Source organism: Geospiza fortis, unplaced genomic scaffold, assembly GCF_000277835.1.
Source record: "Geospiza fortis unplaced genomic scaffold, GeoFor_1.0 scaffold40, whole genome shotgun sequence".
Classification (NCBI taxonomy): Eukaryota; Metazoa; Chordata; class Aves; order Passeriformes; family Thraupidae; genus Geospiza; species Geospiza fortis.
In genome coordinates, this window is record NW_005054297.1 from 27,945,538 (window position 1) to 28,089,716 (window position 144,179).

Consider the following 144,179-nt stretch of genomic DNA (forward strand, 5'->3'; position numbering starts at 1 on the left):
GTGTGTGTGGCCTGCCACACCTACTCTGAACCACACAGAGGATTCCTTGATTTGTCTGTGTCCAGAGAGAGCTCCCAGTTAATTCAGCAAGCGGGACAGCATCGCAGCAAAGGGTTTCTGATTAAGTTCCTTTACCTTGGGCTGAACATCAGGAAAATGTGTGGATGTCCAAGTGATGCAGCACATTGAATCCTTACAGGCAGGAGTGTCAGTCCTTTTGCTTGAAAGCAGAAATAAAATTTGACTGCAAAATTTTCTGTTATAACGGAACATACTTTATCGTGGTTTGATGCCATTTCCACTGGTTCATGTTGAAGTGAAGAGTGCCAGCACAGCCTATTGACTACTGCTGGCTGGCAAAAATTGTCTTAGCTTTGAGAAGAGAAGGAAGAATAATAGATAAGCTGTATCAGCTAAAGGGAAGGTTGATAGCGACGCAATTTTTTCAAGTAAAAGCTATTTCTGCCTAGTCCAAGGCTTGTTTTGAAATGTTTTAAAGCTGTTTTCCTGGAAAGTAATGAGTTACAGCACATCCTCTTGTGACTTTAAGCAGAAGATTGTGGCAAATTAGAGAAGCTGTTCAACACAACAACAAATTGCAGAGGAAGAAAGTTTTTAAAACGGTTTTTTTTGTGTTTGTAGTTGACTTCTGGCATATTGTTTGCAATTCAGCAGAGTGATGCTTGGGACTTTTCCTTAGGCCTGTTGCTTCTCTCCGTTTCTTCTGTTAGGTAAAATAAGGGTTTTAAAAGCACAGACTTTTTACTCCTTGTCTCAAATATGTAGTCATTCCAACCTGTCCATATATTTCTTTAGGGTTGGAATGGAATTTAGTGTAAAATCTTATTTTTAACTAGTTCTTATTAAGTTTGTAGATTGGACTTCAAAGCTTTATGTCATGTTGTTTGGGGGCTTTTTAGTTTGTCTGTCAGTCAGAGTTTTATAATGGAGAAGAAACACGAGGCATGCCTTGAGTAAGAGACAGCTGTATTGCTAAAGAGATTATGTTCAACTTTATCTTCCCATAAACATAATGTCTTTTATATCTTAGAGCTTTTTCCAGACTCTTTGAGTCTTAATTATTACATAGTTGACATGTAATAGCAAAGTACTGGTTTACATCATACAGCAGTGGTTGTGAATTGTAGCAGTGGTTTTGGGGGTTTCTGTCTCTGTTGGGTGGTTGCTGCTTTTGGTTTTTGCTATGTCTGGCAGTTCCTGATTACTAGAAAGAGGATGTGCTGAGCAAGCCCACTTCCCTTACTGGGAAATGAGCCTCTTCAATTGCTTTATAGATAGCTCTTAGCTTTGAGAGAGAGCCTTGCCTTTGCTTTTTAGTCCCAAAGTGCATTCCATGGGAAATACACTTCTTGGTGTGTAAGCGTCTTAAGAATTGGCCTGCACAGATGTAGCCTTTTAGAAGAAACCAGTGTGACTTAGAAATAGTTACTGGAACAGAAAGGAAATAGAGCTGACACATAGAAGCATAGTTATTTTAGTAGCACTTAAGTGTCTGTATGAGTGCTTTGTTGTTTTGAAGTTTCTGAGGAATGAATTGCATGTTAAGACTTTTTCAGCCCTGTCATTCCCTTTTGGGAAGAACTTTTTCAGCTTGTATTTGAATATGAAATGCTTTTATTTAATTAGGTAAGTGAAAATTCATAATGTGTTATTGTGAAGCTAAAATATCAATTGGTATTTTGAAGGGGCTTTCTTACACTGTAGGATGTTATTTTAAGGTGACAATGCCTGGAAAATTTGTTCCATAGACGTCCTAGCCTTAGGATTCATCTGTCTTCTGATCACCTCTTCTTGGCATCATTCTATTGAGATTTTTCAAAGAAATCTTCAGTGTTACATTGGGCTATTTGTGTTTAATTTCACAATTCTACAGCATACTAAGCAGTCTTCTTATGTGTGAAGGTACCTCATCTTTACAAAGCACGTGTACAATAATAACTCACTGCATTTCCATAACCTATTCAGTTTTCACAGCTGGGTGACAAAAGGCAGGACTCTGGATGCTCTGGGAGAAAGTCTTACACACAGAGAGTATAAGAACTATTAAAAAACTAGTATAAACAAAGGAGAAAACCCAGCTAATTCGTTGATCTCCTTCAAGCCTTCTGCATTAGGGTTTGCAAGTGCTGTTTTTTTTCTGATCTTAATTCGTTTTCTTCCAGCTATTCCATCTTTGCTGAGCATGCCCTCAGTGTTGGACTTTGGTGTTCTCCCTGCATAGGCATGACCTAATGTTTGCCCTGGGCTCGGAGCCTGCTTGGCTTCTTGCCACAAGTGCTGTGAGTGTGTGCCTCCCTCAAGCCATGGCAATGTGCTCTCACCTTTGCTGACCAGACCCTCATGTGAGCTGGCTGCAGCTGAAGTTAAAAGAACTCCTCAGCTGTTTAGCAAAGTCTCTTTGAGCCACTGGATTATTATTGTCATTCTTCTGTGCTAATTTAAGACTATGCAGGTTAACTCTGCAGTGAGGATCTTCACAGTGATGGTTGCTGCTTATGTTTTTGGAATTTTATTTTCTTTCTGCCATTTTTACGTGCAGGGTTTGGGGCTGGGGAAGGACGATATGAATTTAACTCCCTTTAATACAGTACAGGAAGAAAGAGAAACAAAATAAGAAAATTTTTGAAGGTTATTTCCAATGAAGTGGCATCATTTTGTACTACTGAGAATGAGAGTTGCAAGGGAATAATCAATAACACCTTTTTTTTCTTCGGCAATGTGCCTTTTAGAGAATTAATCCTCATAAATTATTCATTAAACTTGCCATTTTGTGGTAAATTCATTCAAGGCATCATTATAAACATGGGTGTTTTAAGGAGATTCTTCTAGGCTGAAGGTCACCTCTGTTCCTACTTGCCTGAAAGCCCAAAACACTGAAATTTCTCATTGAATTAGTTAAAACTGATTATTAATTGCATTAAAAGAGCATGCAGGCATGGCTTAATTTGGTCACTGTTGTGCTGATTTCTCCACATGAAGTGGAGGGTACCACTGATCCTGAATAAAGCTTGGTAAAGGCAGGCAGGCCAGGGCTTTTCTTTGGTCATGTGTTATGGCTAGAACTAAAAATCTTTGGTTTTAATTTTTTAGGGCTTGGTTTTTCTAGATGAACAGTGCTGTTGGTTGGGTACTTATCCTAATAAGTTCTCTATGATACAACAGTACTACTAAAGGAAAGCAGGGGAGGTCTTCCTAGTTTCAGCAAATGTCTGGCATAGCCAGTGATAATTTTGGGTACTGGATCCCATATCACCCATATCTGGCTTTTCTTGGAACCTTAATCTGTCTGTCTCAGAAAAAGCAAAGGATGTCTTGGGAAGAGGAAACAATGCTGCTTGCGTTTTCTGTACAGTTAATTCATTTTTACATTGCTGCTGCTGTAGTATTCTTATTATGAATTGTCAATAAATCATGTAAGAAGGTGGGGGGGGGCAAGGAGTTAGATGCTGCAATTAATTAGGGAATTGGTCCTGTAATCTGATAAATGGGCTTCAAACTAGGTTCAAACAGTAAAAGGTAAAATAGTGGTGCCGTTTTCATAGTTTCAATATTCAAACCGTTATTCAGTTTGGCACATATCAGCAAAGTCATAAGTTTCTGTGTGTGTAAAATACTAGGGAATGTAATGTTTGAAGAGTAGTTTACACTGGAAAAATGATTTTGGAGATGCTCTTAGCACACCTTCCCTGTCAATCTGTAGCTACTAATTTCCCTATGCCTCTTTTCAGCATTATTTGTTTAAAAGCACATGAAGTGGGAAAGTGACCTTGCTGGAAGAGGTACTCATTTCTGAATTAATGCACAGTATCACTTGTTTCAATTGTTATCTTTAGTTAATCTTTTCACATAACTCAGTTGTCCAGTCTTTTACTAAACGGTTATCTAGGGAGCCTCACTGGATGAGCTATTGTATGATAGCAGCTAGAATATCTATGTTTGATTTTATTTCCTATTTTGTTACTTTTTCTCCTCCAGTATAATTCTCTGAGTAACTATCCAACTGTGCTCACCCTTGTTCCAGACAATCCAGGGCATCAGTCCTAGGGGCTCTGAGTTCCTCCTTGCATTGACAAGGAAACCAGCACTCATTTTATGCAATAGTTAAACATTAGAAAAGACATATGGCACAGGAAATTCTTTTGCTGTGTGTGAAGGTATGGCATTTCCAAACTGGAAGTGTTGTTCTGACTATTCCACCGGTAGTGGAGAGTTATATGAGGCCACTTCCATCTGCAGAGAATCTGTTTCACTTGCTTGTGGTTCTGGGGCTCATTCAAATGCTCTAAAACAAAATAAAAGTAATGGATGTAATAACTTCTTTATGGAAAAGTCATAAAAAGCTACAGGGCCATGTAAACAAATTGGGTCATTTACAAGATGTTTAAGTGATGGATATTCAGTCCAAATTCAAAGGTGTGGATTAAGTTTTTACAGTCATTTTGACTGAATTTTGCCCTCAACAAGATTTGCATTCTCTGCTAGGAATGCCTTTGATACTGCAGATGACAAATTTTCAGAAAAAGTGTTTTCGAACGTTTCAGTGCATTCAGAGTAAAGCCAAGATGTAGGATTTGTTATTTCTCTAGGTGAATTGAGAGCTTTTCTTAATCTTCATGGTTACGCTGTGAAGCCGTAGTGGAACTTTGTAGTATTCCCAGGGAAAATCAACTAAAAGAGTTTCCCCTCTGGATTCAAGCATGCCTGAACTAATTACAAAGCAACCATTTTGGCTCTCTGCTCTGTCAGTATAAATAGGTTTGCCCAGAACAGCAGTGACTGTGATCCAAACTAAGCTGTGTTAGTCACAGAAACGTGTGTTATATCTCATTGAAGCACTGAACGTGTTATCCATGGTGTGTCACCTCACAAGGCCCTCCTAATTCACTTCATCACTTGTTGGAGAGGAGTGAAAAATAAGACTTCTGCATGTTAAGATGCATTCTGTGGGTCATTTATTTTCTTTGATACAAATATAAGCCTAAGGATGGATAATTTTCTCACATTTGTGGGAGGGATATTGGTGCTAGCTACTATGGGGTGCTTCCCCTCTCATGGGATGTGCTTGCTCTCTGACTCCCAAAGCAACTTCAGTTACCTTTCATAACTCTTCATGCACTAAAATCTGCAGATCATTTCAGAAAGAAAATAACTTTGCTAAGCACAAGTCTGGAGTTAGTAGTAATTGACTGTACATGGGTGAAGCTCTCTATTTGTATGTACAGTGCTAAATAATGGACTGTTGATGTGTCTCTTGTGCTTGATAATGTGCCTGTGAAACTAGCAGTTCTTACCTGGAAAATGTGTATGTGTGATTATGCAGCATTTGAAGAAGTCCTTCAGGAAGCAATTTGAATGAATGTTGCATCAGACAGTGTCAAGTCGAAAAGGTTTATATGTATATTATTGACAGTTTGTGTTCCAAAAATAAATTTTGGGTAAGTGGTCTATCTTAATATTTCAAGGCTTCCATCTTACTACTTAGTTGGTCTGTTGTTTCACAGGGAGGTTTATACCTACCAACATTTCTGTTGCTTGTGAAACTATAATGGGTCTGAAAGGGAGGTAAAACCTCTTAATTGACAGCTAAAAAGTAATGGCTCCAAAACAAACATGATCTCTATAAAAAGGACATTAAACAGCTGGATTTGACCTTGCCTATTGTTTTAAAATATGGCTAAAGATTCTTGATGGCCTTGCTTTCTTTGTGTCATTCAAAAATCCCAGGCCCAAGGTGCACTGCATTTCTGCATTTTTTATAGGCAGACTGGAGTCTGAAATTTTAAATACTCTAAAAATTCTGCTAAGTACTCACTATATTTCTCACAGTACTTGCTATATGAGTACTTATGAGAAGTCCGAAAGTACTTGCCTGCAGCCTTGGGTTCCTTTTGAAATGGAGATTGAATTTGTGACTGTTGAGTCTTTCAGCAATCCTTACCTATCTGCCTAAGAGTCTTTATAAAGAATGGCATAAGATGCTGAGAAAAACCTTTTTTTTTCCTTTTGTTTCTTCCTTGGGAATCTTTATTCCATACCTGTTCTCAGTACCTGCAAGAACTGGTGTGTGTGTGTGTAGTACTGGCATAGAGTTTGAGGTCAATAATTTTCATTTGAAGAGGGACTACAGAGATTGTCTTTGTGATTATCTGACACCTCAAGAATGCCACATCTCAGCAGAGTATGACAGTAAAGAGATCTCTGGTGCTTAAATACCTGCCTGATTTGCAAGATTTTCATATTGCTTGTGGGGAAAAAGATGGTTTTGTATAGTTGTCAAGTAGAAAGATAAACATGTTTCTAAAGCGTGTGCCTGCCTTATCAGTAAGAATCTTACAAAACTCTGATGGGCCTCATTTGTCAAGATGCATATGGAGGTTGGTGTAGTGGTAATACCCAATGAAACAGCAGTGAAATATTTCCAAATTGTTATTGCTTTTAAGATATTTAAAAGAAATCAAATGAAAACTCTGTAGTTTGAAAGAAAGCAAGAATCCAAGACCCTCTTGTTTTAAGTTGACTTGGGCAAGCAATGGTGAATATTGGAGCTAAAAGTATTTTGAATGAATTTAAGGTGGGCTATCAGTTAACAGGCCCTAAAACATTCAATAAATGGTGTAGAGTTTAAATAGTAATCTTTTATATTTACATGGAGATCAACTAATACTGGGTAACGTGAAAATATTTACATTTTATTTCCATGGTTTTGGGTTTGGGAAGAATGGAATCTTCTCTGCTCTTCTGCATGTTAACTGTTCTTAAAATAATTTAATTCCAGGCTGTTAATAGTGGCTGTTGAACATGTGTATCATCAGCCACAGCCAAGCTGCACATTGAGCTCTCCCCTCCACAGAGGGATAATGTGTGGCTGCAGAGGGTTCACAGCATCTGGTTTTGGAATTTGTGTGTACCCAGATGTTGCTACTGAGTACAGAATGTAGGAGCTATTGGTTTCTCAGTCCTGATTCCTTAGCCCTACTCTAGGATCTTCAGAAAGAACTTTTTAATAGGTAGGAGATTTTTTGTTTGGCTTTTTAGTGGTGTTTTTTTCCAATTTTTCAAGTGCATGATCATGTATTTATTAATAACTAATTTATTAAAAACAATTTCTTATTGCTGTCTCTACTGCGATCCCTTGGCTGATTTAAGACTTCAGAGTCAACTAAAATATAATTATTTTCAGAGGTAGCTGGTTTTTCTCAGTTACATTTTTCCTTTCCATTGTTTTGCTGAATATTCATTACTTTGAAGCTCAAAGTCTACTCTAAAAGATAGCTTGTAATATACTTAAATAAAAGCAAGCTGTTATCAAAAATATTAACTTCTGTCCCTGCTTTAGTCAAATCCTTAACATAAAAGCAGTTCTAAAGTTGCTAATTGCTATAAAATATGCTATTATATCTACCAGCAATTTATTATGTGTACTTATTTTATAAATAGTGGGTTACCAGCTGACTAGCTCCAATCCCTGAACTTCCCCACTGACAGTACTTTGGATTGGATAGATGTAAAAGATGCAAAGATGTATTGTGGAGTTGTTCCCTAAGATACGCAAAAGGGCTTGACCTTGAATGAGGAATTCCATTGAAGTTGGGAAGTGATTTGATCTAGTTAGAATGAAAAAAATTACATGATGCAAGCTTGCAAGATCAAGACCTTGTCATTAATTCAAAGCCTGGAAAAGGGAAACATCTTGATGACTTCTTTTTCAGATTTTTTATTGTGTCCATTAAATGTGAAATAAAAATCAGCAATTGTGTTCATGTTTGCTATGGTGGCTGTGCCTGTCTAGCTATAAAAATCATTTACTGCATCTGAATTGCTTCTTATCTGAAAAAAATCCCAACTAATAATGGTTAAAGTGTAATAAAGTTTATTTATGTAAAATAGTATTAGAAAGATAAAAGCTAGTCATGCTTTCATATTTTAAGTTTTATTTTCTTTTATAGCTTTCTTTTACTCAGCTAATCCAAGCTGTATTCTGAACAACAGGATCTCTACGCCATTTACAGTAAAATGCTAATGGACAGATATGAATATTTGTGCTCTTGTCAAAAATTTGATAAAAACTGTAACAAAACACCCCCATGCTTCTGCCTCTGTGCAAGGGAGGAATGCTCTATTTGCAGTTTGCAGAATAATTGAACAACATTGAGTGCCTTAAAGCCTGAGGAAGTGGTATATGTTGAGAGATAAAGACAGAAATGTGAAAGAAGTCTGTATTGAAATTTAACAAGAGAAGAAACCAAGATGCTGTGACAAGACTGCAAGGAAATTGTTTTTCTCTGTGTCTTATTTTGCTTTCTATAGTAGAAGAATGAACAAAAGGGCTCCAGCAAAGTAGCTCTTCTTTGATGATTACTGAATGGGGTTAATTATTTTTTTCATCCTGTTGTGCATGAGGAACTTATTTGATACTTCTAGATTGTTATCACCTGATTTTTCCATCATGTAGAGCTATTTAAAAGGGGAGTTTGGAAGATTTTTTTTTACTGGTACGGGACATGAAGCTGTAAACAGCTAATACAGTGATCAGTTCATAAACACTGCAATGTACTGGCTTGGTTTGTCCTGAGCATTACTGACAGCTCTTTTTGATGGGCTGTTCCTCAAAACGTAGGGTGTGTATGGTGTTGGTGGTTTAAACATGTAGGTAATCAGGGCTCATATCCCAGGGAGTGAGGAGAGAAACTTTCTTTCAGCTGTTACAATTTTTTCATGCTAAAACATTTTTCAGTGACATGTAAGCATTTATATGTCTGATGAACTACAGATAAAGTAGCAGATGCTTAGGCTTTTTATCAATATTGGATTCATAACATGAGCTATCTCTATTTTCCTGTGTTTTTTTTTCTGGTGCACCAAAATTAGGAGATCAGACATGACCTTTCAAATTGCTTGTCTTCTATGTGGCCAGTAAGTGTGGCTTTCAGGGATGGCTTTGTACCAATACTTGTCATTATTTTAAACAAGAGGAAATTATAATATTTCTAAAAATCTAAAAAAATCTAAATTTACTTTTCTGGCACGTGCTTATGCTGCTACTAGGAACTTGATCCTTAAAGCCAGAGGATAAAATGTAACAAACTGCTCAGTGGTACTTTGGTGCCAATATAGATTCACTGCAACCTTTTTTTTTTTTTTTTTTGTTATCCTGACACTTTTAAAATAATTTTTTTCATAGCACCTGAAATGTTTCTGAGGATAAATAACTTTGCATCCAAAGCTTCCCTTCTCTTATTTCTGATTTTTTTTTTTTGGTGTGTGTGTGTGTGCATTTTGGAAGTTTTTTTAAAATAAACTGAGCCCTAAGGAAAAAGTGTGCAAATCAGACATAGGTGAGAGGGTTGCTTTTTGATTAGAAAGGTCAGCATCTTGCACCTGCCAAAAACATTTTGATCAGAAATGGTTAGATACATATTTATACATGGATGGGGAAAACAGGAGGAAGAGGAGCTTTGGTAATTTCTCTGCCTATGAACAGCCCTGGAACCTCTGCAGCCACCTTTAGCAGAAATAAGAGTTATAATGGTCAGCACTGGGCTTTGAGTGCTCAGCTGGCATCTGCTTTCTGTCACAGTTAGAACAGGCTAGAGGGAAAGATCTTGCATCCTACCGGAGTTCTCTGGGGTGCGCTTCCTGAAGACTGAACAAAACAAAAAGTCATCAGTCCTTCTGTTCAAGGTGACTTGATAACAAAGAATGCCCCATAAACACAATGGGATTATTTGCTCAAAGGACCAAGATGTTTATGTTACTGCTACCTTTGGTAGCAAAGAGTAGAGAAGCACCATAAGAAAGATGGTTTTAAAAAATGGGGACCCACTAAAATACCATATCTGGTAAATAATTTTTCTCTTGATCTTTTCCATGAAAGATATTGATGGTTTTTAGCCAGGTAATGGGAATAAATGCTTTCTCTTCAGTAGAGGAAGAGATGCTGCTAAGATGCTGTCTTTTGCAGTTCAATAAATTCTGTGTTTAAAAAGTAGTGACACTAGCAAGGTAAAAGTAGTAATACCATACAGATTTAAGAATGTCTGTAAGCAAACAAGATCTAATTCAAAGAAACTACTTTCATTCTCTGAAAATGAAAGGTTTAGGTTTTGTTTTTAAGGTGGGTAAAAATTTTTGTTCTTAAATTTTTTCCTGTTCTGGACTTTCCTTCAGCTCCACAACTGAAGCCTTCTGCATGTAATTCAGCTTCTCTGAATTTTATTCCTTTATTGATAGAGTATCTGGTACATTGGTTCTAGGTGCAATATTTTCCCTACTTCTTCAAACCTCTATTTACAAATACCAGTTCAAATAAGCAATATTACATTCAAAAGGATTGTGTCCAGAAAATAACTCTCTAAATGGCTTCAGATAGTTACTTGTCTTTTTAAGGTAAAGTAATATATTTCTTTGTTAATTTCTGAGGTTAGAATAATTCTGTTTTCTTTTCATAGCTTTCCTATAATTTGCTTTAGAATTTTACCATCTTGATCTCTCTGCAGAGGATTATCTGATGATGAAGATGCCACCTCCAACAATTGTATTCATATGCAATTTAAATATAAACTTTTCAAGCTGTAGCTGTGCATTAGGCTTTAGGTAGTATCAACAACTTTGTTGAAGCACTTGCAAAAATCTTCTAGGATCATGAAGACCTTTTTATTGCTGCCTTGAGGCAAAAATGTTGCCAGGGTCTTCATTTAATGACAGTCTCTGTGTGTAACACTTCTGTTGTATTTCTTGGTATCATGGCATCATTCATGTAGTAACAAAGCATGGGCAGTTAGCAGTTGAAAACACAAGGCTGAGGTTCTGTTCTTGTATCTTAGCTGAAATTAGATTTAGCTACTACTAATTGAGCAGGCTTTCAAAGAAATATGGTGTTAGATGAAGAGGGTTTGAAGACTGTGCTGGTCTTCCATCTGTGTTCATACTGGAGGGGATGTGAAGGCTCTTCTTTAATTGTTTGTGAGGGTTTTGTTGCTTGGTTTGTTATGTTTTTGCCTTTCTCACCCCATTCATGCTGGAGGGTTGAGGCAGTGACTGGCATGCCCTATCACTTGCTGCAGGTTAGCACACTGTTTTGACCAAAATGAAACTGGAGAATTGCTTTTGGTCCCCATTAATGCCTTTGTAAACTCTAAATTTTCTTGCTCTACCATAATGTCTGTAATTAGACCAACCTTTTATTAACTACTCTGAGGTTCTTATCTACCATTTGCATCTCTTAAGAATTTAGTTGCTGTTCTGTTGCCCAGCTTTACACGACTTTGGACCTGTTTTAGCATTTTTTGAGATATTTACATGGAAGATGTGACTAAACAGTCAATTTGTTAAATTTCATTTATAACTTGGGGAGACTGTAGGAAAACAGAACTAAAATCATTGAGAAAAAGAGAAATGGAATGGAATGATGGGCAGAAAAATTGCAAAGTTCACTCAGACATGACTCCTATTTACCAAGAAAAAATTAAATAAGAATTATCAGTTTACCTTGAAAATATGGATATTTTTAAAGAAGTAAAACTTAGTGCTAGGTAGCTTGTATAATTAATATTAGGTTGAGGAGAATTCAAGAAAAAATATTGTTGATTGTGCTCAAAAAGAAGTGCTTTGTATTTGAGATGAAACAATTTTATTAAAGGTGGGCAAGGCAAGGTAATTAAAGTTCTGGAATAATATGTGAATTTTGAATATCATCAAATGGTAATGAGGCCAAAAGGAAGAGATAAGGTTAGGTATAATGCTGTGATCTCAGGACTGCAGATTAAAAGAAAGCACTCGCAATGAAACCAGTGTGCCAAGGCAATTCCCTGAGAAAGTTCTAGAAGGTAATAGCAGCCATTCCAGGCCAAATTAAAGGTATTGTTGGCTCAGTGTGTTTTGCTTGACAATACCCAGTAAGGAATGTAACAATGATTCCCTGGACTATTCTCCTGCCTTCCAGTGTTGTAGGAGTCAGAAATTTGTGTAAGTTGCAGGCAGAATTTGGGTGTTTGGTAGCCCAAGGGATTTTTTACGTCTTGAAAACTTTTTCTATTTACAGTTTCTAGCGAGAAAGTTTAACCACATAACTGGTAAATATCTTATTTTGGTTGTTTCATGCACACTGTTGGATCATTTTATTCAGTATCATCTTGCTCTTTGGTTTTGCCCATGATTTTTGGATTTGATCAGCTATTGTGAAACCTCAGCTAGTAGCTGCTCCAAGCCTTGTTCTCCTGCACAGTGTTTATGTGTTTGCCTGTAGCAAATATGCACATTTATGTGCAAAAATGCACATAAAGCATGTATCTTCTGGTATTTTGAGTATCAAAAGATACTGGGAAGCAGTATTCAAGGTATGAGAAGACCCTGGATTTACACAGTAATAGTGTTTTCTCTAGTTTTCCATGCTTTTGCCTCAAGTTCCTAATATTCAGGTTTTCCCCTCAGATGTGTAGTCCTGCCCCAGTAGGACATACAGCAGCTCTGCACATGCGAAAGATGCTCAGAAATTGCTTTGTGTTGTGCTCAGATCTGGAAGTGATAGAGACTGCAGTGCGTCAAAGCTATAAATTTCACAGGATCAAGACATTTCAATGTTCCACTTCAAGTATATCATTGTTCATATGGGTAAAAGATGCTGTAAATCAGGTGGTGACTGTAAAAATGGAAAGTAAACTTTCTCAAGTGTTCTTTCCTAGTGTTAGGTTGTGGTGTCAAGTGGTGTTCTGTTTGTTTTGGCCTTGGTTTTCTTCCCATAGACATTTTTTTCATTTGTAAATCTTCCTGGCCAGAATCTATTCCTCCTATATTATTCCTCTGCCTCAGAAGAGCAGAGAATTAAGGGTTTGAGGTTTTTTTTAATCTTTGCTGATTATTTTAGATACTAGTTTGAAGGAGAACCTGCCCCTAGGGGTAAGCAGGTTCTTCAATGTGGCCAGTGATACTAAGATATTGCAAAGGAGTTGCTGGTCTCCCATCTTGTTCCTTGCCCTATTTTAGACTTGAATTTTATTTGTTTACTATTGAGTTTCTCTCATGAGGTAGCCCCACCTTTGTCTACCTTGTGTGTGAATAGTGATTGATTTCCACTCCCCTCTCCTCTTTAAACAGAATATTTTCTAGGGTTTCTTACATGAAGAAAAACATATTTTAGAATACCAGATGCTTCACCTAACTCTCTTTCAATTTTCACTTGAGTCAGCATTTGGATGCCATTCTGCATTTAGGAATGGGGTTTTTGACTGTAACCAAAATAAAAAATATTCTTAGAAAAGTAAATTACTGGAGAACTCGTGTACCTCTGGTTTGTTCTGTGCTCAGAAATTCCAGTTCTTATGCATGGAATAAATAACACCTACTCAAATGATAATCCTCCCTAACCTCATCAAGTAGAGATGACAAGATAAGAACCAGGTACTTATTTTCTAGAAGTATTTTTAAAATCTGCAGTTCTAGAAAATGACATGGCACTATTTTGTTTAAATTGTTGAACTGAAAGTCATCTTTAAATTTACCCTGAAAAATTATTTGTAATTTATTTTGAGATAATTTAGAAGAATAATTTTCAAGATTGCCTTTTATATTTAGAGAGAGCCTAGCAATTGAACTATTATTTGTTTGGTTTTTTCCTCTCGAATGGATTTTGGGAGAATGAATGGATTCTACGATTGTGAGCAGCCTAATGCATGCTCTGCTGAAATCTGGATGACCCTGTGAAGTCAAGCCTGTAGTGAACCAAGGCTGGTTCTGGGTGGGCAGTGCTAAGAGCAGGGCCTGGTGTCCCTGGGGACAGTGCCAGTGCCACGCTGCTTGCCAGGGGCTCTTGTCTGCTGGAAACCCTTCCCAAGGGAAAAGCTGCTTGCTGTGACATTCATTTCTTGGTTGCTGCTGGGTCCTGTACTGATCTCTTGAGCCTTTCCCCCAGGTCTCCTATCTCTGCCTTAGGAGGGTGTAAAGGTGTTGGGGGAGGAATGAGGAGAAAGACATGTTTGGAGCACAGACTGAAAAACGTGATTCATATTTGGGCAATATTTTCTGACCTTATTCACTGCAATAATTAGACATTTATGAAAATACAGGCTGAAGTGGTACCCTGCCAGACAAAATGTAATAGAAATCTCAGATCAAGTTGCTAGTACTTCCTTTTCTGGCTCGCTTTCAAGTGTGCCTGTGAGCGCAAAGGAATGGCATGTATTTATACGTTTGTAAATAAGATCCCACACATTTTCCACTTGAGAACATGCACTCAGACCTTTTATGGTCAGGAAGGGGTGTTTCCCTCTGTCTGTGAGCTGCCCAGAGAACTACACATTTCCAAGTATGCAGTAGAGAAACTTACTGCTAATACTTTGTAAACTTCAGTTTAAATAAAGAAGTTTGGTGGATTAAAGGCAAAAAAGTAATTTTTTTTCTTTTTTCCAGTAGTAAAATACTTTAAGATAAACAGATAGATTTTGCAATTGATGTTTTTTGCTGACCTAATTTGCCTTATTCAGGTTTACTTATAAAAATAGCACTTAAATCAAGCTCTCATGACTGTGTGTCCTCTTTTCAAAATATCTATTTATCAAGAGTTGATAACATTTATTTATCTATCTTTTATAATATTTATCAGTTGATAACATCTTTTTAAAATATCTAAACTCTTTCTAGATACTCAGTGTCAGTTGATCACAATGGAACAATAGTATCTAGCAATAATATTTTTAGGAAAAAAAATCTCACAAACAAAAATTCACCTTGATGAAATGAACATATTTCAAAAATAGCAGTTGCTTGCAGGCCTATTTCACTTATCAAAGAAATTTTGTTCCAATTTGAGTGATCTCCAACTCTGTAAGATGAATGCAGAACACTTAAATGTCACTGTCAAAAAGTATCATTGTCTGGAGAAGGCACAAATAAAACAATTTACTTGTGTAGCAATTTAGCTGCAGAGAGCATAATAAATATGTTCTTTCTTTTATGTGAAGTGGTAAAGTGTTTTAGGGAACCTGTAATGTGCCCTACAAAATGTATCCAGGTGGGGTTTAATTTTCCATCAGCTGTTTTGGAAACTGCGAATAGTTTGAAGCTATAGGACCGTTGGAAACACTTGAAATATGCTACAAGAGCTAGAGGTATTTTTAGCTGTTGGAACAGTTTTTAGTTCTTATGCCGTGATGCACACAGTACCCCACTCTAGCTTTTATACTAAAAAGTTTCAAATAGATTTTCTTACGAGTGGTTACTTGCTGTCTTCAGATTAATCTGAAAACACTCTTTAGTAGCTTCTGGAACAGAAGAATGCCTACAGGAAGAAGAATAATTACTTTTGAATAATAAAAGTGGTGGGTTTCAAAATTCCCACTTAGTTTCCCAAAGACGCATTGTACCACGTGTATATTTGTACAGTGAGATGTGAGAGTTGCCATAGAATTGTTTTTTATTTCAGGACTGTTCAATTAGGTCAAATTAAAATGACAACAAGCTGAACATTGTAATAACATATGTGTCATACATGCTAAGAATGTATTTTCAATTATAGTGCTTTTATGTGTTTTAAACATTCAGCTTCAAATCAAGGTAAAGTCTTTGGGAAGCTTGGGGTTTTTTCTACTCAGAAAAGATGAATTGCATGTAATAGCCAGTTCCCTTTCACTTAGGCTCCCTTTGCTCATACCATTCTGCAAAGGCAGAATTCGTGCAGTTAAATTTGCAGAGGCCTAAATTTGCAGTCAACGGAGACATCCATGAAGAATTTGGCTTAAAAATTTGCAAGTGGGCTGTGTGTAAGTTCTCAGAATCAGTGCATACTAGTAGGAATTCAGACAATTAAGATTACCTTGCAGAGGCTTTCATAATATAGGGAGCTTTCTCTCCAAGGTCGTGTTCTTGCATTGATTGGTGCTATGTAATCTTTGAAAATATGTAACCCTACCACAGACAAAACAAGAAAGTAATTCCTGTTCCAGAGAAGTAAAAATCAGTGGCATAGCAGAGTTTCTAGGGCACTTGCTCAACTTAAGTCCTCGCTACTTTGTGTAGGCCTAGAAATCCCAGTGCCACTAGTTAATTAGTGGTGCAATCCTGAACTTTGCTCAGCCAGAGGCAAGCAAAGCTATTATTTAAGTGGAAATAAGTGAGCAGGATTAAAACAGAGAAAATTGGGCCTCAGGGGGATCAAGTGTATTCTTAGAATTCAATTGTTGTCACTTAATGTGTTTAATTATCTCTCGATTCACAGGGCATGCCATGTGCAATTAGCTGGAGTTACAAATAACTAATCCACAAATTTTTGAGTTAAAGCTGCCTTTTGATGTTAGACTAAAATATGTCTTCTATGAAGTATTACTCTAGAAACCAGGACACCATCTTTTTATTTTCCTGTCTTCTTTAGTTTTTGTTTCTCCTGCTTCCTTGTATCAGCTTAATTACCTTATGTGCTGTTTTCCCATTTCTAGCTGCCTGTTGTTACTGGTATCATTATATGGTATGGATTATTGTCTCCTCTGTGTGATTTTGTAGTTGATGTTGGTTAGTGATGTCATTGCTGAAGGCATGACCTAGGTGACTTCTCAAAGGTCTTATTGACCTCTCTTTCCTATGATTGCACATTAAACTTGTTCCTCAGTTAGCCGTACTCAGTGTCATGGAGCTGATTCATGTTTCAGGTGCAAATCTCATGCATGACTTACTAGACAGGAGCTGATTCTCTTGTGTTAGATATGATGTGAGTACTTTGATCCTGATCAGGAAACTCTTCAGAGGGACTCTGTGCTGAGAGATCAGCTGCTGCTTCAGTGCATTCATTGCTAGATTGGGATCTCAGTGAGGAACATCTTGTAGATTCAGGTCTATTTCTTCTGCTCCAGTGACTAGTGATAGTTAAACTGTAAAGGTATGATAAAATAAGGCGTTTTGATGTAACAGCCTGTGCATTAAAACTGCATACTCAAATTTGGCTACAAAATAGTAATTTGAACCTGACTACCCATATTAAGTATCAGATTTCATATTAAACTGAAGAGCCATGTTGTTTTGCATCTTATCTGGGGTTTCTTTAATGGATTCTATGCATGTAACATCAGTTTTTGCTCTGAACTACACACAGATTTGTTTGGTTGCTTAAAGACTACCTCTTGCTTTGAATGATAACAAACCAGATGACATCCTCTATTACCACTGAAGCTGAAAACATGATATGGAGGGAATAAAGGAACAAAACTCTGCAGTTGTGGAATCGTCAATGAAAAGTGCCAAAGACAAAACCTTTCTGTGATTCAAAGCCTTGTTAAAAAATTCTAGCAGCTCTTTCCAAGCTAAGCTGACAGGAAGCTATATTTGTAAGCCTGGGATATTTGTGAGAGCTGTGGTTGTGATGGCAACAAAGGGTTAAAGTTCAGTCTTTATTTTCAGATATCTCCACCTTTAAAGCAGCAAGTCATTAGTTTTTATGTTCCATGGTTGTTGGTTTTATATCTGAAATTAGGAGAGGAATAATTCCTAGCTGTCAGAGCCCTGAAACTGTTTGCACCATCAAAAAAGCTTAATTCAATTTTTGTGATGGCCATGTATGCAGTGTTATTGTTCTTCCCCATAGAAATGTGATCTGCTTTTAAGTACAGCTTCAGGATAGTCTTAACAGTCTTTTTATTGTCATTGTGGTTAGCTATCAGAAGTCTTGTATTTGAGTGAGGAGAAGGTAATCCAAAACCTTCCTTAATAACGGGAAATATTTGCCATCTCACCTCCAATACAAAAGAATTCATGTTTGCTGAAAAGCTGGGTCCTTCTAAAGGTCAAAACTGTGGAGCTGTTGCATCCTCTGCTTTCACAGCTCCTTTCAGTTTTGTCTGTTTAGAGTCAACCTCTTTTGCATTCCCACCAGATAGTGATTGGTTTGGGGTTTTGTGCTGTGGGTGGGCTTTTTCTTACTATGTGTGGGGTTTTTAATGGGATGCAGAAAAATGGTATGAAAGTAGGATTTTAAAGGTTTTGGACAGGAAAATGGAAGTCCTGTTTCTAAACTGATGAGACAGGGAATGTGACACTGAGTGTGGTATTACTAAGTTAGACTCAGCTAAAGTTGATTTTATTGCCAATTTTATATTTGTAATAGTATACTCAGTTACTGCTCAAGTTCAGGACTAAGGTTGTTCATTTATTAAAATTGTAATGAAACAGAAGAATATTTTGGAGCTGACATAATTCAAAGCTGAAGTAATTGATGGTGGTATTTTCTTTGTCTTCTGTTGTTAAAGTGCATGCAGTTCACAGAATATGCATGAGGAAAGGTAAGTATTTGTTGTATTTTAAGGAATTTGACCTTGGCTGGAAGGTTTACTCCAATCTCAGCATTTTCCAGGATTTTTATCCAGCAGTTCTGGCCTAGGTAATTATTGTCATTTGTGCAAATTCTCTATGCCATCACAAAATGACTGTCCTATCTTTGCTGGTGACATGGAAGAGCAGAAAAAAGCTAATGTGTCTTGATACTCTTCTTGTTAGTAGTTGCTGACTACCCAAAAAGTTTGGCTCCAGTGTATATCCAGAAATACTCTGCTCCTGGTAAGTTGGGCTGATGACTTTTCATTATATGAGCTGTCTCCAAATGTAGGTGACATTTTTCTGCTGAACTTCCCGGGTGGCTTTTAATTAAGTATTAGTCTGTACTTTATTCACATTTAAATACATGTGCTCTTAGAAAGCTACAATGGCAATGCCTCTTTCTTGCAGTAAAGAAATCTCATGTTCTTTCCTCAAGCTTAGCACATGATGAGACGGATAAAAGACTTTTCCTCTATCAGAGGGATTTCAAACCTTTTGTCTGTTTTTCCTGGAGAAAAGCTGTAGCATGGCATTTCAGGATCCCTTCAGGAGCATATAATTTCATAAATTTGAACACATCTCTGACTGAGTAGAATTAAAATATGACTTAAATAGCCCTTAAATACCTTAAGACCTTCAGGAGGAATTTTTGACTTGCACATCTGAGTAGATCAGCTGTGAGTAGAGCACTGACGTCTTTGAGAGAAGAGGGGCTTCTTTTGAATCAAAACTCCCAAAAAGCACGTCATCTTCCCACTATGGTGGGGTTTTTTCCCTTGAATCTGCTTTAAGTCTTTTCATGGTGCACATACTGATTAGGACTGGGATGGGTGTATGGTTTGTTGTTCTTTAAAAAAAGTTTTTCTTTCCAGGAGCCTAATACAGGTTTTCAGAATTGTTTGGAAACCAGATCATGTGCCAAATTATGACAGTGCTCATAAGATTTTTTTTTCTTGTAACTTTCCTTTCACATTTTCATACTTTGAATGTATGATTTTTATATGGTTCTTCTAAAAATTAATAGTAGCTTCCTTTTTTTTGAAAAACCTAAGCCAATCAGCAAACAAAACCAATGAACATAACCTGTCACCCCAAAAAACAAAGCACATGCATTTGTTTGGCATTATTTTTGGTAAAAGTAAAATTTACACTTTTGATTTAAGTTGTTCTATAAATTAGTGCTAATCTGTGGAAAGAATAGTCTGTACTGAGGAAAAAAATCACAGATCTGTGAAACATGGTTTTAAGATCTCAGTTTTCAAGAACTTTATGAAAATGCAGTCATGTTGATATGTTTATGGTGTTTTAAACATTAATCTTTGATAATCCACATTTCACTATCAGTAGATAGTCAGTATTGCTGTTGGGGAGCTGTGTTTGTTTTCATTTTATTCCATTTGCTAAATACAAACTTAAGAAAATAGAAATAATGTACTCTATTCAGAGATCGTCAGTCACTTCAGCTGCTAGACCTCATTTCACCATTATTCTCTTCCCCTGTAGCCTCTTTTTTCCCCTTCTTGTTTGCATAAAGCCTACAGTGAAGTGAAACTTGAGGCCCATTGACTGTGAGATTTCCAGAAATCTGTTTTGCAGCTGACCTTTTGTACTTTATTAAGAGTAAAGCTAAAATACAAAACTTAGAGAATTTTGCCCGTGTAACAGGTAATAAATATAATTAAAGCTTAATCCTTGAAGTATTTTAGAGAGACACAGGTATTTCAAGTTTCTAGAACTCATCAAATTTGTAAGAGAATTTGATACAGCTTTGGTTTCTAGAAACAAGCAAGCAAAACAAATCTATGAAATAGAGTATTTATCACAGTTGGATGATACTGTGAGTGTGTAATAATCATTCTGTACTTATTAGGCTTTATTCATACTTTTTAAAAGAGGTATTATAGATCTGAATGCAAAATAACACAACCCTCTTGTTTAGAGATCTAGTGGAGATAAAGCAACAAATGTAGTCTTATTTTTCCTGTAATATGAACATAATGTAATATTGAGTATGAGTCTTGTAAACTCACAAATTTAAATGTGAATAAATTATACCTTATCAACTTGAGTATTATACCTTATCAACTTCAGCATTCATAGCAGCTGGTGGACAGCCCTGTAAAATGGATACTTTGGAAGTTGTGACGTTGTCTTTTCTGGTGCCCTGTTTTTATTCTGAAAAAAACCATTCTTGGCCTATCTAAGTGGGAGGAAAGTTAACCGAGGCAGTTCTGAATTGTGGCTTTTGAGATTCTAATTTTGTAGTTAATGTGATGTTAGAAATGCACCCAGTTCAGCTGAACTCACGGTTGGGGTTGACTGTCATAGTGTTATCCCAACTTAAAACTGAATTTAGTTGCTACAAATTTTGAAAGCTCAGTGTATATATAAATAAGAGGGTTTTGCAACTTCTCATAAAGGTGATGAGTAGCTTCAATTTCCAGTTGTTGCTTTCATATTGTTGAGGTTTCTTTGATGCAAATATCACTCACTTCTGAGATATTTCACATGGGCCTTTTTTTTTTTTCTTCAACATACAAGTTTGTACCAACACTGTTGTCCTGTTTGGTCTGTTTTGTAAGTAGAAAAGTAGACTGTTACTATGGTGGTCCTATTAAGAACTAGACCATAAATAAATATGTAGTTTTTCAGTGTCCACAAATTCTAATTTCTTGACAAATATATGAAAAAAAATTAAATTTTCACAAAATCAACTTGATGAAGGCCATTATATCTGAATTCTAATGGAAGCCATCTATTGCAGAACCCCACTGTATCATACCATAAAAGGAGAGTTCTTTTGCTTTAAATTGAGGAGAAGTTAAACCAGAGAGATAGGGGTAGAATTTAAAAGCTTTTTAATTTATCATCTAAGACATGCTGTCAGCATTAAAATACTGCATTGGCAAGAGAGAAAGGTGAATGTTGTCCCCCTGCATGTGAAGCAGTGCAGCACTGTTCTATTCAGACTTTGATCTCCTCTGTAATAAAAGAGGAAGGAGGCCCTGTTGGGCGTGCATCTCTTGGCAGGACCAGCCTCTGACCTCCTGAAGACAGCTTTGCACAACTAGTGGGATCATTCAAAGCCTGTGGGGTCAGTCCCAGTGAGTGTCTGGCTAAGAGCTTATAGGATCAGACTTCACATGTAGTTGCTAAGCTGGTGAATTGTGGTTGTGTTCTAGATCTGTGAATCTAGAAGATATCTTGTCTGCTGTGCTCTGTGAGGTCATGCCTACCCTGCCAGGTTAGGTGGGAAGTGAAGAAACAGTTCAGAACACCTGCCTATCTTAAAAGGTGTGATGTTAAGAATGGGGTGAGTTTCTTTTTCTCTGGAGGAAGGTGAATACAACTGAATTGTTATGTTTGGTGCTTCCTGTTGACTTGATTGTTACCTTTTCTAAGTTAGTAGGTTTTGCAGTGTGACTGGAGTCCTGAAACACTATCCCTTGCTTTGGTGACAAACCACTGAATAAGTAGAGCTGTTTACAAATTGCACAATGTTTTTGCATCTACAAAATAAATCTTAGAACCCCCATCTTCCCTCTTGTGTCAGCCCTGTCCCTTCATGCCTCCTATTTTCCTTTCTCCCTTTTTTGGCACAACTTTTATTACTTAAGCTCACACAGGTGGTCCTGTCAGGCTATAAAAGTAGTTGCTTGACCAATATAAAGAGACTGCCTGAATAATGCTGGTTTTTACATTTAGGACTGATCTTGCTTAGAAACCCTTACACAGGATTTATGCAAGAGAGCAATAAATTATATGTAACTTGTAAAACATTCTGATATACACTTGGGATACAAGATCAGTCAGCAGCAAAAATTTTCCCATGAGTCGTATGTTTCTAAGGTATCTGGCAAATTGGTTCATCAGTCTTTCCTGTTTACCCCTTAATAATGGGAATAGTTTATTTTACATATTATTTTTTGGGGTAAAGTTTGTTGGACGGTCCTCAGAATCATGTGACCAGTGGCTGATGGAGTTCTGCTTCCAGCCCATTGCTTTTCCAGCTTGAAAGGAAAAATAAAAAGTGACTTGTGGAGATATGTTAAGCATGTTACTAATTAAAGCAACTGTTCAAAGTGAATGCATGGGACAAATTTATAATATGTGTATTCTGTGGCCCATGAGCTTAAAATCTGATATTTTGTATTTCTACTTTTTGGCGTCAGTGAATTATGTATTTTTTAAAATAGGCACATTCTGAAAACTGTTCTTCATATGTGCTAAAATATTGGGAAATTAAGAAACTGTGCTGATGGAATGGTCTTGCAGTGTGGAATAGGGTGGATGAATGAAAAATCAAAAATAGTAGTTGCAGACTCTGAAAACCATGAAACTGGCAACAGTAGCAGATCTTGCTACTTTGTTTCATGCACAGCTTCTTGTTTTGATGATTGTCCCATTAAGAGCCGCTGTTGCAGTTGCCTGACTCTGGTGGGCCTTGAGAGATAACAGATTAGTTTTTAAGCCAACACCCAACCAAAAATAAAAGTCAAACACTCCAAAGTGTGTGTGTTTCAATTGACCTGAAAAAAAAAAAAAAGCTATTTCTAGTTTGTTACTATGAATACAACTTGGGTTTTGGGCAAAAATGTTATAACAGAAGGACTGGATTTTTTTTTCCTTGAGGGTATGTGTTTATATACATGTTTATATATATATATATTTTAAAAGCAGATGAAATATGCATTTGAGCATATGTGTATGAAATATTTTTATGTTAAATGCTGTAATAGCAAAACTTGGTGTTTAGATTATGATTTTGAAGGAAAACCTTTGAACTTGTCTAGAATCAAGCTTGGTTTTTAGAAATAAATGTGGTGAAGTGAGAGGTTATGTACAAGGTGCCGCAAATTTTGGGATGCCCATATTTATGCATATGGTTGAATCTTTGGTTCTCTACGTATGTAAATGCAAAACTAGCAAGCCTTTTGCAATTAAATATTGTAAACCATTCCATTCCAGATTGGTTACAAAATACTAATCTCTATCCCTGTAAAAGCAGGAATTTACTGAAGGAACATGGGCAGATCTTTAGCTCTAGAAATCTGAGCAGTATCCATGTAATATTGTGCATGCTATTTAAATAATCCATGAATTAGTCACACATTTATCATCTTAACATTGTGCTATTCAAAACTTCACACTGGACAGCAAATATTGAATCCCATAAACACTTTCCCTAAAAGCTAATATATGAGAAGGCCTACTAAGGCTTTTTTTTTTTAAAGAAAAAAGGACACTAAACCCACAAAATCCAGCAGAATAGTGGAAGGTTTGTTAAGAATATCTTGAATTGGTTTGAAATTTTTATATGTCAGTATTAATCTCAGCTTTCACTAAAGTGCCATTGTGGCATTATGTACTCCATTACTTAGGATTTAGATCCCATACTGATATGATGTGGAAAACACAAAGATGGCTCTTTCCCAGGAAATAAAATGGTAGGTTTTTTTTTTCTTTGTCCTCTACTGTGCTTGGGTGAGATTGCTGCAGTCGCAAAGCAGCATTTCCAGCATTTACCTGGATGAATCCTGTAGCTCTGTGGCTGTGTCTGACCTGATACAAGTAGTCTCATGAGCTACAGGAAGCAAAAAAAGAGCTACAGGTCTTTGCCAGGTATTATATATAAAGCTGATTTTCTTGCCAATAGCTGTAGTGATCAGTTCTTCCACACTGTGTAGTGACTGCAGCTGCATTACCTGTGGGTTCTGTGAGGATGTCTCAGCTGCATGAAAATCATCCTAATGACCTCCAAATACCTGCTCCATTGTCAGATAATCATCCCAATGGACTTGTTAATTTTCAGGCTCTATTAGATACCCTGAGAAGTATCAGTCCCCTAATTAGTGTCTGTGACATAAAATCTGCAAAGTACTACAGGTATACTAATGGGTAATTACCTTTTTGAGCTGGAGCTTTTGTAGCCTGCTCTAGCTCCTCAGCAGCCCTTTCTGAAGACTTCCCATGACAAAGGCCAGAAGCAGTGTGTAGGACACCTGGCTTAGCCTTACTGTCTCAGTAACTTGCAGTGAACAAACAGCATCCTTGTCACCTTTGCAGAATAAAACGTGGCATGAGTATCTGTTGCAGACATCTTTTCATGAAAATCCTTTCATTAGGATTTTTTCCTGCTGAGAAGCTGAGATGCTTCAGCAACAAAATTTAAACAATGGTTATGTGCTGCTGTGGAATGCAACAAGTGCATCTGTGATTGGCCCATCTTGGATGTTTATAATTAATGGCCAACCACAGTCCAGTTAGCTTGGGCTTTCTGTCTAAGACACAAACCTTTGTTATTTATTCCTTTCTATTCTTAGCTTAGCTAGCCTTCTGAGATGAAACTTTTCTTTCTATTCTTTTTAGTATAGTTATAATGTAATATATATCATAAAATAATAAATCAAGCCTTCTGAACATGGAGTCAACATTCTCATCTCTTCCCTCACCTGAAAACCCCTGCGAACACCATCACAAGTATCCTGCTTTAAAGCTTCTCTTTTTTTGGCCATATTAGAGTTAAACCTGGTGACAGAGTTTCAGGTTTGTTGCAAGGACATAGTGGTAGTGCTTTGTTTTTCTTTACTATTTTTTGTAATGATTTTGCTTTCTCCTGAAATTAATAAATGTGATAATTTCAGTGTCACTCACTGTAACAGTGCATGTACTATATCTTCCTCTAATGGAAGATATATTGACTATTGAAGTTGAAATTGAATCTGACTATTGTATTGAAATTGAAGTTAATTCTTTTACTGGAAAATGTAGTAGCACATGAATATGTTGGCCTGAGAAACTCTGCTTCACTTGATGTGAAGCATTTTCTTTCCTACCTTACACCTATGGAAGACCCAGTTTTTTGATTAGTTGTGGGTTTTTTGTTTTTTTTTTTTTTTTTTGAAGCTACAAGTAACTTCAGACTAGTAGTTTAAAAACCAAATGAATAAATAAACAAATCAACCCCTGTCAGCTCTGTACAATGGTTGTGAACATAGAAAATACACCTTGGTGCCTGCTGAAGTCACTGGGAATCTTCTCCTTGGCCCCAGTGAACCAGTGATCCTCCTTACACTTCTTTGGACCTCAGAACATTGCTCTGACCAAGGAGTCCCTGCTTGTGTACGCCTCAGGAAACAGAGACAAAGAATATGTTTCTTGAAAACATTTTCCCCTTAAAAATCCTAAGGGGTCTTTTTTTGTTAAACAAGGCTGAAAGGATAAAGCTGGCATTTAATCTGTGCATGCATTGGGTAGCCTTAGATAGGTAGTGGTGCTCACTCCCTTGTTCAGTGCGTTGGAGGTGACTTCTTTGACCCCAGTGATCAGCTGTTTCCACAGCAGAGACCCACCACACATGTCTTAGTACCAGGCCCCCCGTGGGGATGCAGTGGTTGAGTGCTTTGAAGTAATGGATTTAATCTCTGCATAAATCTGGAGTTCTGTAGATAAACATTTCAGCTTAGCTCCAGCTCTGTGCTCTCCTCCTGCAAACAGAGGATCCTCTCACTCTGCTTCAGTGAGGTGTGTCCGTGGTGCTCCTCATTAGCCAGGTCACAGGTTCAGTGTTAAGCTGCAGAATAATGTGTTCTGTTTCTTCATAGCACTGTATTTTCATCCATCCTTGTTCCAGCTGCTCATTACTCTTTTCCAACAGCCAATAGCGCAGGATTTGGAGGATATCTTTGTCTCCACCCCTTCACCCCATAAATCACTTTTCTTGAGTAATATACTGGGCAGTGTTGGTGTACAGTAGCACAGTCACTTGGAGAATTTATGAGGTTGCTTACCAGAGGTTTGGTTCTGAATCCCAAAGTGCTTAAAATGATTTAGGCTGAATTCACAGAAATTTTTCTAGATAAAAATATGTTAGCAAGTGTTGCTGTGGTGTTTGAGTTTGGTCTCTATGACTTCCTGTATGGAAGGATATAGACAGATAAGGAATATGTGAGAAACTGATATGGAAAGGAATGTAAGAACTAATCAGGGAGCATGAGAAAAGACATTTCAGTTCCTTTACTGTGGAGGAATGGCAAAATGAAATAAATGGGAGATAAAGAAGCACAGATGCAGAAGATGATAAATACACCTTCTTGGGAAAGGCAAAATACTGGATTAACTGGGATGACTAGGATAAAATTGCAATTGATTGAAATAATTCGGTGTCATTCAACTTAACCTGTGATTACTGTAGGTCAAAACATTTACTCTGGAAAAAGCAGATATGTTGTTATACTGCAAAGCAGCCCATTTTCAGGGCTCATTTTGAGAAGATGAAATAGACTGCTGTGCTAAAAAGACATTTTAGACATTGCTTAATATTTCAATGTCTTCATATTACAAATACCATTAAGCGTACTTTTTCTCTTCTATTTAGACCTTTTTTCAGAAATGAAGTACCAATTAAGAACTATGACTGATTTGACATGTACATCAGTTACTTTATTAATATTATATTTTATATTTTTAAACAATGTTATTTACTCTGTGTTGTAGGACATACAGAGGTTTTCTGTATAACACAGATTTCTAAAACAGAATATAGTTTATAATTTCCTCCGAATGTCAAGTACAAACCATTTATTCTCAGTAGTAAGAAATTGTGGCTTTTTGGCACTGCAGCATGTATGTTAGTTTCCCTAATGCAGACCACCTGCTATTCTGATGTATCTGTATCTTTCCTAGATATACCTGGTGTGAGGGGGAAATGTGCTTGTGTAGTTTGCATTGTGTGACGTTGCAAATTTAAGCTTCCTTCCTTTAATGGCTGCTGTTTGAGGCACAGTTTTTTTTTTTTTAAACATTTGGATTAATCTGCATTGTTTTTGGACATCTCCAGGAAAATGGCATACTGGGAAATACACCTGAAGTAGCAGTGATATTTCTTGTGAGGTTAGCTGCTTTTCTCCAGTGCTCACATTATTTTAACAACTTTTTTTTTTCTTTTGGAAACCCTGTGAATGACCACACTGTGAGGGGATCGTGTGATTTGGCTTTTCTCTACTATGTTAATAATTATTTTTCTTTCTGTGGGTTAGCTCCACAGTTTAGAGATTACAAAAGTAACAACAGTAGGACAGTTCATAATGAAGTAGTACTTGACTGCAGTAGAAGTAAGAATGTGGAGACTTGAGCAAATTTCTGAGGTATTAAAGATTGTATCTTCCATGTCCCAATATTGGATTATGGCAAAATGTTACCTCAGAGTAAGCATCCATTCATGTATGTTTTTAGTTTTGAAAGGCTCTAATGTTCATCTAATGTAAATTAATCATCTAGTTTTCTAGGGCAAAAATTTTGCTGAAGCATTTATATGCAAAAGATGGATTTGGGAGATATTACATACATATATATATGCATATGTACACGCATATAAATATATATATTTGGAGGTATATTTATGTCTAAAATCTTCCTTAAGGAAAGTTATTTTTCCATAGGATGAATTTTCTTTCAAAGAAGTAATTCTTATTAAGAGTGTCATGTTATTGCTATGTGTTCATACAATATGTATAACAGGAAATTCTGTGTAGGCTTCTTATATGCAAGAAGCAATCACAGAATCATATAGGTTGGAAAAAAACCTCTAAGGGTAAGCCCACCCTTGACTGATCACCACCTTGTCAACTAGACCGTAGCACTAAGTGTCACATCCAGCTGTTTTAAATACAGTTTTAAAATTGTGAGCATTGGAGTAGTCCTCAACCCTAAAGCCATGCTGTGTGCATTTTTGCTTTATTTTGCAGTGGGTCTATAATGGAAGGATAAGTCAAACATCCTCACAAATTCACACTCTTTAAAAGTTTCAATTAGTTTTAGATAGTGGATTGGAAGAGAGAATGAAAATTGGGAAAAAGAGAAAAAAATATGTTTTTTCTTGTGTGTGTTGTGGATTCTTGAGTTTTAAATGTGAAGTGTTCACATAAACTCTCAGAGCCTCTACCTTAAATATGAGCTTTTTTGAAGCTTACCCATGATGAGTTTTAGGATGGATCCTTAACTCTCATTGTGGTATAGAAAAGCTGAAAAATTATTTTTAGTCAGACAGCTCCTCACCATATCTGTGACTGGATGTTCTGTGTCTCTCTGTTGAGTATTCTACCATTGTGAGTTTTAGTGGTTAAAAAGTAGCTTATTTTTATAGAAGTAAGGAATTTGATGCCTCAGCTTGTTCTTTTTAAGTTGCATGATCTTTTTGATAAATCAATCCAACTCTATCTTTAAAGGCACAAGATTTTTTTTTGTTTATTTTTGGTTTTTTGATCTCTGAAATTCCTTTAACAGACCAGAGGGAGATGAAAAGTATGAAGGAGGTGAATAGGCACATAATGAAATAGAGTAGATGTTTGCTGCTGAGTTTACTACAAGGAGTATCAAATTAGGAGGCAATTCAAATTCAGAAGTGCTGACTTCACTTAGGTCTGAGAAGGGCAAGGCTGAAGCACAGTGTTAAGATTGCATTATGAATTCTTGGTATTGTTATCAGAAAAAGAAGTGGAAAATGTGTTCTGCAAGCTGCAAAGACCACAAAAGCAATATTTACAGTAGAATCAAAAGTGAATAATTTCTCTGAATATTTTTTCATAGACAGATAAAGAAAAATGAGCGCCTGATAGCCAAGAACCAAGAAATAAATATAGATGAAAAGATCAGTTTGATAGCACTGGAGCACAGAAATGTAATCCAAGGAAGAACTAGTGGAAACAGTGGTGTCAGAGAGGACTGTGAAGCCATGTGGTAGCAAAGAAAGGCTTTTTCAACTTGCAGAGATGCTGGGCAGTTGTAACTTCCCTCGTCTAAAGTATGGGACTCCAGTGAGATTGGTTTGGAGCTAGATGCTGTTATGACTTGGATAAAGCTCAAAGGAAAGTTGCAGAGTTATTTATAGTGAATTATGAGCTGAATATGTGTATTTTAGCTAAGCAATACCTAAGGCAAATGTAATAAACCTTAGAACAATTGAAATTGCTTCAGTTCTGGGGAAAAAGGGAATTTATTTGGGTGGGTGTGAGAAGAAATGGTAGCTAGACAGACAGGAAGGGAAAAAAAAAGAGACATTATTATGAGGAATAAAATGCAGATTGAAAAAATACATGAAATTATGTGGTAGTTTTCCGAGTGAAGTGGAAAATCTATTTACTGGAGAAGTTTGCAACCACACATGCTTTTCTCCTGCTTTTTCTCCTTGTTTCCATTTTGCCTGAAAAGAAATAGGAGGGCAGCTGTTGTTCTGCCATCTGAACTTGCAGAGGGACAAGTTCAGTTGTCTTTATCTCAAAATATAATGACGTATTAATACTTGGCACTTCACCTTCTAAATCCACACCTATTTAAAAAGGCCTAGAGAGCTTGAGACCTCTTAAACAAATGCAGTTCATGCTGTCAGTGTACAGCATCTTGAAAAGTGACAAATTGTCCTGCAAGTTTGCTGAATGCACCTGGGAGGAGCTGAGGTTGTCAAGTGATGGGTTGAAGATGCAGGTTCCACTTCACTCACAAGACTGCCAAATAATTGCATGTACTTTTTCAAATTGCACAGCAGCAGCTCTGTGAAAGCTTTGAGCATCCCCAGGTTTGTTCCTATGGTGCGGCTTTCTCCTGCCATGTGTGCTGCTCAGAATTGCTCCTGAGGCAGCGAGAGGTACAACAGACAATTCTCTCTTCAGTTCTCCAGTGTAAGCTTTGGTTTAACCCCTTTGATCAACATCACAGGGTTTGACTGTTGAAAGTTCCTGGGGAGTTGCAGTAGGAGAAGGAGAACTAAGGGAGTTGCAAACAACTCCCTTAAGAAAAGCTTACACAGACATATGTTTAAAAGGGGAAAATTATCCATTTTCTCAGGGTTGCCTCTTATTCTTTGAAAGTTTAGGAAGTCCTGCTCCGATAAAATTCTTTTAAAATAATTTTTAAAAAAAGTAAGCTGATGGTGAAAATTGTGAATGCCATTTTTTTCAAGAGTGATTTAAAATGAAGATTGTAATGTGACTTAACAGAGAGAATTTATTCCCACTGTAAATTCCACGGCTTTATATCAGTTTTCCCTTTTTATCAACTGTTGCTTCTGGTGAAGCTGCTGATAACTATTTGAGGATCTAATAGCAGGATGGGGGTATGTCATCTGAGAGATTAGTGATTTATGTTATTCCCTTGAGATTGCCAGTAACAGTTGAAATTACCTAGCTTTCTACATTGGTGTAGCATTTTGAAATGCAGAGTGAGAGATGGTCTTCATGAGTGCAAACCCATACACAATCACTCTGAGTTCTTTGAGCAGCAACATTGCAGAATATGTTCTAAGGTGGATGTTTTAAGCATTTTCTTCCTAGAGTGAGGAAAATCTGAACTATATCACGTTTATTAAACACAGTTCAGAATGGTATTTCCATGTACAGTGTAAGCAGTACCGGAAGCTGAGCATCTGTTTAAGTATCACTTTTAGAGTCTAGTGAAAGATGCTGTAGAATGACCAAGTATTAAAAATAATATTTAAAAAAAGGAAAATCAGCAGCAACAAGCTGAATATCTGAAGAATCAACAGCTTTCCTAGTAGTAAAATCATGTCTGTTGAGGCCTTGGTCCCTAGGGCACTATGAAAGAATTGCTATTATTTTTTTGCTTTAAGCTCATGTCACTCAATGTTAAAAGCACAGTTAGCTAGAACATGCATATACTGTGCTGCTGCTTTTGGTATTCATCCCTGCTTCATGGTAAATCATCAAATTTTCACAAAAGTAATGTGAGATGTACCTGTTGTAGTGGTTGCTGCAATTTCACCAGTCACCAGCTGATATTACTGGGACCAGGAATGATCTGAGCAAGCTGGACATCGTCTTTTCTAGGGAAACTGGCAGCAAGGAGAATGTACTGATGTACATCCAACCTTTCTGCACATGGCACTGAACCAAATGTAAGGCGTATTTGAACTGCTTATTGAATGTAATTATGCTAAAATTACGCCGGTGTGTTCCTCTAGAGAAAGTGGCTACTGGCGATCCCATTTTCTAGCCTGTAAAATGATTTCAGCAACGTTTGAAATGTCAATAATGTATTTATCTTGTGAAAACTCAGCAGTAACTGAGCTGATTTGCACAAACACATTTTCAAAAGTCATAGGATAAATTACTGCATGTTTAAAATCTGACTAGTATTAGGCATTTTTCCCATACCAAAAAAAATTATAAATACATGCATTATTGCATGTAGAACATTATATACAGCTATTAAAAGCACGATCCTTTAAAAAAGAGTGAATTAAGTAATATAGTTACCCTAGAAAGCTCGGGTAAGTAGGTAAGAATTAGAATTTAATTACTGAAGTATAAGATGATTCTCTTAGTGTCTGCTAAGTAACCTGAAGCTTTCAGTAAAGGGATTTGTGTCAGTATCCTAATGAAGATTCCTTTCTAGGAAACTTCATTGCAACTACAATAGCAACCATCAATATATCAATATTTGGATTGTTTCTTCTTTTTTTTTTTTTCCTTTTCAGGCATAGTTGAGTTCCTGATAATTTGGAATATTGGAATATATTCTCTTGTGTTTATTATTTCAGCACCCAAATATGCAGAAGGAATAACAGTATTTTCCTCTTTTGAGCAATGCTGCCTTTAAATGCCTCTCCAGGAACATAAAACAGGAGTTTCTTGGATGCGATCATGTAACATTTCTAAGTAGCAAAACACATATGTTGGATTAATTTAGTTGTGTGCTTTTTAGTCTCATGAGCTGTTAACTGGTGGAGAAAATTTTGGCCTTTAAAGCTGTGTTTAGTTTATTGCTTATGCTCCATATTCAAGCAAAAACTTGGATTCAAATCAATCTACAAATTAATGGTTTTCTATTTTTGAAGCGTGAAGTTTTCTAAACAAGCTGGTTAATAATGAATGCCAAGATAATTGTGACTTGAACTAGGAGAGTTTGGTGACTATTTGACATAGTAGTCATCAAAAGTATCCCAAAGGTTTGCAATCCAAAAGAATTTTTAATACTTATACCAGATGTTCAGATTCTGATAATACTAATTATAATTATAAAGATGTTGCAGGGGGGAAATTTTGTGAAATAATTATTTAAAACATTTCTGTAAACCATACTGTTTAATATTCATGACATATATTATTGTGTTTTATACCAGCTTCAGGTAGGTTTATTCACTGCTGCTTTTCCTGGTTGTACATTGGATCTGCTTACTGGCTTGTTCTGAATCTCTTTGAGGCTTAAGAAGCTTCACAGGCTTGTTTGAAGATAGTCCTTTCAACAGCCTTTTGGAAATACATCCACAATCTCAAAAAGGAAGGGATTAGACATCATTAAGGGTTCAGTGGACCATTCAAATTTAATTTGAGCGATTTCAGGTTATCCTACCTTTTATCAGTAAAACGCTTAGATACACTAAGACTGACTTGTGAGAAATATGACTTCTAATTGCAAAGCAGGAGTTATTGAAGTCGATGTTAAAATGATACCTGCCTCCCTAAAACTTCAAAGAACAACCTTTGTCCTCCTCTCAGGCTTCAATAACTATAAATCAATCTGTCTTTCCAATATTTTTCTCACAACTTCTCACCGTGTTTAATTATAATGAAACTCAGTTCAGGAAATTTACCTTGCTTCTTATCTTTTCCATTTAGAAGTGTGTTATGGTTGTGTGCAGTTTGGGCAAAACCTGGGTAGATTAGTAGAATCTTAAAGAATATTTTGAAAAATAAAGGTAGGACTTTTGAATAAAAAAGTGTAAGGAAATTTTTTCCTCTCTTAACATATTTATGATTCTGATCCTTGACAACTTTTTTCTTTTAATATAAATTAATAATACACCTTTCTCTTGCAAAATTGCATCTTTTGAGAAGCATTTCTTAAAATGTTGATGAAATAATATTGATAAGCAATGTGACTGATAACAAAATGATTCTGGGCTATAAGCAGATCAAGAAGACCATGTGGAAACAAGCCGTTTAAAGGCAGTGAATTGAGGACTTTGTGATGGTACAAAATGGATAATCCAACTCTAAATCTTCTGGTGAGACTGTTTCTGTTCTTTGATTTTTTTCTGTAACAACCATGTTTCAAGTGCCCTGCCTGACTCAAGCAGTCAGTCTTTTTAAGCATATTTGTTTTTTGTTTAGACCTAAATGTTTTGCAGACATGTTCTTTATTTCTTATTTTGGAAAGCTCTGTGATATAAATTCATTTTTTTCTATTTATGTAATACGTTGTCTGATATGTGGTGAGTGATACAGTGGCAGTTAGGCCATGGTTCTTAACAGTTGTATATCACAAATTGTGCTGATAGGGCATAAGCTCAGTGTTTTAGCATATACCCACTAACAAATGTTTCTGAGAAATTCTGCCTTTTGGGTAGGTTGCAGATCTTCTAAAGTAAGATGCAGGGATTGCTACTAACTGCTTTTTTGGGTAAAATTTCTTTTTTTTTTTTTCTTAAGTTCCACTCATATTTTGCTGTATCTGAGGATAAAGAGAGTGGGGATGGAAGCACAATGCTTGCCATTCAATTTTTTCTGAATTATATGTGTGTAGGTGGTGGGTAGAACAAATCACACTTCTTGAGAATTCCTTCTGTGGGGATTATCTCACGAATTTACAGATAACTTGAGATGACAAGTAAAATTGCAGATGAGAGGTCTAGTGACTTGACTTTCTATGGCTTGTCTTAAAGCTGATGAGAACAGTTTTTCTGCAGAATGGTGCCTTGCAGACAGAGGAGACAGAGCTTTCTAAAATTGTGTTACTAACTTAGCTGGAGGATGTGAAAGTTGTGGGTTCTGGTTAAAGGCAGTGGACATGACTGGAATGCCCTTGAGACCAGAATTATGATCCCCAGCTCTGGCCTTCCTTGTTAAATTTAGACAGCAGCTTAGTTTTGTCCTCTAATTAGAAGTATCTGAGATGGACAAGCTTGCTGCTCGAAGAGAGTGTGGTAATGTGGTCATTGCTGCATGGGACAGAAGGACTTCAGTAGTTTAGGCTAAGAATGGCTCTTTGTGGTCAGTGTGCACAGGCCTGAAACATTTGAAAATGACATGGCAATCCTCGCTAGATGTAAGGAAGATATTTATGTTAAATAGCATCTGATGCATGTAAACCAAATCTGAACTTGGTGCTTCTTATAACTGTTTAAATTAGAAAGTGAAATAATAGATTAACATCCAAAATAACATTTTGCTCTGCTTTCTTCTGGTGACTTCTTGGCGATGTGGAGATAATGTCCTTTGAGGCAAAATCTCCTTTTAAGGAGAAAATTAAAACTGAGAAAGCACAATGCGCCATGCATGTTGGCAGAGTTAAGTGTAGCTGGATGGCAGAAAAGTTTTGGGGGTCTTTGTTTTGTTTTAAAGTGATGTGAATCTATGGTGCACTTCAGTAAACTTACAAGGGCTTTTTTTCTGTCCTGTACAGGTTTATCCAGGAGTCTCAGGACCAGGATTTTTTTCTGCACGGGCTAGATTGCCCTTGTGAGAAGCTGATACAGGGCTCTATGTGCTTAGCTACAGAGCAGACCTGGTCTGTCCTTTATAAAAGGAGCACCTGTATTCCTGAGAATACTTTGAACCCAGGCTCAAATATTGTTTGCACAGGAGACCACTGCCCCTATTAGTCAAATACTTGTTGAAAGAGAAGAGTTAAGATTGTTTGTTGTCCCTCTTCCCCCATTTAGAGGAGAAATGAAGTACTCTTATCTTCAAAGCTTGAAATAGATTTGAGGCAAACTCTCTGAAGGGCTGTATTTCCATCTGCACTCTTCTTCAACACCTGCATTCCTCACACTGCTGTCAATGCTTGGTGCTGCAGTAATAAAACTGCAGAGGTTGCAAGCTTGTGGGATTTTTTAATAGGTTTTGAATAAAATAATTTATTTTAAACAACTCTTGCTTAAAAATGCTATAAATATTGATTTGGGGACATCTGCCTAAAATTAATAGGCTATAAATAAAGTGGTTCTTTAAAAAGATGTTTCTTAGCCTACAATTTCTCTAGTTTGTTTTCAGGCCCTTTTCATATATGGCAGCTAAATGTCAGTGAAGAAAGCCAGTCATGTGAATTGCATTTTATTTGTAAATTGTATCTCAATATCTTGTCAGCACTGAATGTGATTTTGTGGTTTAATAATGTGTTTTTTCACCATAGGCAGCAAAAAATATGTACTTAGTTATCTTCATCAAGCTGGAAAGGAAAAGCCACAATATCTGGCCTGCCTGGGTAAAAACAGGACCAAGCAGTTATTTCTTTACTTTTCCTGATCTCCTTTCTCACTCAAAAAACCTAGTTCCTTGACCTTCTAAAAATTGTATTCTATATAAAATTTAGCAATAGTTGGATACCTTCTTTGGCATGTGAGACAGCCTTAAATGCAAGGTACCTTATTTCTTCCTGCAAGGGGCAAGTCTGGAAGAAGTGGTTCCAACTCTCATATTTTGCCATGGTTTCCTAATATTAGGAGTATTCATCAAAGTATGAGACATGAGCTCTCCTCAGCTATTAAAGCATGCAATGCTCATGTTAGAAAGCTTATATTGAGAGATATTTCTTTCAAAATACTCTTTTGGAGTGTTGAAGAGTATCTGGTTATACGTATCAGGCTAAGCTGCAGAGGATCACAAATTCTTTGTTTTATTATTGATAGCAACATAGTATTTTTTTGTGTTTTAAATATTTAAATTACTTTATTGCATTTATTGTTCATTTCCCACCTGGAGCAGTGCATCCAGCTCTGGAGTCCTCAGCACAGGAAGGAAATGGATCTGTCAGGGAGTCCAAAGGATCACCAAGATGATCAGAGGACTGGGGCACCTCTCCTCTGTGGAGACAGAGAGAGCTGGAGCTGTTCAGCCTGGAGAAGAGGAGGCTCCAGGGTGACCTGGTTGCAGCCTTTCCGTGCCTGAAGGGAGCCTACAAGAAAGCTGGAGAGGGACTTTTCACAAGGGTGTGTGGCGACAGGGCAGGGGGGAATGGCTTTAAACTGAGAGTAGGTTTAGATTAGTTATAAGGAAGAAATTCTTGGCCGTGAATGTTGAGGCACTGAAACAGGTTCCTCAGAGTAGCTGTGGCTGCCCCATCCCTGTCAGCGTTCAAGGCCAGGCTGGATGGGGCTCTGAGCCACCTGGTCTGGTTGAAGGTGTCTCTGCCCATGGCAGAGGGGTTGGAACTGGGTGATTTTGGAGGTCCTTTCTAACTCGAACTTATCCATGATTCTATAGTTGTTTTTTAAAAAAAAATGCGCAGGTTGGGCAAACAAGATATTTTTGCAATTCTCAACTGGACTGATGTTTGTGGAGGAGCTGCAACATGGTTAAATCACTTTGTCTTATAGTGATGCAGTTTAGAAGACATTGTTTATTAACCCAGTAATTTTTATTTTTCTGAATCTTCCCATGTTATTGTGCCAAATTTTACTGAATAAGGACAAGATACTCTTTAAATACAATTTGATCTAAAGTAATTAACAGTGTAAAAATTAATGCCATTCTTATCCATTAAGATAAGAATGGCATTGATAAGTTGTAAATTAGTTTGTCACACAGGATAATTTTTTTTTATTATGGAAATATGAACTATTGGAAGAAATCAAAAGAAAAAATCTACAAATACATTCATGACTTGCTTTAAAAAAAAAAAAAAAACAAACCATGAGCATAGGCGTGTTCAGAGGCCTGTATATGCCCTGAGAAGTGGCTAAAGGTAAAAGGATCAGTAAATATCAAAGAGAATAAACATAAACTATGTATGAATTCTTTCTCAGCCTGTAGCTCATGAATCAGAGGCAGTTTCTGTGCATAGTAAACTTCTATTATGTTAACATGTCCAGCCTTCAGTCTACTTCACTCTGTGTATATTTTCAGCACCCACAGGACTCTGTGGTAAAGATGTTTACAGGTCATCCATGCATTTTTGTAAAGAATTCCATTCTTTGGTTTTTTGAACCTACTATACCTGCAGCTGCTCAGAGATTGGATCTCTGCTCACTCACCTTATACTGTGAACCTTGTGCTGTGACAGAACCCTGTCCATTTTACATGCCAGTCTTATCCTAAGGAAATGGAAATACTTGAAGGACACAAACCTTGCCATGCTCTTAGCTGCCAATTTGGTGTTCCTGTGGTGTTTGCCTCGCCCTGCTCTGCAAATTTTGTGTTCTCACTTACGAGTGACTGACCTACTGTGGCCCTCAAGAGTCAAAAAAACCCCATTCTTTGCATTTGTGTTGTTGTTTTGCCCTTTTTTTCTGTATAATTTTTTTTTCCTCCAGTCTTATTTGTCAATCTGGTTGCACGTGAAGTATAAATGAATGCTTTGTGTGCCTCATTGGGAAGAAACGTGAAGCTACTGAAAATATATATTAATGTAACAAATCTGACTTGTGGAATAGCAAATAATGATTCTGTAAAGGGTGAGTGTGGGAGTGAATGTCCTTGAAACTTCATCTTTGCCTTGAGTGAGAATGGCTGAAGCACTGTAGCAGTGATTTTGCAAATTTCTTTGTTTGCCATACATATGCATTAAAAGTGGAGAATGTTAATTTTTTTGTAGACTACTAAATGGATGTGTTGGCAGGTTCATTTATTCAGTCATTCATAGCATAAAATTTTGTGGAAATGGTTTTGGGTTTTTTTGCTGTTCTGATGCCAGGAGTTTTGGAGAAGTATCCTCAAAGGAAGAATCATTAACCTCCTTTGACCATGCCACTGAAGGCCAGCTTGAAGAACTCTATAGTTTGTAGTGCTGCAAAGTGGGCATTTCCATCACTTTTCTCAGGCCTTTAACTAATAGAGTATGAATGCACTGAATGTCTGTGGGACAGCAGATGCCTTCCTGCTACAATCCTTTAAAGTTACCTCACTTTTCCTTTTTTATGACCATTTTAATTTCAAGGAAGCAGAAATTTAACAAAAGCTTATTGAACAGAATTAAAGCCTTCATGTGTTTAATGAAGCATAATTTACTATTGCTCCCTCCCCAGGCCAGCTTGTTTTGTCTGCTCTTTGGAGTGCTACCCTGTAAAGAAATCTAATACTTTGCAGTTGCTTGTTATTCACTTCATTTAAACTTGTCTATAAATTACTTTGGCTCTATTACAAAGCTTTCAGAAGATAATCAGAAGAAAACCAGGAGTCAGGAAGAAATAATAGCAGTTTGTTTTTATTCTATAAATCTGCTTTACTGCCAGCTAGCTGGGCATAGTGTAGGAAAAAGAGATGAGTCCAAGGAATAATAGAATTTCTTGTTGGGATTGCACAGGATTTAATTTAATGTGGCAAATCTCAAGGACTTCCCAAGACACCATCAACATAAAATCCTCAGAATTAGCAAAGAGAATCTTTGTTATTCAGTATTATTATAGCCATTTTCATCTTTCTCCTGCCCAGTTCTGTGTATTTTCAGTGACTTTGATAAGTCTCGTGATCACTCATTTTTTGATCTTTCCTAACCTTGCCTAGAGAGTCATAAAGTTTGTGGCAGCGTACAATTACTTTACAATTTATCATGCTGTGACAATTTATGACAGTAAATATTTGTGGTGGTAGGTGTAAAATTAGATACCGTATCAGTGATTGGAGGGAATAAGATAAATGGAATGAGACAGAGAAGGTAAGTTCAAGACACTGATTGAACAGTTGAGTTTTGTAGATTTTTCACTTAGAATCTACTAAATTGCACAGACACTTTGGTCATTGCTGGAGGCCATATGAAATATGCTGTTATCTGCCCTGTAATGTCACTTTCCAAATTTTCAACAAAAATTGGAGCATAGAATGATGACAGCTTATGCAAATTAAGATTCCCCTTGTGTCATTTCAGCTCAAGAAGTGGCATGCCTAATGAGGAAAGAGAAATGGAGCTATTCTGTCTCCTCTTATATGCTTTTGGATGCAGAGAAATGATCTATTTTTGTACTCAGGCCCAGTTAAATGCAAAAGCCATGTATTGAGTGAGTACAAAAACACAATAGCTTAAAAGTAAACAAAAAGATCATTAGATCACATTACATGTTAAAATTAAAATCAGTCACATATTTGTTCTTTTGGGTGGAGTTGGACCAGTGGTAGGTAAGGCCAAGTGAGGGATATTTATCTCTTCTGAAGTCTGACTGTATCCCCATTTAGACAACCAGTATTTAGGGAATGTTTTAGTATTTTTGTGTAGGTACAGGTTTTTTGACTGGTAATTGGTGGAACCAATTTTTTTCATTTGTTCCTTTGTTTCACTGAAACATTTCTAAAGCACATTGATTTATTAATTCCATACAATGTGGATCTTTTCCTCTTCGTCCTTGCTGTAAATGTTTCATGAATGCGCCATTTTAATTTTTAAGCAACATGTTGTAGGACATTGCTGGTGCAAGGAACACTTTCTTGCAACTTGCAGTACATCTATAGTTTTCAGAGAAAGGGTTGTATATTTTTTGCACAATTCCAGGTAACTTTGACATTGATGAATGTGTTGATTGACAGAACTGGTCATAATTCTGAATCACAGAATATTAATTAATTCTTAAAAAATAATTATTAGTTAATTAAAAATTCTGTGAGGTTTAATCATGAGGCTTCTGTTCACTTTTATATTTAATGTGCATAGCAAAGCCTGTGTGTGAAATTCCAGGAATATATTCTAGAGATTTTAAGGGAGAAATTCCATGGGAAACATTTCCTTACTCTTTTTTTACTTCTCTGTGCTTAACTTTTTTGCTACCTGGTTCAGTTTCTAAAGCAGATTTGACAGCTGTTGCTTTTTCAATAATAATTGTTTTGTCTGTTTCCTTAATATTTCAGGTGCGTGTTGCTGCATGAAATATTATCTTAAATGGGAAGAACTGTGTTGTACTTGCAGTTTTAGAAGTTTTCTTTCTATTACATCTCTTTCTACCTTTTTCAATATTTGATCCTATTGTAAATCCTGTTTGTGCTAAATTAAAGACACCAATAATTAACCAAAATGCTATTAATGCAGGAAAAGTCATTCCACTGTCTTTAACATAACATAAGCAGTGCCTACTTTTCTTATTAAGTGGACAAGTATAGTTGCTTATATATATATATTAATATGTATATATAAACATAAATATAAATATAAATGGAAGTGTAAATATTTATATATATATTTAGCAAAAGAACCTTCCTATTATTAATTTAGTTCCAGAACATGAAAAAATTTATCACTATGTAATGTTCTAAAATAGAGAGGGAAAAAGAATTTGATTTGAATTTTTGAAAGAAAGTGGCCCTAAATTTTTGTTTACTTTTTTTTTTAATTATTGCTTTTGCCCAGATGAAGTTGTGGATTTTTTTTTCCAAAACTAGACATGAGGTTTTATGATAACTACAGTTCTATTAAAGATTTAAAATTTCTCTCATGAACACATAATGATTCTCGCAGATTTCTTTCAGTATGGGCACAAATTGTGAGATTTTTGTAATTTTTTTTTAATGTACGTAATGTTGTTGCATACATCAGAAAAGTATTTGTGTTCTCTTCTCTTCAATCTGCCTGTAGAGTGGGAAGTTGGAACCTTTGTTCCTGGAAAGAAATTGCATTTGATAGTTGCTAGTGTATGCATTAATACATAGGCATGTGTTTTCTGTTAATATGCAGCAACTACATCTTAATATTGCTGATAAAGATGGAGTAATTGGTACCCATGGAACATGGTCTTTTTGGTACCTTGGCTTTTGGGATTCACCACTTGAATTTGCTGTCAGGTTTAGAATCACCTGTTAAAAATATGTTTTCTTTTTGTAGTGAAGTTATCTTGCTGTTTTAGGATAGTGTAAAACTTATCAAGCAGTTCTGCTTTTTGTTGTATTATTGTTGTATTATGTTGTGTAAAGCAATTATATCATTTGAAGTTGAAACCATTTTAAAGTTCTCAGGAAAAATGTCAGGCTCTATAAGCTCTGTTAATCTTTAACATAGTTCAAGATTATGTTAAACATATCTTCCTTGGTAGTTCTGCACACATACAAAAATAAGATTTCTGAGGGTTCTTTTTGTGTTCTGGGTTACCCTCAGTGTTCCAGGTAGTTAAAGGAGTACATGAGAAATACCTGGTGTGACTTAAAGTTCACTTGACCATCAACTACCACAGTCTTTGTTTCTGTGCCTGGAGCACTGAGTTTGTCAGGAGCCAGCCTGTGTCTGCATGCAGGTAAGATGTGCTGCAGAATGTGGATCAAGAACAGATTTCAGGTGTGTTCATGCTTGAGGTTCTTTGTTTGGAGTATTTGGTGTTTAAAGAAATCACTGTGTAATAGATTTAACAAGTTCATCTGTAGTCTTTGGTCTTGCAATTTGACTATGTTCCAGCTTTACTGAAGCATAATTAAGCTATTCCATGCCAGTTATTCTGAAGTTTTAGCTGGGGAACTCTGCAGGTCACCTTGTCCAGCCTCCTTCTTGCAGCAAGAAGTTAGATGGGGTAGCTCAGGGCATTATGCAGCTGAATTTTCCAAGTCTCTAAGGATGAAGATTCACAGCCTTCATGGCTACCTGTTCCCATGCTGGACAGCTTTCTGAGAGTCCTTATTGATCCCATGTTCTGCCAGACCTTGTCTTCCTGCAGCTGGCCACCACTGGCTTTTGTCCTGTTACTTGTGTCCCAAGTTACACCTCCATGACCCTTGTTTAGGTTGTGGATGACTGCTATGAGATATGTCCTTTCCTTTCTTTTCTCCAAGCTTAACAAACCCAGGTCCTTCAATCTTTCCTCCTGCATCCCTTGCTGCAAACACAGGAGCACTTTGAGCAGTCCCACCCTCAGGTGCAGCCAGGTGGGTGTTTAGCCCTTGTTGCTGGAAGGATCCTCACTTGTTCACTTTTGCTGCCCACCACGATGCCCAGGACCTTCCTCACAGAGTCACCACCTTATCAGTGGCTGCCCCTGCCTGCCCTGGTCTACTTAGAAAAATTCACCAATAGACCAGCAATGGTGGTTTGAGCACTGTTTCTTGAGGGACCACGTGGTTGTCTTTAAATTAAAAAACAAAAAAGAAAAAAACCCAAACAAGTAACAAAATATCCCTCTCAAACCCCCCCAAATACCTGCCCTTAATTTTCTGGATTTTGCTAGTTATTAGTCTTTAGGGAAATCACTTCAGACCTAAGGCACTCTTATAAATGTCATCTAAAAATAATAAAAAATAAAGGTTTCTACATAAATTCTATCAAAACAAAAATTTCCATTGAATCCACTTTATTCATTTATGTGCCTGCTTTTTGTGAAGATCTAAATTTACTTGCATGATTTCACTGACCTTTGTGGTACTAACTGCAGTCTTTAACATTGAGCACATGAATAAGTGTTTTCAAAATTGAGGTTGTAAATAATAAGCTGTTTTACAGGGAGAAATAGGTCTCATTGATGTGGTTTTTTTGTTTGTTTGTTTTGAAAGATTTTGTAAATTTACAGTTCACATAAATACCTTATTAAGGTCACCATTAACATACCAAGGCATTGCAACAGTGTTTTCTTATTTCAGAATGATCAAAATTAAAAGCACAGAATAATCTTCAAAGAACAAAAACTTGAACTACTTTTTGCTTATGCTGACTTCAGAAAAATAAGACCTGCAAATGATGATCCCTTACTAAATACCAGACTTCCCCAGCTGCTGCATGCCTTCAATATTCATTTATTTCAGTATCTTTCTTTGTTGGGTATTTAATATAAAAAGGTGAAATATTTCCAGGAATATTTTTGCTCAAACTGCTCTGTGTTGGTGTTTAGTCTCCTTGTCATCGTTGTCTTGTAGTGGAGTGGTTACACCTCTGATTTATTCTGAAGGGTCTGATGTTGGGCTGTGATGGAAGTGCAATCTGCCTCGTGTCCCACTGGCCCCTCTGGGAAGTGGCAGTTGTGTTCACGTGCAACCTCCTGGAGACCATATGCTAGGAGATATTTTCATGTTCAGCTAGCTTGCTAATTCCCATCTGTACTGCTGATCTGTACTGTTTCACAAATGGCCACTCAAGATCTGAGCAAAGAGAAGTTAGGAATGTTGAAATGAGATCAGCAGATATTGTAGCCATGAGAGTAGAATTGCTGGAAGGTCAAACAAAAATTTTCACTCAAGTGGAAGGGGGAAGAGAAAGAGGAATAGGAGGTCAACTATTTCACAGACAGATTATTGTCATTAGCCTTTCTTTTGCATAACAGGTTCATTTAAAAATGACTGTGAAATTACTCTTGTAAATCACTTGCATTCTTATTCTGTGTAATTATGTATTGATTCTCAAAGATAATGTCCAGCAGGACATCAGTCCTTGGGATGGAGTAGTAGTAGCCAACAGCATTAGTAGCTCTTAGTCTTCAACATTTTTTTCCAAAATAAATGACCAGACCTCACAAGAAAACCACATAAAATCACGTACTGAAGCTCCTTTACCTCACCAGCCATTTGCCAGCCCAGTTGCACTTCCAGAAAAGTGAATGATGTGGATATGTATTTCATTTGGTATTGAGAAGAGAGAAGAAAAACTTTGAAAGTGCCTCATAATAAGATATTAACATCAGCTTGGTTATGTCTTGAAAACTGAGACCTGTGCTGCTTTTAATGCCAATTTCTACAGTACTTGAATTCTGACTTTAGACTCAGACATTCAGGTCCTCTCCAGACAGTACTTCTCATAACCTTTAGAGAATCCTTTGTAGAGGTATAATAAAGTGTTCTTATAAAAAACTAAAAGCAATGCTGGCGCCAACCTGAATCATCTGAGAACTTGAAATTTCCAGAATTGGAACTGGCAAGATAAGATTGGAATGCATATAATCTTCAACATCTGATTTTCAATTGTGTACTTGTTTAGAATTTTAGTATAGATACGATATTAATTTTAATGCTAACTAATGATGCCATCTAATGACATACTAATTTTATTTGGAGGCTGGAGATATATTAGACAAAATCCAATCTGCCTTATGTCATCTCTAAGCAGGTATCCTTTTTGTTGTGGAAATATTACTGTGGTCAGAAGTAGGATTTCATATGGAAAATAACAATTTTTTAATGCTGTTGAGCCAGCCAGTAGGATGAGTGCTATAAGAACTTCTGAATAATGCCATCTGGAGCTCCTGAAGTCTGCCTCAGAAGTATTTGGCAGTTGACTTCATCAGGTCATTATGTCATTTTCAGATCAGTGGAGTGGAAAAAAGTTGGGATTCTTCCAAAATTCTGTCTTTCAGTTTGGAAACAGTATTTCTATGTGTTGCATTTTTTTTCCAAAAGTAGTAAAGTAGGATAAAACTATCAGATGTGCCTGCCAGTCTGGTAGAAGCTTGGCAAATATTAAAAGATGGATTTTTAAATTTCCCCCCCCCTTGAACATGGTGACATACACAATAAATTATGGTCTTTGAAAGTGGAACACCATCTGAATATACTGTCAAAAAATTTTTGGTGTAAATCTGTCACTGGCTTTGGTAATTTAGCAGCAAGATTACACGAAGAGATGGTGCCTGTTTTCTTCCCTTTCCCTTAACAAACTTGCATGGGATTTAGGAAATGGATCAGTTCCTAGCCCGAAGAGATTTTCCCAGGATTTTCAGACATCTCCAGTTTCCCATGAGGAAGGTGGCCCTTTGATGCTGCTAGGAGTGTGTGGTGCTGACCTTCAGCTGAAGCAGGAGCCCAAAGCTGGCTGTGTGCTGGTGCAATCTGTGCCCCCTTAGCCAGCTCTAGGCAGTGCCCTCACCATGGGGAAGAGCTCCTCCAAACCCTCTGCTTTGCTCTCCACTGCTGCTCAGCATGGGTGCACTGGGACTGTGGGCATTGCAGTGCTGAGACCTGCTTGAGTCGAGTGGGCAGTGCCAGAGTGCTTGTTGCAGGTTTGCACCATGGTGTTTGCTCCTCTCACCCCACTTCTGGTGTGCCTGGAGTCCCTGTGGGCAGGGAGCTGCTCTGCCTGGCTCACCAGGGAGTGAGGCACACTCAGGAATTGCAGAATGGGTTGGCTGAGGCTGGATCCAGAGCAGAACAACACTGCAGGACTTGGAGCTAGAGCTTGTTTATAATCAATCCATGGTTCAAGGAACAAGTCATCTTTTTTACTTTTTTTTTCCTTCTCTTATATATTTAGGGTACTTTTGAACTTGTGCTTTTTGTGACTTGAAAGCTTGAAAGAGATGAATTGCTCCAGTATGCTTACTCTTGGAAGCTTCAGCTGCTGCGGAGTGAATGCCAGCCTGCCTGCTGATGGGCACATCTGTTATATTTTATCTGTTTTGTAATCCAAATCTTTCTGAGACCATTTCTGTCCATATACAGTCAATCCAGTTGTGCCATTAGCATTTGAGTACAGATGGCAAGTGTGCTCATAATAATGTTCCTGACTGCAGCTTGGGTTCTGTGAGACAAAGATTGGCTCTTGCCATTTCTGAACACAGATTTTTTTTTTTATTTAATTTTGTTAGACTTATGCTGGGCTTTGGGTAGATGTAGTCTGGAAAGGTAGTTTTACTCTGAAGACCTTTTTTCTTTGAAGATGCTGCTAATTCAGACCGTCTGGTGTTCCTGAGGAGCCCATCTCACTGGATTTAATCATTATAAAGAATGTGTTAGTCTGAGAGTAATTCCCAGAGAGATGGCAGAAGCTGACTGTGCGTCAATGAGACCTTGGTGAAAGTTGTGAGAGTGACTACAGAAACTGGAGATCTCAAAAGTAGTAGTGAGAATAAATATTTAGACTGGAAAAGCTCTCAGATATTTTAAACAGACTTTAAAAAAAAGTGTATTTATATAATACAGCTGTATCAAAAATAATTAATTTTTACCTATAGTCTGACAGAAAATTAGGTAACAGCAGAATGTTACAATCCTGCCAAATTATCCTTGTTAGAGTATAGGAACAGCACCAAAGCAGTACAGGACGTGAGTATCCTATAATTAATCTTGATATTTTAGGAGTTTTTCTCCTGGGAGTTATTTAAATAAACAAAAAACAAAACCCGAAAAGCACAAGCAATCTCACTATCTGATAGTAATGCAGCCAAAAGAGAAATGACATTTACTGTATAAAGTATCTACTGGGAGTAATTTGTCACTAGCAGCAGCCATTAGTTAACACTGTAAGTGCCACCATGGTTCTGACTAAATAGCACTTGTTAAGTTTTGTTTAAATACTATAGCAGTAATTATACTGATGTATATTAGGAGCTTCAGCATAAAAGTGACTGATTATATGCCTTTTATAGAGGAGATGAAAAGTGAAAACATAGTAGTTAATTATGATGTAGACTTTTCATGGGTTGCACAGCTGTATTAAGAGAATGAAGACAGCTGCAAGAATAAGCTGCAAAAATAGTTTGTTTAGCTTGCCTGCTTCCTAACTACACACATGTCCTTCTGGAGGGAGGCAGCTGGTATGGAAATGTTTCATCTTGGTATCTGATCAAAAAGCACTCCCAGCACCTTCTTGGTGGCTGCAGAAGCACCCAGAGAGCGCTAATTTAAATTAGGAAATATTAAACACCTGTACGCTTGCATGTGTGTAGTAATCCTCCATCCTGATATTTCAAGTCCCAGGAATACTTTGGTTTCACTGCATTTTTAGACTTACTAGTGACAAGGGTAGTTATGTAGAAGGAGAAAAGAAGGTGAACTTGTAGGAAGCATACCTAAAACACCTTTCTGAAACAAAGACGCAATGAATAGACTTGGAGTGTTATTGTTTTATGAGCCATAATTTGAAGTTGTTTGCCTTTGAAGGCAAAGGCTTTTTGATCTATATTCTGCTGTTGACTAGATTTTTATCTTTTAAGAGAGATGAAAGTAGCTTAAATGAATCTGCTAAAACAATGGAAACCTACTTGAGGGAGGTCTTATTTTGGAAAATAGAGTTACTCTGCAAAAAGTAGGGTAATAGAACTCTTACGTTTTCTGTGTAATTTGGGTAAATTTTAAAAACCCTTTAACTTCTTTTCATAAATTAGAATATCCGTGTTTTCCATGGTTACTTCCCATGTATGAAGCTTGATTTGTACATGTAAGTGGAAAATAGAAAATTCGTTTTACGCTTAAATTTTAAAACTGTGGTCTTACAAATCAGAAATGTTTCAACTTGTAAAAGCTGTTAATTACTGATTAAAATATTTGTACTTATTTTCTTATTCATTTGATGGGAAAGGAAGAATAAAAAGTGTTTGGCGAAAACATTTTCTAAATTACTTTTTTCTCCATAAGAGAAAGCAGAGACTTCTTTTTTCCAACTGACTTTTTCCCCATCCCATTCACTTCAACCTTTTTCAAAATTGAAAGGAGATGTAAATCTTAAACACTAAAATAAGGAGAAAGAGTAAAGCTTCATCTTTGTTAAGTTAGAAATTTAAACTCCTGCTTTTGGAAATGGAAATGGAAAGTATGAGTAATGGGATATGAAAGAGTATAATTCTTGGAGAAGAAAGGCCTTTTATTAAAAATTCATGTATTGAAAAGTTTCACCACTACTGTCAGTGACTGACTGCAGTTGATACTGAATTATGTCTTGTAAAAATGGTATTTTGTTCTAAAAAACCAAGAACCAAAAAGCATAGGATAATATGGAATTAAATTGCAAGTTGTTTTTTCCCAGTTGAAACTGGTGAGCAATCATGAATTTAGAATTTTAGGAATTTTGTGGTACATTTTCACACTTCTACATTTATTTTCTGAATACAGTAGTCAGTAAACCATTACTCCACAAACTTAGCAGGTGGCCATTTTGATAATCTCAGCTACATTTCAGTGTAAAATATAATAATAATAATAATAATCCTGTCTGTAACCAACCATGTTATCAGTCATTACTTGTTAAGCAGTGCCCAGTTTTGCTGCCGTAGTGGCAAAATTGAGAGCCCTCATTTTCCATGAAATAGTTTTTTGATTGGCAAATTTTGCAATCTACTGTTCGAAACCCAAAAAAAACACAGTAAAATTATGATCTGACAAAGGAAAATAAAAAAATAAATAACTTGAGAGATATTACATGTGAGGTTTTTGTGCACAGAACTACTGCATGACAACATGTGGAAATGGGAAAGGTGTTTGTAGGTGTTTGCTGCCCTGACTGTGTCACTGTCAGGGTAATGCTTTTACACTGCTCTCTCTGCTGTGACACACGTTTATCTTTATTCATTTGGAAGAGTTTCTTTGTCTTAGATACTCACTAGTCAGGAGATGGTGACCTATCAAAGTTTTCTTAAATGCACTGTCTGATCTAGGTCAGAAGAGGAGAAGGATACTGCAGGACTGCATTTGTAGAAAAGGTTTGAACAGTTTGTTCCTTAGACCGGTTCTGGGATTCAGAACTTCTCTGTAGCCTCACACAGGGCAACTGGTTCACCATTCCTTATGTTCGTGCTCCCCTCTTTATTAATCAGCTGTGTCTGGCTATGCTTAGCTGCATATTTATGCTAAAATTCTGCAAGACCACTGTGCATTAAAAATTGGGAATTTGTGATATAGAGTTGGGCAGCTAGCTGCTTTGTTATTCCAAGTCCCTGCTTTGATACCTTGCTCAGAATTTCATCTGGGAGCCAAGTGTGCCACAGGCAGGTAGATGATTCTTTCTGAGCTATTTAGACAGAGCTGTGTGCTTACAGAGAAAATATCCGCAGGCCTCTTCACAAACATGGTTATTTAGACTTGTGCATAGGGTGTTTTTGTGTGTGTGTGTGTATGCGTGGATAAATAAAAATAATATATCTTACTTTAGCCCAAGTATTTTATTGGGTTCTGCATAGCAAATGGCAGAAAATGTTTCCTGATTGCTTTCTCTCATTCCTTGTTAAAGAAGCCAGTCTTGGGAAAAAGTCTGGCATGATGACTAACAATTAAAGTTTCTTTATCCTTTTTCATTATGTTTCCCCATGCATACATAAAAATGGGGAAACATCTCCATAGCCCTTCTTTTGTTGCTGATATATTTGCAAGTATACAAACACTGATAATTTCATATTCAGCTTCACAAATCTGATATTTATATGAGACTAAAATAAAAATCATTCATATCCTCTTCTTTCCTTTGTTTTTTTTCTCTAATCTGTTCTTAATGTGGTGTTATTCTATGCATATATTAGAACTGGAGTTTTATTGGTGGGTTTTTTGTTTGATTTTTCTGCTGTGATTAATCAATATTTCCTTCCTCACTTAATTTACCTAAAAAGTGTGTTATGAATAGAAACAATAATATAAAGCAACAGAATGGGAGAAAAATAAGAGCTTTGATTTGCCTTAATGAACTAGGACTGCAGACTCATATAAAACTTCAGCAAACCTTGGAAGAGAACAGGTAATCAGCTTCTATATAGCGCTGTTATGTACACGTGGATGAAAATAAAAAATAAAATGGGATGGATAGCAAGCTTATGGGGGAAAAAATGCACACAAGTGATACACAAAATAGTATGCTTTGTCATTGAATGAATAAGTTGATAAGCTAAGTGGTATTCAGCTTTAAGAACTGAGTTTGGCTGTGGGTTCTTTTTGACTTCAGTTAACAAGGCATAGCAGCTGACTTAATTTTTTTTTCCAGTGGAGTGATCTCACAGACATTGAGTGTATAAGCATTTTCTGCGTATGAGTAAAAGTACTGGAGGCTTAAATAGAAGCACATATTTGCAGCTGTTTTACATAACATCTGGATTTCATCCACGTTACCAGCTGTAATGTACATGGAATAAAAGAGAGAAAGAGAAGGATTCCAGTAGATTGTGTCATCAAATGACTATGACTAATTTAAACATTTAGGTATTAATAGTGGTACAGTACCCTGAATTTAAAGGGAAAAAAGCAAACTTCTACCTGCTTTGACTCCCCAGTAATGATAGAAATAAATGACAGTGGTAAAGGAGGATGAAATGAAGTTCTTGTGTTCTCATGTTAGGGTAGTACTAAAATCTAGACACCAACAGTGAACTGGTTAGTGCACTTAAAGAAAATAAGCTGTTTTCTTTAGCTTTGGAGGTCAGTAAATGTTTTCAGGTTTTGGTTTTTTTTGCTTTGACTTAAGATAAATTCCATTGTACTAAAGGCATAAGATTTTATTATGTTAGCAATATAAGACTGGTCTTCCAGCCCAGACTGGTTGGTAATATGAGCCGGGTGTAAAGATAATTACATGCTCTGCTGGAAAAGGGGATGGGGTTCTCATCATCTTTCAGGATTTATCTCCATGAGTAGACAGGCACAGTAAGTATTTATCATTAGTTTCTTTTGTTAATTTATAATTGTTATTTTAACTCCTGCCTTTTTACAATGATACACAATTATTTTGGCTTGTAACCAGAATTAGAATAAATATTATTAAATAGAAATTTATACCACAAAAGGAAGTGGCTTTTGCTTTCTTCTTCATACAGTAACTGTAAGAGCTTTAGGGGATGAATTAAACAAGTCCTTGGGATATTTAACTGGGAATTGCTGAAAAGCATTGACTTTGTTCAAAATTTATGTGGCATTCTTTTTTTAGTAGCACTAACAAAAAATGTTGTCCTGTGAAGGGAATTATTAGAATTGAAAACAAGAACAGCTATAACTAAATGCCTTCAGTGAGACCCAGAATATTGTCTTTGTGAATGGCTTTGGGCTTAGCTGTGAGTAGATACCCAGACTTGCCAACTTCTGATCCCTAGTAATCCCATTCTGCACCAGGCGTTAGTGCTTGAGGGGTGTGTGCTGGGGAATGCTGTGTGTCTCCTTGAGAAGGAGAGGATGGTTTTGTTATCAGCTTGAATTTTAACAGCAGCCACAAGGAAAGCAAGTGATTTTGCAAATGGATAGAGTGAGTTTACTGTCGTCTGCAGGATGTACCAGGAAACAGAATGAAAACCCAGTCTTCCAGCTATTGGGGGTTGGAGGGAGTTGTATATGAAAAATTGCCAAAATAAAGAAAGAAACTGTGCTTCTAGACCCTTTATTAATCTATACTATTTTTACTTTACAAAGGTTACTTTGTTTCAATTGAGCTTTTGCCTAACATTTTCCTAGACCAGTCTCTAGAAGTAGTGAGGGTAATAAGCAACACTGGACAAAGTGGAAATGCAGACCCTTGTGGAAACTTCCAGTCCTGTGGGAAGTCTCCTAAAGGAAACCTTATCAGTACTGCAAATGTCTGGAATGCCCTAATACATCTTCATTCTTCTGTCTGTTCTCTCACAGTGAAGTACCATTCTTTTAATAGGCGAGATGATAATGGTGTGGAAAACTGCACCCAGAACAGCTGAAACACTCTGGGCTCATGCGAATGAATACCTGTATCAAGGAGGGCTTCTGTTATCTCCAGCCAGCCAGCTTAAAGTTATTGCTCTCTACCAGTGTGTGAAAAGGAAGGTATTGCCCAGTGGCTATTGACCAGTGGCTGTAAGATATTAGTGGCTCTCTGGTGGTGTGCATGGATGGTGTTGCTAAGAGATGTGAACTGCCCTAAAGCCAGAATTGCCCTGGAGTGCAGCTGGTGCCAGCCTGAGTGCAGTGAGGATGGCAGAGGAAGCAGCAGGAGCGGGGCTGTCCTGGGACTGGCATCGCCCCCCACGCCCCACGGAAGGGCCCCGCTCTGGGGATCCTCGCAGCTGCAGGAAGCTGGGGTAGAATAATGGAGCCAATGGGAATCCAGCCTGTGGGAGGAGAAGGGGGCACTTTCTGTTCTCCTGATATGTGGAATCACTTGGGATGCTAGTGGTGAGATTTTTTTCCCCATTCTTTTTCATACTCTTAAAGTCTCAGCTGAACTGGAGCTTTTTTTTTTTTTTTTTGACCTTTCCCTTCCAAGACTGGTTAGTTCTGATCTGAGGACATCCTTGGGTTGTAATTTGAAAAATCCCTGGAACTGTGCTAGTCTGAGTCTGGCACATTTTTAGTTTCTACCCTTAATTTCTTTTTCTATTAGTAATGATTCTAATGGTATGGACTTGTTTTAATACAGCTGTTAGCACTGTTGACTTCATGAATGCCTCTGATATTTGATATATTTCACATCCATCCCTTCTGAAGTGGGCACAAAGACTTTCATCTTTATTAGTTTTAGGCCTGCAGCTTCAAAGATAGCAGAAACAATTTCTGCTCTCCTCTTCCAATTTGTTACAACAAGAATCTTCCAGAGGCAAATGTGCATTCCCATGAGCTGAGAGTATGTGATCACTTTAGCCTTCATCAGATTTGGCTGATTTCAAAATGAGATGATGACTTATTTTGTTGTTACTCCTTTTAATTATTTTCTCACTTTCCCTTGTGCTATGAACACCCTGGGTCTTACAAGTAGATTTGGTGTTACTTCCAGAAGTGCACTTAGCAGTAATTAGACATACCATAAAAAATTAAAAGATCAGGATGAGATCCCCATCCAAGAAAACTTTTTTTTTTTTTTAAACAACAGCGTTAAATCTGAAAAGACATCACAGAACTACTTCTGCTGAACTGTGAGGTAACAAATAGTTTTAAATGGTGGAAGAATTTATATTTTTTCATCAGTTCTTCAGTAAATGCCTGTATATGGGTGCATGTGGTTTGTCTTTGCAACAATGCAACTCATAAGTCATCCTGCTCTCCATATAAGAATGTTTAAATAGTTTAGGTGAAAGTTCTGTACATAGGTATTTTTTAAAAATTATAATTAAAACCATCAGGTCTTTGTATTGGGTGTATCCTGCTGATAATCTAAAAAGAATTAGTCTAATTACTTTTAATAGAGCGAGCTTTAATTCTCTTTAAAATATACAAAATAATGAATTTGAAACCAGAATAAAGTTAGTACCCTATGAAGGAATGTATATCTGTTAGCAAGCCTGTATTTGTTAGATTTAAAAGAGAAGACGTTTTAAAGTGGGTTTTTTAGTGCTCATGGTCCTGCACTATTCTTTGAACAGTAGCACCTCAACTTAAAGGTTATTTTGAAAACTTTTCTCATTGCAGAGAATCTCATAAACTTGCTGTGAAATCAAGTATTTTGGTTGCATTCAGTTCTATGCAAATAGGTGATGCCATTAAATACCAATCCTCCTCTTTCTGCTTCTTCTGAAGACCTAAACCTAGAGCGAGGTGAACTTAAGGCATCTCCAGATTAAAAGAAATAATTCCTGACCCTTGCTTTTTTGAGCATCTTAAAAGAAACTGTATATGATGCTCGTGTTTTAAAAGAATCTGAAAGAATAATGTTATCAGAAGCAAATTTCTTTATTTGGAGACTAAAAACCAAATTTTGTTAATTTAAAGTGCAACCAGATAGAGATAAATCAATTACTTCCCTCAAATTGAGTCAGTGAGGAAGGAGCCTTAAAAGAGTGAGATCAGCAATCATCAAGTCAGATTTGCTAATGTGATAATGTAACTTTTCTGCTTTTACAGAAGACCTGAAAAATTTAAAACATGTTAATATGCTGTTTCAAAAAACTCTAAAACAACCAGGAACTGAAGCAACAAGACCACTGTCACCTACTCCCAAATCCTAAGCATTCTCAGTTGATTTTCATTCAGCAGTCTTTGGTTCTTTTTCAGTTCATAGTGGAGGTAGTCAACATTTGGCATCTGGTGCTTCATTTTTCTTTATAGCAGTGATGCTTTGATGTGCAGATAATACTTTACCTGTGGCATATTATAATCTTAACTTCAAGATTTCAATTTCAAACAAAACATCTGCCATAGCAGATAGCACTGGGACCTTTCTACTTATTATTTTTTTAACTGTGCTATTTTTTAATAAAATAGTCTTCTGCTAACGTGCCTAGAAATAAGAAAAAAAATATTAGCATGGATAAAAATTCCAGTAAGCTATTAATTAACAATCTTCACATTCATCTTAAGTATTCTATGTGTATGGAATTGTTTTTCATGCAATGCTATGGTGGACTGAGTAAACAACATTATGGACCATCAAAGTCCGTAGACACTGATATTGCTAAAATTCTGCAGAGGGAAATGGATTAGATATGAGAAATATTTACTTCAGCCATCATGTGTAATATATATATGTTTAGTTATTGCAGAGCATTTATCACCAAGTGATTCAGACATTGCCTTAATTGCAGCGCTGGATTAGATTAAGCATGTACTAATTGTTTTGTTCCTACTAATTTACGTGAAGCCATAAGCTTGAGGGCTTGATATTCCTATCTTGTTTGTTTTGCAATTGAATTGCTAGCTTCACCTATTAGTGTTGAAGCTGTTGATAAATACCTTCTGTTGGGGATGCATTGGAATTCTTAGGCATAAAATTATAAATGAAGCATGCATTGAGATGTGAATCTTTACAAAAGCTGTTCTCTTTCATATAGTAACTTGCTGCTATGCCCTGGAAAAATGCAGTGCATTAATATAAGGCACAATTTCATTTAATTGAAATTACTATATTTTCTTCTATTTTAAAATATAAATAACTCTTACAATTACAGCACAGGGATTAACACTTGAATACTTCTGTAGTACTCCAAGTGTAACTATTGGAAAATTATTTCTATTTACTTTTTCTTTGGTAAACAGAGGTCTGGCATTTAATTTCCTTCTTGTCTTGAGACTCATGTGATGTGATGTGAACTTTGAATTCAACTTGTCCAAACTGCTCTTAAAAAGTGCAGCTCTTTGCCTGTGAAATAAATAGTTCTACCTTTCTCCCCAAGGAGTTCCAATGGCAGGACAAACTGGCATCCAAAACCCCTTCCAAATGTGAGTGAAGAGACTGGAAAGTGGTTTTCATTAAGTATCCAACCTAGTTTACTGCTCACCTAGGATAAATTATCAGGAAAGCAGCTCTTATTTCTTCGTGGACAGATGGGTTTCTGCCTGTTTTCAGCTTCCTTTATCTACCTCTGTTGAGGTTGGGATTGAAGGCGCTTGAGAGGATAGTTTCCACACTGATATTACAGACTTCTAACCAACTACACACCTGTAATCCCATGCTATCAATCAATTTTGGAAGCCTGTTCCATGCCCTCAGATCAAATGCAGTGCTTTCCAGGGAGTCAGAGTCTGTCTGTACAGAAAGTTTTATTGTGTGAAAAAAATCCCAAATAATTTGTGAACAAATAAAATCATAAGTTAACATGGGAAATAGGTGAACATTGGCAGCTCTGGGGAGTAAAGCCTAAATCAGTGTATCAATATGTTTCTGAAGACTGCAGCACTGCACATAACCTTTTCAGTGGCATAAATTGTGACTGATGGGTCCTTGGGCCCAGCTGTCAGTCCTCCTTAAAGACACCTGCTATACTAGATTAGCAAAAGGGTCTTTTTGAAGTGTTTTTAACATAAAATACCATGTGCCTATGGTATTTTATACCCACTAGCCTATGGAATACAGATCTCTTATGGATACTCCATTATGCCTTTATGGTCTTTGGAAAAATACAAAGGTCACAGGAAAATAAGGATAAATTGTTTGGAAATGTGACGTTATTGTTCATCTGTCTTCTCTGAAGAGTAAGGACTAAATGACCATTTAGGCTCATACCACTTGCAATTACCTGAAAAGGAAAAGTGTTTTACTTATTTAGAGAGAATGGCAAGAGTTCTCTCTCTGAAGCTAGAAAATCTCTCTGTCCTAAGAAAATTCTCATCAGTTTGTCTAAATATCAGATTCTTGTCATTGTGGTCTGTCCGTAAAAGCAGATTCTGGTTTTCATGTATACACAAGTTCAATAGCCATCAGGATCAGAGATGCATGATAACAGAGTTGTAAAAAGTATTGGTTCTCCATATGGTATTTTATACTCTACAAAACTTTCTCATTTTGTCCTTGCTGATCAACAGACTGTCTGCTGTTCCTGGATTTGTACTTCCTTTCTAAATTTCTTCTACACATGCAAATACTGTTAAGTGTTGCTTGATTTAACCTTCCGTTCAAAGACATTAGAAATGAATCTTTCAATTTTGATTTTTACTGAGTTCTGTCTGCCTGAAGGTTCAATAACAGTTGCATTGCATTCATCTCTTCAGATCTGTATTGATAATACATGACTGCTTCCTGTGAAAGCATCTTCTAGGAATCAAGTTTTAATAAGGTGAAGACATCATATTATTCCAGTAACTTTGTTTTAACAGACTAACACCAGATAAAATATTTTTTGCTTAAATGGACGTTAAAGGTGAAACATTTTTGTGTCTCTGAATTTGGAAATATAATGTAGTCTAGTTCAGAAAATACATAAAGAGATGCCAAATGATTTCATTATAATATTTTCTTTGCTTCTCTTGCCTTTTTAACACAAGAATATGCTGGATGTGCATATTGTGTGCATGTGAGGTAAGCCTGGGACAACTTTCAACTGGTTTTTGGAGTTTCCAGTAGCAATGTCACTTCTGAACTAAGAGTTTTGCTTAGGATCCTCTGCATTTTTGATAGTGAACTGAATGCCACATGGGCTTCATTCTTATAGTTACTCTTGCTGTGAAGGTAAAACTCGCCGTACATGTGCTGCATTACTGCCTTCCGTTGTAGTGCACAAACCCTTCAACCTCTGGTTTCCTTTTATGTCCCCTCTTACAGGACTTCATCACTGTAATTTTCTGACTAAAAGTGTTTGCAGTAGTGCTTTTCAATATGGTCTTGGGTAGCACATTTTTTTTCCAGAACTTGGACTATTAGTGATGATCTTCGTAAATGTTTGAATTGGTATATTTATAACATACTGTACTGTGTAAAGAATTAAAAAATTAAAATCCATACAAACAGCAAAACAATGCAAACAGGAAACCAAAGTATTTCAGGACTGGTGTTTCTAAAAATTAGGGTGGTAGTTTTATCTTTTTTTTTTTTTCTTCTTTCTACCTCTTGAAACATGATCAATCTAGGATTATTTTTTTCGTTCTGAATAATACCTAAAATGAGAGAGAGTTGTTTAACACATTCTGTATCCATAGAGTCTATTTATTCAGACTGAATTCCACATGGACCATGGATAATCTTTTTCCCAAATGTTTACTAGTATCTGCTCTTAACAAGTGCTGCACAATATAAACTGAAGGCACCATAAAGAAAAGGGGTGTAATAAAATTAAACCTTACTTTTCAGCAAAGTCTGACTTAACATCAAGAAGTGCAAGTTTCAAATGATTTGGATTTTAAAGAGTTTTAAAATATTTTTTTCTATAGGGGACATGAATCACATGAATTTAAAAGCACATGAAGAGCCATAGCTAGTATTAAGAAATGAGCTTCAAGTAGATTTTAATATATGGAATTGAAACAAATGCTTTTAACAGAGATGAAAGGAAATCCAGGTTCATTTCACTGTTTTGTTGAAGTTATCTTCTTGCACTTGTAACCACTTTGTGCCATGCACAGTCTGGAAAATCAGGGAAATACTGCTCTGTTTCCCTGTCCCTTCCTATCTCAGCTGGTATGTACAGCTTTCCAAGACAGACTGGCTGATACTGTGTGGGCATGTGTGTGTTCTCCAGTACTAACAAAGCTAATTTTGGATGTAGCTTCTAAGCACTGTTGTAATAAAATTGAAAACAAATTGGAAGCACTGGGCTCGAACATTTATATGTGATTATTTTTACATTCACTCATGTTTCTGTTGTTACTGTAGATACTATTTATAGTTGTACTTCCTGTTGATGTTTGTTTACATGTCAGAATTAAGTTATGTTTTTCAAAACTTTTCTAAATCAGTTCCCATAGGAAAAGAAACAATTATTTTTAGTAACAAAACTGGAAAGATTACAGATTTGAAAGTACTAATATTTCTTCACCCAAACCTCCCAAACACGTAAGACTTTAAAAATACTTCTTCTTTATAAAGTAAATAAATAACTTTGTTATCTCTTAGTAGATATAAATATCTCCAGCTGGGCAAACCTTTTCCTGGTTTCCTGGTTAACTGTTTGTGTTTTCTTCCTAGTCCCTCTCAGCATTAAATGTTCCTGCAGGTCTTTTCTACTGAGATTTTTCATGTAGAGCAAGTTGTACTTTTCCAAGGAGACTTGCAGTTCCTTCTATCCCACGCCATTTAATAATGTGTTTGTAAAAACCTGGGTGAGTAGCCTTCAAAAGCCTTTCCCTTCCTGAGTTTTGTTACCATTCAGGACCACCCATTTTACCTGTTCATTATTAGGGGAGACTGAACCTGATGTTCTAGCCTTCCATGAGATGAAGCTGGAAAATGGGTCCATCCCTGCCTACGGTTATGGTTTGCTTTGGCTTCAACAGTTTTCAATTGAAATAATTTTGCAAAGAGGGACTTTTGAGTGGAGATTACCTAAAATGCTTCCCCCTTCAGTAGGGCAAGAGAAAATAGGAAAACAAAAAATATTATGTGGCAAATTGATGCTCTGAAATATAGCAGAAAAGAAAAATGTTGAGTGGTCTTGTTGCAGGAAGATGAAGTCCTGAAGAGCTCATATGTTGAAAAGTGAAGGCCAGGTATTTAGGCTGATTACATTTGTTGTCTGCCCTGCATATTGTTGATCATGGAGCTGTTTACTATCTGACAGTCCTTGTTATGGTAGGGGGAGCAATCTACTCAGAATGATGGGTTTTACCTTCTTTCCCTTTTCTTCTCCTCTCTGTCTCTTTTCCACCCTTTCTTCATCTATTTTGTTGTGGTTTTGGTTTTGTCATTGCACTTTTAGTTACTGCTTTGACATTCAGGGACCATATGTAAATGAATTGTAAATAATTCAGAGTAAAAAAAAAAAAGGGAATGGAATGAACTGTAATATAGTGCCTTTAAAACTTCTAAAACACTTTTTTTCTGGACATTTGATATCCTTTCCTCTTTATAGCTTTGCACCACCAGAAAAAAATCATAATTATGGAATATTTTGATAAATATAATAATATCATTGGTTTTAGGAAGAGGCCAGAATTTTCTTTCCTTAAGTGATGCCTCTTCTGTCTAAGATGGTTCCAGTCACTCAAGCTAGAGGACAGAGACAGGGAAAAATCCTTGACTAGAGACTGTTCTGTGATGGCTACTGCATAACAATTTTACTAGGAAAAAAACCACTGAGACAAGAAAAAAAAATCAAAAGGATGAGCTTGGTATTTATTTTATCCATAAGAGAAAAGAAGGATGTTTTTAATAACTTTAACTGCTAATTTTTGTATTACAGACTACTTTGTTAGTTTTTGAATGACCAGTCTATGTATTTGTCTTATGAATATGCAATTCATAATAATCCTGTTTTTTTCAGGATAAAGAAAGCAGATCATATTATTATCAGTCCACTATAAAAAAATTCTAACAGGTTTATTTATTTAGCATAGATGGAATTCCTTTCATATTCAAGTCAGTAGGGGCTTTAATATTGATGCCAGTGTAGCCAAGACTTTACCTGTGGACATTGGAATAAATGCTTATTGAAACACTCTACCATAATTACATCTTTGAGCATGTGATAACAGCAAAAAGTTACCTCATCTAACATTTAGCAGTAGGAATTCTTTATCTTGGCTATAATGTAGTATTTATCTAGTTTTAAAAGATATTGAGAAGTTCATGACCAAGACTGCCTTCCAAAAGAATTTGGTCTGAAAACAGATCTCAAAAGAGGTTACTTTTAATGCAAGAAGATTTACTGTGCAGGAAAAAAGAAAAACCCACAACAACAACAACCAGCCAACCAACCAACCAACCAAAAAAAAAAACCTACCAAGAAAACCCCACCAAAAAACCACCCCTGTTTAATTGCCATTCTCTTCTTTGAGCACAAGCCAGAGTACTAGGCAAAGTGCTGGCAGAATACTTGAAGGTTATGAAGTATGAGCTTGTAAAATGAAAGTATAAATTCATTTCTGTTTCTTGATGAAATTTGGAATCAAAAAAGGTTTGTTACTTTCTGATTAGTCATTATTATCTTCTGCAGGACATTAAATCACACAGCTGTGTGGAAACTTTAGTAAATCTGTTCCGCAGTTCCATGCTCCGCCACCCATTGATGTCTTCTCCCCCTCCACCCCTCTGTCCTCCCTTTCTTTTTCTTCCTTTTGTCCTTCCCTGTTGGGACAGCTGCCAAAACTGAGGGTTCCTGAAGATCAGTTAGAGAACTTTTTATTCTCTGCTCACTTCATCTGTGTTCAGTCTTTAACATAATGTGAAAGGCAGAAAGATCTTTAGCCAGCAGTCAAATAGTGTATGATATTCAGTGCCTAAGGTAACAGTACAAGTTTGAACTCAAAATAGTAACTGAAGAAAAAAGGAATATGTTAAATTGTAGGATTTAAAAAACCCAATACAGTTCTTCTATACATTCATCTTGAGTTGTGTAAACTAGAATGTTTTCACATCTTTCTAAGTGTGTGAGTTAAGTATGTGTCAGAGGGAGGAGTAATGTAAACAAAATGTAATATTTATCTTACATGTTCCTACTTTGTTACTTTATATCCATATGATACTTTATAAATTGTATTTCTTAAATTTTCTAATTTGGGGTAACATGTAAATTATGTGCAAATTATCAGATTTCTAGTTAGAGGTTTAATTTATCATGCTGTGATGTTGACAGATCGTGTGTGTGTGTACTGTGGGTAGTGTTCATTTCTCTTTCTAATTTCTTGCTAATACTTGAAGAATCATGTCAAGAATTAAAATAGGTAGCTGTATCATAGAAGCAACTGAAAATGGAAAATTCACAGAAGATCCAGCTCAAGAAATGTATCCCAGAAAAGCTGCAGACCACGCTGCTTAGGGAAGCTCTCTTGGGAGATAGAGCAAGTCAGTATTAAGTTTTCTTTTTCTTAGTCATCATCAACTGGAAAAGTTGATGATGAAAGCAAACCCTATGAGCTTCAAAAACATTTCATGTGCAACTTGAGGCAAAAGTTTGGAAGAGTAGACTGCTTGCTTAGTTAGGTTGAGCATTGGCTGGATGGCCAGGCTTGAAGGCTCAGCTGGCTGGTGGCAGGCAGTGATGGACAGTGAGGAGTTTTTTCTGTTTTGTCTGAGGAAGAGAGGTTGTGAGGCAGCCATAGCAGGCCCCCAATTGCCTGAAGAGCAGTTGCAAGGGATGGACAAGTTAAACTCTTCCTGGTAATACCAGAACAAATCCTGAAAAAAACCCAAAAACCAATAAAAAAAACCCCACCAAAACCAGCAACAACAAAAAAACCCCAAAACCAAACAAAAAACCCCAACAACAAAAAATAACCCCAATCACCAAAAAAACCAAAAACCATCAACCAACCCCCCTTTACCCCCCAAAAAACCCCAAAACAAATAAACAAACAAAAAGGCCCCACAAAATCAACAAAAGAATCATGGCTAAAAAATTGCAGCTTGAGCGGATCAGATTTAATATTCGGAAAAAACATCTTACCTAGAGAGGCAGTGCAGCAATGGAACAAGTTATCCCAAGGCACTGTGGAGCTTCCATGCGTGAGGGGCTTTGGGCATTGTCTGGAAATGCCAACCCTCCAGTGACTGAGCTGCTTTTGTGGTGAGCGCAGGAGCTGTGACCTAAGCAGGAGCTGGGGCTGGCGGTCTCCAGAGGTCTCTGCATAGCAGCATTTGTATGACTTTGAGTGACTTTGCCCTGATAGCCTTTTTATGTGCAAACAATATAGAACAGAGGTATTTGTCTTCAATTTTCTGCCAATAACAGATGATTTTCCAGTTTTTCTTTTCTTTTCTTTCAAAAAACGTTAAATTTCTTTTGACTGTTGTATTCAAATATTAGCTAAGAAGTGCCTGGAGGCAACTGAATCAGAGACAGGACAGAAAGAGGTACCCCTGCATGGCTTGAGTTACTGCTTTTGAAAGCAGGCTTAATGCTTCTTGAAATTCTGATGAAAGAGGAAGAAATAGCATGTTATGTTACATTTTAAAGAATTTCTTTTATGAAGTCTCAGTTTCTGTACAGATGGGTGTGTTGTAAAAATTATATGGGAATGCTGTCTGGAAATCCTTTCAATTAATTAAAAAACCCTGTTTCCCTCTCAAGTTCTGTGGTAATGGCCAAATAGTTACTGGTACATTTTTCTTCTCAGTTTTAAAACAGAAAATTCACAAACTGCAACATTTCTGTATATCTGAAAAATTTCTAATGTTTATTGGTAAATATTTGGAGTTCAGACTTTTTTATGTTTGGATTTGGTTTTATTTTTTTTAAGCGGTGATAATCATACATGTGCTAATGTTCTTTCTGAAAGCCTAAAAGTTGTTTTTCATAATTTAGGGCTATCAGATGAAATTAACCAAATAATATATATTAAGACCGTGTGATTAGCAGTGCTATTGATTAGGAACTATGATTAGTTGTCCTGTTGTGGAAAAAGTGTAGTTTTAAGAAAGGGATTTAGAAACTAATTTTTCCAGTCCTGTGTGGCCTTTTAAGTGAATCAGTGCTGAGGTCATTATTCCACCCATGGTGCTCCTCTCTTCTTCTGCAGTTCCTCTTCTGTCTCCTGAACTGCATGCAATTTGTCTGAGTTTTAACCATGACCCTTGCTAAAATGTAGAGATTACAATGTACTAAGAAAGAGGTATTGCTATATTTAAAAAGTGTCAGCACTGATCTTTGTGAAATGTGTTGTGCCCATGGGGGAAGAGACTTACTTTGAAGTAGGCAGGAATGAGCTTGTCTAGTCGTTTGGTTTAATTTCAGTTTACAGTGGCATCTACTGATCTGTTTGGTGATACTGTGGTTTTTCATCTGCATTACTACATGGGTGGAAGGGTTAGGCACTGCTGTGCTTTCAGAATGCCTGGAATCTTGTAATTTTCAGGGGCAGACTTTCTGCACTGATGGATGTATAAATCTGGTGATAGCATCTTGTACCACATCAAAGACGACTGCGGCGACTCATTCTTCAACTTCAGGCTGTCTTAAGTGTGTGTCGTCCTTTCCTAATAAGAGTAACCGTGTCGTATCTCTAGGTCAGCTCAGGGATTTTTCCTGTCTAGTTTGACTCATTTCCAGGACTTTCTGCTGAAGTTGTTCTCAGTTGCTCATCATCTGCTGAAGCTTTTTACTGAAGATGCAAATGCATTGTTCTGGTCCTTGTCTGTCCCCATTTTCTCAGTTGTCTCCTGACTGAGAGGGTGCCTCAATCCTCACCTAAACTGATGCTTCAGAGTTTTTCAATGCTGTTTGTAATATTTTTTTCTATTTCTTTTCTTTTTTTTTTTTTTTTGGACAGTGGAGGGACATCAGGATGAGCATGGGGAGGATGGTTGCCCATAGAAAGGCAGACAGCCCACAACAGCAATGTATATAGATTTGGAGTTCTGCAGCTGACTGCTGTAAATCTGAGTGAGCTTGTTACTGCCTTTTTAGTGTAACTTGGACTGATTTATACCTAAAATAAAGCTGAGAATTGCAAAGTCATTCCACAAAGATCAAAAACCATAGTCTCATTTTAGCCATGCACAGGTAGCTGTGCTTTTCACAGTCTACTCAAAAGCAATTTTCAAACCATGCATGAACTCAGTAGAAAAAGGCTAGGGTTTTGAAGTACACTGGTACAAATTTTGTGGAGCAGATAAAAAGGAATATTGCAGCTTATCTGAAGAAAAATAACAAGCTTCATTCTCCAGTGACAGCAATTACTTGTCTTTGTAATCATACAAAATAATTCTTTTGTAAGAGAAGAAATTCCACTGTGCAAAAGCAAATATTTGAAATGGAGCAAGTGGTGTGTGTGGAAATTTGATATGTTCATGTAACGCTGTTGTGTATAAAGCAAATAGATATTTTTCCATTACAAATGGAGAAGCTTGAAGGTACTGGAGATGAAGTTCAGTAAATAATAGATATGTCTTCATTCCTTTCCCCTTTTTTATTGACTTCTCATTCTTGATATGCCTGGACTATTTACAGTCCTTACTTGCAGTGCTGTTATAATAAGTGCCCTGATGATGCAAAATAAAACACTTTTTAATATGTTGTAAAATATATAATGGTTTGTAATTCTGTTTGTGTTTTTAAGGACAAAAAGTACCACTAAGTATAATGTCATCAGATACCACACTTTGACATGTTTATCTGAAATGGTGGTCCTTTGAATGCTTTGGAAGTAGCACTCTGATGCACTAATCTCTGGGAAAGTAATTTTTATTATTGTTGGCTCCTGTGTTTAGCAAGCAGCTCTCAGCTGACAGATTGTACATTATACAAAAATGTTTGTGACTCAGCTAACAAAAACCCAATGAAGCATCTAAATTAGGAATTCTGGTTTTGTGCCTCTTTTTCTTATTACTGCACACTGTCCTCTCTTACTGCTGTCAGTCCTTTGCAAGTGTGTGTGGATGTTGGCAAGACCACACTCCATTAGCTTGATATAAGCAGCTATTCTACTTAAAAGAAAATTTGCCATTTTCATATCAAAAGTAGAAGGCACAAGTCCAGAATAATAGAAGGCAAAAGTTCATCACACTTTAAATTATATTTAAGTATAGATTGATTCTTTTAAAATAGCAATGCAGTGTCTGTGGCCTTCTTTTCTTGCACTACATTCATTTAGCTGTCAACATTTATATATGGCTATATTGAGGTATACAATTGCAGTGTGTATTTTCATAGTAGACTGAAGTATGTATGCCTTTTATAAATTCAAATGAATGCCCATCAGAATGCTGTTTATAAAGAAAAGTCAGAAAAATAAGGTAGAATATCTAACTGAAAAATCCCCAATGAATAGCTGAAAAGAAAGTAATATAAAATCTCCAGTATAAAACTACGACCTTATTTTGTTACAAAATTTATTAATCGCTAAATTTGAGAATTCCAATAATTTACTGAGTGAAATACCTATCTGACAATATACAGGTTTTAGAAAAACTCTTGTCTTATCATTATGTGGACTTTTCAAGCAGAAATTCTTGCCAGATGAAGCAAAGGAAACAAAGCAAAAGCGTCTTTATCTATGCACGCAATACTGACACTTCGCGAAAAGGAGAAGGAATGAGTATTGATGCCTCTGTTTTCTGTCCTTCCTGCAGGTGTGCAGGACCCTCACCATGAGAAGATAATTACTGTGACTACTAATGGGAGTATTCACAGCCCCAAGTTCCCACACACATACCCACGCAACACTGTGCTAGTGTGGAGATTGGTAGCACTTGATGAAAACGTATGGATACAACTTACTTTTGATGAAAGATTTGGGCTTGAGGACCCAGAAGATGACATTTGCAAGTAAGTTACTTTCCCTTCCACTTAGGAAATTCTGAACGGATGTGATTGGAGATAAGAAAAAAATTATTGCTTGAGTTTTGCAAAAATCAACACTTGCATGTTAATTTATATATAAAATGCATATTTTAAAGTATTGGTTTATTATTTTCTTTTATAGTACTAGGGGAGGTTTTCATACTTAAAAGCTCTGTAGTGCTCCCATTTTTACTTCTGCATTCAGTATCTAGGCCATAGATATATTACAACACAAAAAATGTGATATATTTAATCTCCCTCTCAAGTAAAAGTTTTGACATCTGGGTAAATATTATTGACCGAATGATGAATGTATAATTTTTATACCACTGTTTAAGACGCCCCCACACACTATTCTACAATATTTTAATGGTCTTAAATTGTCAAGTTATCTATGAAAAACAGCAAAAGTACTGTGCTAATTGACACTCTTCAGTGGTACTAATTTCTCTGACTTCAATAAGCATCTGCAAGCTCAGTCACTGGCAAAGGTTTCTGTAGGACTTGTGGAATCTCTATTTCCTTCCAGGATTCTCAGCTAAAGTCTTTGTAATTTGGAAGAGAAACAATTGTGACATAATAGGCATCAGCACAGATGTAGTTCTCAACCAAGCCGTATGGTTGATAAAGTTTTGGATGTTTGGATGTTTGTGTGGCAGTAGGAATGATATTTCCTGTGGGAGGGTGAAAGAGGAGAGACCCTAAACTCTTGTATCCTATATTTGTCTGACATCTCAGCAACACATCATAAAAAGTCCTGATGTGTGAATAGTGGTACATTGTCTAGAGTCTTCAGTAAATTAAATAAAATATGTTATTTAAATGGCATTTTCTCCTTTGATGTCTTCCTGGAGAAGTACTTCACACAAGATTTTTGTTTCAAAGTAATTTTTTGGGTTGTTTTTTGTTTTTCTGGTTTGTTTTTTATTTTTGTGCGCATCATACACACATTTGACTTGATTCTTGTTTTCAGTTTTTCTAATTAACTGTTATTCCATTGGTTTCACATGTTGTATCAACCTTTGATAACAAATTTGAATTTTTTAGTGGTTATTTTTGCACTTATCCTTAGTTTGGGAGAAGGTGTTTATAACAGATAGATAAGTATCTTTTTGTCATAATTCTAAAGGAAATAATTACCAAGGCCATATCAGTACTATACTAACAATTATAAACATAGGGTTGCTTGAATGAGTGCAATCCCTTTGCACAATAAGTCTTTCCTTCAAGTAAAAACTTAGCTTGCTTTTTCTTTTCTTTGCATATGACGGAGTGAAGTGGCAAGTAAAAGAAAATCGAGGTAGGGTGACTCATTCATCCACTTGCAAAAAGAGAAGATAAGTTAAAATATTTTATAATAGCTAGAATAGTATTTTAATTGTGAGTAGATTTATTTTAAGTAAACAAATGCTAAATACAAAAGGACTGACAAATTAAGAAAGAGTAGCAAGTCACTCAGAATCTTATCATGCCCATATTTGTGCAGGGATACCAGGAACTTATATGACTGCAATTCCTGATATGTGTCCTGCTAAAAAAATACTGGGCTTTTTGGCTTGGAAGATTAAAAGGAGAGTTATATTTCTCTCTGGAAAAGATTTATATTTTTGATTTTAACTCTAGGATTCCTCTGAACTTTAATTTCAATAGCAAGTTCAGTAAAGGAAGAGAAATTGCACCTTGTTTGATGTAAGGGAAGTATAAATAACTAACAAGTGGAGGAAATCACTAAGAGACAGATTAAATATGTAAAATAATTCTACACATGTCAAGTAAGTTACCAGTTACCTGAGTAATATCTCTTTATGAGTTATGTCTTGCATTTGTTACCCTTAGGGTTCCTAATAAAATTATTTAGACTTCTTCCAATACTTTCTGTAGAAAAACTAAGGGTTTTTTTATTGACTATATCCCACAGTATTTATTACTGTACTGTACTTCTGCCATCTTGAAACACACAAATCAGTGCTGTTGATGTAGAGTGCTCAACCATTTCTCCAAAAGCAAGTTTATATGACAAAGGACAGAATGAAACATCATGAAGTTTAATCTGTTATAATTCTATACCTTTAGCTCTGACATATGACTGAAACTAAGTAAAAACTGCAGCCAGGAAACATTAGACTTCCTATGCAGTGTACAGTGTGTATCAGGATATCATTTTCTTCCTTCTGTAGTGTATGAGACAACCTCATGAGTTAGCTGCTGTGGTCACTGTCACAGTTTTCAGTCTCTCTACCTGTTTCTTAAGCTGCTCATTCTGAATAATGACAGAACTTTCTCCATCATCTCTGCAGACTGTGGTGCCCTGTGGTGTCAGCTCATAGGGCCAATGAGAGAATGTTCTGGAGTATATCAGCTTAAGATAATTAGCAGTTTTTACATCTCAGAGTAATTCAAATATTGCTCATAATTTGGAGAAAAATGAAACTCAAACATATCCAGTTGTATAAGTGCTTTTTGTTTAACATAGTTCTATAACAGGAATCCAATAGTGGTGGTGACTAAAAAATGTCATAGATGTATCCTGAAGCTATGGCAAGTTTTTTCCTGTATCTGACCCTGGATTTCTTCAAAGTCAGTTCTGACATTTCAGGCTATTCAATGAAGTCTTTTCATCTAAGCAAATATCACATTTTACAGACTTTTGCAGGTACCAGTCTAGGCTCTACTTCAAATATTTTCCCAAATGCAAATCAAAGTGATCCTGCATGGCTTTTTTTTTCCACTCCCTTTTTACTTGCCATTCAACTTACAGTATTTACTAATGTAGCAAATTTGCTTTACAAAAAATTCTATGTTAAGGCCAGCTCTTCTGACTCAGCCTCACCTGTATTAAAGTGCACATTCTGCTAATCCTCAGCAGTCTTAAGCATGATTGCTATGTAAATTTAAATTATAGGGTTTTTAGAATAAAATTCTGGTATTTTGCCTGTATTTAACCGGGTGATTTTTATCCTGATTTTACAATGGTGATGTACTTGAAATTCAGGCACACCATGTTTTCATTCATTTAAAGATAGTCAGTGGGTTTTTTTTTTGTTTGTTTGTTTTTTCACAATAGTTCTAGTTCTGCACTTTATCCTTCCTATGGACAAAATGTTAAGAATCCCACTGTGTCCTTTCCAAAGGGAACTACAACAAACTCCACTTATTTTTGGAAACTAGATCCATACATGTGTCTAGAAGAGGTGTAGGTCATTTGGTTGACAGTAGGGATATATAAATCTCTGCAATATTATGGTAATTTCAGTTTCATACACTGTGTTTTATTTCAGTTGGGACTTGCAAAAGAAAAATGTTACAAGCAAAAAAATCCTCCTTCAAACGAACCAAACAAAAAGGAGAAGGATGTAACTCTTGGGTGTTTTGTGCAGTACTGTTTACATGATAAAAGTGCCAGTGAATTTCTAGCAGCGGGATTGCGAATTTGGATTGCGTACGCCTGCCCATTCTGATGAAATGAAAATGCAGTTTTTTTGCTGTTGATATGGTAGCTGATATGACAGGTCATTATTTTCATGCTGGTAGCCCCTCAATCCTGTTTTAATCATAAAGCCATTAGACTCCTGTGCCAGACAGCTCCTATTGCCAGGGAGCTGCCATAACTCTTCTTGACCAAAAACTGACTTTTGCTCAGCTGTTGCTTGTTGTTCAAATTTGTTACTTTCTGTCAATAAGAACATGAAGTGATAACAGCTTTATGATTAACTCCTCTGTGACAGGAAGACATAGATTTAGCTTTCTTCCAGCAAGAGCATAGATATTACACTTGATCTTGGAGGGAAGTCTGATGATGTGAGTTGGTTGGAGCATGGCAAAAATAGGAGAGGGAGAGGAAAGAATCTTTCTTCCATCAGGAGCATGTATCAAACTTGCTCTCTCCGTGCATTGAGTGGCTCTAGTTGTTCGTCTGAGTAGTGATTGCAGCTGTTCTTTCTAATCATCTGATGATTACAGTCTGAATTTTATTAGATATAATAAAACACAGAAATATGTCACAAATCCAAAGTGCAATTACTGTAGATAAGGTGATAAGGATGAAATGCACGAGTAAAAGATTGTGGAACTAACTGATAGTAGAATAATAAATACCATTTTAGCAACATCTTCATTTTAGGATGGTTACACTAATTTCCAACTCTCTTTAGCCCTCTAATAATTTAAATTATCAACTATAGTCTGTTTGTTTAGGGGGCAGGGAGGCTTTTAGCAGCTGCAGATGTGAGTGTGTTCATTTACATGTATAAGTAAAGCATTAACCTATAATGTTTTGAAGGAGACTTAAAAGCTTGTCTGCTTGATATGTGTAATTTGTGGAACTTTTTCCTGCAGAAAATTAGTTAAGCTGAAGGCAGCCATCAGTGCTAATATAGGATAAAATCTGTACGACTTGGTTTTCCTCTTCCTGTCAAATTCAATCCTTATTTTTGTAATCCTGGGAATATTCTTCATCTGAGGATTCTTAGGATGATGCTTTATTATTCAGTGCCACATGCATTAAATTCACTACCTCCCCTTTCCTCATATCCTTAGGCTGCTTTCCTTCACTGCAGATCTGTTGTGACTGAGCTATTGCCTTCCATTCATGGAACATCAAGATTCCGTGGTAGAAGCTGTAATCCACACTGCTTCAACAGTCATATGTGTTCCTAATGAATATATTGTTAGGAAATTGTTTATAAAAATTAAAGAATTAAAAGATTTGGCTTAGTCTGACAGCACTGAAAAAGGTGTATTAAAGAGGAAACATACGCACACTGTCTTTCATCTGTGGCTATGAAGAAGGAAAATGTTTTCTTTGCAGTCTTTTTACCTTTTTTTTTGTATCATTTGTTTCAAATGAATGCACAACAGTGATAATTTATAGTAAACACAACAAAAAGACTAAACATTTGGTTATTTAGTTTTCCAAGGAGACACAGACATTTTCTGTGTAATATAAGACACAATGAGTTACTTGCACCACATGGAACTTTGTTTCTTTTTATTATTACAATGCCTAATATGTGGAGTAAAATATGGATGCATAACAGTGACTCTCTAATGCCTCAGTAAAAAAGACAACAGAAATTTTGCTTCTGTTTTGCTCCTTTGTATGGAAGCACCTTGCAGCATCAAGAGAGTGCATGCATGAAAGAATAATGTCAGCATCATTTTCTTCCATTCAGAAGAAACTCCATCCCACACCCTGCCCCCGAGGGCAATTTGTTTTTCTTGTTTTACCTTGGTGCATTATAGTCAATGTTGGTGTATGTGTGAAGACCACACCAATATCAAGCACAGATTTGTGAAAGAAAGATAACTCTTCACATAAAGTAAGTATTACTTCTGGGGCTTTCGAGGACAACAAGTTCCTTATCAAGGTCTAGTTCCCGAGAAAATTGTTTTCTGGACACAATTGGTGGGCTGACTTTACTATTAGTGTTAAATTCTTCTCATTGACTGTGGTTACAGAGGGTGAAGTTATCTCCTGAGTAAGTACAAAGTTCAAGTTGGCTTTGAATAACTGGAGAAGGACCTTTAAGTGAACTCTGTATTTAAAGTGGAATTGGTGCAGACAGTGTTCATGGTGACTCAGGTTGCTAAGTAGCTGGGCTGCTGGGATTTTACTGCTTCCTCACATATTTCTGAAGATGAAAGGATTGCTGCTGCCACCTTTATTTGAGAATTCAGAAAAGAGTCCCCAAAATTTTTAAGGCTTCAAACTGGGAAAACCTCCAAAACATTGAGTACCAAAACCCACAGAATCCTGAAAGCAGAGATGAAAGTTATAGTGAAGACTAATCCTTAAAACTCTTTTCTTACAGCTGTTGCCTTAGAATTACAGTATGTTCAATTTTAACCACCTGCTTTTTTATGAGATAATCTCCAATGATTTGATGTTCAACAAGGGCAAGTTCTGGATTCTGCACCTGAGGTGGGGCAACTCTGGGTGTACAGACAGACTGGGGAATGAGAGGCTGGAGAGCAGTGCCATGGAAAGGGAGCTGGGGATGCTGGTCAATGGCAAGTTGAATATAAGTCAGCAGTATTCTGGCAGCCAAGAGGGCAAACCGTGTGCTGGGGGCATCAGGGACAGCATCAGCCATCAAAAAAGGGAGGGGATCATCCTTCTCTGCTCTGGGGCACCCTTACCTAGAACATGGTGCGCAGTTTCGGATGCCACAATATAAAAATTAAAAAAAAAAAAAAAGAAGAAGCTATTAGTGAGTGTCCAGAAGAAGGTCATAAGGATGGGGAAGGCTCTGAAGGGGAAGCTGTGTGAGGAGCAGCTGAGGTCACTTGGTCTGTTCAGCCTGGAGAATAGGAGACCTCATTGCACTTACAATTTCCTTGGGAGCAGAAGAGCTTCAGATGCTGATCTCTCTGAGGTGACCAACCATGGGACCCGAGGGAATGGCCTGAAGTTGTGTCAGGGGCAGTTTAGGATGGATATCAGGAAAAGGTTCTTCACCCAGATGGTGATCAGGCACTGGAACAGCTCCCCAAGGAAGTGGTCACAGCTCCAAGCCTGACAGAGTTCAAGAAGTGTTTGGACAACACCCTCAGGCACAGGGTGTGACTCTTGGGGATGGTCCTGTGCAGGGCCAGGAGTTGGACTCTATGATCTTTGTAGGTCTCTTCCAACTCAGAATATTCTGTAATTCTGTGGGATTTTACATGTGGGTGGGCTGGGCTCTGTTTAGGTGACTCTACATATCAGTCATACTGAAGTGTCTCATAATTGGCTGTAACTTCTGCAAAAATAACTGAGTTTAAATTTATTATAGCTCTGTTCTGTGACTCAGATCCATTTGGAATGGAATGATTCATTAATATACAGGGTTATAAAAAGCATATGAACTCTCATTCCTCAATACAAAATATTTAATTTTTTTCCCAACACATAAATAACTTGTTAATCATTTTTATTCAAAGTCTGAAAGGGGAACATATAATTTAAATGGTTGGGATGAGTTCTAGCATTCAAGTGCCTTGGTTTAATTGAAATACTGATGGCAGAGAATTAGCATGAAGTACCTAATTTAATCTGAAGTCCTTTGTTAGCAGCATTGATGTTTTATCAGTGGCAGAAAGGTGGCATTTTAGGAACAGTGTGTAGAAAATTACATAAAATTTGTGTCAATATAGGCTGATGGAGTAATTTCTTCTGATGTTTGTTGAGTGGTTTTTTATGGTTTTGATTTTAATTGTTTGATCCATGTGCATGAGAACTAAAAAATAGTGCCAGTGCAAGAGAAGTTTGGATGCTAAATGGATAAGAGTGGGGGATGAGGATCAAAATTTGTAAGAAGTTATATTGATTTAGGAGCAGAGTCCTCTGAGTATCTAAAAATTCTTCTTCTATATATAAAGAAAATAGTTTTATACTACAAAAGTTATTTCTCTCATGTGAGTTGCAATGTAACAATATTATTTCAATTTAATGAATAGAATTCTAATGAAAAATCCAACAAACTTATGCTTCCTGCTTTCTTAGTGTTTTAAAGAAAAAATGAGTGGATTTTTTGCCTAAAAAGAAATATCTGGATCTGTTTCTTCTCTATTCTGATTTCATTGATCAAAACTATAGTGGGATTTTTTTTTTTGTTTTGTTATTGGGTTTTGGTGGTTTGGTTTATTTGTGTTCAGGTTTTTTTTTTTAAGAAATTTCTTCCTTTTGGATATTGCATGATTCCAGAAAAAAACATTCCACGTAATTCAAACATTAACTCATCTTTCAGCTGGTCCCATCCTTTTGGTTTAGCTGCTGTCCGCTGTTTCCACTGTGGCAGAGGTGTGTACTGTATCCAGAAGTGTATCCTTTCTTTTGGGTTCTCTACTGCTTTTTGGGTTCTCTACCTGCTTAATACCATTCTCCTGATAAGAGATTTATAAGTGTGACCAAGCAGATATCAATAGAAGACAATAAAAACAAATCAGGAAAGCAAAGCTCAGTCTGATTATAACTGAGGCTACTCTGTAACACATATTTCTGAGTCTTCAAGAGTAAACTCTTCTATTGTACAGAAAGGGCTTAAAGCTGCAAAACTGTATTCTCCAAGCAAATCAGAATGAAACATAAGAAAGGAAAAGTGAAGGAGAGGCTTCTCTGGGTGGAGTGGGAGGACAGCAGAGCACAGGTGATGTGATCAGAAGGGCACTCTGCTCAAACCTGGAGACTGCATTCTTGCCCACCCACTTTTCCCTCAATTTCTGTAAATGCAGCCTTCATTTTTAGTAACCACTGTTGCTAGAGGACATATAATAAAGATCTTATTTTGGTAGCAATTTGACACCTGTTTTCACAGCCTAGATGAGTGTGTAGGAGAATGATTGCTGATAAGTGGGCAGTTGACATAATCCCGTACTCCTTTTTCATACCAGAGACTACAGTCATTGACTTAAAAAAAAATTAGACTTCTTAAAATTTCTTCCTGGTCCTCTCAATCTCAAGCAAGTTGATTGAATAAATAATAAATACTGTGTACCCACTATCAAAATATTTTTGTAAATGGTCCTAATCCTAATTTATTGCTTCTAAAATTGTTTTATGTTACCATTGTTGGCAGTGTTTCTAATGGTGTAGACAGAAGTTATTTTCTTTGAATGTGAATGTGGAACTGATGGGTCTTGCTTCTTTCTAGGGTGTTCTGGCAGCAGTTGTTATTGGTGGAGTTCTCCTGCTCTCACCATATCACTAATTAAAATATAGAAGTAAATCTCTACTTTCAGGAGCAGAAGAACATACTGTGAGCCACCACCACCTGAGCTCAGGACACAGACAGACCCTGTAGCCACATGGGGTGTCTGGTGAGGCTCAGTTTAGCCCCTGATGACAAGGTTCTGCAAGCTGCAGAGTCAGGACCAGCAAAATAATCTAAGGTTACCCCATGCAGTGTTTAAATACGTCAGTTTAAGCATAGCATACACTCCCTTCCTGATGTTTTCTGATTACTGAAAGTCTAAGTACAGTTACAATGTTAGACTCACCATCAGGTACATAAGCAGGATTAAACAGGAATAGCAGACATTCCAACTCTCCTGTTCCTAGATGGACAGTGTGTTTCTTCACCTGTTGTGCAGCTTTTCCTTTTACCTTTCTCCACTTGCCGTCTTTCTAAATGCTGTCCTTGCTTCTTTAAGTGTATCATCAACATTTTAACAAAGTATGTTTTTCACATGCAATTGTAGTCAAACAGCATTACCAGCAAATATTTTCAGCCAGACAAGTTAGTAACAATCCAGTCTTGCCCTCAATGCTGCTCCATTAGGATAAAGTAGAAGTAAAATGTAATGCAATTTACATCAGTCTGATAATCAGGATGTCTGAGAAGATGCATGTGCATCAGAAACTGAGGAAAGAAAGATGCATTATTGTAAAAACTATTAGGTGGTCGTGTGGGAGAGTCATAGGGGTTTTATAAGGTAAAATTACTAGATCATCTCATTTTCTGAAAGTAGCATGTGAAGAGGGAGACCGGCACTGTAGCACCAATTATTAAGACATATCTCTTCAGACTAGCCTTTTCATATACTGTGGCTGGACTGAAAACAAATTTGCATAATTTTATGACCATCAGTTTCTAACTAGTAAAACTGAAGTAAGAGGAATCTTCTTACACTCCTTAGGTGAAAAGTGATCTCCTGCTAGGATTGGGAATACATTTTTTTTCTGGCTCATGCAGGCTGGTCTGTTACATTACAGGGTTTTTTCACCTTCTGTTTGAGTAGTAATTACTAGCCTGTCCTGAAGCAGGATATCAGACTTTGTGTCTGACTGCTCCGTCCTGGATTGGTAAATCCTGTGTGCAGGTGTAGTTGCCAAGAGGCCATATGTTATTGTGAGCTAAAGAAAATAAAGGTGTTTTCATTTAAATGAACATAGATAGAGCCCCAGCCCCCTCTGAAGTAGGCAGGAGGAGGGGAAGGGAATGTGAGGAACTTACCCAGGCAAGTAATGGTGTTCTAATATCAGAGGCTGCTTGAGAGGAGGGGAACAGCTTGCACTGCCCTGGCAGAATCTTCACATTGATAAAAATGCCCCTTATGCTCCTTATGGTTTGTTTTTCACAAAAACTATACTTTTGAATATTGCTTAGCCAGTAGTTTGCACATCATTGACTGGAGCCATTGCTGCATTCCAGGATTTATATCCTGGAATATCTTGGAGAGTGCATAAAAAAGAAATTACTCTTTGGGATACTAGAATAAATATTTCTAATGCTGCTTGAAAAACAATGGTATAATATGTGTTTGTGGGTTCACAGAAGCTGGAACACATACATTGACCACTGTGAACAGTGTGAGTAGAGGAAGAAATATTACAGTGCCTTAGAAATAGTGCTTTACAGCCTTGGCTGTAAATGGGAACTCTAAGGTCCATTAGAGTTTTTGGTTTTCTACAAAATGTTGATCTGTACGGTAGGAACATGTGATTTATTATGATTGCTGTAATTCCCAAGATAAAATACACCAGACTTTACAGAGGAGTCCTGGGAAAAATTTGGTGAGGCATTTAGTTCTCCAAAATCTGGAATGTGTAGTACTGTACAGTGCATGATACTTATTAATTTGATTCACTCTGTGAGGAGAGACAGCAGCTGCATCTTTACGAAGGCAAAAGTGCTTTGGAGAGTGTAGTGTCCAGTGCAGCAGGACCCTGAACTTTGGTGTTCATTCCCACACAATGTTTTATTGTAACATAATAATAATAATTATAATACAGGTAATGGCTTGCACAGCAGAAAACAAAGCAAATAATAGAAGTACTGCTGTACAAAACAGTAAAATACTTTGTCCAGTTACCATTTTTTGTTGTCTGTGTTATTATTTAGTTCATAACTGGTGCAGAATACTAAGGAGGCCCAGTGAATAGCACAAAATAGACAGTTGGAGGTAAAACAGTACAGGAAAGGGTTTCTTGTAAATGTTACCCAGCTTTAGTCCTTGAAAAATAACCTTTCCAAGTAATGTCTAATTTTGTGGAAAATCTTTTTTATTTACTGTATTTTATAAGACTACAGGAGAATCTGTAGTCAGGTAGGAAAAAGGTAAGTGTAGCATATTAACTGTGAGTGTTTGAAATCCTTGGGATCTTCATCTACACAGAACTTAACTTTTTGTATTTAAAGATAAAGGCCAAAGTAAGTACATGGACTAGAGCATCATTTGCAGGCTTATTTGTATGTGTACATTTTTTCCAAGCTCACCCTTATTCCCAAATTCTTCTTTGATATATAGCAATAGTGATGGTATTAAATGCCATTATTTGGTTTATATGTCTATTGTACTTGCTAAAGGCCATTCTTGGACCAAATTTAATCTGTGTTTTTAAAAAGCTAAACATATTTCTGACTGGCATTGGGAATATTGTCATTCTGTAATACAATGAAGATAGGTGTAAGTAGCTTCTGAGAAGTTTGACAATCGGTGTTTTAAAAGAAAGAGTTTGGGAAACCATCTTCTTTTCTTACCTCCAATTCTGATCTGCAGGATTATACTGTCTCTGTAAGGTACTTATTCAAGTGCTTGAAATGCTGTATGAATAGAAGTTGTATGGGTGTAAATTATTTTGTAGCTTAATCCATATCAGTAGTTTAATATGTGCTTAAATAGTTGAGAGCTTGCTGTTTGAACAAGCTAGAATTGTTTTTGTTTCAGAGCCTGAAGTACATTTACCAATGTATCTAGTTTGCAATTTCTCATTCTTGTCCCTTTGTCCCCACAAGGCAGATGTCACTTTCAGAGGTCATGGGATATTCATGTGCTCATGGTTGAGGAACATAAATGTTTATCAGTGCACCTAGTTATAGGTCATGAGTATTTATTTCCTAGATAAAGTTGTGTGCCAATTTCCTAGTCATCAGGGAAATGTTTTCAGCAATACCCAGTTTATTATTTGGGACTCAAGTAAACTTTTGATATAAATGGGAGTTTTGGGACACATTTCTTTGAGCTTCTTATTTTTGCATGCAGCGCCAAAATGCATTCACCAAGGGGCAAAAGTTGCTTTGCGAAATGTATATTTCTCACCCTCACATGGTACTAATCCACAGAAAATGGAAAATATATTTTCTGGTAGACTGGAGTGTGGTAATGCAGCAGTTAATTTCTCCAAATCAAACAATCAGTGCATCCTTTTAATAAAAAGGGTTTGAATGTTTGAAGAGTAGAATTTGAGGGCTTTAACTCTGTCTTGTTTTTCCTTTTCCCTTCTACTGTGGTTAAGTTTGTATTTATGATCAAAATGGCTTGCAATGAATGAAAGGGAAGAGAATTGAAATCTAAGGATTAAACTTTTTTCTCCCCCATGTATTCTAAATAACAAGGTAGAAATACAGAGAGAGCTGTGTGGTTGTGTTAGAAGCCTCAGGCTATTATTAATCAGTGTGAGAAAAGATTAAAGAGGGAGAACCATGGCAACCATGTAACATTTGTGAATGAATCTGTGTTTCCATAAAGCAGTTCCTAATGTGCAGTACTGCATATTCTAAAATAGATGTATTCAAATAGGTTGGCAGAGAAACTACAATCCATATTTGGGGAATGGCAGTTAGAAGTGTTCTCTGTTTATACCTTGAGTATCTTTATTTCATGGAAAATGTAGACACGCCAGGATACTTGGGGGTTTTATGCTCATTTGTTGGCTGGAAGTGATGTCTACTGCTAGAAGTGATGTTTGTATATAATTAAACATCGTTTTCTGAGTACAAAAACTGACCTCATCAGTTATTTATTTGGATTATATCTGGGTTTGTTGTTTCTTTCCAGTGACTGTTATGACGCAGTGCGTATAAGATCAGCAAATACAGAAACTACCATGGAAATTTATTTCTCATCAAATCACTGGTGTTCCATCATCTTTTCTCTGTTTATTAGTTAAAACATCAAGCATGATGATTTCATGACAGAAATCATAGAATGTAAGCCTTTTTTTAATTGTTGGATGATATGTAATGATATCCAAAGGAGTTTCCTCTTGCAGGAGGAAACACTGCCAAATCCTCCTAAAGAGGGTGAGTCAGGGGCAAATCACCCACGTTGTGAGCCTCAGGAGCTGTAGTCACATGACTCTGGGTAACTTTGTTTAGAAATTCATATTGGAAAAAGAAAATCCAGAGGGAATATTTTAAACAAATAAAATTTTGTATCAGCTAGTTTTTGGAAAATGTTTTGTTCTGGTATCTTGACTTTAGTGTCACTCAAAGCAGCCCCAGTTAAATATTTCTGATGATGCTGAGCAGAATAATCTTTACTGAGCTTTTACCCTGTATGGAGTTTTCTGATGCTGTCACAGAGGCACCATTTAAGTCAAGGGGCAATCTCTCTTCTGTCCCTGCAGGAAATATGCTTTTCTCTGCTACCTATCTGGCAAGTGACATTATTCATAGCTAACTTTTACTGGTGTGCACTGCTAGTGGTTTTCAATTCCAGCAATCTTGTATCTACTGTGCTGAATGAGGGACTGGACTGAACAGGGCCGTTTGACATTAATATAGATATTTCTGTTTGGCAGCAAATGCAGAAGAGTATGGTGTAAATTAATGCATTTGAAAGGCAATGGAATTAAATAGCTCCTCTGAAACTTGAAAACTTGGGCAATAAGTAGTTGTGCTGCCTAACCTGGTCACATTGTGAAGTAAAAAAAATAATACCCAAGTTAAAATTTCGTGTTACATAAACTGAAAAGTAGTGCACAAGTACTGCAGTTTCATTATTACTGATGACTTAAATTTTGTGTCATTTGGTTTTAATCTCATGTGATATATCTTTTAGGTCTGTGTCTTTGTCTTTGAGGAAAACTTAATTTTGTCTCAGTGAGAGGGGTAGTATTGGTATTAATAAAAGAAAGTTGTGCACCTGTTGAATGAATGATGGAGTATGCTTTTCTTTTCACAACTGTATTGCTATGACTGTAGGCTTGTTGCTTACCTGGAATAAATTTTTTCTGAAATCCAGCATGCCACTCTGTCCTTCTCTTCCTTCTTGAGGTCCTCCTATTTTCCCCTCTGCTCTTTATCCTAAACTCTGCATTTCTCTTGTCTTATCACACATCTTTGCTGTATATTGGCCTGCAGGGAATAACAAAGCTGCTATTAGGTACCATGGATTTGAGTGCCTCTGTCATGCTTCACTGTTCCCTTTTCCACTCAGATAAATGTGAATCTGCCAAGCTTTAAAAAAAATGTTGTTGAGCTAAATGTTTGGCCTTGGTTTCCTCTATAGGCAAATATGTTTATTTTACAAAGAGCAATATTATTACTTACAGATGGGATTTGAAAGTGATCTGAGGAGTGAAGACTATGTAAGGTACCACCAGTACCTCACACTTCTGTCTATACAAAAGCACAGTTATGTCAAATGACAGAAACCAAGACTTTTGTTTCATAGGAAATATAAATATTGCAATAGCAGAAATTAAAATTGTTTCAAATGGAGGTGAAAGAAGGAAGTAAAGTTTTCTTTAGAATGATGGTGTTAAAATTCTTATTAGTAAAATATCAAAGTTATATTCTCATGATGACAGTTCTTACTAATTTCCAGCTTTTCCAAAATTGAAGCTGTCCAAACCATTTCAGTCTATTTTACAACTGTTTGTCTGGTGAACTGCCAGAGGACCTTGGATGTTTTGGGTCTGCAGATGGGTTTGCTATGCCAATCCGGAAAACCTCAGAATTCTATGTGCTTTAAAACAAGTTGGAATAGAAATATTACATTGCCCCACAAAATGATATAAAAAATTCAGTAGGGATTGTTAACTACTTCTTGTTTCTTAACTAAAGAAAAAGAAACTTGTTTTTATCAAAAGGGGAAGGAAGAATAAATTTCACCTGTCACAAACTGTGTTAATGGGCCTTCTAGAGTTTTGTCTAGCATGCATCTGTGGACAGATGGAAAGGCCCAACACCACTATGAGAAATGGTTTTACCTGGTGGATTTTTGCTTCTTACATTTTTTGATATATTTGTGGAATTCTAGAGGCAGAGAGAAGCCAAAGAAAGGTCACAAAACTTCAAGCCAAGATAAACAGCCTGTCAGAATATGTTTAGGAAATGACAATATAAACCACAGAAAAACATAAAGAAAGGAGAGGAAAACATATACTCTTGGAAAATACATTTCCTGGTTGGAAAGCTGTTGAAGCTTTGAGCTGCTTATGTTACTTCCTTGCTCCTTTCCAGTAAATTGTCTTTGCTCAGGTTGTTGATTCAATCCATGTTCCAGGCACCCAGGCCTTAGGGGCGGGGAGTAGATCTTCTGCAACAGGTATAACAGAAGGCATTGCAGGCATCATGCCTAAAGGTCAGAGCATCTTTAGTCCCAGGAAAGGAGATTGTGCTGTCTTTTTGGCATAAATTTCACTTAGTAATATTTAAAAAATATTAAAGATACAGCACCAAGGCATTTCCTTAGTCATTTTCAAAGAGGCTTGTGTCTGCTCCTTTGCACACTGCAAAGAAAGGAAGGTTTCTGCATTGGTAAGTTCAACATGCATTTTAACATTTTCTTACTCCATCCCAGTTGTAAAATGGCATTTCAGTTCTTGGTTATTTATCCTAGTTCTCTTGTGTTTCAAGTACAGGCTTCTCTTGATGGGGAAATAATTTTCCATGGTTGTGCTATTGTCTCTGCTGCTCCTTAGCCCCGTGACATCAGCTGCAAAATTACATAGTACAATAATGTAAATGCTAAAGCATCTGAAGAGCTTTGTTTTGTTATTTTTACAAAAAGTTCAGACATCAGTCCAGATGTGTGATGAGAGGAATTTTAGTCTCACAGAAGGCTTTTTGACAGGCTCTTGTAGCACATTTAGCCTAGATAACTGACAGGAATAAAGTTATTGGCTAAAAATGTCATTATCCAAGCTGAATTTTATTTGGTTATTCAGGATACTTATTTCCCTCAAGTTTACCTCTCTACTAATGGAATTTTATTTGAAGGGTCTAGGATTTAAACTGTGGAATTTGAGTTTCTCTTTTACTTCAGGTGTACCAGAAGACCAAAGAGTGCAATAAAAAGTACTGCAAGTTAGGTAGAGGCACTAAGACCCCTGACTCCCCTCAACATAAGTCAATAAATGTGAACGTTAGCTTATTTCACTCTTTAAAAATCAGAAAGGTAGGTAATTATTTCATATTCTTAACTGAAAAATAAAAAGGTTATCTTTAGAAAATTCAAAAGCTGATCTTGAGAAGAAAAAAGACTCAGTGCTCCAAATAAATTTGATAAATGTGTTGAGCCCTAAGGCCTTAGTACAATTAATGTACACATTGCCTTTGTAATAAGTTGTATACTTGATCATAAAGTAAAAACACTGGTGGATCTGTTAAAGGAAATAGTTTGTTTTTGGGGGGGAAAAAAGATAATGATAAAGTAATTAGTATCATAAGTTCAACAAAGATTTAAAACTGTGGTACATGGCAGTAAGGGATTTTGAACGCAGTTAATGAGCATATTCATTGCATTCATTTTTAATTAAGTGGAAAAAATAGTGGTCCTTTAAATGGAGATAATAAATGTGCGAGTCAGTCTTGCACAAACATGCAACACAAGAATTTATTGCCTGCTGTCTAACTAGGGAACTGGGAATCATTATAAAGATTAGATTTACTGAAAAAAAAATCCAGAAAAAGCTTTAATAGAAAATGTTTATGAGGTAATAATTTTCACATTAACTATAGTTTGGCATATTTGGTAGAGTGTGTTTGTGTGCATGTTTTTTAAAATATGTGCCTTTGCTCTCATCAGAGGTAGGACTGTTTGTACCCTTGAAAAGGACTCTGCTATTTATGAATTTAGATTTATGTGAGATGTATTTAATATATGACTGCAAGAAGACATAAAAATATCAGAAACCTCAAAATTTTCTCAGAGGTTTGTTATGCTCATGCTTAGGATACAAATTGTGGTTTAAAAGTAAGAACTTGGCTGGGGAAGCTGGAACTGAAAACAGCTGAGTGCTTGCCCTGCTTTAACCAGCACACACTCACCTTCCCAACCCACCGGGCTGTGCTGCCACTGGGGATTCAAGCTGGAGCAGGGAAAATGCGCTGAAATGCTCGGTGTTTATGCTGTCAGTGGGCGGCTGGGGAGCTGACATGAAGCAGGTTAAAGCACTGAAACCAGATGTCCCTTCTAGAGCAGTGGCTTTCCATGGTTTTATGACTTGGGAACCCACTAAACGTTTCCAGTGAAAACGAGGACCTTTGTATGGCACACTGAAGCTTATTGATGGTTGACTGGCATGACTTCCATGGATCTGGTTGAAGTTGTTCACTAATCCCTAGGGATACGCAGACCACATGTTAAAAGCAATGAAACTAAATCAAACTTAATACCCTTCATTCTCTCAACGTTCCTTACCCATATGTTTCTTGTCAATATTTCCACAATACCAGGTTCTTTCTCACATGCAGTGAGGTCTAAGTCTTTGCTCAACAAATGTCTTCTTGGGATATGCATCAACTCCTTCCAAGTTTCTCTAAGCCTTAACGTAACCTTTAGGAAGTCATTCACCTCAGATGTTCCAGGAAAGCAGGTTTTCAGTACCAAAACACCCCTGATCTTTCCCTGGTGGCATGCAGGGTACTGCTGGTGACATTGCAGCACGAATTACTGTGCCACTCAGGCAATTACAGCTTTTTTCTTCTCTGATTTTATTCTGCCCTGTCACACATGTGGTAATTGCTTTCTGTACAAGAAGCAAGACCATACACTTGGGTCTCTTCAAAATGCTAACTCCGCTTTTATTTTCTTAACCTCACTGCATGATTTTATTATGTATGTAAGTCAGTAGCAACTTGGGAGCTCAGTTTAAAATAACTGGCTGCATACTTCTAGCGTTTAAAAAAAATTGCAGAGTCAGTTTATTGGTTAAATTAGGAAGTTTATAGAATTTTTGTCAGTAAATAAACCTTTTCTTTTCTTTTCTGTTCAGGTATGACTTTGTAGAAGTTGAAGAGCCTAGTGATGGCACTGTTTTAGGACGCTGGTGTGGTTCCAGTACTGTGCCAAGCAGACAAATCTCCAAAGGAAACCAGATCAGGATAAGATTTGTGTCTGATGAATATTTTCCTTCTGAACCTGGGTTCTGCATCCATTATACACTTCTTATGCCAGTAAGTAACATGTTTCAGATCAAAACATTTCACGATACAAAATCTTTGACGTGATAGCTCAAAAGAATATTTTAATAGGGTAAGATTAATTATTGTTTATTTCTTAATAATAATAGCAGTGTGCAGTCTGTCTTCCTGAATTGTACATTTTGTTTCTGTTTTTAACTAAGTGTTCCTGTGGCTCTTTTTGGATGGCTTTGGACTAGGAAGTTGTGGGCTTGGTTGTTTGTGTGGAAAATTCAGTGAAATGTTTGCATTCCTAATACTATACTGTGGAGAAAAAAAAGAATTCCAGCTTTGTGAAGAAGACAGATCAATTTATGAATCAGTAGTGTGATGTTGAAAGAGGATTGGGAAGTTACAAAAAAGAAACTGAGGAGATTAATGTTCTTATTAGTCAGCTGCTATTAGACATACTCAACCAGATGGCTATACCTAGTTCCCAACCAGAAGAGTTCTTATGATTTTAGGTAGTTTTGTTATAGAGACAAAGCAGAAAATCCATAATATTCATTTTTCACTGCATTTTCCTTGTAATCTGTACTTTGGACTTCTCTTGACTGTTGCTTAAAGCTTGTAAGTCACAGATATTAAACTAATCATTGTCGAAAATGTGGCTAATTTCAATGTCAACATTTTTCTGTTACTATTTTCATGAATTGAAAGACCTGTGATAGCAAAAAAATTTTTTACAAAATTTTAAGGGTGAGATAATGTCCTGAAACATTAAAAAAGAGGAAAAGGGGAGCTTTTTTTAAAATAGGTATTTCATATTTAAAGAGAGTAAGGACTATTTTTTTTTATATTCCTCATAATTCACTTTCAATCTCCTAAGTTGTCTCATGGTCTGTGGTATTTGGTTGGTGGAAAATACCTCCAAGCTAAAAAAAAAAATTGATCAAAAGAATCCATGTTGTAACCGCACTGAAATGTGCTTCACTCAGAATGCACTTGGCTGGCTTTATTTTTCTGCTATTTTTGCTCCTTCTCCTCATTGGCAAAATTTGAGTTATTGAGAAGAATATATTTAGCATGCTGATGATGGTGTCAGTGTAGTGTAGTGGGGGTGAGATATTTGTATATATATATTTGTGTGTGTTGTTTTCCTATAAATATTTTTAACTACTTATGCCTAAGGAAGAACTACTTCTGGAGTGACTAAAGGTTTGATCTGCATGTTTCACTCTTTTATGAGTTAGAATAACTTCTGTTAGTAGAATGTTATGACCTGATAGTGGTAAACTTTAAATAAAATGTCAGTCTCCAAACTTGAAATAAGGCCAGGTTTAAACATCAGTGCACCTGAGGGCAGAATGTAATGTGTGTTTTCTTTTAGAAAATGGTAAAAGAAAAGCAACAAATACATCCATTTGTGGGGCTGGTGCCAAATTCCATTGTCACAGCTCTAGTATTACACCCTACCTGCTGTGTATCTATCTAACTCATGTGTGATCCCATTTCTGTGGAACTGATTAAACAAAGGCACCTGAAAATAGGAGTATATGTACAATTATCTTTGTGTCATGCTGTACAAATACACTGAGTTTATTCCTTCATATTTGATGGGGAAACCCAGTTAGAAAGTTTAAATTACCAGCACTCACAAAAAAATGGTTTCATGTTCAAAATAGTTACACCCAACACATGCAAGGGGCAAGAGCAGCCCACTTGCTGCCATAAGAATCTGGAATGAGTCCCAAAATGTGCAGTATAGCTACTTCTTATCAGTTTTTTTCTAAATTTACCACTAAAAGAGCTGTGATCATTTTCAACAAAAAATATGGGGTTTTTTTCAGAATGTAAAATACAATTGCACATTTCAGACATGCAGAATAAAATTACACATTTCAGACAGCAGATTGTAAATTAAATAGATATTGTTTAGTTCCAAGATTAAACCCTCTTCTTGTACCTAAAGCAATTGAAAACCTATGCCAAAAAAAGAGTAGCTTGCTTTACAACTATAAAGTTATCTTATCCAGCTTTTCAAGAGAAAATAAAATTTACAGCCCACTTCCCACATCCCCAGAAAAAAGAGGTCAGCTATAGGAATGAGCTTAAATTTTAAATGATTCTTGCAATTCACTAAGAGATTCAGTTCAATGAATTGGTTCTAAATAGTTAATTTTTTTTCTCTTTTTTTTTTTTTTGACAAGTGGTGGGAAGGGGGAGATGCCTGGTAGACTAGAAGTGAGAGATTGTTTGGGGAGAAATGAAGCAAAACTGAAATAAAACAGTGCAAGCTTGTTTCTGTATTTGAAGGCCACACACGGAGAGGGGGACCGGACACATTTTCAGGTCTTTTAAAGAGCAAGAGAAATGGCTTTGTTTAGATCTGCTGTAATTTATTGTGTGTATATATATATATATATATAAAATTTTTTTTAGTTTTTTTTTTTACTTTGTATATTATATTTCAAACCAACTTCTCACATTATAAGTAGTAGGAGAATGCCTATTGATCTGATTACTTTATTTCTAGGATTTAGTTACTCTAAAGAAAGGACTCACAGCCATTCCAATGTCAGTGGATCCAACATCATCTCTAGAGAGGTTTGATGTGGGATTGGAAGACACTGAATAAAAGCATTGCAGATACTGTGTACATGCAGAATGTTCCCCAAGAAAAACACAATGCTTGTCTTCAGATTCTAACTAATTAGATCTTAATAATTAGAATTTCCATTTTAAATTGACTACCCTGACTGCATCTGGAACTTTCTGTAATTCTGGTCTTACCCCCACTTTCTTTCCTCTATTTTATAGTTGTGAGTTAATTTTGTCTGCAATACCGTGAAGTGGAAGCAAGTGTTGAAGAAGTTCATTCCTATTAAGCAAACATAGTTTATGTTACTCCAAAATTATTGTGGTCCTTTCAGCACAGCTGTTATTCTCAGTCATTCTTTCATGCTCTGCCCTGTCACTTACTCTGTGCTTACTGGTGAGCTGCTTTATTCAGTAAGGGCTGCCTAGTGATGGTTCTCAGTTTTGACCAGCTATCCATTTATTAAAAGTCATGATTTTGGCAGCACTGCGCCACCTGAACCCTCCCAGACCTTTATTGCAAAAAACAATCCATATTTCATTTCTTTTCCTCTTCTTCTCACTTGCTCTGTATAGCAGCCACATGAAATTGGGGGAAATCTTATAAACTCCTATAATATACATTTGGGCCTCAGTCTTCCTAGTGACTTGTTTAGTTTAAACGATGTCAGTTACAAGTTTGGCAGAGAAAACTTGATGTAATAAAGTCCATTGTTAGTTGGGGAGTGGGTGAATGGGATACTTGATGCCTGAGGTGCCATTAAGGAATGCATGACTGATTGCCAAAGTAGTTATTAATTATTCAGGGCACTCAGAACAAAGCAGCTCCAGTTAAAGTTGAAGCTGGGGGTGACTGTATTCCCCTTCTTTTTTGGCATATGGTAGCATGTCATTTGTCATCAAAGATCATGCCAAAGATCTTTGAAAAGAACAGACTTAACCCTCTTTTATGCAAGCAAAGATGAAACTCCAAGAAGCTGGCTGAAGCCTGACCTGACTTAAAAGTGACTTTGGGTGTTTTGGGATTTTGGTGCAGTACCTATTTGGCTACATGGGTGTCAATCCAAGAGAGCGGTCTGGTTTGGTTTGCTTTTCTTTTTTCCCCTTTTGATGCAGGTATTTTGTTAGTATTGCTCTTGCTTTTAGCAGTAATGAAAGTTTAAAAGATACTCTTTTTAGAACTATGTAATTATATTTCCCTTATTTCATCCAGTTGGCTAAGCTTTGCTCTTTAAAGATTGAGCATATTATGTTTTTTTTGTGGAACCTTTTTAATTTAGCTTGTTGATTGAAACAAACAAATAAAATTAAAATACTAATAGAAAAAGTGCATAAAACTAGAACAGAGAGGAAAGCTCATACCCCGATTACACTTCTCTCACAAGTCTACAGTTTTCACAGCAGTCAGGTGTGTTTCTTGTGCTGAAGCCCAAGAGATGATTAACTGTGCCTGCAATAACTGGAAATCCATCCAAAAACATCATAAAGAACATTATTTATCTCCTAAACAAGGTTTTTTCTGCACTCTCTTTAGAAGGGGTCAAAAGGTTTTAGAAATAAAATTATTTCAGGGTTAAGCCAAGGTGGTCAGAGGAATGGGGGGAGTGGATGAGTGTTGTGTAGCAATTTGCAATTCTACATGAAGGGAAAAACTGTGAAAACCCTTCATGTGGTGGAAAGGACTCTAAAACAAAACCTCTGTGTTCAGAGTTTCCAGTGATTAGGTACAGTGAAACCTTAGTTAGATAACTGAACAGGCTACTAAAGATGCTCAGATGTATTAATTTTCTTTTGTGTGGCAAAAATTTATTGTAAATCAAAGATGTTTTGGAATTAATTCCTTCTTGGAGATTCCACTTTCCATTAAATTTTTGCTTAACATCTTAGATGAGATAATTTCTTAGATGAGATATTAAATATTACCCCAAAATATATAGGTAGGAGTGAAATGATTCAATTAACAAAAAAAATGAAAAAAGTACAATCTGAGAATGGCTATTATCCATGGGACTAAAATGAGTGATGGGGGGAAAAAACTTGGAGGCAAGAGAACCTCTGAAGTATACTGTCTAATTAAATAATAATGCCTTTTTTTCCTGTGACCGTATGTCATTCTGTCCCACAGACATCACAAAAAGTTTAAAGATCTGTGTGTGTGAAGCAGACTTGCAGAGAGACAAGGTTAGACAGGAATCTAGCAAGATTATGGACCTGCACCAAAGTCCATAGAAGTGTATCCTTCACCTTCACAACCTGGGGTGTCAGTTAGGATTTTCTGAGACTCTAAAAGGAAGAGGGATATTTTGAACCATTTTGGTGTTGACAGTTAGTTTTTAAAAGGAGTGCGTGTACTTATCTGATAGCAAGTTTTGATCTTTGAAGGACAAACTTCCTTTCCCTTTAGCCAAAATCTGAATGCAGTTGCTCATGTAGTACATATAGTATAAACCATTTGTTTCATATTTTTCTGTGATGTTAGTCTTACAGTCATTGAGGCTGAAAAGAATCACAAATTGTTTCATTGTTTGTGGAAAAGTAATTTAGATTCCTTGGATTAAACCTTTTTACAAATTTATCATATATTTGACTAAGATTTAAGTTCATTGATTTGGAAATTTATTGAATATCACATCCTGCATCACTGAGGCAAGAGATGAAAAATCAGCTAATTTTCTTATTTTTAAATAACTAGCAGTGATTTCAAAATTAAATGCAATTGCATTATCACAAATGTCATGCTTTGGTGTTTTGTTCTTTACAAAAAAATCTGTACAAGTTTTCTTCCTGAAAAATTCAGGAGTGTTCAGCAAACATCAAAGTGTTTTTTAATGGAACATTAACATAAGTCTTAAAACTCTTTAATTTTTGAGTGTGGGGGCATTTTTTGAAATAAATATTGAGGGGCAATCACAACAAGTGACATGGACAAGAGCTCATGAAAACTACTCTCCTTTTAGTTGTCTAGAGCATTATGTTCAAGTTAAATCACTCTCTGTCCACTTGTTTCAAGCAGAAATTATTACAAAAGATGGGGTAATGCATCTGTCAAGAATAAGCAGGCAACCTTTATTGCTCCTTGTCCCAAATAATGTCTCTCATCACATACTAACCCTCTCCTCCCAGATGAAAGCAGACCATAGAATGATTCAGTGGAAACAATTAAATACCCTAAAAAGTGAAAAGTTTAGAAAATGTATTGGAAAAGTATTTCAAATACATGAGAAAATCCCTTTTTCTTCATTCTCTGTAAATTATCCAAAGGATTTTATTAAATTGCCATTTAGTAATGAATATTAATATTGTCAGGGACTCTTTTTTAGTATTTGAAAACTTCATTAGTGCCTCATAGCATTTCAGCAGAGAAGTGTATGTATGAATATTTAACTTGGAAATGAGTTTTATGTGGTCTATCATTTACTTGTTTGTAGTTTTCTAGTGTAAATTTTAATGTTGTGTGCTCTGCTGTTTTCAAAAATTTATAAGTTTTATATGAGGGTCCTCAAACAAAAAAAAAGACTTCAAGAAAGGCTGTGACTTAAGAGCAATCTGTATATATATAAAAATGCCACACTTCAGCTGTAAACTCAATGATGTCATGTAATTGGAGCTCTGAATGCTACTTCAGCAGAAATATTTCACAATGATGTTCAAATGTTCTTTTAGTCTTGCAAGATTATTCTGTAGTCATGGTTCAAGTTTGTTTGTTCAATCTAATTGATCACATCTATCCTAAAGAATGCAGTGTAGCAATTATTTGTAATTTTTTATTTAAGCCTTTGCTAAATATTTTACAAGCTACTTTTCACTTGATATGTTTGGTTTAAAAAACCCAAACCATTCTCCCTCCAAAAACCCTGAACAAAAATAAGACAACAAAATGTCCACACACAAAAAGTCTCCCAAAAAAGCCCCAACAAAAAACATAAAGAACTCCCAACACCATCTTCCTTTTCCCCAAAGTTTTTTTAGCAATCCATCATTTTTTATACTTTAAGTACTACAGAATCACCTAGTTGACTATCCCTTCTCCAGTTTTCAGGATCAACATTTTTGAGAAAGCATGGTGATGGCTTCTCTTCAAATTCCAAAGCAAAGTGATTCTATCCCATTCTTAAAGTAATCCCCTGTGTAACTGGCACAGCCCTGATTTTTTTTTTCCTAATCACACTGAGACGTTGTGTCTGACATGGTTGCTAACTGAAAAAAAGGTATGAAAATGTACATTTGATACTAGGTTTCAGGCACCACCATAGTTTTCAGTTATGCCATTTAGGTGCATTCCTGTTCTGTCCCTATTCAATATAAATGTCTTAGTCATGCCACAACCCTATCCATTGCCTCACCCCAGCAAAACAGGCAGTAAGTCTAGTGGTGTGTACTGTGCTAAATTTTCTTACTACAATTCTGGTAGAAAAAGGCAAGAGCAAAAATTAATTTAAAGAAGTTGATATAGAAGAGTGCAACTTCTCAATTTATTTTATTTTATTTAACTTTCACATCCTAGAGCTCTGAAGGGGGCAGCTCTCTAGACATTTGAGACAAACTCAGCTGTGGGGCAGCTGCTGTAGATGGCTTACAGCACAGTCTAGCTCCACAGGTTGGTAGAGGCACCTCTTTAAATTCAGGAGGAAAATTCTTGACAGAGTAATAACAGTGTATAGTAGCTTCAGGGTAAGAGTTTGCTTGTGGGAAGATTAATGTGGGATATTGGTAGTGGTGTTAAGACAAATCCTTTTCTTTCTAAAAAGGGGTAGTTAATAAGCACTATGGGAATACCAAAATTTGCACCTGTCTATTCTTTGCAGTACCTGGCCTCTGGTGTTACAGATGGGGATTATGAGCTGTCATTTGTTAGCTTCTATAAGTGCTCAAAACCTTTTTAATGATGATGATGAAAGGTTTGGCTGAAGAAGCCAGGATTGTTGTTGAAAAGCTTTCAGTTTTGCTTTCATGGGAAAGTCTAGGAAATCACAAAGCTGTCACATCTGTTCTTGCAATTATCTCAGGCTAGGGTTGTAGACAAGGAATTCAGGAAGGCTGCTTCCATGTTTGCTCCTAGGTGGCTGATGTTGTTGGAAAGCTGTAGTTGTTTAAAAACAAAAGTAGATTTAAAGAACCTAGCATATTGCAATGGAAGGCAGCTTGTTTGACCAAAGACATTTCCAGAGGCCTGACTATTAATTTCCCTCTGCTTTTGAGCTGAGCAATAAATCACAGGGAAAAAAAAAAAAAGTAAAGGTCATTTACGAGGAGAGATAGAATGCTGGGCTTCGTGTTGAAGGGCGTGTTTTAATGCATGAAAGACCAGGTTTAAAGGCACTTGAAAGGTGGAGGTGTAAAAGCAGATGGCACAGCCTTTCCAAGAAATTCTGCATATAATCCTACAGGCACTGTGGAGGTTGGTGGATTCTAATAGCCTTTCCCTTTCAGCTGCAAAAGGACTTCTTGGGGGAACTCTCTAATAACTTAATAACTCCACCTGACATGCCTTACAGCACTTCTTGGTCTCATCAGAATGTGTTAGGAAGAATGGGGATTTTCAGTGTAGTGTCAATAATTCAATCAATATGGTGACTTATTGTTCAGAATCTAGCTCTGGTGTCTTTTGGTAGCACTTAGCTTCACAGTTTGTCAGTAGGCATCTCTTATTCTAAATATTCTTCTAATAGTATGACAAGGGCCCTTTAGAAATCATGACCATCTTTAAAAAGACAGATGCAGTGCTAAGGAAATTTTGTTAGAAATCAGTATCTTCATATTTTAGTGAATTGCTGGCATAGTAAATGCAATTCCTGAATTTGAATTTTCAAGTGTTTTATTTTCACTATTTTTCTTACTGTGCCTGCATGTGAGTGTTTAAAAGGCCACTGTCTTTGAAGCTTGAAAACCCCTAAATTTAAAATATATTTGAAAACTAATTTTTGCTAGCTGTGCAACCAACCCTTGTGACTGACAGAACCAAAATGACTAAGTAGCCATGGAGAGTAAAATAACTTAGTTGAGCCAAATCATCAAACACTCTCAGTCATCATCTGTATTTCTTGAGGGGTCATCATCTATATTTCTTATTAAAAATAATTTTTAAATTTCTAAATGGAAGGACAGTTAACCACATATATGTAAGCTTTTAATATATAAGCTGTTAATAGGGTTGCCCTTGCTTATCTTCTAAAATCATCAATCATCAATTCTAATCTGCTGAACTCTTCTGATTTGTGTGTGCATATTTGTCTTTGGGCTTTTCAATGTGACATGTTCTGGGTAATCACAAGTTAATAATAAAATACTTCCTGCTCTTAACTCATCTGTGTAATGCCTTTTTGGCTTGGAATGCTTGTCTTTTAGTTTAAGTTCTGTCATTGATCTCCTCTTGTTTGCACTCTGTCAATATATATATATCTTTAAATACTGTATTTACTTAATTGCCTTTTTGCTTAATAAAGTCAGAGGCACCTTTCATGTAGGAAAGGAACCCTTTTCAATTAGATGCCTAAAACAGCAGTATATCTTTGATGCAAAATTCATGTGGAATTAAGGTTCATAAGAGCTTTAAAGCTGTTTGCTGGTATAAAAGCTTTAGAGTATAGCTCAGCCTTGCAACAAAAATCAAAGATAAGTGGTCAAGGGAACAGTACAAAGACAACTAAAAGTTTTTCAGAAAGTTTTTCAATTCTTTAAATTGGAAAAGGGACTTGCTGTTAAAGAGGAAAAAAATCTTAAAATTTTCATTATAAAGTTTGATATTTCATCATCTGAAACTTAGAAATCACAAAGGTATTTGGAAAATCAATCCATTAAAAGGTATCAAAGTGTGAACAGGGCCAACTTTTCTGTGCAGGCCATTTCAAATAAGTTATTGATAATTTTGAAACACTTGTGCCCATCTAAGGAGCATCATTAAACAAGTCAGCTATGGATAAAGCCACAATTAACTAAACTGGTGCTATACAAAAATGTAAATGGATACTTTATAGATAGAACTAGCCTAAATTTTGTGGTTCATATTTAAAAGAGGAACAAAATATTAAGGTGTAGTCATAATGAAAATCTGAAACCAGAAAAATGTGATTTAATAACACTATTACTTTCTTAATTTTTCTCAGAATTTGATTCCCTAATAAATTATAAGAGTACAATTACTCTTGAAAGACTTCTCCATTGTCCTTAGTTAAATACTTACAAAGGTAATCTTCTAATAGAGCAATTAGGGAATTAGTAATGAAGCAATTGACAATCCCCCAAGAGAATGAGGAAGCAACACATGGAGTACAGCATGGGAATTTTTCAGTTTAGATCTTTTATACCCTGCTCTGACTTTGTCATGCTCAGTGTTCTGTCCCCAGTTAGAGTCTGCCATGGGCCATGGCTTCTTGCAGAGTGGTAATTTCCAATATTTTTCTTTCTGCAGGAAAAGGATGGCAGCTTGTTTCTGCCAAGTATGGAGGTTCAGAGGAGAAAGTGAAAACAATAGTCAAGTTACCCAAGGGGTGATAACTGGAAATTGCTATAGACCCAAATTGTCATGGTTAGGTCATTTTGGTATTCCTATGGGCTTTATCAGGTGAATAAATATATTTCAAAATTGTTTTAACAAAGCACCAACTTGAATTTATTATTCCATGCAATTTTAATGTTATTTCTATTCATATGCAACACTACTGAAATTTCAATAAGAATCATATACTTTCCAGTTTATAGGCTTGAAATCTTTGGAAGTTTTGATTCTAGTTTTTTTGTCATTTACAGTGTGTTTGGTGACAGATTTTTAAATATGCAGTTCCCATTGCCTTCAACAGGAACTATTGGGTATTGTAAGTCTGAAAAACAATGACCACACCATCACAATAATGGTCACATTATTCAGTCCTAAATAGATTTTGGTGGGGTTTTATTTTTTTTTAAATATATTAATTAATTAATTAATTGACAAATAACTGTTTCCCTGTAGATATTTATTACACTGAGATTAATGTTCTACCCAGCATCTATGTATTCCTCTAATCTCCGAATTATGTGAATTATACACCATGGACCAGATTCAGTAATGAAGTAAAGATTGCTTGGAGGAATTAAACTTTTATGCTAATCAGGTTAAAAACAGTATTGATGTTCCCATTCTCAGATTACAGTCAGTGGTTATCCCAAAAAATTGGTTTAATTTTCTTTGCGAGTAGCTGAATTGCAGGAGATAAAAAAGAAGAGAGTTGTCAGTGTTTTAGTTGCTTACTGAGGCATCCTAGTTTCTCAGAATTCTCTGACAACATAATAGTTGCTAAGGTAACTCATATCTAATACTAGTATATTGTTTGAGAATTTAACCTGAATTGTTAAATAGCAAAATGTCCTCCTCTGACTTCTTAACTGACATGTAGCCTTACAAAGGGAATTTATGTTCATCTAAATTCAGGCAATTTAAATTAAGTTTATGGTGATGTACTTGAGATGACAATTTGTCTTCCCTCCCATTCCCCAAGTGGTTAGTGCTCAGGCATCCCAATTTGTTCATTCAAATCATTGTTTGTCCATTGGGACTGCACAGATAATCTGAAAGATGCAAAGTAGCTTCAAATTAAATAGTAAATAATGAAAGAAGGCTAAGGACATGGTAATACTATCTTTTTGGCAATTAGGTATCTCAAATGTATGAACATTTACAGAAACAGAAAATATTTTCTCCAAATACAAGACTGAATCTTCCTTCAGCAAAGCATGGCAGTCACCACAGTAACTTTACTCAACTTGTTTAACATTGCTTCATAAGTGTAATTCATGCAGAACATCTCAATTATGTTTTATTTTTGGTATTGATAACTTGCAGAATGTGTTTTTATCCTTATTTAAACAAACAGATAGTCTCATGGGGCTTCACTGGGTAGGGCAGGTGGGAGAAATCCCACCAGAATTAGCCATGCAGATCTCTTCAATGACTGTTCTTGACTGGTGTTTTCCTTGCAAAGTCACTTCCCGCTCCCCTGCCCCTCTCTATTTTTTTTGCCCTCTTCTTGCAGTGTCCATCATGCACTGGAAAAACCATACCACAATATATATTCAGTGATCATTGCTTGTAAATAATGCCTTTTTAATATCATCTTAAATTATCTTCTTATTTGGCTTCTTTCTGAGATGGTGCTTTGTTGGGGATGTAGAAGGGCATTTTCAATGATATGGCTATGAAGTAGATTTTCTGACAGTCAAAAGATAAACTTGTGGTTAGCCAGTATCTTTCAGTCCAGTAGGCTAAGGGAACAAATCACTTTGTTTTCTCTCGGTTGAATCCCACAATGTCTGCAGTTCACAGAAAGTCATATTTCTTATGAGCTGGAAAATTCAGGCGCAACCAGTGCCTCACGCTTTGGCTTTTTACTTAGACTGATAATAAGCCCTACATCTAACCACTTCCTAGATTGCATTGAATAGCAGCTTGTGAAACCACAATTAACTAAAGTTTAGAAAACCACAGTTTTTGATGTCTTGTGTTCTGTAATTAACTCTATACATTAAATCATCAGAAACTGACAGTATTGCTGAATCAGTGAATGGGAAAATAAGAGACACAGGGATAGTTTAAGTATGTATACAAGCAGAAAAGTATGTTTCAGGGCATAAATATTAATTTTTCAAATGGGTTAGAAAGTAGACATGAGCATAATAGAATGAAAGATGACTCTTTAAAAGGCTTTGCACCTTTTTTAAAATTATGCTTTTGAAATACAAAATTGAAGAAAACCTTCACCTCTTTCAAAAGTGACAGTAAGGCACAGCAGATAGCAGCAGTTTGTAAATGGGTTATGGTTAGTGCAGTGTTGGTGTGCAGCACTTCCTTTCCTGGGCAGGTGCTTTGACTTGGTAGCTTTCCAACACAGTGAATATGCAAAACCAGAGTAGTGTGAAAGGAGGAAATGAGATGAAGGCCTGTGCACATGGGAGCATCCCTTTCAGCCAGTGTCACTGCTATGAACAGTCTGGTGGCAGGACTGGGGCCACAATCAATGCCTGAATAGTCTTGTTTAAAATGCTACAAGGAAGATTAATGGCCTGGTTGAGGACATAAAGCAGTATAATTTGCTATAATTTCTGTTAAAAAGGGTACCTATACCCATGGTATGATAGCAAGCCCAAACAAATATAATTGTATGTCTGTCTGTGTATCTATCTGTCTGTGTATCTATCTATCAATCTTCCTTCCATCCATCCATCCATCCATCCATCCATCCATCCATCCATCCATCCATCCATCCATCCATCCATCCATCCAATCAAGATACTTGATCTAGTTGACCATCAGATTAATTAGAGAGAATTTGGTCACATCTTGGACAGTGACATTGTTATAACTGAAGATATCAGGCTTAAAGGAAGACAGCTGATTAATTGTCAATCCTCAAGAGAATGGGATTTTCTCTCCAAAATATTGGATTTGTTAATACTATGAGTTTATTTCTTGGCAGAAGTCATATTTCCTTCTTTTCTTTTTTTGTCAAGGAAATGGCTAAAAAGTAATTGCATGTACAAAGGAAAACATATATTTAATAATTATAGTAAAAGTAATTAGACTCTTTCAAAGATTTATTTCATTTTTAATAACACCAAGAATCAGGCTGAGGCAGTTGTTTATGGTGGTGCCTTAAAATTCTATTTTAATGGATTTGTTCATGCTATAAGCAGCACCAAATTTCATGGGAGACTATTAGAAATAGAATGAAGCACTCTACTTTCAAACCATCTTTGAAGGATCAATTTTAAATAGCTTTGAAAAAGTAGAGCATGACAGAAATGCAGCTACTTTTATTTTACAGCTGATACTAAAACCATCTTCTCAAGTGTGTTATATTACACACTATTTTGAGGTTTCAAAGAAATTGTAAATGATCCTGCCAAAGGAACTTCTGCTACTCCCAAGGAACTAACTTTTAATAAAAAACCTGTGACTCCCTAGTTTTCTTCAAGAGATAGTAGCTAAATTAAAGTCCAAAATTGAAGTAGTTTCCTTCTCATTTTAGTTAAAGGCTTGTGGTTTGACATTCAGCTAAAAAAAAGCATTTTTCTACCATATATTCTATATTTAGGTATACTGGCATGCAGTTATTTGTTTTTATATGTACCATTAGTTTTCTAAATTCAAGTGGTTAAAATATAGAAATGGACAAAGACTAACTGAAGAAAAAAAGTGTTTGGTTATGTATTCAGAAGAGCTTCTGGCACAGTTAATCAAAAGAGATTTTAACATTATTTACAATTAATCAGTTTCTAAAATTCAGCATGTCCCTCAGCATAATTTCACGGATCTTCTAGAAAGATCAAGGTCACCAGGTAGATGCTTTGCAATAGAGTCCCAGAGATGCAAGGCTGGAAGAGAGCTCAGTGGGGCTTGACCTTTTCTGAGCAATTGTCCTGCTCTAAGGGAGAGCAGATACACTAAGCTCATTCTTGCTGGATTCTAGTGCTGTTCCTGAAGTCCAGGGATGAAGATTTCAGATGTTCCCTATGTCATCTGTTGCACACTTTTACATTGTATAAAATTTTTTCAAACACTTAAATAATTCTTGTCATTGATGGACTAGGGAACAGCTGATCATCTGATGCTCTTTTGCATGTTTGTTATCTCCTGTCAGCCTGATCTTGTCGAGATGAAAGTTGTATCACTTAATCTTTTATTATGGTTCTTTCTTTTGTTTTCATCTTGCTCTTTCACATGAATATCCTGTTTCTCTCTACATGTATCTCACAAGTGCTGGAGATAAATCTGAACACTGTATTTCAGCTGGGACCTCTCTAGGAGCTCAATATCTGTTTTTATGATGTTATTCTTAAAATATATGAATGAGATTTGATTTTTAGAACAGGATCCCATTGTCTTTTATTCATGTCTAGGTCTTCTCTATAACACTGTTTATTCTGCTTGAGACTCTACTTATGATTTTGTATTTATGCTTTTAATATTTTACTTCTACATGCAAGGAATTTCAAAATACTTTTTCTTAAATTTCTCTTATGAAGCATACTTTCCCAATTAATCCTGACTTTTATTTGTTGTTCAATCACGTTACTCTAGTTGTGTAATACATATCAAAGTATAATGAGGTAACATGAAATGTTTGATGACACTAAGAATGGATATATTAGGACAAAGATGAAGTTCTTTCCCTGCAAAGTAATGCTTTGTTCAAGGACTTTTTACCTTCAAGGCAGGACAAGCTCTGATTTGCAATGTCTGCTGTACAGGAATGTTGGGTGTGTTCATTTTATTGTGATATGAAATGAACAGAAAGCTGTTGTGGAATGCAATTTAACATGTATACTGAGGGATCAAATTAAAGTAGTGTTCACTGTAATTTTCATTGTCCTTCGGAAATTCACTTTCCAGTTGTAACAAACGCTCATTCCTGGTGTTTAATGTTTGATGAACCTCCTGTGAGCATACTGGGATAAGTAAACATTTTCTGAAGAACACCTACCCATTTCCAGTGGGGAAGTTCCTAGAGGGAATTTAAAGAGCAGTTCATTCACTGACTCCAAACACTTAATGCTGTTTCATTTGATTAAGCTGTTATATGTGTTTTGAGTAAAATGAGTAATTTTAAAAAAGGGCTGCAGACATGGTGTCCCATAACTATGGCTGACCATACCCCTTGTCATAAAAGAATGTACAAAACCTTTTTTCTATTCAGAACAGCTGCACTTATGTTGGCTGTTTATTCCTAATCAGCTACTGTCAGTCAACTAAACTAGAGCTTTGTGTACAGAAAATAAAAAAAAGGCTACTGTAAATCATAAATATAGCAGCCACAAGGTTTTCCTGCTTGAATTTTAGGTGTGTCTATAAATGTAGTGATTAATTAACCCCATTTGCATTAAGATCTGAGCAAACATTCGTAAGACTACATGCTCACTGCCATCTGATTGCAGGAATCTCCTTTTGCATTGATTCATTTGGGCACTTTATTTGCTGTCAGTTCAACTACGATGTTATTCCTCCTTTCTGATGATAATTTCATATTGTGAGTAAAATTCAGGTTCCACAATTCAGCCTGCAGGTATGTATACTGGACTTGCATAGTATCCAAGTGTCAGGGAAAGAAGCTAGGCTGTGGTGGAATCCTATTCTGCTAAAGTTCAGCTAAGTCTTGGAGCCAGGGTCTCTGTACAATAAATATAAACTGCAAAAAAAGATATAAGGATATCATAATGAATATTGAGAAGAGATATTCTCTTTCTTGTTCCCAGTATTTGATATATAAATCTTGATAAGGTTTCCCTTCTAGAAGGGAATTGCAGGCATAATACAACATTAATCAAAACAGGACAACCTAGAAAATTACTTTTAACTTTATATTCACAAAATGAAGGTAAAGGGTTTATTTATAGCAGCATTTTGAAAAAACACTTCTTATTTAGCAGTCAAGTCATGCATTTGAATGTCCATGAAGGAATATTTTAGTGCAAAGTGATGTCACTACTATTTAAAACAGTCATTAAATACCCCACTGCTTTAATCACAAGGTCAGTTCAAGCACAAAACAAAAATGAAGCTGCCTTAAGAGCTTAGAGATGAAACATAAAAAGGTAATTGTGGGTATATTCAGTAAGTCATCAAGCAATGAAATATTGACGTAGTTTTTGAAGGGTCTCTGTAGAGTTCTACTTTAACTCCTCAGTGAGAGCAGTATGAGGAGAAAATATCCCACTTTTTTGAAAAGTCAGCAAGTAATCAATAGAGAGTTCTGCCCTGCAAATGGATACAAGACTGCAATGACCACTTAACAATGAGCTAGATTAAGCAGGGAATAAACTTTAAATATCCTTAAATATGTGATGAGTAGTTAATAAAGGAGAGTTGAAAGGAAGGCACTAAGACAGGGAGGACAGAGTTACTACTTAGGAAAATATTTCATGTTTCCAAAACTTAACCTGCAGCAATCAGCAGCAGTCCCATGAGATGTGAATAGCTGACCACCTGTCCTGCACGTTCCCTCACACGTTCCACACGTTGTAAGGATTCACTGCAGCTGCTAATTTGTTTAGGACAGTCCTGTGAATATAAAAAAAAATGCTATCAGACATGAAGGTTATGATTTCTCAAACACTGGGGGATTTGCTTGTTTTAGCACCTTGCTGCAAGCACATGACAGGATTTTTCTCCAAAGAAAGATTTTATGAGATTGTGATGAGAGAAACTATACTTCAGTAAATTATTTTGGTACTTCATTTTGCCTATATGCAGTCTACTTTCAGTCATTTTCAGCAGGTACTTTATCTGTATAAACACACAAACACACTTCATACCCTTTAAAATGTATATATAGATGTTACTATTGCCCATGGTCTGAATTAGAATAAATATTTTTATTGTACATTTAAATTGTACAAGACATAACATGATCTACTGGGTTGTAGCTTTTTAAAGTTGCAGTTGTAGTCCTTCCATGTGCTTATGCATGAGACAGGAACAGCCAGATAATTTTGAATACATTTCATAAATTTGTTTTGAAAATGTTATAATGAAAGTTACTCTGAGGTTCAGAAATCAAAATATTTAGCAGTTGTTACTAAGACACAAAAGGTAGTCTTTTTCTTATGGCATATATATATATATATAGTTGTATGGTATGGGGAAATCTCACTCTAAATTTTCTTTTAAAGTCTCATTTAAAAGAGAGAAATGTATAAAGAAGCAGAGAGTGCTCACTAAAAATTAAGATTTTGGAAGTAGTTATGGTTTAAATGTTACTCTGCCACAAGTATTCTTAATAGTAACCCTGACTCTGGGATGATAAACCTAAAATTAGTTTGTATATCTACAGTAAATTGAAAATGATAAAAACCGACAAATTATTTCAGGAAGTAACTCGAGATTCAAACTGACATGCTGATTTGACTTTGAAGTTTCTTGTCTTGGAGATAATCTATGCCATAACTTGTTCTATATGATTATCACAGACTGTTTGTTTTTAAATGCTTCCTGTTCAACTCAGTGAATTTCAACTTTGTCAGGTCCTGCTTTCAGAATAGAAAGGCTGGGTCTTTGCCTGATGAGTCAAAATGTGTCCAAGTCATGAGATGTCTCACATTTCTTTGAGTCTTCTATCTAGAATCCTGTTCATTACCATGTCCACAAATTCCTAATACAGGCAAATGCAATTAAAAACCAATTAGAAAGGTAGAAAAAAAGGTGTCAGAATTTGATTTCCATTGCAAGTATCTGGTTGAATCTGCCAGGTTTCTGGATTCTGGAGCTTGCAGTGCTAAATGCTTCATGGCTTGAGATCTCTGCAGTTGCCAAAGATGCTGGCAACACAGCTTTCAAGCAGAGTTGTTTATACAATTCTTCTCTCCTTAATTAGCTGAAAGAATAAATCAGTGAATGAAAGTTCTTACCCAAAGGAATACAAGAACCACTGGGTCATTTTGTAAAAAAACAAATACTTCCAGTAAAGGAGAGGCAAATAATTTTGTAGTGCCTATGAAATACTCATGAAGTAGCACATGCTGTTTCAATGAGACCTGATGCACTGAAAAAAATCAATGCATGCAACTGCATCCAAGAAATATAGTTGTGTCTGTATATATATTTCCTAGGAATAGAAACCTCTAAAACTAACATGATGAAGTGTATCGACAATAAGTTCTCCCATACAATACAGGGCTAAGCATCAGTTTTCTGCTTTTTGCCTTTAAAATGAATTAGTGTGATTTATTTCTGATTCATGTGATCGCAGAAAAATCAAACTGTATTTTATGCATATATAAACACAACCATTTATGTACACATACATGATCATAGGTATTTATGATAGCTAAGCAATCCCTAAAGGTTTTTTGAAAATAGGTTCCAGAGATTATTGCAATTGATGACATCCTCTGAGAGTTAATGAGCTAGCTCTAAATGTGTCAGCTCTGTCTCTCACACCTGTACTGTCCATTTCAAAAGGTGTCAGTGTGCATAGACTTCAGAGAAAAGCTGCAATTTGCCAGAGGAACACTGATGATTAGTGACACTCTGTGCTATTTCTATGCTGCTAGCTTCCTTGGGAGCATCTTGCAGTTGTTTCCAGCACAATTAGGATTCCAGGCCTTCTCTGTGAAGCGCACAGAAACTCTATTTAGGGGAATATTTCAACATTTTCAAAAAACATTTTATCTCAAAAATTTAGCCTGAGGAAATGTTGTGCTGTTAGTTAAGCTATAAGACTGTTATCCACTGCTACTTTTGCACATCTTTATTATCTTATTCCCACCTGTGACAGGCAAAACCAGAAAGGAGCAAATATGTTCATTTTCCCTTGTGATCTCTGTGATGTTCCTCCTGTTGGTGGTTATGGAGAGTAGAGGTTACACACTATTCAGAAAGCAATCCTCAAACTACAGTAGCAAAAATATGGATGCAGAGTTTGGGAAGCCATCTCTGGCTTTAAAACGTAAATTGGTGCAAGGGCATGCCTGGATACTCAGCAAATGAGGTCCTCAGTGAGATGAAAGGAAAACCCTGCACACATATGAAGAGAGCCTGAACAAGCTTTTGATGAGAGGTTCTAGCACTCTGTAGGAAATTTGGGAAGCATGTGAAAGGCAGAGAGCTGGAGGCCCAGGAAAGAGGGGTGCTGTCATCCTGCAGTGTGGTTCTCATTTTCAGAAGCATTAAATTGGGGAGGGCTAGTACCCCTCTACCTGTGTGCTCTTTGACTGGCAGAGGTTGCACCCCTGAAAGGAGGCCAGCTGAAAGAGAGGGATGTTTAACTCAGTGCCACTGGAGATTATTTCACCAGACCTACCTGCTCAGCAGCCCCAGGGTGATGTGCCTCTCATGCAGCCATCCTTGCTGCTGTGACAGTAACTTCATCCAAAGCAGGAATAAGTGCTGCAGTGGATGGGAGCTGTGGCAGCCTTCCTGACTCCCATCTGTACCACGTGCAGTAAACATCCTCGCCTTATTCCTGGCTTTGGCAGCCTAAATTATCTGCCTCTGTGGCTTCTTCTTTTTTTTTTTCTTTCTTTTTTTTTTTCTTTCTTTTTTTTTCTCATTTTTTTTCATTTCTTTTGCATAAGGCATAAGAAGAGAATCCTGGAGCTTGATTTCTCTGCTTGGGTATTTGCACACAGGCCTAGCTACAGATGACTTCCTTCTGCCTTGCAACTTGAACAGGACTAACAGTTTCTTAGCAATGCACATTAATGTTGCACAGAGAAGATGTCTTTATAAATGAGAGACTTTCACTACTGCTTTTTCTTTTGTACTGCATGGATGCAAGCAAGTAAAAGTGTGTGCTTTTCCAGGCAGGTCAGGATTTCTAGGCTCTTCACGCCTATTACTGCATGTACTTCTGGGAGAAAACAAAGAGCTATTGTTATGTGAAGAAATTTGTGCCCTCAGGGCAAACTCGAAAGAGTTGGAGATCTGCTTTCTCTCAGAGCTTCTAATGATGCTAGTAGGAGGGTTACCTGTGATTATAAAGGAAGAAAACAGGTTCTTTAGTTCGTGTTACAAGAATGTGCATGTACTATAAGTTTCAAAAGCATATCTTAAAATCTGAGCAGGACTTGGAGTGTTCCTGTATAATAATTTAAAAAAAAACCCAACGAACTCTACAGATATTTCATTAAGAGAAATATGTTATATCTTTCAAATTACTGATCCTGGTTGTGTTTCAGGGGAGACTAGGTTCCTTTGAGACTTTTTTAGAGTCCCCTCTAGTTTGATTAAACTACACTGATGTTTATTATTTTCTCTGAACTGTGCCAACTGATGAATGGGTCATAACTCAGAAACTGCTTGACAATATTTTCTTCAAAACAAGAAAGGGAAAAAAAAGTGGGGATTTCTTTTGTGGGGAGGTAATTATTTTAGACATAGTACTCAGTACTTGTAAGTGTCCTGTCATGCCAAGTATTTGACTCACTTGTTTTTGTTCTTCTAATCTTAAGTTAGTGCTTGCGTTATTAAACATGAAATTCCTTACTCCTGGTGGCAGCAACCTAACATTACTATTTTTTGCCTCTCCTTTAACTGGAAGAGGGTAGTGTTAGTACCTTTAGGGCGTTAGTACTCTTACCCTGAGAACGAGGAGCAAAATAAAGGCTTTTCTTAGGTCATAAAAGAGCTATGAAGAGCTGACCTTGTGTAGATTTTAGGTCAGTGCTGTTGTGTTCCGAATTGTTTATCCTTGGAGCAGGTACAGTTCAAGGAAAGAACAGACAGAGAGTGGCAAACAGGAAAGGTTATAATATCCAGTCTCATACCCAAATTTATACCTGGTATCTGTCTAACACACTTCTGTATTCTTCAGGCAAACCAATAATGAGTATCTAGCAAAAAATGGTTGCATTCATTCTCTCATAGAATTTTTGAGATCAAGGAATTGCCTTTATGTTCATTTCACAGATTTGATAAGGTTACAAACCTGTGTTACAAACCTGTATGCTGTGAAATTCCTGGTGCCAGAGTGGATCTAAAACTGTATTTGTGTTAGCAGCTGGTGTGTTTTCAGTTGTGGTGGCTTTGCTGTTGCAGGTATATCCTTCTTTTTCAGAAGTTTGCCTCTTGTTTATTATCAGCCACATACACAATCATGCTGGCATAGCAAGGAGATACTACCTCCAGATGCTTTACATTATGAAAGTTTGGCCTAAATACTGCGCTCAGATAACACAAGAAATATGTGTCAGAACAAGAAATTAATCATAGGTCTTCATATTAGGCTACATACTAAATAATACTTTAGGCTTTAACTTGCACTATATAATTTAAAATTTGTTTATTGAAGCTTTTGTTCAAATCTGCTGCTTCAGTGAGGGTTCACTTCTTATTCTACTTACAATAGCGTCCTACTCTTTTCCCTTTGAGAAAGAGGCTAGATGGAGTAATTTGATTCCTTTAATAGGGCACAACTAACATTGTGAGCACCCTAAGATGCATTTTAGTCCCTAAATTTTTTCTGGGGCACTGTTATGTGTGATGTTCTGGGCTGGATGGTCTTGTGACACTAGTCTGTATTATTTCCATCCTTTTCCCCAAGTCTATATATTTAACTTTGCCTAAACGGGTCTACTGGTCTGTCTTGTATGTTTGTAAACAACTTAGGGGATTTCTGTGTGGTATTTGTTTTGATAGAGCTAAGTGCACATACAGAAATACAGTATAAACAAACCTGAAGAAAATTCTGTTTGATCCAACACCAATTGTCATTCTTGGCTGTTGTACAGGCCAGCAGAAGTTCAGTGTTTTCTGCTCTGGTTTTCATCCTGAATCATTTTAACTAACAGTAAATAGGCAACTGTTTGTCTCTATCTTGATTCTAAGCATATTTATGCTTATTAAAGCAATTTGCAATTGTTTCCTGGGCAGAAAAACAGAAACAAACCACAGCATGTTGGGTTTGTTTTTTTTTTTACTGGAGGAATCATGTAGAGAACTTGATGCATTTGTCAAATCTATCTTGACAGAAATTATTCATGCTCAGGGAAAAAAAATATGAAAGGTGATCTCAAACCTAAAACATTGGCATGAGTTGAGAATGTGTTGCTATGACAGAATAAGTGTTTACTGTCAATTAGTATTTATTATAGCAGAGTGTGGAGAACATCACTTCTAGAAAATGGTTTCCATCAGGAAAGATATCTTGGATAGCTGCTATATTTGGACAGCAGAAATGTCTGCGGTCTTGGGTTGTATCTCCCCTGTCAGATAAATAAATATATGTTAAATCAAATGTTGATTATTTTTTAGGTGACCTGTTAGGGGAGACATGAGAAATTTCTGTGGAGTAAATTAGATGATGCCATCTATAAAATAAATGTCCACTTGACAGATGGCTGCTTTATTATCAGATCATTATCTCCATCAATGTTGAGCAGCAAAACAGCTAGAGATCATCAGTGGTCCTCCTGGGAGGCTTTCCCAGCACCATTCTGCTGTGAAATGGCATCGCTCTCTCTGACCCCCACTGGCTGCTGTGTCATGGCACAGCGCAGAGAGAGCCTTGAGATCACCAGTGAGTGCCAGCCATGCAGGTGGAGTGGGGCATCCAGGTAGGACTGCCTAGAGAAATATAGGTTAAATTGCAACAGGAGTGATAGATTTACTATAAAGTGACTGAAAGCTTCAGGTAGAAAGCATTTCAGCATTTCTGAGCTGCAGCTACGATGTTATTATCAGACTTATCCTGAAGTTCCACATTTGCTTATTCTAAAAGGTGTGTATCATCCATGAAGTTGAGTTTTAATTTCTTGCTTCAAGTAATTTCTGCTTTCTGCTCTGTGAGTAAAACCTTATTGCATGTGTAAACTCTGCCTATAGATGGCAAACTTTGAGAAAGTCAAGTGAAATTATAAATTGTATAGAATTCCAGTATGTACTTGTTGTCACTGGAAGGAGTACCACTTATGCTGCCCTGGATGTTCTGTCCAAAAGATTTAAATTATTAATAAAATAATTAGGATGCACTACCAAGTAAAAACAATGTAAAGTATAATTAGAAGTGCCATTTATCTTGAACAGTTTATTGAATTGAGATTTCATAAAGGTTATTATGTCACAAATTCAATACACAGCATTTATAGCTCTATGATATCAATCATCTTTAATCTTTGATACATTTTAACTGTCATTTAAATTGACTAACATTAAAGATTATTGGAAAAAACATTCTCAATCCTGAGATCCTAATGACTTTATTCTAAAACATTGAATGCTGTATGATTTTGCTGTTTCAAATACTTTTTCTTTCTGTTTTGGGCTGCTGTGAGAATGACTAGAAAGTGATGGCAATTTTAATTGTGAGTTACCATTAAGTGCAATGATTCACCATATCCTCACAACATTTTAACTCAGGCAAATGCCTATTGAATCCAGAATGCTATAAACAGATGGATTACTTGCTACGTATGTATTGTTTAGTGTGGGTGTTGTAAGTTGTAAATATGGATATAGATTCTAGATCAATACATTTTCTTCTAGAATCCACTTGTTTCTCTGGCAACAAAAATCCTAGCAGAAGTAAGACACTGAAGTAAATTCTTCAGCTGAAAACAAAATAGAAGATTTTTTTTTACTTCAGTTATTAGTTCTACCATTGATTTTGTTTTTCATGTTAGTAAAACCATGCACCTTCAAACCAGGAAATGTGGCTGTTACAGCATTGTAGAGAAAAACAGGAAGAAAAATTTTGGAAGGTTTATTTTTTTGACCATCTGAATTGCAGTGTCACAGCACTCTTCTGAACCCTGCTAAGTAACATATTTTGCTAAAAGCAACAATTTAAATTATAGACCAGAATCTCTTGCTTTATTATCATAATGGAATAGATGGATCAACATGTAACTATTTTTAATGCAGGCAATAGAGCAAAGAGAAGAAGAAATATTTTAATATTTTGAAAACCACATTCATCCAGGATGGGAAACAACTGTTTCACCAACTCTAATGGAAATGATTAGCAAGATGAAAATATTGTAAAAGTAAAAGTAGCAGAACACTTAATCTATGTTTTGTATTATTTTTGCAAGACTTCCAGTCAAAAAGCAGCACAAATCCTTCTAGTGGCTGCATTTCTTGAAGTTGTAGAGAAAGCCTTCAAGCAAAAAATAGGAAGGCCATAGTGGTTACTCCCTTTTGCTGCTCTTTCAACCACACATTTAGCTGAAACCAAAACTGCATATTTAATAGCATTTAGAGGACAGAAAATAAAATATTATTATTGGTATGGGATGCAGCTACCACAGGAGTATATATTTTAGAAAATTTCTGCTGAGTGTCACAGTAAATCTTCTTTTCCAGCATAACTGTTGCATTTCTCATCAATTTCCTGATAATTTTGAAAAGGTAAATGACTACCCTGCTATTGATCTGGCATTATATATAGAAAAGATTATAGTATATACACAGTTCACATTACAGTACTGACAGTGCCATTTTGACACTAAGTGTTATGAGGATTTTAAAATATAGATATCTATATAAACACATATTCTTGTCCTCTCCATCCCCTAAATCAGCAGCGTGTTCAAATTTTTCTTCATCTTTCTTACATGATCCAGATGAATTGCTCTGGTGCATTACCGTGGACATAATGTCTGTTGTAATGTCTGCTGTAATGTCTGCATACAGAAAAGCATAAAGTCTAAACTTCAGGTGCTTCAGGATCAGCTTCCTGTTTAGGCTTACCTTCCTGTCATTTTTTATTGTTTTGAAAATAAAAATCAATGCCTAATTTTAAAACAGATTGTAGAGTGAACAAAAACAGATGCCTCACTTTGCTTGAATTATCTGTGACTAAGTGTTCCTGTCCACTGAGCTTGTCAGTGAGATTTGTGCTGTGGTAAAGTACTTTTTCAGGACTCAATTTCAATGTTTAAATACTTTTGACTTCATTTGGAGCATTTTTTTCTCTTTGTAAGGGAGAAATAATTTTAGTTATGCCAGATGTTGTTATAACACTGTTCATTATTATTTAACCAGAAACATAATTCTTAGCACTGTATGAAACACAACTGGTGCTTTTTTTTTATTTATAGATGAGAGCAAGAATATTTGCTGTCTTTGTACTGGGGTATGTTAATATTTTGCATTGAAGGACAAGAACGCAAAGATTGTGGCTAAGTTTCTGAGGAGAAGCAGAATGTGAAATGTTTCAGATTTCTAGAGGGGTTTGGGAAATGCCTGTAAATGGGGCCATATTTTTAAATCACCCTTTGTTCTGTTTTTAAAGTCCCATCCGTCACTCAGTGAACATGTTCAAAGGACAGGTGTAGTGGCATGCTAGCTGCAAGCCTGGAAATATAAGAAGTAGGTAAACTCTGCAGTGGAAGTTTGTTTACAATTATTGCTAAAGAATAATTAGGTACTTTTTGACTCTTGTCATTTGTCTTATTAGATAAACTGTCCTTTGGAAACAAGCTATCCACTTATAAACTTTCCCAGCTATGTAACTGAGTAAAGTACCGTACTTTGTCAGAGCAGATACATTAACCCTCTGACTGGTGCTCTTCTCTTGGGCTTGATTGCAGCACCACACAGAAGCACCCAGCCCATCCCTGCTGCCCCCATCAGCCTTGCCCTTGGATGTGTTAAACAACGCCGTTGCTGGGTTCAGCACCGTGGAAGACCTTATCCGCTATCTCGAACCAGAGCGGTGGCAGCTGGATTTGGAAGATTTGTACAGGCCAACGTGGCAGCTTCTTGGGAAAGCATACATTCATGGGAGGAAGTCAAGAGGTAATTTACTCTTCTGTCTGGCCTTGCAGCTTGCTATAGATATGATTTCTTGACAAAGATTTAAGAGCGTTCTTCACCTTGAGTTTCTAATATATTCCAAGAAAGGAATACATTAGAAATAGAGCAGGTTCCATAGTTGTGCACTGTCCTCACCATTGTATTATTTGAAAAAGGACAATAGCTAAACTCAAAACTTAAAGGAATTTAGCAGGATAGGGCAGCAATGGGGAATTAAAAAAAAAAAATTAGCAAACACAGCAGTTTCCTGTGGGGAACCTGGGAGATCTTTATTTCCCTAAAGTAGCAGGGCGTCTTGATAGGGTAACATATTTGAAATTTGTGGGTTTCTTTTTTTATGAAGGGCAAACACTTTATTTTAATTTGAGGTAGGTAATGTCTTACACTTGTATCATGTGAATGATTTTTTTATTTCCCTAAATTTTTTCCAGTCTCTACATGAAATGAGTTGACAGCAATACCTAAATGTTTCTCTTTGATGACACCTTAGGAAATACCATGTCTCTATGTCTGGGTTGATCATGCAGTTGTCATCAGAAGTAAAGTAGACTGTGTTTTCAAAATTTATAGATCTATTGATCAGCAACTCATTTTCTTCCTTCTACATCTGAAACTCCTGAATTTCCTGCCACATCCCATCCAGATGCTACCCACTATTTCATGTTTATGGGTAAACATGGATAGCATGAAGGCAATAACACCTTCCTTGCCCACCACACAGCATGAAAATGAAAACGTATGAGCATAACTGAACAGACTTCCCTGTTGGTGGAGGTAAACTAGGAGGCTATCATCTGATCACCAAGAAAAGGGAGGAAGTAGAACCTTGCATAGCTCAAATTTAAGGGTTTGACAGTTAATTCTTAGATCAGAGCCCAGAAATCAGCCTTTTTACCCTATCCAAATTGCTATAGCTGTGCATAGAGCAGCTAAATTATGAGCCAAAGAGGAGGAAACATCTTTAAAAGCTCTCAGATAGTCATTTAACACTTCCTTAATTAAAGAGATTTAGTATTTGCCAAATGCATGCCATAAGCACACAGTAAGTGGGAGAAAAACAAAATGCAGGTGTTGGATAACATCTATATTGACAAAAGAAACTCCCTGCAAGACATATCTTAGAAGGAAACTATCAGAGTAAATCTTTTAAAGACTTCTAATTAGATGCTGAAATAGTTTTTTTTCACTGAATAAACATAGCATGGTATTGCCACATTTGTCATAGAGACCACCCTCAGACTGCATTACTGAGTCTGTAATATAATAGCCTGAGGTGGAAAATATGTCCAGTTGAAGTGACATAGAACTATTCAATTTATAGGAAAAGCAAAACCTTTTTCTTCTTTTTTATTTTTATCACCATGATATTCTCTCAAACAACATGTTTGCTGGATTTCAAAACCTTTTTAAGAAATGTTTGTGAGAAGAGCATATCCTAAAATTTTTGTTTTATTCAAACTCTTTGATTAATGATTAAATCAGTTTTGTTTTTACAGTGTTTCAGTGTAAAAGTTAAATGACTGTCCTGTTTTCATAAACAAGTTATTAAAACTGTATCTTACTTTATGTAGAGAAATATCCTCCAGTCCTACATAATAATTTGTATGAAAAATTATATTTAGACAACCTAAATTCCAGAGAACTTCTGTCTCTGATGTTTTCTCTGGATAAAATGCTTCCAAAAACTTTTAGTCAGGAAAGAAGAACCAAGTTCAGAGGCTTTGATGTCGAAATATAGTCCTAGATTCTTTTATACTATTAAACATGCTTAAAAATAAAATATATTTTGCTGTGCAACAAAAATTATCCCATCACTTCCCACTGAAATCTATGTATAATCTTTAGATCATATTCTGAAATCTTAAGGAGGAAAAAAATAGTCCCAGTCAAAGCATAGTCCTTAGCAGTTGTGGTTTTTTATGTCACATTTTTTTTTATTTATATCCCACTTCTTCCTTGAGATTTTGTAACAGCTCCTATTGTAGAAGCCAGTAAGAAACTTACCTTCCCAGGAACATCTCCAAAGTGCTTAGGAATGAAAACCATTCTGCAGCTATCTGTGCTCACACACAAGTGCCCCAACCAGAATTTAATTTGTTTCATTGACTTTGAGACCAGTATCTAGCTGGAAAAATGTTTTGGGAGAGAAGTTTCCCTGTGGTACTCAATACACATCCAGAAGATGCCAGACAATTGCATTGCCAGTTACATAACACAATTAATTTCAGGCTGCTGTGAACATGGATTAGTTCAGTTGCATGTGCCAGTGTTGGCACACTCTTGAAAGACACTTTACTGCCTGCATCTAGATTCTTTATCCTTCACTTATTTTTATTTTAGTGTTTCACATTTATGTGCTACTGCAGAGCCTTTCACTCCTCCTGAGCTAGTGCTAGACAAAAGAACCTTGACTGTTGTGTCAAACACACAACATGAGTGGAAGCCAAGTTGAAGGAATGTTTAAATGTTCACATTATAACAGGTACTGTAACTCAGTGCACTTGGGAAATCCACATAACCTTTTATTGTGGTTAAGTAAACACTTTTAGGGGAATATATACATTCTCTCATCTAGTTTCATGCCCATAGTGTGTTAAAATAAATTTTGAATAGACAGCTACTCTTTGAAAAAATAACAGCTTCATTCACACACTTCAAAGAAGTGATTATATAAGCACTAGATAAATTTGCCACAGACCTTTTAATGAAATTGAATTACATAAGATAGGGCAGGGTTCATTGTGAGGTATTATAGCAATATACCTTAGTACATTTTAAAGCATGGTTATCAAACACGACGTTTGTTCATCTCTCCTGAAGCCGCTTGTAACAGTACAGCACACTGAAAGATACCTGCTAAGAGCTGACTGTGTATTCTCCAACAGAACCCTTTTAAAATTAATGTCTGCAGGTCTGAGGGGTTGAGTTCAAATTAATTTCTTTTTTGTGACAAAGTGACTAACATGCTGTTTATTTTAGCACATTGCCCTTTTCTCTATAAGTGCAGCTAGCTGTAGGTATGGAAATTGATGCATTCCTCTGCTGCTGCCAGAAGGCAGGAGACAATGCAGAAGGACATCACCACACAAGAATCTCTCTCCCACTGCTCTGTGGGCCTGCTGGAAGAGGTGTCAGTGCCCACTTTCAATATCCCGTGGGGAAGGGCTGAGCAGCACATAAGATTAGCTCCTTCAAATTCACTGCACCAAGCATATCAGTCTCTGCAGAAACAATCTTCCAGGAGAAAGTATTAGCAGAACTAGCACTTCTCACAGTGTGCTTCAGGCATTTTATCCTCATTCAGACAGCTCACTTATTACATGTTTGAAAACATTACAGAAGAAAGAAATACTCCATTCCTGTCCACAGTCCTTGATTAATGGAGGTAGACACATCCACCTTTTAAGTGACTCAGCCCAGAGCTATTAGCTGATCAGAAGGGCTTAAATAATTTCTGTTTTTTCACAGTGAATCTCTCCCCCGGAAGTTTTGTCTCTCTTTTCCTCTGCTCTCTCCTCAACTTTCTCCAAGGAATGCTCTTGCAGTGTGGGAGGCAGGCTGGTGTACTATCAGTAACTTTATTTGAGTTATTAAACACTCTTCCCTCTTAAAATTCACTTTGTTTATTTAGGAGCCTATGTTAACCTGATAGTGATGGAATGAAGTTTCCCAGCTTGGCATTCACTGTGAGTGCAAGCAAAGAAAAGGCTTCAGTGTGTTTGATTGACCTTTCACAACAATAAATCCTTACTTATGGATGCCAGTATATGGATATGCCTGCAAAAGAAATGTCTGAAGGAACATGGATTGAAATTCCTTCCCAAAGATCTGCACCTTAGAGAGTACCAGTGAACATTTCTGCTAAAGAAATTCAGCTTCCAAATTTTTTTTATGTCTCCTATGCTCAAATAGAATTAGGAGGAATTATCTTGTCTTGATAGGCTGAAGTTCTTGATGACCTCTTGAGGCTCTTTACATAGTAGAGAGGGATAAAAAGATATTTCTCTAGAGGATGATTCAGATCAGAAACTTATTTTAGCTTTATTGTATTTATTTTTATTTATGAATATATGACATTAAAGTATTTTTTAAGCTATATTAATGCACTGGGGTTCTTTTTGCCTCTAATTTTCTCTTGATTTAGCTTAAAACCAGTTGGTTAAAGGTCTTTGTCACTTTATTCAGGGCCTCTGTTTCTCTCATCTCAATAGCCATGTTATCATGGGGTTTTCATGTTCTCTTTATCTTTTGGTTTTTTGCTAGAGAGAGTAGTATCCCTGTGAATTAGACATCGCTTCTGTTCCTTAATGGTAGGTGTGGAGAAAAACAATTCAGAGAAAAGATCCTAGATTGTGATCATTATAGTCTGACTTTTCTGAAATAAATTCAATTTCCATTGCTTCTCACTTTTTTTTTCCCCAGTCTTATGATTTTTTTTTCAATTTGAACTGCTTATTTCAAGGCTTGTTATCTCTTGACTATGCAGCTAAGATGAGCATAGAGGAGCTTGTTCTCTTTCAGATCTTTTTATGAACTTGCTGTTCAACCATTGACATAGTGAAACTTTAGTATGATACAGTGGAACCAGTTTATAGGGAAACTGGTGCCAAATATTAATGTCTTTAACTTGCACTTCAAGTTAGTTGCTTACAAGGAGGAACTTTTTTTTAAGACACACCAAGAGAAAATGAAACCTAGTGGAACAACAGAAATTCTTATATATGCTGCTGTGGAGAGGGAGGAGAAAATGGAACCTACTAATAGTTACATAGATATACAATCTTGCCCAGTTATTTATTCTGTGCAGAATTCCCTGATGATGACAACTCCTTGAAGTTCTTAGTCCATAAAAGTGACTTCTGCTTAGATATGAATGGTTTCATTCTTCCTATAATTACAATGCCCTAGCAAAGAAGCAATAATTGAAATTGCAACAAGAAGTTTGAATGCTTTATTGCAAGTGAATTGAAAATATCTTTGAAATTTTGCAGGATTCTTAATTGCTCTGTGTGTGTTTCTCCAAATCCAAAATGACCATAGAATAGCAACGCTGGAGCTCAGAGTATTGGTGTGAACAAAGTGACTTCCATTAGGGTTGATTTGATAAAACATATACTGGAACACAGCAGCCAAATCTTGCTTTAAATGGAACCATCTTTACCAGAGTTATAAATTAATGGGTGAATATCACTGTGCAGCGATCATTCCATTTGAGTTTCATGGTGTTCATGGCGCTGTGCTGAACCTGCACAAAAGTGAACCTTCCCCATGGGTTTGCACCGCTGAAGTTGATCCGCCACAAAGGAGCTTGGATTGCAGGTGAGACGAGCGAGCACAATTTTCTCTGTCTGTTTGCAGTGGTGGATCTGAACCTCCTGAAGGAGGAGGCGCGGCTGTACAGCTGCACCCCGCGCAACTTCTCGGTGTTGCTGCGTGAGGAGCTGAAAAGAACGGACACCATCTTCTGGCCGCTGTGTCTGCTGGTGAAACGCTGTGGTGGAAACTGTGCCTGCTGTCAGCAGAGCTGTAACGAGTGCCAGTGTGTGCCAACAAAAGTCACTAAAAAATACCATGAGGTACGCACTATTTTTACATCTGCATGTTCGGAAATAATGAAAGCCAATCAGGGCGTTTATTTTTAATAAAATTAATGCACTGCCGTTAATATTAAAATATTTTAAGTATTGCACTTTTAGTAAATAATTTTTTAGCATTTTAATTAGGTATTACATTGAAAAAGGTAAAATCTTTCTTATTAATATACTTTTCTGTGTAACTATTAATTAATTTCTGAGGTATTTACTGGTGCAGTTCAGATACATCAAAACCATACCTTTCATTCTTCTTTCTCTAGTGGTAGATATCAACTTTTTAATGAAACAAATATTTGTTCCTTTCCTTTGCTATAAATTTATAGCTAAAATTATTTATTATAGAATTTTCTAATTGGGTTAACTCTACTGTTTGCTCTTAAATAAAATTAAGTGGAAATCTAAAATTGCAAGACTCTTCTTTGGCAAAGCAACATGATTTAATCGTGTTCAACATGATTTAATCAATTTTGTAAATGGCTTGAGGTAAAAGCAAAAATAGTAATGAGTGGGTGGAATTAATGAAGAAATTCACTTTTAATATGCTTCCTGTCATCCAGTGGGTTTCTAGTGCAATCTAGCTCATAATCTAGGTGTGTGATGAAGCACTTGCTGTTTTCTTGATGCTTGGCTTCTTCTCCTTCAGGTTCTTCAGCTGAAGCCAAGGATTGGTGTCCGGGGATTGCATAAATCATTGACAGATGTACCCTTGGAACACCACGAGGAGTGTGACTGTGTGTGCAAAAGGAATACTGAAGGATAAACATGATATAATTGTGCTGTTTTCTTTCAAAGCACATTCAATCAATGGCTGATTCTATTATGGGGCTTGTGCATTATCTCCTTCTGTAATCTCAGTTATTTGCTTTGGGGATCTTCCGTCTCGAAGATTTACAGTGAGCTCTAAAAAGAGGAGAAGCCAAACTGGGATTATATGTTGTGTGACAGCTCTGTTTGGAGGCCCAGTGAAAGGATGGGAGAAAGGAATCAATGAGGGATTTAAAATATATGTATTGTTGTTGTTCCCCACAATTTTCTTGGCAATACATGGATTTATAATTTAGGAGTAAAAAATAGATTTAGAAGGCTGACATCATGGCGACTTGATCCTGCTGGCTGTCTCGTTTCTACAGCTCGAGTACATCTGGCCTCTGGTTGAAAACACCTGAAATCTTTCTGTGTTCAGCTACTCCTACGTACTCTAAATCAAAGCGTTCTCTGTTGTATAAACTTGGGTTAAAACAGACTGTCTTTTTCCGAATAAAATTTAATTTGTCTAATGCTGGTAGGAAGGACTGGATTTTTCCATATGCTCTAGTAATGCTCCTGCCTTTTAGAAGGAAGACTGGACAATAATGTGAGCTAAGAAAGCAAACATTGAAAAGATCAGTGCCTTTATTCTTACTACTATGGCTGATGATTTTTTTGTGTGTTTGTTATTTTTTATCGTGTACATTTTTATACTCTCCTTTTGACGATATAACTATTTGCTTTTCTAAACTTGTTAAATATATCTATTTTTACCAAAGGTATTTAATATTCTTTTTTTTATTACAACTTAGATCAACTATTTTTTAGTTTTGTGAGACTTTAAAGCCAGACTTAAACAGTTGGAGGAACAGAAATGTGACTACAGTGGGAAAATGCATGATCTCTTTGCAGTTTGTTTCCATAAAGTGAAAAGTACAGTTTTTTTACCTGGATGCACAGTAATAGTAGACAAAGATATGTGGATGAAGCTCTAAGCTTGCTAGCTCCATGAGCCTAAAAATATGAGAGACAGAGGTTATTATAACCAGTTTCAAAAGCTGGCTTTAAAAATTCCCTCTCTCCATATTGTCCTTTGTTCAGGTAGAAAAGAAATGAGCATAGATGGATGCATTCTAGCTTGTTTAACTCTTTAATTTCTTTAAAGGAGAATGACCTACAATGTAAGAAAAGAAACCAGTGGCTTGCAGCTGTCATGCTTCATCATGGTCATGGGAAGGCAGCCTTGTCGATGGTGAAGTGTATGGTTTTCCATTGGCAGAAACAGCTGCTTGAGTACTGTTCACTCACAGGAATGTAACACTCTGCAGAGCAGTTTGATGAACTCTATGGTATTGTTCTGTATGTTTTATTCTTTAACCCATACACTTATCCCACCCCATGCAAATTGAAATGGAAACAGTAAAGTATTTTGCTTGTAAAATGCTTTAACATTATGCCTATTTTTTTTTTTTTTGCCTATTGGATTTTCAGATTGTAATGAAGCACAAAATAAAGTAATAATGCTAATTTTGGGAGAATAAATGTTTCAGTGTTGTTGCATATTTGTACCTGTCAGTATACAATTTAATGGGAAAAGTTAGGATGGTGATTTTCTCCTTACTATTTTGAAAGTCAGCTCTGAAAACAGAAGTCTTCTCTTGCCAAGGCTTCCACTTGCTTTATTAATTCTGTATTACTGTAAATACACAAGAAAAAAAAAGGAAAGGAATTAATGCGATGCTATTTGTACAAACAGTCAAAATGTTCAAAATTGTGTGGATGTGAAGCCATCAGATTGAAATAACATCTTCTGTTATTGTTTCCATAGTGAAAATGAATTCTGATGAAAATTTGGATTTTTTGCAAGTTAGTATGACTTTCTGATACCAATTCTGGAAATTATTCAGGTGGCTTCTTATTTTGTCCCCACTCTCAAACACCTACTCAGTAAGAAAAATTTCTGGTGTAAATGTGACATATAATTTTCCAGCCTGAATATTAACCCTGTATCAGAATTCAGAATTATGGTCACAAAGAAACCTGGTTTACTTGAGTTTTGAGTCTTTGACCTGAAGTGTTTTGCAGGGATGTTGGGGATGTCTTTGCATTAATGTTGTCCCTTTTTTTTTTTTTTTAAATTTAAAGAGTTTTTGAACAGCAGGTCAAGGTAAAGACAGAAATCATAGCCTCTGGCATCATAATTCAGCTGAAGAATCAAAAAATGTAATTCCATTACAGAAGATTCTGCTGTAGGAAATGCAGGAGGTCTCATCCTCTCTGTAGACTTTCTAGGAGAAAAAGGCTGGTCATGAATTTTGGGGTAGGTATTTGGTGGCAGCAGAGTAATGGGGAGTTTCTGGAACCATGTAGGATGTGGAGAGTAATGTTTTCTAAATGTCACAAGTAGTTTTTTTCCTATTGCCCCCCTCTGTCTCAATTTCTTCCTTGCCAGTTCCTTGAACCAGTTTCCTCCCCAGCTGCTTGCTTTAGACCTGCATTTGGGCTCCTTACCTCTTTGCTCCTTGTGTTGCCTCACACCATTTCTGTTTGCCGCCCTCTTGCGGAGCATCCTTGAGCTCTCTACCTCCCCCTTGTCTCCATGCTCAGGCTTTGTCTTCTTGCTACTTCTGCCAGGTTTTTCCACCTCTCCTCAGACATTCAGGAGATTTGGCACTCCACCTCCTCCCTAGCTGAGAGGGTCTGGAGAGGTTCATTTTTCCTCCAGGAGGGGATGTAGGAATGGCACCATCTGAGGGGAGCAGTGAAGGGTGCAGTTCTGCTTGGTGCTGCATCCCAGGTCCTGCCAGGCAGAGCAGCTGCTCCTGGCTGTGGGTGGCTTCTAAGCAAAAGGTGTGGTAAAAACTGACTGAAGATATCAATAATGAATTACGAACAAGCAGCTAACAGTGCCTTTCACACCTACAGGTAATGGCAGCTGAATGCCAAGGATGTGTGGAAGTAGATTGACATAAGTGGGTAGTAAGCCTTTTCTAATGTGGAGTAGAAGTTGCAAGTTTTGATGTTACATCTTTGTGGAGATTTTTTTAAAATGTTGCTATGTATTTTAAGCCATGAATTCCTGAATTGCATCAATGTAAACATCAGGGTTTGGCAATAATGGCTGTTTCTAATGGGTCTAAACAGTGGAAACAACCAAGTAGAACAAAGTAGCTCCTGTAAACAGACAAAATCCAAATAGCACAGTCTGGAGTTTGTAGGTTTTATCCTATGCCCAATAAATGTCTTCAGTCAAAAGTAATTGCTCCCCCCAGAGGAATAGGTGGGGGAGCTGATGACTGATGTTGAGCCTTGTTTTTATGGATTCTGTAGATACTCATATTCCTGGAACCCTCCTGTCAGCTGTGGCCAGCATGGGAGGCGTGGAGAAGCACCAAATCTTTACTCACCAAGGGCGTTAACTGCAGATCTCTTGGCTCTTAAAAGACTTTAAGTGTTTTTGCTCTGTGTCTGCCTGGTTGAACAGGCTTACAGCTCCTTTTCAGCAGAAGAGGAGAAAAAAAATGTAGATGATAGAACAGAGTGTATGGAGAAAAAAAGATAGAAACACAAAGATTTGGTTTTTATTAGCTAGTGCATCAGCTAATGCAAGCTGTTACCTGATTTCCTCTCTAACAAAGAACTGTGTTGAAACTATTAAAAATTTGCAATTCAGATGCTAGCTGCTTAAATAGTCTCATGTTGTTTACTCAAATTCTGAAAATAAAAATTATAAAAATTTACACTGACATTTACATTATAAACATTTCTGTTTGACTTCTGAAGATATAATAATAGTGCTGCTGTTGAAGGCTTTCTCATAAACATCATGCAGAAATGCTGAAGAATCATGGTTACATGATTCTTGTTCAAACCAGGTCCTGAAGCTAAGTAGACCAACTTTTCTGACTCTGTGATATGATATTTAAATTTCTTTCAGCAAGATTGCTCTTTTTATCATGTTTTGCATGGGATGCTTGATCAATTTGCCTTTGAAAGTCCTTTCATGCACCTTTTAAACCAAAGAACAGTGGTTTTGTTCATCTGCCAAAATCACATTGTAAAAAAATGGCTGCTTTATTCAGCATTAAATGGACAAATTTTCAGAGAAGACAGTTTGCCTGTTGCCTGGAATTCTCCCAGACTGTTGTTAAGAAGGACAAGTTTACAGCTCAGTCATGGGAGAAAGATGGCAGCTTTTTTTGCAGTTGTGACAGTACATAAGCTATATTCCTGCTCTGAATCTTGCTCTGTGTCAGCCTTCATTGAGCTGGTTTGTCTTCATCAGGTACAGAGGCAAAGCCTGGCTCTCCCAGCTGAGGCAGCTCTGTTAGGTGTGTAAGGTTCATCAACGGGAATACTTCATAAACAGTAGTTGTGTTTTCTGAACACAACATTGCTTTCTCAAAGAGTCTGGAGGAGTTCTGAGTCTGGAATGGCTTTCCATATAGCTGATCTCTCCAGCTTTTTCTTGCCTAATGAACTAAAGGCAGAAGTGCCAGTGTGACTCAAGCTCTTATTGCCTTCTTCAGATTCTGCTTCAATGAAGACAGATCCAAGCCCCCTTGGATCTGGTATTTCTCCTGTTTAGGGTGAGTGATAACCCACATCTCAGTAGATTTGCTTTCCTTTCACTGTGCAGACTCCCATTAAATTAGCAAGGTTGGGAAGAAAGCTTGTTTATCTGTCGTTGTTCTGCTTCACACATCTGTGGGGTGGGACTTGTCTCAGACATGAAACTAAAACTCATTTAAGAGTAAAGGCCATAACGTTTAGGATTATTTGAAAAACAGCATCACACAGTGATCAGAACAATTAGCAACTTTGAGACTCAAAAGATAGTAAAATGAACTTCACTATAGCTTGTTCAAAAGGCTTCATTTACAGACTGAGAAGAAAAAAGTAGTTTGAACTTTGATTTCACTCTTTTAGAGGTTTTCTGCAAATTTGGAATAGAGGTTGCTTTTGACCCTCATTAATAGCTTTTTAATTCTGTATTCTTTTGTCATAAATTCAGTGAAAAAACCAGTAAACACATAAGTCTCTATTTCCTCAGGTTTTAAAAGGCTGGACCCCCTGATTCTTTCAGCCTTCAGGGTGGCCTCTCTTTTATTGTGACTAATATACTTTTCAGTGAGGAGAAATCAGTGACCTGGGAACCATGTAGCATCTTTATGCTTGAAGGATAGGCAGACTTTTGGTATACTTGCAGAGAGGAGGTGTCAGGCAGGAATTGGCTTTTTTGGTGCCTTCACATAATTGAAAAGTCACAGCAGACTAGCTGAAGCGTGTATGGGATTCAAATTAACAAAGTTCCACCACTGTTCTCCAGAAAGGATATGCCCACCATGAAAATACTCAAAAATAAGTCTGTTTTCCTGTGACTCACTTTCGTTACTTTACATGTCTCATTTTGAAGGTAAGTGCTGAAAGACAAAGCATATTTGAGCTATAAAATTTTTCATCCAGAGCCTTAAGGAACTAACTATAACTATAACAACAATCTTACTTGTGGTTATGCTGTGTAGTTAAATCTTGGAGCTTAAGCACAAATTTCTGATATGGTCAGAAACAACCTCCTCCTGGCTGGGGAGCAGATGAGAGGATTTCCTTTCCTGACAATTTTATGGCATCTGGCTCTTTGGGAAGCATGTGTACATATATGTGGGATATGGTTTGCATGTAGACTTTGGTGACAGGCTGGCTTCCACTTAGAAATCTGGTTATTGATTATGCAGAATTAGGATTGAATTCATTTTCTTATGAATAAGAAAAAAGTGAAAGGCCTGTGTTGCCCTAGACCAAGTGCTCATCTAGTTCTTGTCTCTATTCATGGTGATCATTGATGAAAGCATACTTGAAAGTATGCTATGTTTTCTAAATTCCATAGATCATCCGTTTAGGTCTTCTTTAGGCAGAGTTTGAATTGCAGCCCATAACATCCTCAGGAGGAGCTGTAAAACACAGTCCATTTAAATAAATGAGTATGTCTTTTACATTATGTGATCACAGCATGCTGAAATTCAGCACAGGTTCTGCGTCACAGAAAATGGTTATCATAAGTGTCTTAAACTTGATTTCCTGGGCTGAACAGGTTCAAAAGGAACAGATTAGCTGTTTCACTACCAAAAAGGCAGTGGGATCTTGAAGTAACTCTTTTATACAGGAGATGCAACACACTTCTTGCATGCACTGTGAAGTGTTCAATACAAGTAATAAAAGTGTCATACAAACTAATTAGCTTTAGGAAGGATAGAAAAAGGTTACTAAATGTTCTTTTGCAAAGCATTGATGGTATATATATTTCCTACTGTACATTTTATTGGACCCAAGGCATCACTCAGGTTGAACAATCTTTTCTAATACATTTGGAATATTTTATTTTTCCTCATCACTTTCTGGTAAATTAAAATACTAGCAATTTTTGGTGCTGAAATTTTGACTATTGCTAGCAATAGTTCAAGAAGTATTGGAGGCAACCTTTAAAGCATAGCCATTGCTAAACAGAGATGATTGTTAACACCTCAGACAAAAGAGACAAAATTATGGCCTAAACCACAATCTGTGACCCCCCAGGGTCAGTAGCGGGTCCAGTCCTGTTCAGCATCTTCATCTGGATGTTGGGGCAGAGTGAGTGCACCCTCAGCAAATTTGTAGACGGCTCCTAACTGGGAAGAGTGATGCACCAGAGGGTTGTGGTGCTGTGCAGAGGGTCTTTGACAGGTTGGAGAAAGGGACTACAGGAACCTCATGATATTCAGCAAAGTGAAATGCAAAGTCCTGCATCTGGAGAGAAGCAGCCCTAGGCACCAATGTATGCCAAGAGCCACCCAGCTGGAAACCTGCTTTGAATAAAAGGATCTGAAGGTCCTTCCTGGTGGACACCAAGTTGAACATGAGCCAGCAATGTGCACCTGTGGCAAGAGTGTTGCCAGCAGGGCAAGGGAGCCAAGCCTTCCTCTCTATTCAGCACTGCTGAGGGCACACCTGGAATGCTGTGTCCAGTTCTGGGCTCCCCAGGACAAGAGGGACATGGATGGGGAGAGTGCAGCAAAAGTCCACTAAGATAATAAGGGACTGCAGAACTTCCTATATGAAAAAAGGCTCAGAGAGGTGTGAATGTGCAGCCTGAAAAGGAAAAGGCTTGAGGAGGATCTCATCAATTTGTACAAATTACTGAAAGTGCAAAGGGGATGGAGCCAGGTTCTCTTCAGCTTTGCCCAGTTATTGACAGGACCAGAGGCAATGGACACAAACTGAAAAGCAGGAGTTTCCCTCTGAACATCAGGAAAGACTTTCTCACTGTGAGGGTAACACAGTGCTGGCAGAGTTTTCAATAAGAGATTTTGGGGTCTTCCTGTTTGTAGATATTTAAAAGACATCTGGACATGTATGTGGCCAACTGGCTGTAGGTGGCCCAGCTTGAGCAAAGAACTGGGACTACATGATTTCCAGGGGCCCCTTCCAACATCAGCCTTTCTGTAAGTAGTACACATATAATTTCCACAAACTTAAATCTTCATCTTAACACTGAGATATTCAACTCATCATAGAACAAAGAATTAATAAGCAGAGAGTCAAGTACTTTCTTATGCTGTAAAGGATATACCTAGGCATCAAATTGCCTTGTAATGTTTATGATCTGATAAATTCTTCAGTTTCTCCCAGAAAAAGCTTCTAAGGGTTTATATCTGCTTTGTTAATCATTGCTTTCAAGATAAAAACTGAAGATTAGGATGTGAAATAATAGTACGTTATGTGATAGGAAATGGCCTTATATCTAGGCCAATATCCTGTGTGAAATCACACCTTTATTTTTCAAGTAAGATCAAGTTTCTTATATAAGCAATAGCCTTTGAACTCTTACCAAATTTCTTACTTAACAGTTTCTCTGTGTTTTGGTTTTGCTTTATGTAGCACATAAGAACACAGACATTTTCCCCTCGTACTTGCTAGCAGTACTTTTGCTCTGACAAAAGGTACCTCACAGGAGGAAATAGAGAATGTGAGTTTCTAGTCATTTGGGAAATGACATCAGAGCAATTTTATGGCATGTTGTGCAGGGGCAGCAATGCCAGGAATGGTGCCACACAGGGTGATGATAACCATCAACTCACAGATAGGCCACTATGTAAATACCCACAGGATGCAGGGCTGGGGACCAGCACCCCTGGGAGTCAATAGTGGAAAGGATGCACTTCTTCAAAGTTGAACTGTCCTTGATTTACTTTGAGAAAACTTGTAAAGGCAAATGACATCATCCTAGCCTTCCTGGAAGGGGGAAAAAATGAAGAGATAGTTAAACTATCCTAATACTTAAAAATTCTTTTTGCCCAATAGGAATGTGAAAGAACAATAGAGCTTTTAAGCAATGCTTCAGTTTCCCTTGCCCATGCTCAAGGTGGCATTTAGATCAATAAAGACAGCATTCTTTCCAGTGTGAAAGCAGTGAACAAGGTTCTCTATATAAATAATTTACTCTATAAGAGTACCTGAATTAATATATCACTGCTATACTAACCACAACCAACCATGTAAAAGCACTTTGTGTGGTGGTTTAAAATTGTTGCCCTAAACATGGTAGCACAGTTCGCAACTTTTTTACGAAACCTTAATAGATTTTAGAATTTTGACTGCCCTTGCAGAATCCTCAGAGGTCACTCTGAGTGACATCTGGAGTGAAAAACTTCTTTGTGACCTTTGGGACAGTTTTAAACAGTGAGAACATGACAGCAATCTTATTCAAATGTAAGAGAAGAGGTCAGGTACAAATTTATTTTTAAGTTTCAAGAAGATGACTTGAGACACCATTCCCTGTTGGCAGAAAGGGGACTCTGATTCCTGAGGTAGGATTTGTTTGCCTCTTAAAACTTAAATTTTCTTCCCTCTCATAGGAAAATGTAACAAGATTAAAATAGAAATCTTGTAATCAAATATTTAACTTTATTTGCTTTCATAGATTCTTTTTGTGCACATGCTTCTGCATTGCAAGCAGTGCATCAGGACTGCCTGAGCCTGTGCAAATTCTTCCTGCTTACAAGCTGTGCTAGTGGGCCTCAAAAAGTAGAAACCGTCTTTTTTGGATATTTGCGATCAGCATCAGTGTAGTTAAGCAATGGAATTAGTAAGTGGAGAAGAGCAGCTAGTCCATGTCAAAAAAACCACAAAAAGCTCAGTATCTCTACAGATGAAAAATGGAAGAGTCAGAGGAGCCCTTTACAGACACAATTATAAGGCAAGCATCTCTTAAGAGCCAGTGGGCTGTAGGCTTTGACTTTGTTACTGCCTTTGAAAATTTCCCCTTCAAGCAAAGAAAAATGGCATCAGAAAATAATCTTTGAAAAGAAACTGGGGCGTAAGAAGACTAAAGAAACTAAGCACAAGGCAAAGGATGGTGTTTACAAAGGAAGCTGGTTGTGTTTTGGAACTTGTGGTGTTCATTGTTTGAGGAGCTCTGAAGGGATGGGGTGTGTATCTCCATTGCAGGAAGGTGATTTGTGTTTTACACTGCTCTGAGTCTGCCTGGAAGTGTAGGATGCCAAAAACAAGCATGACAGAGACCTGTTAATGGGCACCTTGACTCCAGTAGGCTGAAGGAATGTCACTGGTGCCTATGTAAAAGTCTTCTCCAAGGTTACAGGAGCACTCCTGACTGGCTTTGCAAGGGTGTGCCATCAGGGGCAGAAAGCATCTAGGCAGAGAATATGCTGCACTGGGAGAGATCTGCCTTGCCTTCACACCTGGGTACCAAATGTTCTGCTCTGGGTGATGTTTCTTTGGATGTGTTGTGAGGTGTGGCTTCTCTCAGGCTGAAGAAGGAAACTAATCTCCCAAGCTTCTGTCTGGTTGTCATTACTTTGTCAAGTAGTAAGAGACAAAACTTTTGTCAAAATGTGTTCCTGTCCTTTTCTTCTTCTCATTGGATGCTTTGCTCTCTTTGCCATTCTGCCATAAGTGTATATTGTTGGTTTGAGCTGCAGTTCCCAGTGGTGAGCCAAATGCTCAGCTGCTCCTATTGCATGTTGTGCTTTGCCTATTTTCTGCAAAGCACAGAGGGAAACATTGCAAGGAGGAGCAAGGATTTGGAGAGGTTTTCTGCTGTTTGCTGAAAAGCCATTGAAGACTGTGATGGACAGAGCTGGGCTGTGGTTGCACATGGCTGAGGAAGACTTCAAGAGGCTGAGAATTTGATTAAAACATTCAATATGCATAAAAACTTAGGATCAGGCCTATGATTTAGGTTTACTGTGGCTGAGCAGCTGGCTAATACTTAGTTCTAAACAGAAATAAAGAAATGTTTAAATATATTGGCTATTTCCTAATTATTGGGGCATGTAATCTTTGGCTTCAGTCTATTACCATTTTATTCAGCAAATCCTAAACCTTTAACCTTGGAATGAGCTGCTGCAATTTCTATTTAAATGACATGAGTACTTTGAGACTCAAATCTAGAAAGTGGGAAATCATTTAAAAAACCTAGCTTGGATACATCTCTTAGAAATGTCCTCCCACTGTGCAATCAAGAATATCTTTACTTTGAAAGCTAAGTCTTCTGTTTGCTATATGAAGTTCCTTGGTGTTCTCTCAGCCTATTGTGCTTGATTTAATTTTTACTGTAGGTACAGTATTTGCAGTAATTGGAGGTATTATGTTTAATTTTCTTTCATTTCAAACTTTTCTTTTTACTGGAGCTCCAGCAAAATTGTTTACCACAGGTACGTACTGTGAAATATATTTTCCTGTGTTTCCCATGGGTGAAATAAATTGCTTCATGTAGGAAGGTGGGAAAATAACATGATGCATTCACTCTACAAGAGATCTTTAAAAACATTTTTTTATTTGCAGTGGGATATTCAGCTTTCTACCTAAAGTTAGAAAACTTTTTGATGTATACTTCTTTTTCCCCCCTAACATGTTTAGTCCTTTCAGAAGAAACTGAGAGCTTAAAACTATTTCCAAATACGTTGCCTGTCAATTTAGTGACAAGTTAGTTGTATCAGACATCTGGCTATGGATTAATTTGCCCAATAACAAACACAAACAGACCCTATTTCCTTCTGGGCTGGCACAAAGACACCTGGGGAGTATCTGAGGGAAGGGCTGTGTTTTACAGAGCTGCCTGACCCATGTGCCTCCTCACCTCTGGTGCCTGACACCTCTGAAGCAAAGTGAAATTTTAGACCTATTACCCTGCACTCCTTCAGATGGGAAGCTGGGCTGGAGACTTCCCTTCTCCATTTTTTTAAATTCATTTGCTATCTCTTTATACTGACATTTTTTTTCTTTATATTGACATGCAGATATTGAAACCATCATATTTTCTTCATTTTAAAAAGTGGATGGGGGCCCATCAAACAGTCTGCCCTGTTTTCTGTATGGTCTTCTGTCTGCACAGTGGATGGAGCAGGAGGGCCCTGTTGAAGCAGGAGTGCATGTAAATACCTAAACACACAGGCTGTGTACAGTAGATCACACCATACACCTGTATAGCTCCTTCACAAATGAATGAAGGTGCACAAATGCTGGAAGGCTACAAGTTTGAATATTTGTAGCAAAGAGATCCTCTTAATGGTATTTTTTTTTTTACTAGCATGAAAAAGGAAAAATTGTCCAAATGAATGCTAATTTTTGCTTAATGTACTCTCTGCCAGGGTTGGAGTTAGATTGTTATGAACTCCAAGTGATCTTAAAATCAAATTTTCTTTGATGACAAAGACACATTCTAAACTGTGTGCCTATTATCTCTCTTGTGATATTCCATAAACTCATTTAATGAACTGGCAGATTTCATAGTAATGAATTGCCCTTTCAGTTTGCACGGGAAAGTTTCACTTTTTTCCAGACCAGACCACCAAACACATCTTGCACACAAGAAAACAGAGAAATTGAGACTGTGATTCTGAACTACAGATTATGTGCTTTTATAAGCAAGGATTGTGCTTCCAAGTTTTATGTAATAACATCATCTTCTCCTCTGCCTTCAAGCTGGTAATCTTTCAGTCTGGAAATCAGCATTATGTTCTTGGTGCCTGGTGAATTGCTGGTCTTGGTGAATTGCTGAGCAACTCCCTGTCCCTTCCTTAATTTACCCTGTTGAATGTAGGTGGTGGTACCTTCTTTTTACAAGGCACTTTTAATTCTGAATATGGAATTGCCATGCTAAATGCAACTTTATTTGTTATAAGTTGGTTTGGAATAACACCATGTAGATGAACCCAGGGGAAGACAGAATGAAGGAGAAATGGAAGTGCAGAAGTTTTTGTCATGTAATTGAATTGCTGCGTAAGGGGAGGACAGTGATTTCCCCGGGAAATTATTTCATGAGGTGCTGAGATGCTGCATGCAGCATTCATAATCTGGAAACTCCTGCTTTCCCACAGTAACCCAGATGCCCATTAAAATAGAAGCGTGGTACCTTTTTGTTTGGATTAGATTTTTTTAGCGCTTCTTCATTAGTGCAACTTTGTTCCCATATCAGCAGAACTAGTGTTGCATCCTTTTAAGGTTTCAATGGACTCCACAGTTTGTGGGTTGGTGTTTGCCTGCACTGCTTCAGACACACTCTAGCCTGGCAAATTAAATTAATTAAAGTGTGAATTGCCTGAAAAGCCAGGAATTCAGGAATAGTTGTTTTTCCAGTGGTTTGTCTTCCTTGCAGCTTTTTCTTACCACCTATAGCTTGAAGAGTAATATGGAAATCATTTTACTTTCTATGGATTATTTGGACATTGAGCATAAGTGGGATTGAAAAAAATGGTTTTCATCAGGTCAGATACCTTTACCCTGTATGCAATAGATCAGAAGTCCATGTTCAATATATCACTAACAATCATTTTAATTTCTGGATGGAGTTGCTAATGGTGTTTATTTCTGCTTTTAGGGACCATTTTTGATGTAACTGGGAGAATTTTATACTTCTTAGTCTTCTTTATAGACATGGCAAATGCTTCTCTCTAACCTAAAACATCTTATGGTGTTCAAATGATTTACTGAAGAACTTTTTCTTCTTTCTCACTTCTTTGAGATTGAAAGAGATCCAGATTTATACTTCTTTTGGCAGCTACAAATGTAAAAACTTATCAGCAAGAATACAAAATTTGAGGCTGAGTATCTAAATTAATGTACTTTTAAAAAAGGACCAAATCCCTTCAGCTTAAATATAACATGTGGCCCCAGATTGGCACTGGATTGTTGAAAATCTCTGTGGTATAGTATTAATGTTTCAAAATTAAAGTGCTATTTCTTTCTATATATATGCATGTATTTCCTTATTTGTGCATTCATAGGCTAGACTTTGCATTTAGAGTGAAAACATCCTTGGTTGCATGTGTGTCTGTTTCAGCTCTTACTTTTAATATGAAATTAGCTTTGTCTTCTTATAATACATTCTTGTTTTATATACATATTTTTCATTAATTTGCTATGTTGTCATTCCTGTCATGTTGGCAATTTCATGCAAACAAAAACCCATAATATTGACAAAAGAATGAGTGGTAAAAAGTGAAAATTACAGGGAAAGGAATATATTCAGTGCTTCATATTTTATACTTACACTCAGTGACAACAGGAAAGCTGCTTCCTATCCCCAGTCCAATTACCCCAATTACGAACCAGTGTTGAATGCTTTAAAATTCAGACACACTGTTTCAAAAATAAACACTTTATTGATAAAGCAATAAGGTTATGTTCTCTTTTTAATCTTTTTTAATTAAGACCTTTATTTAGTTAAAATTGGCGATATCATTGCAATAATTTTATGCTGTGGGAAAATAACAGTTTGACTTATACAGTGGGGCATGTGGTATTTATAGAGATAAGTTACAAACTCTTAAAACCAAGATTTTATAATGGAAGTGTTGACACAGGCTTCATTCTGCTGGCATAATAAATTCTATTATAGCATTCATTATAAGAATTTCCAGTCCTTTTATAGACTATGGAGTCTCTGGAAAGCAAATGAAGTCAAGAATTACTAGACTATCACAGAAGATTCCTCACAGTTATTACTTAAAAGTAGCATATGATTTGGAGTGTTATTTTTTTTTTCAGGAATATTTTCCCTTTCTTCAGATAGTGGGACTTCAGTGTAACTTGATTTGTTTGAAGCTGTCTTTGTTTGGAAAAGAAAATCAATTTGATATCATCTTATTTTTAGTTAGCTGGGAAAAAGAGATACAACAGCCTTCTCTGAATAGCACCTTTTGATCCATCTCACAAATGCATGATGTTTCTAATATTTTATTATTTTCTGAGTCCAACAGGTGAGATGTGTGAGATGTCTTTTTTATATAAATCATGGTGCACCATCTTGTTGAGGATTTCATATGCATTTTCAACCCCAAAGAATTTAACTGTGTGTAAAAGCAAGTCCCACACATTAGCCCCATGTACAGCTTTAATTTCTTGTGTTATGTATCAGTCACTGCTAGAAGTAAATATTTCTTATTCTTATCTTGTCTGCAGTTGCAGAAAATCATAGGAGACATTAATTAACATATAAAAGGTATGCTATACTTTGCATTACATAAAAGACACTGAACAGAATATTTTAATTCCCCCATATTTTTCTGTAGGTTCATTTTGGTTGTCAGACTGGAGCAGGTTAGAGGAGAGGCTGTATTGTATTTTATATACACATATTTCTATAAAATAACCTGAATCTTCACCAAAAAAATGTGAATAAATCCTCAGGCATCTCACGAATAACAGCAGAAAGATCCAGGAAAACAGGTTTTAATGTTCTTGTATGGGTATTTAGTTATGTATGAAATTTCTGTTAAGAACCTATGAATTTGAGATGTATACATCACAAAAACTCCAACTCTTCTTCTGGAGGTATTGGGTGTCCTTGAAGTTATTCAAACACCTACATGGAATCAGATATATCAGGTGGGCAAGACAAGATATTAAGTCTGAGGATCTGTTTGGATGTTCTTTAATGGACCCAAAAGTATGTTCTGGCTGTGGTGACAACCCTAGCAGAAGACAAGGGGAGGCTTGATGCTAAATGCAACACTGGGTGACAGTGGAACAAGTTGCTATCCTAAGACCATAATAAATTTCTCTCTTCAATGAGAAGTCTGCTTGCTGCATTTACTTCCCAGCATCTCCTTTTTAGCAGTTATTCCAGGAAATTAGGACTCAGGACTTAGGAAGTACTGAGCTATAAGTAACATTCTTTTCCACTTGGGATAGAAGGAGAGGGAAGAAGGTGTAGATGTTTAAATGAGTGGTCTGATACTGAAGCAAATCAAGCCAAGCTGTGAGAGCTGGCTCTATTTAATTAGGAGCAGACAGCTGGCAATTTATGAGTGGTACATGCAGGCCATCTTTAGCTCACTGAGTAGCTCATGTATTTGTTCAAATTGGCAAGTATAGTATTCCTGTCACCATCCCATAATACACATCCCTTTCCCATTTATGTGCACAGGCACAGAACAATGAAAGTGCACCATAAGTAACATGAATGGCAAGATTGCACTGTAAATAAATAATCACCATCAAAATATCCAGCAAGTAAATTTCCATGGGCATTTGTGCACATTGTCTATTTCAACTGTTAATATTGTACTCCTGAAATTTCAGGGAGCTGTACTAAAATATGTAGAGTATTGGTTTAATGTGTGCTAAAGCTTGAAGGTCACGCAGTGTTTCCAACTGATGTATTCAGTTTGTTAATAAATACAGGGATATTATAATGGTACCCTTCAATCTACTGAGGACCACCCTCTTCAGAGACTGTCACTGATGTCTTGTGTCTGTGTCCTGTTCAAATGCTATACTGTCAGATCTCTTAAGACTGATTGTTCATCTGTCTGTATTTCAGGAAATTTATAGGCAATCTGACTAAAAATATAGAATCTAGACATGCAAACTATTTCAGGTGAAGAAAGGTCTCAGTGGGAAGTTCAGGAAAGAAATAATAGTTATGATGAAATGTATTTCCTTTGACTAGGTGCTATAACCTTCATATGGCCTGTGGAGCATATTTCAGTGAACCACTTCAAGGGAAAAATAACACAGGAAGCTGACTGAATAACGCATATGACAGATTCTCTTTCTACTTAATGTTTGCCTTCTTTGGAACAGAAAATAATGAGTTGAGGGGACAAGGGAGATTGATACCTCAGGGAAACTGAGAGAAGTGTTCAATTACAGTAAAACATATAGGACAAATTTTATACATGTATATTATATATTAATACCTTATATAATCAGTGAACATGGAGGAACTTTTAAGAGATATTCATTGAGTTAATAGCTGAATGTATTATTTAGGTAAACATGCATGTGAATGTGGTCTGTAGGAGTTTCTATCACTCATAAAATTATATGTCCAAAACAGTGAAGTTTCTATGGTAAGATATCAGAATAGATCAGTCCTGAAATTCATGCACATTAGTTATGTAGTAATTGTGATAATGAAATAAAGATTTTAATATTTATATTTTATTCCTTTACATTTAACTTTTATTTCATTTTATGTAGTACATTTTTCTCTATTTAAAATGGAAAAGTTACTCAGAAATAAGCCTTAAGGGAAATGGAGGAAATTGTGATTTTTATTTTATTTTTTTATAAGTCAATATTCATTCAATTATGTTGTGAAGATATTGTAATTATGAAAATTCTATTTGCAAACATGAATTTGATAAAATCTATTGATGGATCTTTTTCTTCTCACACTTGGTTTTGTCACTTCCTAGAAGAAAATACATTTAGAGAACAGAAAATCCTAATTATGAAGGATTGAAGCTTCTAACTTCAGGAGAGAAAAGATGCTTTAATCGTTCTGAGTTAGAATTAGATTCTGCTGCACCTACATGATACATCATGCCATGCCAATGCCTTTTTCCTATCAAAGTGGTTATACCAGAGACACCAGATTTCTTCCTGCTGCAGTGCTTCAAAATGCAGCCCAGGCACTGATAATCCCACCTACAGCAAAGACTTAGGAGAATTCCTGGCTCATTGATAACCATGAACAGCACACCTTAGATAGGTGCAGTGAGGAATTTACAGATTTACAGGGGTTTGAGGAAATTGGATGGAAAACACAGGACCTGCACTGCAGTTTCTTGTAATTCTGTTGTAGAGAACATCAATATGTGGTATAAATAATTAATGCCACATAACAATTACTATGTTTCTTCTTGTGTGTCATTTCATTCCCAACAATTAAGCATTAAATTAAGATTGAATGCTTGATTGTTGAAATAATGATTATTCATAACTCTTTAAGACGTGATGTGCCATTGAGTGAGTCATAACATCCTTGTGTTTTTACATCTATTTTATACTTTGAAATTTATTTGTATTATTTCTGTTAGGGTGATGATGGTATTGTTTTGTTTTGGTTTTTTTTTGTAAACCAGTGAAATAATTTTATATGTGACCACTGTGTTTTTCATTGCAGATAATCACTCTAACACCTGAGTATCCTGCACACAAAATTAATAGGAAAGTCTAATGTGGACCTTAAAATAATTCAAATATTTTGACAGTTACAGAATGCTACTTTTTACATTTTCTTTCTTTTCATAGAGCAGAGAGGCAGGGTTGTCACATGGTGGTATTAAATGTAGTACTGTAACTGTGTGCATCACTGATATTGGCAAGGCTTGTTCAAAGAAGGCTGTGAAATGTTTTCGAGAGAGGTAAGTCTAGATCTGCCTGCTGTCTTCTGACAGAGGCTGTGCTTCATCCCCTGCACACAAGAGTATTGATAACGGTGCCAATGACAATGAATCCACCTTGCTTTGTTGTACAGTCTCCTAAGGATCTCAGTTCTAGTGCTTTACTAATGTATTTACTGGTTTTCTTCAAAGATTCTGTATCTGCTTATCCCGAAGTGGAGGCGATTCAGGATTGCCGGAGATCAAACTTCCCAGGTCTGTTTGAAGTTCCTTATAAGGACTGTGTATTGCTTTTGGTGAATCCTTTTATATTGCAGACTTCTTGCAGCTATGTTAAGAGTACAAAACCTCCCTTTTATATTGCAGACTGTATATTGCAGCTATGTTAAGAGTACAAAACCTTTATTAATGGAGGAATATATTTATAGGATTGTCTACTCTGTGTCATTCTGTTTTGGTACTTCAGTCTGCATGCTGAGCAATTGACCCTACAGAAGTAGCTGCCAAAGACCTGTCTTTTGTACCAAGTGTTGATTTTTTAGTGTGTCTGCTAGTTCCTAGAAAATGGTGAAGGAATGAAAAAACCTCTCTCATATGAGGTCATTGCTGTTTATGCAAAAGATCCTAGCAACCTCCCCAGCCACTTTGCTTCCGCGTTTTTCTTCCTGTACTCTCTTTCCTGCCCAGTTCTCACTATGCCATTGTGAGAGCTGCTCAGTGTGCCAGGACTACTACCATCTGTTGGTAGCAGCTGTGTGGAGTGGCATTTGATCCAGTCCTTTCCCCAGTGAATTTGTACTAAAGCTCAGTCTTGATACAAGTTTCTTAGAGAACTTCACTGTCAGCAGCTCATTGTCACTGGCACATTTCAGGTACTTTCCAAGGGCTTTTTTCTACAAAGGCTTTGAGATGGGCTCAGTTCAACACACATGAGTAGTTCTACTACAGTCAATGAGACCTCTTTAATGTGCATGAAGTGCCTCTATGTGCTTCTGAAGAAGGTTACTTAAAAATTCTTTAAATATACATGTATTGTATTTGCATTGCCCCCAGACGAAGGAAGGAATGAAGAATCTGACTCCATTTTCTCAGAAGGTAAATTTATTATTTTATGATACTATATTATATTAAAGAATTGTATACTAAACTATACTAAAGAGTACAGAAAGGATACTTACAGAATCTAAAAAGATAATAATGGAAACTAGTGACTCTTTCCAGAGTCTCAACACAGCTTGACCCTGATTGGACATTGAGTCAAAACAATTCACAGAAACCCAATGAAACAACCACCTGTTGGTAAAAAATCTCCAAACACATTCCAAAGGAGCAAAACACAGGAGAAGCAAATCAGATAATTATTGTTTTCCTTTTTCTCTGAGGCTTCTCACCTTCCCCGGAGAAAAATCCTGGGCGAAGGGATTTTTCCAGAAAATGTGAATGCCACACACGTGTTCTTATACACAACATTGAACTTTCCAGGGACTGCTGCTGCAGGGGATGTTATCTGCCTCATGTTGTTTCCTGGAAAGTACACAGAGCCCTGTGTTATCTGTGTGCTCTTTCTCACAGATCTTGTCCACTCGTGCAGATAACTGAGGTGATATCTCAGAAGCTCTGCAAGCTCGGCGGGCTTTGTTAGGACCTGTGCTCAGGTGACACATACTGTGGACTTCCATGTCCATGGGTTTGGGATTTTCAGGCAATTGCACCTCTTCACCCTGTATTAAAAAGCTAACATTGTGCTAACACATGTCATCAGTAGCACTGTCCTCCCTCATACCTGGTATTCCCAGACTTTGAAAAAAGGAAAAAATAAGAGTATCCCCTGTGCCATTATTTCCTGGAAACCAGTGAGATTTTGTTCAAATGTAAGTGTTTCCCAATTCTTTCCATAAGTTTTCTAACCATTAACTTGTTCTAAGACAGTCTTGCCCTACTTCCAGTCAAGTCTTCAATTGTTCCTTTTGCCTTGGAAAAAAATTACTGTCACCTAGACAGACAAAATCATTGTCTGCTCAAATAACAAGTGGTAATCTTGTCAAATTTACCATGCCTGAAACAGAATATCTTTTCCAGACCAAACAAAACAGTGAAAAAATTACTTTGTGATGAAAATACAGCCAAACATTGGTGACCCCTAGTTCTGCCTTTGGGTCAGTAAAGTTTTCAAGGAAGGCCCTGTGGTTTGCTTGATCTTATTATTGCAGATTGGGCAATTAATGCATCTATTAAAATACCTATTATTGGTAATGATGAAGAGCAAGAGTATAACTGTCCTGCAGTGCTTTCAAATATTTATCATACTCTTACACATCTGCTGAAACACCTTCTGAGAAGCCTTTAATTACATTATTGGCAGAAATCCATTTGTTGCTTCCTTTCACTGCTTTCAACATCTTTCCTTTAGAACTTTTATGCATATGTTCTTGTTCTTTATGTATATCTAGTAAGTGTTCCCAAATATGTCTCACTGCTAAAATAAGACAGGTTACAGGTAGCAAATTAGGATAAAAAAGGGAGAAAAGAAAGAAGGAATCAACACTGAACCAATGTTAGAGGCAGAGAAACTGAAGCTGGAATCCCAGGCAGTATAACTAAGTTTCACTTAGAGCAGTTTGTCTTTTCTGGCAAACCAGCAATCCTCTCTTCACACTAACTCTAATGTTTGTCCAGCCTTGATTTTGGCTGTTTCTGTGCCTCAAAGCTATAAAAAGCAGGGCAAAGCAGGGAGGGGAGAACAAAACCCTTTCATACTGCTTTTCAAACTGAAATGCCTTAGCCAGGGCTGGAGCTGAGACAGGGAGGATGGCAGGGCTGCAGCAGCCAGCAGTCGGATTAACTCCAGGATCTACCACCTCAGGCAAGAAGGAGATTAGATAGCTTGTCCCTTATCAAGTCTGAGACAGAGCCAAGAATGAATCAAAATCTGAATCAAAATCAGTGCCTGCCTAACACATAGAAAAAACTCTTCTCTTGATTTTTCCATTTAGTGGTATTTTTCACTAACTAGTTTAACATTTGAACTGTGCCCATATAAAGTACATTATTTCTTTCTCTCCTTTATTTTTATTTGCAAACAGTTTATATTCTTTTGGCTAATCTGTATATGTACATCATGCAAATTTTAGATTACAAAATGAGACAGAAATGTAAGTACTCAGATTAAAAGAGCAGTATGGAAGTTTTTAAGTACACAATAGACAGCTTGGCTTTAAAGATATCTGTATAATGTTAGAAAAATATAAAATGTGCAATTAAAATGGTACAAAACCTAAATATGTTTCAGTTTAAAATGGCTATGTTTGGGATAGAAAAATCTTATGTTCAAATACATGTATAGTTATGTGCGGCCGAAAGTATGGAAGCACCACATAAATGATTATATATCAAAGGAAATATACTGTGTAATAGAGTTGCACAAAAGAAAATAATATCCCTGAAAAATGGAAAATAAATGGCTGTCTGGAGTATTTAAAAAATGATGACGTCTAGACTTCAAATATATGTTAATTGAACTGTCTTTTTTTAAAAATACAGACAAATGTGTAATAAATAAAGTTGGCATTTACTTTCAAAACAATGCTAAAAAGTATTCAGAGTTAAGTGATTTAGAATAAATGTCTCTGGATTATGTGGCTATCAGAGTAATAGAAGGAGAATACTAATTAGCAGTCCAAATCTTCAATACTGTACCAATCCAATTCTCTCCTTTGGTAATTCTTTATTGTAGCCATAGTAACAAAAGAAGAAAACTTAAGCCACACAGACATTTTCAATTCCTTTTATTTTTCTTAAAGAAGTCCTAATTTCTCTAAGAAGCTCTGTTTTGTACTTGTAACACTTGTAATTATACCTTTCTACATTTAAATATGACAGCACGTCCTTAGGCATAATTCATTCCTACATAGCTCATCTAGATTAAATTTTCAAAAGCTTTGCCCTTGCTTTCATTATTTCATGAAGAGCCCTTCAAAATAAGCTGCAGTATTCAGAACTTAAATATATATATATACACACACATATATATATATAATGACAGTACTTACCTAAAATAGAACAGTTATTTTGAGGGATGTTCTTTTAGATGTACTTTTAAAAATAGTTCAGAGGATTTTCATGCCAAAGCAAAAGAAAGTTAAAGAAGGTAGTGATTTGAAAGCTCCAGGAAAGGTCTTAAAACATGCAATGAATCACAGATTAATCCAGGTTGGAAAAGGCCCCAGAAGATCTCTAGTCCAACTTGCCACTCAAAGCAGAATCAGTCCTGAGGTCAGCTCAGGCTCCTCAGGGTTTGATCCAGTTAGGTCTTGAAAGCCTCCAAGGCTGCACAGCCTCCTTGGGCAGCCTGTTCCACTGCTGGACTGCCATCAGAGTGAAAGAGCATGCTCCTGTTTTCAGTGGGACCTCCCCCATTCCAGTTTGTGTCTGTTGTCTCACCATCCTGACAGGGACTCTTGTGGCCCTGTCTTCATGCTAAATTTACCATAGGCACTGGGGGCTCCACTGGCTCCCCTGAATCACCATTTCTTCTCCCAGATGAGCAAGCCTCAGCCTCTCCTTACAGGACACCTGCACTCCTGCGGCAGGTCCAGCCACCTTGGCAGTCCTCCACGGACCCTGCTGCATTAAGAATGCCTTCTTCACTGTTCAAGAGACCTCAAACCAAACACAGGCTTCTAGATGGGTTTGACATGTGAAATTAAAGGGCACAGATTGTCCTTTGACACTGTGTATGGTCCTGACTGTACAGCCCCAAACACTGCTACCCTGTCCTGCTGCCAGAGCATGTCCATCTTTAGATCCACCACTGTCTTCTCTACAGAGCTGCTCCACAATCCTGTACCACTGTGTGGGTTTCATGCATCCAAGGGGTACAGCTTGGCAATTGTCCTTGTTTTGTTACTTAGGGCTCCTGCCAGCCCATCCCTCCAGCCTGCCTGGTGCTCCTGGAAGCGCCCATGGCTTCCGGCACATTGCCTGAGTGCACCAGCTAAGTGTACCCGGAAAGTCTGGTGAAAATGAACTCTGACCTCTCCTCCAGATCACTGTAAAATGTGCTAGACAAGAGAGGTCTTGAAAAAATCACAACTGGCCTCCAGGTAGAGCGTGTGCCATTATCTACCCACCCTTTTGGCCTCAGGGCCCAGGCAGGTTTTCACCCATCTAGTAGGCCACCCATCCAGATCCACCACCCATAATGTTCCAGTTCAGATATCAGGATGCTGTGGGAAAGGAAGAAGTACCTCCTGATATTTTTTTGAATGGAATTCATATTTCTAAACTGCAGGAAAAGTTCTTTATGAAAAAAAACACTGCAATATTTTAGAGTCACATTTTTATAAATATTTCATCTGACAAGAGCAGCTTTATGTTATTACAAATTGTACATAATACAGTGTGCTGATTTCTATACAGTAAATAGAATAGTTTCTTCTCTGTCTATCTAGCATATCAACAGGAATGAGAAATGTCAGAACTACTCAAAGAACAGGTTCTTATCATAGTTTAAATCTACCACAACAAATGGGATATTAAATGGTAGATCCTGATACTGATCACAGCTTTTTTGAGAATGATTTCTATTAAAATATATTTATTTCATCCCTCTAGTAGTCTATGAAACTGTACAGATGTCTGCAAAACAAAAGTGGTCAGGGAATGGGAGTTTTTGCTTGGGAGATATCTTAGCAGTTTTTGAGATGGGAGACCTAGAGGCAAGATGGGTTTTCCAAGCTATACAGAGATATCTCTCCTCTCTAACTTCTTGATGGGTGCCATCCCTGACTGATTTGCCATCAAGGATGCACAGATGTGTGCTGCTGTCAGATTTCAGGAAGCATGTCCATCCTTGCACAATTTTCTTTGCCACCACAGCTAAAGGCACTTGCAGTTGTGACTCAGAACCAGGCTGCAAAGAGTGGCCCAAGAAGCAGCTTTGTCAGGGCAGGCAAACAGATTTGGGCCACTGGAGGCTGTGATGCAGTCATACTGAGCCCCTTATGTGATGTGCTTTTTATAGAACAGATGATTGGAACCCTCCCCCTTAAACAAGGGCTGGTACCTGCAGATCTAAGTTAAGTAGGTTGTCCTTCTTTTCCATTCTTGGCTCACACCTGACAGGTTGTTCTTTTCACACCACCATCTTTTGTAGAGTGGTTGTGTAAACCTTTCTGCCAAGCCATTTAAAGTCGTGTGAAATTTTCCTCCCTAAAATTTTGAATTTCTTTTACCAGGATTTTCCACCATATAAATAATATGAAGAAAACCAAGACAGGATAAATATGAAAGAACAAAGCTGCCTAATACTTGCTTTAAGGCTCTGTGTTCCAAACTGCAGCCTTTATGACTCCTTGAAGTCATAAAGGGGTCACATAAATTTGAGGCCACCTGAATTCTTTAGTTGCCATGCATTTTTCTGAGCTTTCACACCGACGTGGCTGCCCAGCTTCTCAAATGGAGCAGGCTTAGCTAGACCTGAGTTGGGAGTGCAGACTGAATGTGTCTTTAGCCACCCATTCATGTCAAAATCCCTGTATTTCCTGGAGGCTTTAAATTCTTTTTTCCTGGACATCCTGAACCAGCTTAGTGTGGAGTGACCCAGCCATAATTTACATTTAACCTAATTTGAATTCATAAGCAAGGCATTCCTCAGTCTGTTTCACCTGAGGGGCTCTATCCAGCTGGCATCCTCCGAGCATGACTAATGGTGCAGCCTGTGCATGAAGCACAGCAGCAGCAGCAGCAGCAGGTGATGGGAGTCTCCATTCATTCAGGAGCATGAGTATGCAATGTGGGTTCAATCTTTGCCAGGCAGTAGGGATTTGTCTCCATCTTTCACCCCAGTCTTCCAGGTAAAAGCTACTCTAATGGGGCTTCCCTCTGTGAAAAGCTCTACATTTGAAAGGAATACGCAGAAATAAAAGAAATACTTTTTTTCATTAGTGGGAGGAGGTGGGGGAGAGTGCACAGAATTTGTGCCAAAATAGTCATGTTATTTAGGTGTCCTGGGGCAGTTGGAGCTCTTGCTTGGGAAAAGGGGGAGGCTGACTTCCAGTCCTTGCAAGTGGTTATTTAAAAGCTTTACCTGATGCCTGATTAACAAAAACTCCCATGAACATTAGCCTCCTGGCTATTATAAGTCTCAAATGGATGCCTAATTCTACTCAGAGGTTGAAGAGGAAAGAGAGGTACCTGCCATGGTAGGAAGTGTACTCTCCTGCTTGCCCCTCTTGCTCCCACCCTCCCTCCATCCCCACCTCCTTCTAACAGGTCTTTTATATCTTCTCTGGATTTAGACCCTGAATATAGGCTTCAGTCCTTGCATTCCCAAGCTATATTGATACCAAGGAGCATGAAATGAGATTTGCCTTAAGGCACAAAACCACAGTGTATGCATTTAAAAAGCTTTGTGTGCACACAACTGACTATTACAGTGGTATTTGAAAATGAACAAAAATGCATATTATTATGCACATTTGATGGCAGTGTGTACAGAGCATACAAAGTAGAAAAGGCCTTGTGGCTTGTGTGTTCATTCAGAATCAAAAGCAGTAAATAGAAGAGTCTAAATCAAGATAATTTTGACACTTACGATTGTTTGCATGTTATTTGGTAGAATCCCTTTTCCTAAGACATTTTAATGCAAGTGTCCTTGAAAGGCATAAAGCACTTAAAACACTGATATGTGTATAAATTTTCACTTAACAGCATGTGTGTACTGTTTGTTTTATTAAAATGTTATTTAAGAAATATTCTTACTGAAGATTTGCACTCAGTACATGAACAGTAAAAGTGCCCAACCTTTAAAATTTTGCCCATATAAAACTTGAACGAGTAAGATATTATTGCAAAGCAACTCCATCAGGATAAAATTGTAGGGGTTAGAGAAGCATTCATCTAGCTCAAGATATTCTTTACACTGCTCAGGGCATTATCCAGTCTTTATACCATTGGCATCAGGAATGGCTGGGATGGGTGTGTGGTGGCTGACAGGCTGCACAGCACAGTGGCAGGTTAAGGACACATCCTTGGGCTCTTTGTGTATGGCAAAGTCAGTGCACAATCTAGAATTCTAGTGTTGTGATAAGACAATCACCAGGGATGCAGTGAGCATTCTAAAAAGAGACATTTTTTTGTTAAAGTAGGACTAAACCTGTGAGAAAAACCATGCAGTAATCTGTAGGTTGTAACAGAGTAATTTAGCCAACAGGTTGTTTCTAATCAGGTTAAAGGAGAAAAGCTGGGAATTGTCCAGCAGCTAAAGAGGGGATCAAGATGTTGAGAGGTTAAGATTTATCACCAAAGTATATTTTCCCAGATTTTAAAGAAACTGAGAGGTCCTTTTTTTTCTCTTTTAACACCATTATAAAAGTATCTAAGACAGTCCATTATCTCAGACACTAGATTATCTTGAAACTTCAGAAACTTGAAAGCAAGTTATATGGGAAGTTTAGTACTGCATAAGCACTCAGACTTCAGCCATCAAAATAAAAGAGAAATTTAATACTTCAACAGTATTAACATTGTATTTACAGCTGCTGCTGCTGCCCACATGAAAAAATGTTTCCCAGGGGCCGAGATCAAAGGTACTGCCAATGTGACATACTATGGGACTACACTATAATAATTTTACAGTTTTAACAGATTGTTTCCAGTGAAAATGTGTGTGATAAAAACTGCAGGTGTTCATAAACAGGGAATTAAGAACTTTTGTATTAATAAGGGTTAAATTTTAAATTAGCTACTTGCTTCAGCTGTGCAACAGCCTGTTGTTTGAAAAGTACCTCCTTTATCTCTAATTTTCAGAGCACTTATAGTCCAAACATCCTAGAATTTTCATGAGGCCATGAGTCCTGTGTAACTGCTAGCCTACTCTTCCATATTAAAAAAAAGAAGTTGACAGCAGTTTGTTGTCTGTTTGATATGGGGTTTTGCATTTAGCTTTTGTAAGGCTGCTAGTTCATGTAAGTTCACGTGCAAGTGGAAGGTCCTGTGTAAAAATTCAGGCAGAACCCTCGCAGTTATTTTACTTTTTAGAATGTCTTAGCTGAAAGGAAGCAGGCTGTCCCTCTCTGTTTTACTTTGCCACCCTGATGCCAAAGAAGGAATCATCATATCCGAAAGGACTTAGAAATGGCATCAGGCTCCTTGCCAGATGCTGTGGGTACGTCACCAGAATGGTGTGCAGGCATTTAGCCTTCTGACTCTATTAATGTTAATGAGAGTCAGGCAGTTCAACATCCGTATACCATGCTCTAAACATATCCATTGAAGTCTGGCAAAGAAGCCCTGAGGCTTCCTTGTAAAAGTCTTTGAAACTGCTGCTCTTCTCCTGTAAGATTTGTGATGGAAAAAAAGCCAGAAAGCTGCCCACTATACAGAGATTTCCATGCAAAAGCTGTGCCTGAATATAGATAGGTTTGGTGTTTTGCCATACTACTAAAGTCAAAGCACTGTGAGGGGAAGGAGGGTGATGTGAGAAGTATGTGCTTCCCGTGGACAATGCACTGAATGGCTTTGTAGAGGCAAATCCAGGCAGGCATTTTCTCTGCAGATCATATTGAAAGTTGCTGAGAAACACCTGAACCAGGCACCAGAGTTCACGTCCCCATCCCTGACAAAGCATTGTGATTTATTTTGTTGTTCTGGTCCAGAGCAAAATGGCTGTATAGCCAATTTATCTCTCTTCTGGGAGTGTGGAAGGCTATTCATGTATTACAGAGGGCTGACCATAAAAAGCTCCTTTCTCACTAGGGAAAATAAGCACATCCCTGTGGTCCCCATTTACTGGGGGAGCAGGAATTGGGGGTGCTGCCTTTACAGCAGCTGATCAGCTAGTTACCTGTAAGAGGAGAAGACAGCCCCATCTGTGGATAAGGCCCCAGGGAGCTTGCTCTTCATGCTTTCTGCCATGTGTGGTCTTATCTACAATGACGTCTGAAGGTAATCTATATTCTCACGTAGGTATTGCAACAGGATCACAGATGGTGCAAAAATTGGTTTCTGGAATGCAAATAAAAAGGGGCAGGAAGCCAGCCTCCGTTGCTTCCCTACTTGTACCACCATAAGTGTGAAGGAATGGAACTCCCATCATCAGAGCTACTCACTATGAAGGCCCGGGGAGAAAAGAGTCAAGTTCTTCCTTACTTTGAAAGATGCCTTAAATTCTTTATTTCTTCAAATGGATAAGTGAAGATAGATGGTTCCAGGTTAAGGCAGTTTGCAGTCACTCTTGTACATGCTCAGAATTGCCAATTTGTTTTAACACTGGCCTATTTTTTCTCTTCCTGTATTTCTCCAGCTGTGTGGTCCCCTGCAGACTGGGCTGCCTTCCACAAGCCATAAAACAACCTGAGGACTGCCCTGATTTAGGCTTGTTTAAAATTCTCCTTGATTGCAGTCATTGGCAAGAAGTACAGCAGTGCAGGGTGGCAAAATCCAGCCACATTGCAACTAAGAATCTGTACCCAAGTTGGTTAATTAAGTTCCGTGCAAGACATGTCAGGTAACAGATTGAGTTTAATTAAGTGCCGTGCAAGACATGTCAGGTAACAGATTTCCTGTAAGGAGAACGCATTCAAATTCTTCTTGGTAGCACAGAGGGGGTATTTCACTGTTTGTTCCTTTGGACTCATTCATTCAAAGTGTCTTGCAAAGAAAATGTGTGGCTGGGTAAGGGGAGCTGAGCTTGGTGCTTTAGGCTGTAACACGATCTCAGGCAGAGGCAGAGGTGTCTCCTCGCACGCTGTCCATGCCTTTGCCCAAGCAGTGCTCTGTGTGTGCTGAGACACGAGCCAGCAGGAGTAGTCCCCGTGGTCCTTGTGGTCCTTCCACATCCCCTGTGACCACAGCAGAGAGCTGTAGGATGGATGACAGTGAATGTGTCAGAGTCCGTGTGTCACATGGCGTCCCTCACCGTTGCGTCAGGCCACATTTCCACCTATGCTACCCTAACCT

General features: G+C 36.9%; 1 protein-coding gene across 1 annotated transcript; it reads left to right on the forward strand.

Moving 5' to 3' along the window:
* Nucleotides 1-60,845: 60,845 nt before the first annotated feature.
* Nucleotides 60,846-117,129, forward strand: PDGFC (platelet derived growth factor C). Its single transcript, XM_014308951.2, has 6 exons — nucleotides 60,846-60,939; nucleotides 65,164-65,359; nucleotides 83,298-83,478; nucleotides 109,021-109,228; nucleotides 114,605-114,822; nucleotides 115,484-117,129. Exons 1-6 carry the CDS (start codon nucleotides 60,846-60,848, stop codon nucleotides 115,598-115,600), a joined length of 1,014 nt encoding a protein of 337 aa, XP_014164426.1. The 3' UTR covers nucleotides 115,601-117,129.
* The last annotated feature ends 27,050 nt before the right edge of the window (nucleotides 117,130-144,179 follow it).

What these genes read in the sequence shown, in the direction of transcription:
- PDGFC (XM_014308951.2), top strand. Translation starts at nt 60,846, where the DNA reads ATGGAAAATTCACAGAAGATCCAGCTCAAGAAATGTATCCCAGAAAAG. An exon ending in TCTCTTGGGAGATAGAGCAA is followed by an intron (nt 60,940 to 65,163) that starts GTCAGTATTAAG and finishes TCCTTCCTGCAG; the next exon opens with GTGTGCAGGACCCTCACCAT. An exon ending in TCATGGGAGGAAGTCAAGAG is followed by an intron (nt 109,229 to 114,604) that starts GTAATTTACTCT and finishes GTCTGTTTGCAG; the next exon opens with TGGTGGATCTGAACCTCCTG.